Below are 144179 nucleotides of genomic sequence, written 5' to 3' on the forward strand. Positions count from 1 at the left end.
CCCTCGACGCCGCTGCCCACCGGGTTAGCCAGTCGACTACCTGACACTACGGCTGAGGATCTACTGACTTACATTGGGCTTAACTCGGAAGACGAATGGTACAGTTCTGCTGAGCAGACACGTAGGTCGAATATTTGCACAGAAGACAGGCTGCAGCTGTCAAACGGTCCTAGGATCACTGAGCAGAACAACTGAGAACTTAAAGCGTGTGCTACAGCTTTTTGTATACGATACCAGGGTGGATACTGGATGTAATTTCACCATGATCTGTTAAGATATCGCATCCTCCGAGTCCAGCGTAAGCGTCTTGACAATGAAATGTTGCTGCAGATGTAAGGATGCTGTTCGCACGACTATAAAGCTCTCGTCAAGCGTGTTATTATAGTGCTAGAGAAGAGTGTCCAGAAGAAGAACGTATTGACAGTCAGGGTACTTATTCGGGGACAGATGTAGCTGTGTTAAGAGCTCATAGGTCCGGTGGGGCTGCTTTATACCAGGTTCAGAGATGTGGTGGCCAAACTGTATACCTGGACCAGTAAGAAGAGACAGCTGCTGTTGAGTTTGGCTGTGGAGTAAGCTTATATTTTATACAACTTACCATTCTTCCAACGATCCATAACTTCAAATTCAACGATGTTTGTCAATCCACTGATATTGTTCCTAACTGCATCAATCAATATAAAAGTTAACCAGTTCGACCACTGCTCAAAAAATAATTCATATAGCACAGAAAATGTGGCTAAAATATGAAAACAAATCTCTTTACAAAAAAATAAAGCCTTCAATACAGAACCACACAAAACCTACCTAAAACATGCATATAAAATTAAAAATATTACTGTTTTCGTTTATCTGGTTAACAACATTGAAAGTTGTAGAAAACTTCCATGAAAGAAATGAAAGGTAAAAGAAAAATGTAAAATAGCCTACTATACAACAAGCACAGTAACTAAACATGAACAACCAAAGCAACACACCAGTTTTACTCCAGACCGACAAATCTCACAGACATGCAATTAAACAGCAAAGAGAATGAGCTGTTACAAAAAGAACTGCAGTATAATGCAAATACAAAAATAGATAAGACTACACAGAACACCTCAAAACAAAATCAAAAAGCTCTTTAACCCGAAAAGACAAAAGGGAAAACAGCAACTTACACTTCCACAAAATTGTAACAAATATGGCAAAGTAGAATATTAAAAACAATATGAAGACATAACCCACTACACTCATAACACTCGAAAAGAAACTCCAAAACAAAGACACAATTACTTAAAAACCAGACAACCGAAATACTTTAGTTCTTGCAGACAATATGACGTACCCTGGCCTAATACAAGAATTTACTTAACAAAAGAGTATTAAGAAATTGAAATCAGACCCAACAAACAGATTCGAGACCAAGGTAAAACACTATTTACACTAGATGGCAGAGAAAGAACGAAACTAATACAGAATAATCCCACTGAATTACCCCTGACAAAACGCCTTGTAAACTTCGGGAAAGCTCACCCTTACACATTTGCAACACTCATGTTAAAACTGCTGTCTGAAAACTAAACAACAGAAGAGGACAGGACTTCATACAACATCACATAGTTAATATAACTCATAAAAGGTATAAAAATCCCAGAGACAGCTTCCTCACTCTCCTTTGATATAGAACATATGCAACACAAGAAATAAACATCATAGACCAAATTCTAAAAGCCAACTTCCAGATAAACACATCAGCTCAGATCATAAGAAGTAACAAACATAATTTCAGTTTAATAACGAATACTATTTGGAAGGAGAGGCGCAACCAATGGGCTGCCCAGTGTCAGGACCGTTAGAAAATATTTTTTATAAACTATGTAGAATAACTTACATTTAATAATATTATTGCAAATAACTGCAACACATTGTACTGGGTCAGATACATGGATAATACGCCATGCCTAATAACTTCACCATCACCAAAAACTAACTACTTACATGCAGACTTAAACACATGGCCCAAAAAGATTGTATCCCAAAAGAAAAGAAAAAAAAAACAGAAACAAATCAAAAAACAAAACAAGCAACAGGACTGACACAACCATACACCAAACTCCAAATTATCCAGTGTCATAGAAACAAATAAGTTTGAGATATGTACTCCATAGACTCAGTACAGCACCATTCAGCACAGAATATTGCCAAAAGGAACTAGACACCATTACACAAAACTTCTAAAAAATGGGTACAATAATCTAGTCTTAAAATTAAACAAAATTAAAAAAGAAATTAAATCTGTAAGCATGGAACATGTGGGCCCACAAACACCAGCATAACATGACTCCACACAGACAGGCACAAACAGTCAGAACAGCATAAAACACTCATGATACTAACAAAGAAGAAATAAGATGGTACATAGTGACATGCTATTACAATTCACAAATAAAATAATGCAAAATTTCAAAGGATAAGATGTGAACATTGCTTTCTACACAGAATTAAGTCCGGAAGTACATCCCAAAACTAAAAAGAGAAAGTAACACACCAGAAAGCAGAAATACATTAATTACAATGTAATACATGAAATAAGAGATATATGGGCACACTAGTAGAACATTGAACTTTCGATGCAAAGAACATATCAGAGCCTGGAAATTGGGACAAGCCTCTCAATATTTGCAGAGCACTTGATGGAAATGAATCACAGGTTACCTACAGGAGATAAAGAAATGAAAATAATTAGTAAAAGTCATATCATAACTCTAAAAGAAAACTAACATATACACAAAACACAGATTAAAAGTGTAACGCCCCAAGGGCAGAAAACCCCAATTAACAAACTTTGTGGAAACTTAAAGTAGGGAAGTGAGTCATCTGGACAGTGACGGCAGCTATTGACGATGAAATCTACACTGGTAATATTTTGATTAACACCTATATCATTCAAATACTGAGAATACCATACAAAAAGGGGAGATAAAAGGTAAGGATTACCATAGGTTCTTTATCAAACATCTACAGAATAAATTCAAAATCATATGAACGAAGGTTAAATCCAAGAAAGTAATTCAGTCAAAGATAACATTTACCATGGAAGAGAGTTGCAGCCCCATCGAAAAGGAAATTCAATGCGACTACAATGCAACTTGGATATAGAAATGTTCAGTTAGTTAGTTTCTCTTGAGTCGCTCTAGAGTACTGTTGCGATAATTGTCTGAACGCAAACGCTATTAGATTGTTTCAGTTTTGGAAGTTTGATAATTCGTGAGGTAGAGATTGAAGTATTGCTCAGTAATTCGACTGATGAAAGTTAATCTTTACCGTTCTCAACGCGACAGTATAGTAAGACGAGTGTTAGACTTCGATTGAGTGGTATTGGTTTATCGGACTTAGTCTTCGTACTGATGAACAGTTACAAATCTTGATAGCAATGGATCAACGACAGAGAAACAATTCGTAGTCTTGAGTAGGACACAATAAAACGAAGACACGAAGAGAGACAAGTTCGCCAATTAGTCAAAAGTTGTCCTCAGCGTCACGATTTCTGAACTGAACAGAAGTTAATCTTGAATGAGACATCTGTGTGCGTGTGCTGTAGGGACAAACAATTAATTACAGAAAGAACAAAACCTGAGTCAAAAGGTAAATCTTACGTGTCGCCTAACTCTTCAAACATTTTAAGTGACTAAGTGAGTACATGAATAATGGACAGTGAAGAGTGATTAGTTTAAACCAGTATTACGGCGTATTATAAAAAAAAACATTTACTCCAACATAAGTTATCTCTGGAGTTACGTCGGACCGTTGTTAATAACTGGACGTAGCAACGGCATAGCAACGGAATAGTGGATAGCAAATTCCATCCTCGCTATGTATGATGTGAAAAACGACCGTAATGATGAAATCAAGAAACAATATTTTATTTCATCACGGAACTAACCGGGCAAAAAATAAAAATAAACGGTTGCAGTTTACGAGTTCACGCAAACTGAGAAGACTGCTGTGGACAGATAACAGAGTATTTCTAAACCACGCGAGGAGCTGTGTTCTTACGAGAGTTACAGGTGCTGTTCCACGTCACTCCGACGGGGACGACCATCGTTACGAGTCGCGTCTCTTCCCGGCGAGTGAAGAAGGAGGGACGGGACGTCACAAAAGGGAATTGCTGTTAAATGACCAGGTGAACACGAAAAACAGCTCACTGTATACACTAATTCATAGCATAGTAAATAAACAAAACTAAAGACAATCATTCCTCCTTACCAACCCTCTTCCCAGTACGTAGTCAGCCACCCACCTCTTACCACACATCTACCATCAAACTGAACAATATGCTGGCCATAACCATATCTGCTATCGTAATTAACCCCTGTTCTGTTTTTTATATTATTATTGTGCACGTTGCACGTGCTTAATGACACACTAGGGATCAAGAATGGCACGTAAAGTTGTGTCTACTATTAAAGTGACGTAAATTACAGTGAATCTATAGTATGTGCAAAGAGTTCAGTGAAAGCGAAAAATCTCTACCAAAATATATTAATGACATGCAAAAGAACGGAAAAATATGTAACTCTGAACATGTTACCATAGGAGTGAAAGCAGCACAGTCATCAAGAAATGAGACAGATTTAATTGTAAGTGACCTTGCACTTTACTTTAAGATTTATGTGTGAACTGTTTTAAGTCTAAAAGCAATGATTATAAACAAACATAATATGGCATTCCCTGATACACAATGATATTGCCTTGTTAATAAAGGGGAAACTCATCTGAATGATTTAATACACTCATTCATCTAGGCAAAAGGTGTTTTAATTGACACAAATCAGTAACTCTGACCTAGATTTTAGGAAATTTCCCCTGTCCGCAAGGTGATTACAAGAGCTGTCCCCAACAATTTACTCCAAAAACAGGATCAGTGAAAAAGATGTAATAATTTAATTATCTTTTATCTCATGAAATATATATGGGGTATGAATAATTTACACTCGTTGAAAAAAAGGATCTAAGGTTTCGATTACCACTATTAGTGATCTGTTATTTGCCTAAACGGCCGCTAAAGTGCTCGTGCCAACAGGCAGCTAGTTTGCCTCAGTTGTGAGTAAAATGGTTACCATCGAGTATAAGGTTTCTGTGCTTTTAACTTCGGAGAAAGTGAGTCGAAAATTTAAGTGCAGAAAGCATTTGTCTGCAATCCGGTATTAAATCACCAACTAAGAAAAGCATTGGTAGTTGGTTGAAGGAGTTTCAACAGGATATCTCTGCAGGGGCTGAGATACACATCAGACGAGTATGTTTGCAAACTTTAAAACCTGACGGAATAAAGTAACAACATCAGGAACAAGTTGTGAGACATAAACGGAAGTTGGTAGCCGTGTTTCTACGTCAGAAAGATGATACCTGTTCAGGTTTCTCTCCGGTCGCATAATAGTGGTACTTGTAGCGCCACTATGAGGATGCAAATCAGGTTATCTTTAAATAAAGCTTAATTTAATAAACAGAGTGGATGTAACCGCTAGATGAACAGTGAACCATATTGACCCTATATCAACCCATGATCTGGTCGGTAGGCTTACTAACAAACAGCTCAACCAGAAATTATTCTCGAAGTGGCCAAGTTTAACCAATAATGTCGAGTAAGTAAGTTCAAAGTTTGATGAAACCAAGCGCTTATGAACTATAAAATAACCAAGCCTAGTAAAGCACTGCAGTATTCGAACCAGCCTTTGGGATGAGGGCAGCTTCATACAGAAAATAATATATGAGGTAATAGCATCAGAATGAAGGCGAGTCCAGTACTTCAGATATAAACATTCACAGTTCTGGCAATAAGAGGCGAGTAGGCATTGTGTGTGTAATCGGTTTTTTCTTCTCTGAAATCCTCAAATTATTGAGATCTGTTGTGCTTTAACACAAAAAATGCGAACTTGAGTATTTGATAAATTCGGACGATTGTAATATCTAGAATATCACACACAAAAAAAACCACTTACATTTATTTTCTTGAGTGCTGCAAGACACATTTGGTAACTAATATGCCTAAATATAAACATCTGAGGTCATCAATCCCCTAGAACTTAGAGCTACTTAAATCTAACAAACCTAAGGACATCACAAACATCCATGCCCGAAGCAGAATTCGAACCTGCGACCGTAGTGTTAAGTAGACCCTTGTGATGTTCGTCTCTTATTCTGTAAATACTTCGTGTATTGGACATCTACGAGGGATGATGGAGAGAACAGAGGAAGCTGGAGATCTCAACTGGACTCAATCTGAAATGATTTTCGGAACAATTTTTGTGGTTGGTTTTTGAGTAAAGCTATCTAGATCGCGTAATATATTTCTTTATTTAGGACGAAATTTCGACAACTATCATCTCTAAGATCAAAGGAACATAAGAATGAGAGGTCTTAGTTATACATTACCAGATGTACAAAAGATAAAAAACTAATATGTTAAACATAAGGAAAAAGAGTACATCAGCAGTATCTGAAATTTTTAAAGCAACGTTCACAACGTTCAATGCCAGTTTCAATAAATTCTATGCATAAGTCGGGCCTCAACTATCAACTTGGCTCGAAAGATTACAGAAATACAAGTACTAGCCGAGAGTTGGTACCTGGGCAGATAGAGCGTCTTCATTTCCCAGGTCACACACATATAAAACGAATCTCTAAAATTGCAGTACCTTAATTTACAACATAAAATATGATTAAAGTAGATACAGCTGCTTACTCAGTTGGAACCAATAACTACATCGGGAGTTCACATAAATATAACACACGAATTCGTTACATATGCTTCAAAATTAGATAATATACTGAGTGCAAATTGCCACAATGATCGCAGACCGATTTAGGAAATTTATTTCCTTTATTAACACATTTTTATTGCGTCCATGTTACTAAGTGATGTGCACAGACATTATAATTCTTTATAAACACTGAAAAGTAATTCAGACCTCCACGGCGAATTTCATTGATAAAGTGTTACCAGGTCACCAACCAAGTCGTCGTGTCGTGACGGCCCAGCGTTTCGAAGAGCTTCCTGCTCGTCATCTTCAGGCGACAACATGAGGTCACGACTCGATTGATAACCCAAGAAGATTTTATCAGTCACTACAGTTTTTCTTACGAGTCCGGCCATATGTATTTCTCTTCGTAGCTATAGAATCTCTCCTTTAGATAAAAGCTAGACGAAGCACATGATTTGTGATTTACCATCACACTATTATTAGGCCTCTGAAACTTGTCTAACAATTTCATATCTGTAAGAACTCACAAATATAGAACGGCAGATGCTGTAGCGGCTAAGTAGTACTCGTTAAAGCACATGACTGGCGTATAGCTGCTAATGCTTACAGAATGTGTCCGGCTTTGTTTGATTCAAAATGAAACGTTTCAGTCGAACGGAACTGAACCAGGAACGTCCTCTTATTTCCTCATGGTGTCGCAACTGCACCTGAGACAGGTTAGGGTTCGCTCTTCCACCCAGCGAACGTAATACTTGAAAAACAATACGATTTATTATGTACATTTTACGAGCACGAAAGAATTGTTTCGCGTAATGCTACAAAGGAGTACATTTCTTGTAGCAGACATCTGCGTCATACCGATCTTTTGTTTTCTGTGTCGTACTTCTACCTGTGCATAAACGATTCTGCTAAACAACAAAGGGTAACAACCAGTATTATAGACAGTTTACTGATTCTAGCGAACAATGTTTCTCGAACATAAATTACAAAACAGAAGTTCAAAATGACTCATTAACTAGCTTACGAGGCAGACCCAGCTCCGTAGGAGTAGGCTGTGTTTACAATCGGCTTGCAATTACGAATAGTTTTAATGGTCTTTGATTAACAATTCATTCCTCACTCTCCTCGTTTGTTTCGTGAGATGAGAAATATAATTTCTATCGGATAGGAGTATTCCCTTTGAAATACGATTTCTACAGAAGGCTGGCCACGAGGAACTAGCCATCAGAATGGATTACTTATTTGTCGGTGGTGTTTAAGTCCAGTAATGGAATATTAGCGATCCTGAGTAATTGACGTAGAACCGATGCTGTGAGGTGTGCGCGTAGCAGTGACGTAAAGGCAGTCTCTTCGCTGTCCTGTGCGAGATTAATTACGGGATTTTGTTACGCTGATCAGGAATTCTCTGTGATCTCCACTGAGGTTAGTCCAGTCGTCCGTAAACAGTATTACAAATAACTGCGTCGGTACCTGTATTGATCTCAGTTGCTCGTTATAAGTACCACAGACGTGGCAGGGAAGATCGTAGGAACTTGAGAGAGCGCGTCCGTTCCAGTCATTTGTGACACTACCGGTGAGATTTAAGATAAGAAGGGGTTTCCTAAAGCTCGGTAGGTTCCGTTGTGAGCTAGTTTTTCACCTGTATTGTCTTTGTCCACTAATGGGCTGCGATCTGGAAGAGACGGAGCCGCTGACGTGGCAATACACGGCGCACTCAGTACTCAAGTACGACCTGCGCATCCTTCACCTCCTTTGCTTGTGGCCACTCCCAGGCTCGCTGTTATTCCGAACTTTGACAGCGTTCTTTACCGCGCTGTGCTTGGGGCACATTGCAGAAGCCGGGGTCAACCTGTGCACCCTAAGTGGCGACATGGAGGCCTACACATTAGCGCTGTCCGCCGTTTCGGTAGTCATAGTAGGCGTTCTTAAAGTGACATTCTTCCTGCGCCACGAGCGCAAGTACTGTCGCCTGGTACGTTGGCTGGACGCGTTAGTGGCAGCCGAGAGGGAAGCCGTTCACGGGCGGCCGTTGCTTGAGGCTATATTCCCGGCAGTCCAGAAACGGGCCGTTCGCATCGCGAGGGGCTTGCTCTTGTACAATTGTTTCCTGCTCGCTATATGGTTGACAGTACCCCTCGCCGCTCCACCGGAAGCTAGGAGACTGCCTCTGCAGCAACTCCCTTTTACGGACGAGAACGCTTACCCCCTGTATGAACTCTCATATGCGCTACAGGCACTATCCATAATCTTCATCGGCTTAATAAACGTGCATATGGATAGCTTCTTCACAGTGGCTATGATCTACACTGCCGCTCTACTCAGAAGTTTGGCCTTGCGTCTTGCCGATCTGCAGGCGCATGACACTCTCTCAAGAGCAAAAGGCAACGGGCGGGGGCAGAAGACTGCGACAGCGGACGAGCTGTACGGCGAATTATGCTTTTGTATCAGGACACACCAGGAAATCACAAGGTAAGCAGAGCTGGAGAACAAGCACTAAAAATAAAAAAAAGATAAAAAAATAAAAAAATTACGAGGAAACGCTTCTAACGAAAAAACCACTCAGCATGAAAAGGTCAGGTTTTGGGGGAAGGAGGCTGTTTTCTATCTGGAGTTTATGGATCAGTCTTTTTTTAATCCTCCTAAATGGTAGGTCGTCGAAGCAGACAAGATTGATTTCAAGCGGGAGTAGCTCTCCTATCGTAAATATTACAGTTCGTGGTAGAACATTTTCCATTTCATTAGGGACGATACAGCAATCAGTGATAAACGTTTCGAAGAGACAAACAGTCTTGGCTGTAAAACAGTCTTTATTGTTTTATATTTTGCCAGTAACGCGTTTCATATTGTTTAAGGCGTCTTCAGATTGGCTGGCACAGCAGGTGTTAAACACATAGGCTGCCGTCTATGCAAATGTGTCAGCCGGCAAACACCATTGTCAATATTTTAAGAACATTGCGTGGTTGTCTGATACGAAATAGTGCTGGTCTAAACTACATAAAAGACCTCAGTAGGTACTTGCCCTTGACTAGTTTTAAGAGACTTGGCGCAGTGCCCCTGCATAAAGCGCTGTGGAAGAGACATTTAAAGATGGATCAGGCACACAGGAATGCATCAGAAAATGAAAACATGACACTGTGCGAAATCTTAAAACTCAACATGGGCAGCTACCTCTTGTGGTCTTTTACGCATTTTAAACGTGACTTCCCGTATACTATCCGGCCGGTGTGGACGAGCGGTTCTAGGCGCTTCAGTCTGGAACCACGCGACTGCTATGGTCGCAGGTTCCAATCCTACCTCGGGCATGGATGTGTGTGATGTCTTTAGGTTAGTTAGGTTTAGGTAGTTCTAAGTTGTAGGGGACTGATGACCTCAGATGTTAAGTCCCATAGTGCTCAGACCAATTTCATTTCATTTTCCCGTATACTCAACACTATTTTACACCAGGGCACAACGCAGTGTTCCTAAAGTATTGACAACGGCGTTTGCCTGCTAAAACATTTGCAAGGACTGCAACCTACGTGTTAACACCTGTTGTGCAAACCAATATGAAGAGCCCGTGAACATGGCGGAACACGTTATTGGCAAAATATAAAACAATAAAGCTTGTTTTGCAGCCAGGACTGTTTATCTCTTTAAAACAATTCATAATAATTGGCGAAAATCCATCTAACAGAAATTATATCTGGCATTGTCCAAGGAAGAATTATAGGCCTTATGCTGCTCCGAATCTATATTTAGGGATTTAGCAGACAATCTGAGCAGCCCTCTTAGATTGTTTATAAATGATGCTGTCGTTTTCCGTCTGCTAAACCCATCAGAAGATCATAAGTAATTGCAAAATTATTTAGATAAGATTTCGGTGCCGTGCGAAGAGTGCAGTCTATATTACTTAGCGACTATCTCGGAGCCTAGTGCTAATACCAGTTGCAGGTTACCATCTAACAGCTTCCAGAGGCAACAAACATTTCACTTTCAATATTTCGCGTAATTATTGACCGCATTGGCAGGGACTTTTCTGTGAGCCATACTTACTTACATCGTAGGGAAAATTTGGGAACCGTCTTTCCAGGCAACAAGAGAATAATACAATCAGCTGAAAGTCCACTACTTGCTAGTCTCTTTAACTACGAGGGTAAGTCAATTATTATCCCCAATTTAGTTATATTTTTGTTTATTTTGGTAGTACTGTTGTTTTAAGTTGATGACGCAAGCTTAGTTTATTTTTTGTAGTAACTTTGCAATTATCAAGCTGCTAGGGTAGTTTCCTTATCGCTGCTGTGTTGTTAATCATGGCTGCTCCGCTGTCTATTTGCACCAAAGAAGATCAACGTTCAGTGATCCGTTTTTTGTTGTCGGAAGGGGTATCAGGGGGCCGAAATTCATCGAAGACTTTCGGTACAGTACGGGAACAGTGTTTTGCAACAACGGAGTGTCTACGAATGGATTGAAAAATTTCGAAATGGTCGCACAACTGTTACGAACGATGAAGGAGCCAGACGACCATTTCCTGCCACAAATGAAGAAGCCATTGAGCGTTCACGTGAAATGATTCTCTTAGACAGACGATTAACTATTGACGAAGTGGCACATCGTCTCCAAATTAGTCACGGTTCTGTCTACGAAATCATCCACTCCACACTTAAGTTTCATAAAGTTTGTACAAAATGGGTCCCAAAACAACTCACACAGTTACATAAACAAACGCCCTTCGGCATCTGCAAAAAACCTTTGGATCGTTATGGTAACGAAGGGGACAACTTCTTAGAGAGGATCATTACTGGTGACGAAACATGGATCTACCATTACGAGCCGGAGAGAAATGGCACACTATGGAATGGATACATCCAAATCTGCCGTGCAAGAAAAAGTTCAAAACCCAACCGTTCGCAGGAAAACTGATGGTTACGGAGTTTTGGGAAGCACAAGGTCCAGTACTGGGGCACAACAATAAATAGTTTACGTTACAGTTAGATGCTTACTGCCAGACTAAAGCCTGCAGTTCGAAACGAACACCGACGATTGCTGTCAAAAGATGTGTTGTTGTATGACAATGTCCGTCCGCGTACTGCTGCCCACACTGCTGAAACGATCCAGAAACTCAAATTTGAAGTACTGCATCATCCTCCATATAGTTCCGACCTTGTCCATTCTGACTATCAGTTGTTTGGTCCACTCAAACAGGCATTAAAGGGCCATCGATTGGCCTCGGACGAAGCAGAGAAAGAAGCGGTGCATTCCTGGCTAGCAGCTCAACCGAGAACCTTCTTTTATGTGGGCATCAGGAAGCTTGTACAACGATGCACCAATTGCGTTGAAACGCAAGGAGACTATGTTCTTGTAAGTTTCCTATTTTATTACAATAAAATTTTATAACTACTTTGCGGATAATAATGGACTTACCCTTGTATTTACCACCAAACCCTATTGAAAGCCTTCACACTATTTTTGCTCAATCCGCACATGTCAATGGCATTTAGATGCTCAGATTAATTGAACTTTTCGTGTAGGTAATCAACACTCCCATTGCATTATATTTCTTGCAAATCATGTCAAGAAGAATTGAGTTTGGGTAGATGGCTGAGGGGCAATCAGTTTGATCTGTGCTCCAGAGGAATACAGTCGAGTCACATAACCACGGTAATCACTTAATACTGAAACTAGTTTCCATATGAAATGCCAGTAGTAGACGAAAGGAAGCAACCCCGCGCTCATGGATTGTTTCAATAACGAGGAAGGATATTACGCTTGGCGCTGCATACTTCACGTCGAAGCATTCGCCGAGAGAATAGGTCGACTTAGACATTTGGCACTGTCTTGAAGACAATACTTTTTTAGGATAGATTTGAATTTAAATTCCTGCCGCAGACATTGATTAACGTATCGGTTACTCCCTGAATAGCGCCCTATTCCTTTCAGTATCCTAGTCCATCTGTAGTAGGGTTACATGTCTAAAGAAGATGGCTAGACGGGATATAATTTTAAATTCAACCACTTGCACTCGCTAAAATACTATAATGCACAGATATCCGTGGCAGTAGGGTTACATGTCTAAAGAAGACGGCTAGACGGGATATAATTTGTAAATTCAACCACTTGCACTCGCTAAAATGCTATAATGCACAGATATCCGTGGTTTCGTGAGTTACCACTTGTTCAAATGCTCATTACCAATTAACGTGTGCCTTCCGTCGGAAGTGATAAATTTAAATTAGGTGAGCAAAAGCTACGTTTTTTCAGTTTGAGGAAACCAAACGCAGAACTCATTTGGTGACAATGTCTCCGGCAGGCTGCTTGAGCTCCTGCGCGCGACGACCTGATTAGCTAACTTCAGTTCTAAATAACTCGGACACGCCACAACGTATCGAATATTGCTATTTTGTCTAAAACTGACATGGTGAGACCTTGGCTGTGTACAATTAATGTAGGTTAATTCTTACAGAGAAGAAAACAGCAACCAGCCACTATCAATGCTGCTATTTATTTAGGTAAATAGCGCCGTTACCGGTTTCGAACTGGCAAGTTCATCATCTGACGGCTGTTCACATGATTTTCAAGATACGCTTTGCATTATCGTCCGTTTTCGATTTTTATTATTCCACTGTGGCGAAGTATTTTTGGTGTGTTGTTGCCGTCGAAAATTCCGCGCGATTTTGTTGCGAAGTTGCAGGATTGTATTGTTCGCATATTCCTAAATATATCCAGCACTTACGTAACTTGTACATCACCATATTGTGCAAAGCACCACACACACACGAAAAAGAATTTGCACATGTAAATTTATCAGAGAGATTACATATTTACAAACTCAGTTGAGAATGGGTCGAGCAAGAGATCTCTGTTACTTACAACGTGCACTAGTTTCTGGATGATACCTGAGAAACCAACAATCAGGAATCTCTTACACCCTGTTACAGTTGCCCAAATCGACAGTTGGCGATGTGATTGTGTCACGTGGAAAGAGGAACGAAGCGCCATAAATAAATAAAGATGCGCAGATCTCATGTGCTGACGGACTAGGGAGCGTCGAGTATTGGGGAGTGTGGGTGCAAAAATTGCATGAAATCAGCGTTAGGAATCACTCGAGAGTTCCAGCGTCAAAGTAGTAAAATGACTGTGTTCAGCAAGTTAAAAATAATGGTGTACAATGGTCGTTAACTTCTCAGAAGCCACACGTTTCTGTAGTCAACGCTAAGTGACGCTTGACGTGGTGTAAAAAGCGACGCAACTGCACAGTCGATGAATGGAAACGAGTTGCATCGAATCACGCTGTATTCTGTAGCAATCCGATGGAATGGTCTGAGGTTTGGAGAATGAATCGAAAATGTTATCTGCCGCCATGTGTAGCGCAGTCGCTCAAGCACGAAGGAGGTGGTCTTACGTACGGTGTAGGGGTGTTTTTCTTGGTTGGGCTGTAGTCCCCTTATTATGCTTAAGAAACTGCTGAATTCGGAACGATGTGACACATTTTACAGCGTTATGTACTGCGAACAGTAGGGGAAGAGTTCGAACGAAGAAAGATTAGAATCCAATAGACAGAGCGGTGGAAGAGTTCGGAGATGATTATTGTTTGAATCATGATGACAATGCATCCTGCCATAAAGCATTTCGGTGCGTTATTCCATAAACATTAACGTCAAGGATGCTATGTGTTTGACTTTGTCCGCTAAGTGTGTGAATAAGGCACGCGGGTCGCCAAGAGTTGCCCATGCCTTTTCTCCAGACTCCAGCGTTCAACATCACTAACTTCACTGAGGAAGAATGGACTCCGACGATATTCAAGCACCTCATTGAAAGTGTGCTCAGCAGAGGTCAAGGCATTATAAAGCCAAGGATGGACAAATCTCGTATTAATGTCCACTAACAGGTGTCCGGATGGTATTGATCAGATAGTGCATGTTTTGTGCATATTTTCCACATTTATTTCCTAACTAGTTGGCTACGCTGTATTTAATCATGTGATGAGCTGATTCTAGAACTCTAACTTAACAAAGATGACATCTATAATCATATTAACAAGAGAGATGTGTTTTGCATACAGTTCAGCACAGCGTTTTTGTGCTGCTCTTCGATTCCATTAAGTAAAGCCATGTATGAGGTGCATATCGTACAACTACTCCCTAGTAAACCTGTCCAGCAGTGCTTTGCGCGACTCTTAACGTACAACTAACTCTGTAGGAAAAACAAAACTGAGACAGAACCGAGCAGTACAGACCGCAAGCTTGAGGGCGAAGAGTAAAACATGCATGTACTGTGACGGGGATCGAATGAGTTTCTTTCCAAACAAGACACACAGAGTCTTCAGCCGACATTTTCACTGGTAGGTAGATATTTGCAGTGAAAGAGAGAGATAAAAACAGACGGCGATAAGGTTTAAAACGAAATGAAACTTCTCTGTTATGAACCACATGAGACCACCGGTACCTTCTACCACAATGCTCAGAAGCATCCCTGCACAATCTCCTAAATTTTGTTACTAGAGTTCCGTTTGGCCTTATACACAGTCAGTCTAAACAACTTGAGATGAATAAATAAGACGGTTCCTTCCCCGCTTTATCCAAGTGAGAAGTAATGATATCGTCGTTCACTGACTGCGAAACACTGCAAGAGGAGGTATTATAGCCCTCTCACATGATTTACAATGATCTGAGTTGCATGATTTGTCTGTGATTTCAATCTGCGGAGTCGAAAAACGTGACGATTAAGTGATCAGAAAAACAGTAAACTTACGAAGTATTCCGACGCAATATGTGCAGAGAACAATTGCACAGCCACTCGCCAAAATATCCTTTAACAGATTTAGATATCCTGTATTAATGTCATGAACAAACGTTTTAATGTATATGAAAATCCTGTAACTTTAATATTGAACGCATTTACTGTCAAACATCAAAGTTGTCTTTGGAAATAGCAAAATCTGACGATATGAATTGAAACTCGACTTGCCTTTGTTCTAATTTTTACAACTGCCTTGTGCTCTTAAAACACTTACACCAAAAATACGCAGTGAGTACGGAATTTAATTTGAAGCAATTCAGTATCATCTTTTAACACTGGTGGAACTGGGCCTGTCGCCATAAACAGTCCGACTGACAGTTAAATGTGTAAACGTTGCATACGACTGTGGCTGTTTAGCTGAAGCCGTAGCTGGTAAACAAGCCAAAATATGCTTCAAACGGTTAATCACTATGGGACACAACTTCTGAGGTCACCAGTCCCATAGAACTTAGAACTACTTAAACCTAACTAACCTAAGGACATCACACACATCCATGCGCGGGGCAGGATTCGAACCTGCGACCGTAGCGGTGGTGCGGTTCTAGACTGTAGCGCCGAGAACCGCTCGGCGAACCTGGCTGGCGCCATAATATGGTTTAATCGCTCAAAAAAGCTAATTTTCCATTGAATCCTTTGCTAAAAATGTTTCACTTACAGTGTCGTTATCTATTTCTAATGTTTTTCTTTCTTCAGTGTTGTAAGAGCTGTGTACTAATAATAAAATGTCGTCCTCCATCTAAGTGTAGAGTTTTGATAATATTGTGCTACAGACTTAAAAGGCATGAGAGGTAGATTTAATGTATCAGTTTTTCCATGAAGATACTAAAGATCACATGCTCTGACTATGGTACTAGCGTGGTCACTATAATTGCAATGCAACAGTTGTTGTCGTGGTCTTCAGTCCTGAGACTGGTTTGATGCAGCTCTCCATGCTACTCTATCCTGTGCAAGCTTCTTCATCTCCCAGTACCTACTGCAACCTACATCTTTCTGAATCTGCTTAGTGTACTCATTTCTTGGTCTCCCTCTACGATTTTTACCCTCCTCGCTGCCCTCCAATACTAAATTGATGATCCCTTGATGCCCCAGAACACGTCCTACCAATCGATCCCTTCTTCTAGTCAAGTTGTGCCACAAACTCTTCTTCTCCCCAATTCTGTTCAACACCTCCTCATTAGTTATGCGATCTACTCAACTAATCTTCAACATTCTTCTGTAGCACCACATTTCGAAAGCTTCTATTCTCTTCTTGTCCGATTTATCGTCCACGTTTCACTTCCAGTGCAACAATTACGACGGTGAAAAATACAGCGTCGTTGTCTTCTAGATCGAGGAAAGAAAAGCAGTTGATGACGAAAACCATAACAACATAATCTTCTTGCTTCATTTAAGTTCAACTGTCTATGATAAGGGAACGCTGTACGGAACTCTACGGCATTTTTCACAGTTCTTGAGGAAGTAACCGATTACAGCATTCTTGCAGTGGCCGGAAGAAGAACAAAGAGACCACAAAGAACATATACTATGAGATCAAAAGTACCCAGACACCATCAAAAACATACGTTTTTCATGTTAGGTGCATTGTGCTGCCACCTACTACCAGGTACTCCATATCACCGACATCAGTAGTCATTAGACAGAGTGAGAGAACAGAAAGTTCGCTCCGCGGAATTCACTGACTTCGAACGTGGTCAGGTGATTGGATATCACTTGTGCCATACTTCTGTACACGAGATTTCCACACTCCTAAACATCTCTAGGTCCATTGTTTCCGATGTGACAGTGAAGTGGAAACGTGAAGTGACACGTGCAGCACGAAAGCGTACAGGCCCATCTCGTCTGTTCACTGAGGGAGACCGCCTACAGTTGAAGAAGTTCGTAATGTGTAATACGCACATATCTATCCAGACTATCACACAGGAATTCCAAACTGAATCAGGATCCACTGCAAGTACTATGACCGGCGGGAGGTGACAAAAATTTGGATTTCATGATCGAGCGGCTGCCAAACGATGCACTGCTTGGTGCAAGGAGCGTAAACATTGGACGACTGAACTGTGGAAAAAGATTGTGTGGAGTGACGAATCACAGTACACAATGTGACGTCATCTGCGAGCATGCATAGTGCCAACAGTAAAATTCGGAGGCGGTGGTGTTATGGTGTGGTCGTGTTTTTCATGGAGGGAGCTTGCACCCCTTGCTGTTTTGCATGGCACTATCATAGCACAGGCCTACATTGATGTTTTAAGCACCATATTGCTTCCCTCTGTTAAAGAGCAATTCGGGGATGGCGATTGCATCTTTCAACACTACCGAACAGCTGTTCATAATGCACGGCCTATGACGGAGTGGTTACACGACAATAACATCCCTGTAATGGACTGGCCTGCACTGAGTCCTGACCTTTGAGATGTTTTGGAACGCCGACTTCGTGCCAGTCCTCACCGACGGAAATCGATACCTCTCCTCAGTGCAGCACGCCGCGAAGAATGGGCTACCATTGCCCAATAAACCTTCCAGCACCTGATTGAACATATACCTGCGAGAGTGAAAGCTGTCATCAAGGCTAAGGATGGGCCAATACCGTATTGAATTACAACATTACCGATGGAGGGCGCCACGAACTTGTAAGTCACTTTCAGCCAGGTGTCCGTATACTTTTGATCACATAGTGTAAATCAGAATACTTGCAACAGGACTGATCGTTTCCGAATAACATGTGACATCGGTTTCGAAGATAATATTTCAGGAACAGAGGATCATTAGCAAAAGAAAACCGAGAAAACTTTTTTTTAATAGTATTAGGCTTGGTGACTTCCGACACTTCTGCGATAAGACTACGGAGGATTGCTCAATACTGCGTACTTGGTTTTTACTCATCTCGTCTCACACGTTATCTCTGAAGTGTAGATAAGCACAATGCAACCAACCTGCGGTAGTACTCTGGAAACGGTTGCATCTTGTCTCTCTGATGGATGAAACGTGAGATGGGGGAAGGAGGAACTCAAAAACCTGAGAAAAAGTATGTAATGTTCGAAAAATGCAAATGAATACAAAGAAACTAACGAGGGTTGCATATACAGTAGTGTGCGTAACAAGGGCGTGCGCAGCGAGGAGCAGGGCAAGACAGCTATACCTTCCGAACCTTCAGAAAAATGATCTTCGAAATCGAACGGAAATACTCGCCTACCACGCAGGCAGAAGTATAAATTCAGTTCCAGTTTGGCAACAACCTGTAATGGTTTACGCAGAGCTATTTGGCAAGAAATGTCGAAACTATTCCACCGTTTGCCGGTATTCCGATTACACCTGAAAACATCATATAGCACTGGATTCTATAAGCTTGGAGTAACATTGTTCCTTCAGTTACCGTTGTTTCGTAGGAGTCCGTACGTCAGTGGGGAAAAAGGGAACCCTTATATCTTCACTTTGTTGTCCCTTCCGCCTTCCTCTCTGTCCGAATATTAACACCGTTGTTTCTCCGTAAAGGGTAGACATAGCAGGTTGAAATTTATGTAACGTACTAAGCTTTACGGTCTTTTGACAAAACGAAAAACGTAACCTTCTAAGTCAATACAGTCAAAAGATACGTTAATTTATGTCTCCATATTTCGAAACTCGCAAACTTACTCATCAAGACGTATAGGGTACATCCCGTCGACCTAGAATGATAAAACTTGGCAAGAAGGAAGGTTTCACAGTACAAGAAAATAAAAATATCCAAAAATTGTTAATTTGTAATTACATTACGCAAAAAATATTCTTTTGCCATTTGTTGTCCGTCTTTCTGTTAAGTGTCCATTTTGTCATGAACGGGTAGAGATATCAAGGTGAAAGTAATGCCAGGTACTAAGGTCTATGGTCCCTTGGCTATGTAAATAATTTTAGCTTGGAAGTCAATGCAGACAAATGATACAGTCATATATGTTACATATTTTGATACTCGCAGACTCACTAATCAAAACCTACAGAAGTACTGTCTATATATGTAAATTTGTTAGGAAATCTCAGAGCGCAAGACCATCTCGCACTTGTCTGTTTTTTTCTAGTTTTACATGCCGCAGTCAAAAACTATTAAAAAAGGTAAGTACGAAATGTATACGCATGCGTCTGTACGTTAACTCGTGAGATCAAAATCGTGTTTACAAAACTCAAACGATGCACCTGCAATTAGTGTAAAGTAGAAATACACTGTTGGCCATTAAAATTGCTACACCACGAAGATGACGTGCTACAGGCGCGAAATTTAACCGACAGGAAGAAGATGCTGCGATATGCAAATGATTAGTTTTTCAGAGCATTCACACAAGGTTGGAGCCGGTGGCGACATCTACAACGTGCTGACATGAGGAAAGTTTCCAACCGATTTCTCATACACAAACAGCAGTTGACCGGCGTTGCCTGGTGAAACGTTGTTGAGATGCCTCGTATAAGGGGGAGAAATGCGTACCTTCACGTTTCCGGCTTTGATAATGGTCGGCTTTGTAGCCTATCGCGATTGCGGTTTATCGTATCGCGACATTGCTGCTCGCGTTGATCGAGATCCGACAGCAGAATATGGAATCGGTGGGTTCAGGAGGGTAATACGGTACGCCGTGCTGGATCCCAACGGCCTCGTATCACTAGCAGTCGAGATGACAGGCATCTTATCCGCATGGCTGTAACGGATCGTGCAGCCACGTCTCGATAGCTGAGTCAACAGATAGGGACGTTTACAAGACAAAAACCATCTGCACGAACAGTCCGACGACGTCTGCAGAATCATGGACTATCAGCTCGGAGGCCATGGCTGCGGTTACCCTTGACGCTCCATCACAGACAGGAGCGCCTGCGATGGTGTACGACGAACCTGGGTGCACGAATGGCAAAACGTCATTTTTTTCGAATGAATCCGGTCTCTGTTTACAGCATCATGATGGTCGCTTCCGTGTTGGCGACATCGCGATGAACGCACATTGGAAGTGTGTATTCGTCATCGCTGTACTGACGTATCTTCCGGCGTGATGGTATGGGGTGCCATTGGTTACACGACCCGGTCACCTCTTTTTCGCATTGACGGCACTTTGAACAGTGGACGTAACATTTCAGATGTGTTACGACCCGTGGCTCTACCCTTCATTCGATCCCTCCGAAACCCTATATTTCAGCAGGATAATGCACTACCGCATGTTGCAGTTCCTGTACGGGCCTTTCAGGATACAGAAAATGTTCTACTGCTGCCGTGGGCAGCACATTCTCCAGATCTCTCACCAACTGAAATCGTCTGGTCAGTGATGGCCGAGCAACTGGCTCGTCACAATACCCCAGTCACTACTCTTTATGAACTATGGTATTGTGTACCTGTACACGTCATCCAAGCTCTGTTTGACTCAATGCCCAGGCGTACTGATTTCTTAGGATCTATGCACCCAAATTGCGTGAAAATGTAATCACATGTCAGTTCTAGTATAATATATTTGTCCGGTGAATACCCGTTTATCATATGCATATCTTCTTGGTGTAGCAATTTTAATTGCCAGTAGTGCATGTTTGGTGATTGATATACACAGTTCTGATTTTTACTTTGTAAGAAATTGTATTTAATTTTCTCCACCCATACCTTTCCACGAAACTAATATACAATACTTACCTTCTTCGGTTACCCCTCCACTCTTCCACCATATCACTCATGTCAGCTCCCTTTTGTCTTTCTTCTCGATTAAGAGTTGCCCCCTGTAAGCTCCCATCCAGTATATCCTGGTTATTCATAAGATTCGGAATTCATTTCTGAAGATTAGCGCAACAATATTGTAAAACATACACTACCAGAAAAAATAAGTGCACCGTTTTAGAGGTTTCCATTTTCTGAAGATTTATTGTTGCAACACTGCATATGAAGTACACGAAATGATTACAATTACAGATCAATAGCACAAGTGTCTCTGAGGAATCAAGTATCGACCCACTTTCAAACACCAGTATTAGTATGTACCCTCCAAGGGCGGCAGTGCACATGCTGACTCTGGAATCTAGTCGATCGGACAGTTGGCGAATAATGTCCTGGGATACGTCACGCCACGCCTGCTCAACTGTTCACGTAGTACTGTGAGAGTTGATGATTGATTGGCGCAGGAGTCACTTCTTGTCCCAACATACCCCACACGTGCTCGATTGGAGACAAGTCCGGAAATTGTGCTGGCCAGGAAAATTGCTGCACGTCTCGCAAAACACATTTAGTTTCACTTTCAGTGCGTAGGCGGGAAGTATCCTTATGGAACCAAATGTCACCTTCCTATTGCAAGAGCGAGTGAAATAACATTCTGCACATACAGAGCACTCGTTAATGTCTCCTACAGAAACACCAAAGGTGAACGGGGGTTGTAGTTTATCGCACCCCAAGCCTCGGATGGGGCAGTGTGTGTTGGAAGGGGCACTCTGCAAGACAGCACTCACCGGGTCTACGTCGTACGCGCAAGCAACCATCACTTGCGTGCAGGCAGAATCTGCTTTCATCGCTGAAGACCACGGCGCGTCATTCCATTTTCAAGTGATTCTCAGGCGGCGTGAGTCGAGCCGTGGACGTCGATGCAATGGCGAAGTCGAAGACGGGCTATACGTGTGCGTGCCCGTAGTCCTACTGCTAATGACCAGTTCACAACAATCTGTGTTTCACGTCTGAGCTCACAAGCTGTTTTATGTGTGCTGTGGTAGCTGTACGGTCTGCAACTGCTGGCGTTACAATACGATCCTGGGGGGCGTCTGTGCTGCGTGGACCTCCAGAACGACGTCTACGGGTTTGAGAATGTTCACATGACCGCTGCTAAGCATCGTTGCCCAACTGTAGCGCACTTGTGTGGCCGTTTTCCGAAGGGACCATCCCGCCACTTGGAGGGCCACAATTTTCACCCCTTCCTAACTCACTCAGTTAGCTGTAGCAAGCGAGTGCGTCTCCATGGCATAGTTTCCTGCTTACTTCACGCGTTTGTGCAGCACTGAAACTTCTGTCTGTGAGCATTCCCTAGTGAAGGGTAGACACACGCGGGGCCCTGCTAGCTACGCCACTACGCTATCTGCTGGCGGACGACGCTGAAACCACTATCAGTACATCTACTATCACCCAGGTGGCGTATGCCATCATCGGATCAAAATCAACATTGTCTTTCCAGGTGTACCAACTAATGTATTTAGTGGCATGGTATCAACAAAAACAACTTTTACATGATGTGCTAGGAAACAATATTATAACGACGTAAAAGATTAATCAATGACGAAAATATGTGACTGTTACTTTGCTCCAGAATCTGTCTGAAAAACGAACTAAAGAATCGCCAATGTTGATCTCAAATAAAAAAGTTGGGGTGACCCGAGTTCATAATATAATAATCTGCAACACCTACTTTATAAGGTACAAAGACTGAAACGTAATTTTCTTATCCTTGTTCATTTAATAAGAGGGCTTAACCTTTTTCAGATTTGTTCAGCACCTGGAAAGCGTCATGAACCCCATTGCAATGATGCAGTTGGCTCTTGGTGTGTTCGACGCCTGTATGTTGATTTTCCCAGCGGCATACGTAAGTACAGTGGTGTTCATAATATACGTTTTGCAGCTGTAAGAGCAATCATAGGCACGAACTTGCACAGGAGAATGATAATGCTTTCAGCAATGGTATTCAGGCCTGAACATTAAACCTTATCATGAGAAGTTCTAGAATTACCCACCTCTTAACTGACCGACGATCAGTCTCAGAAAAAAGAAACGACAAAATGTGAACTCCTACGAAATCATTTTGTAAGGCCTCACAGGCGCTAGAGATCCAAAATGTTCTGTACATGCTACCTTCAATGTTTACTGTTTCGAATATACAAAGTAGAATCTTGTCAAGTTTTGGTTTTCCAGTTATACAGTATTTCAATGTGACTTTTCATTTGCCATGTATTAAGGAAGTGTGTCATCAAAGCAAAGTTATGTGGGATGGGAAAGACCCACCATGGTTCGACAGTCTTGTCAGAAAGCTACCTCGAATGGAAAGATTGCCTGACTACAGTTTCAACTGTAGCAATAGCCTCATAGACAAACAGAAACTGAACGAAGCCAAATTACCGTATTGAGAGCCAAGCGCGAGGCGTTCAATGAATTCGAAAGTTGAGTCCTATCTACCGACAGGACAGAAAATGGTAAGAAATTTTGGTTTCATGTTAACTAAGTAAACAGATTAACGTCGTCTGCCCAGATGCTCTGAAACTATACCGCCATTGAAACGGTGGATGGCATAGACAAGGCCGAAATACCAAATATATTTGTTTCAAAATTGTTTTATGAGGAAGATAGTACGGCACAAAACTCAAAATGACAGAGATAGCGAAATAAGTGACCGCTGGACATTTCAGTCAAGTGAAATCGCTCGCCAGAGGAAAGGCGACTGGACCTCACGGTATTCTTGTGCGATTTTACACAAAATTTGCGAAAGAGCTTGCTCCTCTTCTAGCAGCAGTCTACCGTAGGTCTCTGGAGGAGCAAAGGTTTCCCAGTGCCTGGAAAGATATGCTGATGATTCCCGTTTCCAAGAAGGATTGTCGAAGAAAGGCACAAGACTAAAATTCCATGTTGTTGCCGTCAGTCTGTTGTTAGAATTTCGAAGCATGTTTTATTCCGCGTGTTATGACGTTTCTGGAGACCGAAAAGTCTTCTTTGTGGGAATAAACAGAACTATCGTGTGAAGTCCAGCTCGCTCTGTTAAGACCCAGAAAGCAGTAAATGCCGGCGTCCAGGTTGATGCTGTGTTTTTCGATTTCGAGATACAATTCGGTACTGTAGTCTAATAAATAAAATACGACCAATACGCGATATGAGACCGGGTTTGTGATTGAACTGAAGAGTTCCTGGCAGACAGAACACAGCTTGTCATTATTAATGGAGAAAAATCTTCAGATATAAAACAAACTTCGGTCGTGCTCAAGGGAAGTGCTATGGGACCATTACTTTTCACAAGACGAAGAGTGAACAAAATGTAATGGGACTTTTTTCTAGGTATCTTTACTTGTTCAGCTTCTCCCCCTCAAAGCAATTCCCCTCGGGTATAACACACTTGTGCCAGCACTTTTTCTAGTCTTCGAAGCACTTCTGGAACTCACTTTTTGTTATGGCGATTCTGTTTTTATCTCGATTCTGTTTTTATCTCATTAATCAGCAAAACGACGTCCTTTCATGGTTCTCTTCGGCCTGGGGAATAGAGAGACGTTGCAGGGAGCCATGTCTGGTGAATATCGTGGCTGAGGCAACATAACGGTTTTGTTTTTGCCAAAAAATCACGAGCAAGCGCTGAGGTGTGAGCGGGAGTATTATCGTGCAGCAGTTTCCACGAGTGGTTTTGCCACTATTCTGGTCGTTTTCTTCTGATTGCTTCACGCAAACACCCATGTAGTATTCCTTATTGACTTACGACCGTAAAGCAGAAACGTATGATGCACTGTACCATTGTTGAAATGGCTCTAAGCACTATGGGACTCAACATCTATACTATTGTAATCGAAGGAAACAGTGAGAAGAACCTTAACATGTGATCGATCTTGAACTTTTTTCGGTGTTGGCTCTTGAGTCAGCTTTCGTTGGGGTGCCTGGGCCTCGGTTTCGACCTCATACCCATATACTCATGTTTCGCTAGCTGTTCTTCACAAGTTCTGGATCTTTGTCGACTTCATTCAGCAATTCCTGAGCGATATCTGCGCAACGTGGTTTTTGTCGAAATTCAAAAATTTTTGAATAAACTTTCTTGCAACACGTTTCGTGCCCAAAAGGCCCGCAAAAAATGTTTAGCATGAGCCAGAGGATACGCCGCGTAACCAGCAACCTCTCTGATGGTGATTCGGCGATTTTCAGGACCATTTTCTTTACTTCTTCCACTTTGTCGTCAGTAATTGATGTCCTAGGGCACCCACGGTGTTCGTTGCCTTCAGCGTCTTCTCGATCCTCTTTGAACGTTGATACCACCGTAAACTCCTGTCTTCAGATTATCCAAAAGCCACAGTCAACATTTCGAATGCGGTGCTGCACTTCATTCCATTTTTTCAAGCAAAACTTAAAGCAAATTCTTTTCTTCGTCTGTTTCGTAAGTAAAAATTCGGCGAGCTCTCGAAAACTCGTATAACCTTCTCGATTGTCAACAATAAACTAAATATTCAAAACAGCTGAAAATGCAAACATTCATCAGAAAAATATGTGCGAACAAGATGAAAAAATGTTCTGAAACTTGGACGTATAAAGCCCACGAAATTAAAAAATTCCCTTTAGTTTTTGATCACACTTCGTATATATAAACGGTGTATTGGATAATGTCCGAAGTTATAAGAGATTTTTTGCGGAAAATGCCGTTGAAAACAAAATTTTAACGAAATGCAGGAAGATTTGCAGAGGATCGACGAATGGTACAGGGATTGGTAGTTGACCTTCGTCCTAAACAAACATAACGTATTGCGTATAGAGAGGCAAAAATATCGATTACTGTATGATTATACTATAGCAGAACAATGACTAGAAGAAATCATATCCACTACGTTTTTGGGACTTTACGTAAAGTGTTATTTAAAGTCGAACGACCCCATAAAACTAGTCACAGGTAAGGCTGATATCAGACTGAGATTCATTGGTAGAATACCTCGCTCGAACTGTACTTGAATTTTGCTCGTCAGTCTGGAATCCGTACCAAATAGGATTGATGCAACAAACGGAGAAGATCATAAGAACAACAGCGAGTATCGTCGGATGCTCATTTATTAACAGTAGAAGAGTCATGGAATGTTAACCCAACTCCAGTGGCACAGGCTACAAGAGGGGCATTGTGAGTCAATGTATGTTTTCTATTAAAATTCCGAGAGCGTACGTTCCTAGAAGAGTCAGTCGATACATTATTTTTTCCACGCATATCTCGCTAAAAGTCCGTGAATATAAAATAGAGATTCGTCTGACACCGAAGCTTAGCAATAATCGTTCTTCACAAACAGACAATTCGTGACATGAACAAAACAAGAGCGAAGTGTCACTGATGCACAAAGTACTCTCCGCCACACACTATAAGGTAGCTTGCGGGGCATCGCTAACGAGGGAATCAATGCTGTAAATAAGAATAATCTTCATAAAGATTGCAAGTCTCTTAGCTTTTCTACGGAAAAATGTCGTTTATTCAGGATCACATTTTTCAATAAATTGTCTGCAGCCATAAAAATTCTACCTACTAACAAATATCGAGTTTAAGAGGAGCCTAATTTATTTGTCGGTGGTCAACTTCGACTCAGTTCCCAATTTCTTAGTAGAACCGGTTACATTATGTGTTATTAATAATGTCAAATAACACGTTACGCAAAACCTGACTCCTTCATGTCTTCAGTGCAGTAATGCCAAGAGTTTCACGTGTTTCACCTCTATAACTTTACAAGTACTTTTGCGTCTACATACATACTCTGCAAACCACTGTATGGTGCGCGACGAAGGGTACCTAATACCGCTGCTAGTCTCCCAGTCACTTATTTTCTTCTTCTACTCGCATAAGGAGGGAGCAGAAAAGACCGTCTGCATGCCTCCCTGCAAGTCCTAATTTCCCTTGGTATCGTGGTACGTATGCGAAATGTAGCTTGACGGCAGTAGAATTGTTTTGCTTTCAGCTTCAAATGTCGCTCCTCTAAATTCTCGCAGTAGTGTTCCGCGAAAAGAAGGTCGTCTTCACACCAAGGAATCACGAAGCATGTTCGTAATGCTTGGGTGTTGGGCCAATCTATCACTAACAAATCTAGTAGCCCATCTCTTCGCACGAAAAGTTTTAAAAATTTCATGCTCAGCCGATGGTTGGCCTCGAACTACTTCACTCCCAACCACTAAAATAAAGATTCAATCTATGTTTCACCTTTGTTGTATCTGGATTTATGTGAAGTGACATTTCTTACAGCTATTTTTTTCTTCCACATAGAATTCTTTGTTTATTCGACAAATCGTTTGCAACATTATTCTCTAGTATCTCAGTCATTTTACACGTTCTGCCCATTTCAAATTTTTTCCGATTTCTTAGTCTACTTTTCGGCGTTGATTTTTCGATCATCAGACATTGACCTTCGGACATGTGAGCTGAAACATCACAACCGCCTGGTTAATAGCGCGTTGGTCCACCTTTGGAATGCAATGTTGCAGAGATTCTGTATGGTACTGGTTCGAAAAGCTCTTGGTAGGATTCGGGAGGTATGTGGCACCAAACGTCTATGCACAAGGCACTATATTCCGAAAAGTACGTGCTGGTGGTTTGTGAGTGCCGTAGTGACACAGCTGTGTTTCGTCGGGCTCAAGTCAGGTGTATCCGGTGGCCAACACATCAACGTTGAGTTCACCATATCGTTCCTCAAACCACTGTGGCACGATTCTGGTCTTTTGATACACTCATTTACACTGTTGGAAGACGTCATAGTCTTCGGGGAAGACATGTCGCGAAGGAATGCAAATCGTCCGCAATAATGTCCACACTGTCGAGTGCGGTCATGGCGCCTGCGATTACTAGCCCAGGTGAATGTCCCCCACAGCGTCATAGCAGAAGGCCGCATTGCCCAGGGCATTAGTCATAATGTTTTGGGTCATCGGTGTTGTTCTCAAAAAGATGCTTCCGCCATTTGACAGTATATAATTTGTTTCTTTCACTATCTGTATTTCGGACTTAGGCCATTTTCAAGGGTAGCGACGTCAACAATCATCCCACAAGTCATTATCGAAAAATAAATATCAGGTTACGTAAACCAATTGTCTCGTAATTAATTGTCTCGTAAGTATCTACGATACATAAAAAGAGTGGAGACTTGGATTTCTGGCAAATGTAGTAAAGCTGTAATGCAAATTAGACGTCCGAAACAAAGGTGTAAGCTTCATTATTGTATATAAACATCAACTTGATATTTAGATGTGTCTTCTTTTGATAGTTTGTGTGTATTTTGTATTGAACCGGGACCCTAGAAACGACGGCTTCGTCCCGACGTAGCACTCAGTGGTTCACAACCCCACAACAGGCCACCGCCGTCACACACTGAATCCAGGGATATTGTGTGGTTCGGCCTCTTACCACGCTTGCTTGCGGTATTTGAAGTTCACGTGATGCTTGGCGAGTTGAATTAGACAGACTCCGGTGAAGCGATTGTCGAACACGATCAACAGTTGCACCACTCACACGACTGCCACTTCGAGGACGTTCTTCAACGCTGCCTGTTTCGTTAAACTTTGGGTACCATCGCTTTATTGATTTAACGTTAGGAGGGCTGCGTCCATAAGAAGCCCGAAATTTGCACTGAACATTGTGAAACCAAATCACACATTGCGCTTTCTCCTGCTTCGACGCCATCTCGCGAGCAACTAACGTGACCTAACAGACTGCGTCAGTGTTGTGTAACAGTAGCGCCATCTATTGTTCACAACAAATTAACACTAACCTATGTAACGGCATCGAATGTAACTTATTATGTCAAACGGTTATTCGGTTATAAATTTTTATGATCAGGGCAAGACTTTGTGCTTACCCCGTGTGAACGGTCGTGACCGTCTCGTCTCGTATGAGATCTGTAAAAATTCCGTTTATATGTGCGGCGTTATGGAACATATTGGTAGCGCATGTTATCTCATGCCTACCGATAAACGATTACAGTCAAATGGTAGAAAAATCTTTTCGAAAATTTTACATGATAGTAGCGCCTGAGGAGTTTCTCAGAGATACCAACCCTCCGAACAGGAGTGAAGATCCAAACGAGGTCACCAGACAACAGGGCGGTGGCTCGTGTCATACCTTAGGCGATCGTTTTCTTGAGCCTGCAGCGTGCGGAGTCGAGAGAACTGCCGAGCTTCCTCAGCTCAGGTTAACAACTGACCGATGTAGACGTCGTCCACGTCATCAGGATGTAACGGAAACACAGCGTTCATCGTTGTAGTCGCCTCACGCCTATGCACCAGGGAAAATGGCGTAAACCCGTGGTGTCTTGTTTGGCGGTGTTGTAGGCCAACGTTTCGAAAGCTAGCACCTCATCCCAGTTGCTCTGCTCAACACTGACGAATATTGATAGCATGTCTGCCAAGGTCTTATCAAGGTGTTCAGTAAGCCCGTTAGTTTGCGGATGGTAGGTAGTCGTCATCTGATGAGTAATATTGCACCGACAGTTTATCTCTGTCACAAGATTCGATTGAAAAACTTTCCCTTGATCCGTAATTAACGACCTTGGGGCACCGTGTTTTAATTCAATGTCTTCCACAATGAATCTGGCTACCTCGGATGCTTCCGCTGTTTTCACGGCTTTTGTAATCTCATAGCGTGTCAGATAATCAGTGAAAACAATAATCGATCTATTGTCACTAGTAGACGTTGGAAATCGTACGAGGAGGTCAATCCTAACATGCTGGAAAGGCGTTTCGGCTGGTGATATTGGTATGAGTCGGCCGGGTGGTTTCTGAGGAACTGCCTTTCTCTTCTGGCACTCTCGACAGTGCGACACATAGTGACGGACACACCTAAATAAACCTGGCCAGAAAAATCTCTTGAGGATTCTATCTTAATAAATCCTAAACGTCCGGCCCTGGGTGTGTCATGGAATTTCTGTAGAACATCTAGGTGCATATGTTTAGGAATCACTGGTAGTCACTTCTTTCCAAACGGATCAATGTTTTTCTTTCAAAGTATTCCATTAACTACCTTTAATTGTCCTTCCACATACGCTGATCGATTTAAGGCAAGCATAATTTGAGATATCTTGGAGTCCTTATTCTGCTCAGCAGAGAGATGCTGGAGTGCAGCGAGACAGTCATCATCTTTATCAAAGTCTTGATGGTCTTGCATAGTATTTCTTGAGAGTCAGTCGACATCATGATGTCTTCTACCACTTTTGTTCACTACGGTAATGTCATACTCTTGAATACGTAGTGCCAACCTGGCGAGTCGTCCTGTTAGATCCTTAAGATCTGTCAACCAACAAAGTGAATGATGGTCTGTAATATCTGTGAATGACCTTTCACAGACATACTGTCGAAATATGCACATGGCCCAGATCACAGCAAGACATTCTCTTTCTGTAGTTAAGTAGTTTCTCTCGGCTTTTGTAAGTCTCGTAGAAGCATAGGCTGGTTAGGTTAGGTTAGGTTAGAACTTTCTCTTTTCCATCCGAAATTTGCACCAGAACAGCACTGATCCCATACCCGCTTGCATCTGTGTGTAGTTCTGTATGTGCTCTCTTATCATACAGAGCAAGTACAGGGTCAGTCGTCAGAGCTTTTCGCAGTGCATCGAAAGAATCTTGTTGAGCACCGCCCCAGATAAATTTAGCATCAGCTTTTAACAACTTTGGAGTGGCCTGGCTTTGATACAAAAGTCTTTGCTAAAACGACGGTAATAAGAACATAATCCGAGGAAGCTGCTCACATCTCTAATACTTTTAGGAATAGGAAATTCCGTTATAGACCTGACCTTTTCTGGTTCTGGTCGCACACCTTCGTTTGACACAAGATGTCCAAGTACTTTGATTGCTTTTCCTCCAAAGAGACACTTTCTTGGATTAAGTTTCAGCCCGCCTTCTTGTAGACACTTAAGAACGGCCCGCAGTCTTTTTATGTTTATCAAATGTATCTGAGACCACTATGATGTCATCTAAATAACAAAGATACATCAAACACTTCAGATGCTATAGAAGATAATCCAAATCCCTTCAAAAGTCGCTGTTGCATTACACAAACCAAACGGCATTACCTTAATCTCATACAGGCCCTCAGGGGTGACGAAAGCAGTTTTCTCACGATCAACCTCATCTACTACGATTTGCCAGTATCCCGAGTACATGTCCATGGTTGAGAAGAACTTAGCCCCCTTCAGACAATCTAGTGTATAGTCAATTCGTGGAAGAGGGTAAAGGTCCTTTTTAGTTGTCTTATTAAGCTTCCTGTAATCAACACAAAGGTGCCAACTTTCTGACGAGGACCACTGGTGAAGACCATGGGCTCTGCAAAGGCTGACTGATGTCATTCTTCATCATTTTCTCTACCTCGTCGCGAAGTATTCGACTTTCCGTTGCTGACACACGGTATGCTCTCTGGCTTACTGGTTGATGGTCTCCAGTGTTAACCCGCTGCTTCACTGTCGATTTGTCTAATTTGCTCTTTACCTCTGGAATGAAGCATTCAGAGAACTCTTGAAGAATGGCAAGTAGCTTCCTCTGTTGTTTCTTAGTGAGATCTGGTGACAGTCGAGCTAGAAGATCTTATCTTGTAGTGGTAGCACTAATTTCGCCCACAGACTCGGCATGGGAGGTTTCTATGACGCTCAGTTGTTCTACCATTTACACCTCAGCGTTTCCTACGCACATGCGTCTTGGAAGGATCTGCGGTTCTCGGCGACAGTTAACTATCCACAATTCACCGAATCCGTTCTTAAACAAGGCGACAGAAGCTGGGATGACTAAATTATTCTTCAGTGGTATACTTCTCTTACATTCCACTGCAAGATCCATGGCTTGATGCATGGCATGACACATGACAGCTACCTTTCTAGCGCTGACTGCAGGAATGATCACTTCATCCAGCACACATAGTCTCCACACACTGGGCTGCGCATCTTCCTGTCCACAGTATCTCATCTAGTCTAACATAATCTTCGAGCCACCACAATCTATAACTGCCTGAGAAGCTTTCAAAAAGTCCCATCCGAGAATGACGTCATGATGAATTCTAAGGGCTGTGTATGACCCATTTAAATGGTACATCTTCATGTAGGTTTTACGTATAGATGTTTTGCTGTCGACGAATACGGTTTTCTGCAACTCGCGACGGTACTCCGAAATGACTGAATATGATGCTCCAGAGTCCACAAGAGCTTGGGCTCGTCGGCCATCCATGAGGATACCGAAGCAGTTTCCTATCATTTTTGTAGTGATCGTCGGCGGAGGATTTTTCTCTTCGGCGGCCTCACCTCGAAGGAAGGTCGCACTCTTTAGTATTCCGGGTTGCGGCTGCTAGGTGATAGGCTGGAGCTTCTAAACGGCGATGGAGACCTCGATCGGCGTGTTGGGGAGCGTCTTCTCCAGCGGCTAGCTTGCGGCGATAGTGACCTACGTCGTCCTCCACCCACACCTTCTTGTTCATCTTCGTTGCCCGGAGTTGACGTCGGCAAAGATAGGTCTGCTGTCTTCTGGCGCGGGCGTCATCAAATATCCGCTGCCTTTCTCGACAATAGCGCACCACATATCCCGGTCGTCCACAGTGGAAACATACTGGTTGGTTATCCTGGGTCCCCCAGACGTCAGCTTCCCTTGGTGCCCAAACAGGTTCCTTATGCGGCATTGTCGGAACGTAACTCCGCCTGGGCCTCGACTTTTTCACCGTTATAAAGGAAAATGAAGGACGAGAGATTGGGTTCAATGTCTGTTCCACTTCCTCCCTTTTGCCCCCTTGAAGCGTCTCGGTGTTTTTCTCGACTTGCTATCCAAGTGCCTTCTGAACTTCATCTCTCACTATCTGACGAAGAACACTTGTGAAATGAGATGCTTCCTCCATCACTGACATCGATACGACGTTTGGAAGCCGTTCAAACTTCTTGCGCGTAGTTCTTTTTTGACGCATTGTCTCGATATACTGGCACCATTTTATGAAGTCGTCTGCTCCTTCAGGAGGAGGGCTTCATACATGTCCTTAGCAACAGCCTTCATGGGATGTGCAACCTTATCTTCCTCCATTCTAGGACCGCTATTTTACACAGCTCCAAGACGTCTTGAGTGTAGAATGCTGTAGTTTCTCCTGGACGCTGTGCCCTGCACTTTAATTATCTTCAGCCTTGCTCTTCTGTCGTTGTGTGTCGCCGAAATACTTGCGCAGTTCCACCTGGAATACTTCCCAGCTTGTGAACTTCTCCTCGTTGTTCTCATACCATTGCTTGGCAGTGCCCTCCATGTGGAAAAATACGTAAGCCAAACCCGCGGTGTCATCCTATTTGTTAATTTGGCTATACACTCATATACCTTCAGCCACTTGTTTGGGTCTTAGCCATCGTCACTAGAGAACCCGAAAGGATGTCTCATGTGGTGGCACACAGTTGCTGTTATCGTAACGTCCTCTTCTTCTACTGTCTCCGATAGATTGCGATCTGTTGAAGATGGATCGAACTCGGATTTCTCACCACGTATAAGGCGGCTCTGTCGTGGAATGATGGGAGCCACTGTGTCGTCGATAATGTGCGCTATCGCAAGTTCCAATACCCGGCGCCTCCACCAGTATAATGTTACATAGAAGAAGGTGTAATTAGATGAATGACGAACACTAACTTCACTTACGAAAGTTTTTTCAGATCTTGCCTCTGGCCAAAACACATGCAGTATATATACAGCTACAGAAAATTCCAGTACAATGATTCTTGACTTTTGTGGATACTTCTAGAGTGTACGCGAACCGAATATAGAAATTAAAATTGAACAGTCCAGGTGAGTTTTGAATTCACGACCCTCTATGCAACAGTTTAGTATCATAACCACTCCAACACGGCGCTACTCAGCTTCTTCTGTGACAACATCATCGTAAATTCTTTCTATCTCTTCATCATGTGCGGTGCTAGTAGATATATAAACTTATACTACTGTGGTGAGTAATGGGTTAGTGTCTCTCTTGGCTACTATAATGCGTTGGGTATGCTGTTCATAGTAGCGTACCCGCATTCTTGTTTTCTTATTCATTGTTAGACCTACTCCTGTATCACCTGTAGTTGATTTGTGTTGATAATCCTGCATTGACCTAACCAGAAACCCAGTTGTTTTTACTACTGCATTTCACTAATTCTCGGTACACACAACTTGATTTCCCTTTTAAAATTCTCCAACCTACTCGATTAAGGGATCCAACACTCCACGCTTCATTTCATAACGCGCCAGTTTTGCTTCCCCTGGTGACATCCTCATGCGTAGTTTCCACTGAGAGATCCAAATACGAGAATACTTTATCCCTGAAATAGTTTACCCTCGAGGATGCCACCATTAAGCCTCGGGAAATATATCGGCTGTAGTTTCCCCTTGCTTTCAGTAGTTCGCAGTACCTTCAGGAAGGCATATTTTTGGGCCTCTCCACAGATACCTCTCCGTCGTAGTTACACCTAATATGTGGCTTTCGGTATAGAAGAGGCACGCAAGCTGCTCTACCCCAGCAAGGTACATGGTTTGGGACGTCATCAGTGTATGATTCTTATAAATCTCCTTTGCACGAAGACGAATAAATCAAAGGATCAAACGTTTTGTAAGTCTTTCGTAGTCGCACAGTGTTCAGCAGCCCTTCACTGGAAATAAGTATTCCTATGTCATTAGGGCAGGGGAGGTACAGGCCTTTTTCTCATTACTGTCTTTCTATGAGTGTATTTCTCCAGATTCCTAGAGACAGAACCCAGATTTACTTTTGTGCACTATCTGATCGACAGTACTCTGATACCTATTAGGGCATATTACTACGGTGTGTGTCAATATTCGTCTTTTCGAACTCTTGATGGCGACACTCTGAATGAGGTGTATGAAAGCCTGTGGAGGAATGGCAGTCCACTCTTCCTGAAGAGCTGAAAGCTGAGAAGGTAGTGATGTTGTACCCTGTGGTGCGGAGGGAAGTCGACGTCATTCTAAGTCATCCCAGAGGTGTTTCATTGTATTCACGTGGGGATTTTGAGCAGACTAGCCCATTTCAGGAATCTTATTGTTCACAGTTCATTGCCTCACAGATGCTCCTTTATGACAGGGTGCATTGTCACACTGATACAGCCAAGCATCGTCTTCTAATTGTTTTTGTGCTGCACGCAGTACAGAATGCTGCAATTGTTTCATATGCTTCCGCGTTAAGCATTTTTTCTTAAGCGCAACAAAGAACCACACCATAACCACGAAAAACTCTCCTGTACTGTAACATCGAGTCCATCGTACATCACTGTCAGTGTCACACATAATGCGAGGCAACGATTTCCAGACATTCAGAAAACGCAGACCGTTCCATTGGATTGTCACAGGGTATAGGGTGCTTCGTCACTGCAAATCCCTCGTTTCGAGTCATCCACTGTCCAGTGGAGTTGCTTTTTATCCCACCTCTAACGTAGCTTAGCACTGAATACAGAAATATGTGGTTTATGAGGAGCTGCTTCACCATTGTACCCTGTTCTCTTTAACTTCCTACGCTTAGTCATTGCGCTGTCTGGACTAGTCGCACTCCTTCTGCTGATTTCATGCGATTTTTTTACAACCACTATCCGCATTCCTCGACCTTTCCTGCCTATCATTAAATGATGTCTGTCTAGTCTTGGTATAGCTGCCGTTGTTCCTTCGTGTTTTCACTTCACAGTCACATCACAAGCAGATGACTTGGGCCGGGTTAGAATGATCGAATTGTTCCTAATGAACTTGTTGCTCAGATGACATCCAGCGACTTGTCAGCGTTCGAAGTTATTGAGCTCTCCTGACCGACATATTCTGCTGTTACTGGCTCTATTGAAACGAAATGAAATGATCGTATCCTATACCGACGCTTCTGTTTCTCGTTACATCTAGTGGTCAGTTAGGCAATATACAGGGTGTTACAAAAAGGTACGGCCACACTTTCAGGAAATATTCCTCACACACAAATAAAGAAAAGATGTTATGTGAACATGTGTCCGGAAACGCTTAATTTCCATGTTAGAGCTCATTTTAGTTTCGTCAGTATGTACTGTACTTCCTCGAATCACCGCCAGTTGGCCTAATTGAAGGAAGGTAATGTTGACTTCGGTGCTTGTGTTGACATGCGACTCATTGCTTTACTGTACTAACATCAAGCACATCAGTACGTAGCATCAACAGGTTAGTGTTCATCACGAACTTGCTTTTGCAGTCAGTGCAATGTTTACAAATGCGGAGTTGGCAGATGGCCATTTGATGTATGGGTTAGCACGGGGCAATAGCCGTGGCGCGGTGCGTTTGTATGGAGACAGATTTCCAGAACGAAGGTGTCCCGACGGGAAGACGTTCGAAGCAATTGGGCGTCTTAGGGAACACGGAATATTCCAGCCTATGACTCGCGACTGGGGTAGACCTAGAACGACGAGAACACCTGCAATGGACAAGGTATTTCTTCGTGCAGTTGACGATAACCCTAATGTCAGTGTCAGAGAAGTTGCTGCTGTACAAGGCAACGTTGACCACGTCACTGTATGGAGAGTGCTACGGGAGAACCAGTTGTTTCCGTACCATGTACAGCGTGTGCAGGCACTATCAGCAGTTGATTGGCCTCTACGGGTACACTTCTGCGAATGGTTCATCCAACAATGTGTCAATCCTCATTTCAGTGCAAATGTTCTCTTTACGGATGAGGCTTCATTCCTACGTGATCAAATTGTAAATTTTCACAATCAACATGTGTGGTCTGATGAGAATCCGCATGCAATTGTGCAATCACGTCATCAACACAGATTTTCTATGAACATTTGGGCAGGCATTGTTGGTGATGCCTGGATTGGGCCCCATGTTCTTCCATCTACGCTCAATGGAGCACGTTATCATGATTTCATACGGGATACTCTACCTGTGCTGCTAGAACATGTGCCTTTACAAGTACGACACAACATGTGGTTCATGCACGATGGAGCTCCTGCACATTTCAGTCAAAGTGTTCGTACGCTTCTCAACAACAAATTCGGTGACCGATGGATTGGTAGAGGCGGACCAATTCCATGGCCTGCACGCCCTCCTGACCTCAACCCTCTTGACTTTCATTTATGGGGACATTTGAAAGCTCTTGTCTACGCAACCCCGGTACCAAATGAAGAGACTCTTTGTGCTGGTATTGTGGACAGCTGTGATACAATGCGCCATTCTCCAGGGCTGCATCAGCGCAACAGGGATTCCATGCGACGGAGGGTGGATCCATGTATCCTCTCTAACGGAGGACATTTTGAACATTTCCTGTAACAAAGTGTTTGATGTCTCGCTGGTACGTTCTGTTGCTGTGTGTTTCCATTCCATGATTAATGTGATTTGAAGAGAAGTAATAAAATGAGCTCTAACATGGAAAGTAGGCGTTTCCGGACACATGTCCACATAACATATTTTCTTTCTTTGTGTGTGAGAAATGTTTCCTGAAAGTTTGGCCGTACCTTTTTCTAACACCCTGTATAGGAGTCTGGCTACTTCTGGTCACATACCGTATCTGTACTGGGCTGAAAATATATGCGCAACAGTGCAAATTTAGAAGGTGCGGGCTAGTTAGTTGTACGTTAACAGTGATACCCATCAAAATTTAAAGATGCAAAAAATCTGTGGTGTGGTTGCCGTAGCTACGGGAGAAGCTCATCGTCGCTGTGCTGTTACTCCATTGCACTCACAAACTCACAAGGGACGTCTCTCGCCTTGAACAAAAATTTGTATTTAAACATTTGTATACAGACCCATCTGACATTTATAATCACGTCTGCGATGGAGTGTAATTGTGTTGCTCTTGTACACAACTGCAGTTGCGGTTTTTTTAGAAGGAGGAGTGGGAAGGTGATTAACAAACCAGGCAATCAACTACCTCAGCAAGTAGTTGACGCTTTTTAATATACGTGTGTCAGTATTGTCACACGTATAGAGAAAAAATGAAGGTAACCATTACTGTTTGGAATTTTTTAAATATTGTAGAATCCAAGTTAAGAAGTTGTTATCAAACGGAGGACAATGTAGAACAGTATTATGACACTTTGGCAATATTTTTGGTGGATCTGATTGTTCAGAAACATGGATATTCATTTGCCTGCTCAACTGAAGTTACATAGGATGAGGTTGTGGACATTAACGGGATTAATAGTGTTTGTGTTTGTTGCAATGTGTTTGTGGTGATTGTAGCGTTAGAAGCAGTAGCGGAAACAGTACTCCTAAAAGAGAAGCCAACAGTTCTGGTGACTATGTACCTTCACCACAAAACAAACCAGTTAGTACTCAAAAAAAACTTTCGGAGGAACTTCTTGAACGTATTTATTATGATTACCATACACCTTCACGAAAAGTTGCGACCTACAGCTCATTATTGCAGTGACATCCATCTATAAAAAGCACATCGAACATCAAAGTAATATTTGATTATGTGGAGAAGAAATGACGTAATGAACAGGTATTTCAAGGAAACAAGACAATGAAAGAACTGGAGATAAAACATCACACACTATCCCAAAGTGACATAGCACGGTAAGAAGGAAAATCTGTCCATTACTGGCACCCCCGAAATTTTGGACTATGCAAAAAGCAAGAGAAATTGGGCACACAAAGTTTAAATGATCTGCGGCTTTCTTAGCACGTCTTACCAAAGAAACAGAATGTGCCGTTGGCACTTCACTGATTTGCATGACATCCAGAGATGTATAGAAAGACCAAGACATTTGTCAGTCTGGGGTCCGTTTTGTGAAGAATTAAACCAGAAAACGGCAACTTTCAACACATAGTCACTGATCAAAGTGCATTTAATTGTGAACTAACTTCTGGTGTGACACTATCTACATAGAGCAAAAATCAACAGTTGTCTTGGTCCAGACAGCAAACAATACAACTCACAGTATTACAGTAGATGCTGGACTTTCAATGAGTGGACACCCAACAGAAACTGTATGTTTGTCTTCGGGAAAAAATTTTCACCCGAGAGTTAAACAGGCTATTTGAAGACCATCTTCCAGCAAACATATATTTGGGAAAATGTCAAAAGGCTGTTAAGAATCGTTTTTCATGAATGTTGTTAATGAAAATGCAGCAAATAATCAGAAGTGCATACATTTTATGAATCCTGGAGTGCATACAAGGCCACAACAATAGTAAATGATTCATTTGCGGGTATAGGTACTGACTACATGATGACTCCACTAAAAGCAACAAAATTCGTACAGTCTTTGGGTGTATATTTCTTCCGGCATATGTATGAAGACTAACAAACTCTATAAGGACTATCTGCAGTGACTGACACTAAATTAGAAAGAAGGGTTTTCATAATGAAAGTGCATTCTGTTACCCATAACCAGCTGTCTGCTCCAGTATGTCAGCCTATGCTTCAATATTCCTGTCAAGCGTCTGGGTACAGTACTCCCACACATGTTGCTGTATTCAAGAATGTGAGCCCAGTGGCACACAGTCTTCCAGGACTGAGGACTAACAGATATTGCTTTCACCAAATGTGCCTACTGTGATTCTGCATATTGTTTCACGCATTTTGTTAAGGAATCTCATACACATTATTTAAGTCCGATAGTGGGCAAACTAGGAATAAACATTCGAAAACTTTCAGTATCCCAGTCACAGTGATACGTAAGGCTTCTAAATGCAATTTGAATGTCGAATTCCTATTCAAGCCAAGAGACTTCCGTTGGCAGTGAAAGCACACACTAGTGCATATCGGCCATCTCTTCATCAATAGATCGATCCACACCGCTGAGTGTCACTGTTAACTGACACTGCAGGAAAAAAAGAGACCCTAGACAGAATCGAAGAGTACTGAATGCAAGGTGTGCTTTACTGTTGTCAAAAAGTACCATGATTGAATGGAGCAAGTTTTTTTTTACAAACAGTACCATCGGTATATTTTCATCGCAGTACAGATATAAAGATAAATGACGTAAGTAATCAAACTAGATGGAATTACTCTCTCATGAGTCCCCAGAGGTCACGGGTCACTTACATCAGAATACTCAGCAAACCCTGAGCAACCTCCGAAATATTGCCATTGGAATTGGAGCTCACCCTGTATATAAGTACTCTAACCGTGATTACGGCTCTGGTTTTATCTACACATTCCAGTTGTCCATTGTGGAAACAGTTCCAGTTTACTTAGAGAGAATGTTTGCAACTACAAACCGTTTCTGTGGACAGGCTGTGAGCAATCATGCGCTCGCCAGAGTGAGATAATTTGCGCTCTATTAATACCGCTCTGTTAAGCAGGCGCTTGCCACACGGAGTTATTAGTAGCCTCCGTAGCAACTTCTGGGCATCGCGCCATGCTAGCTTCTATTGACGGTGAACTGTTACTACAACAGTATGTTTTAAAAGAGACCCCGCGTTGTTAAATTGCCATCTCATTCAGAAAGAAAAATTGCTCTAATAGAATTCCACCCCTGACCAGTGGAACTGTCAGTCAACTACGAACCCACAGTCAGGTTTTCCGGAAACAGCTGTTGGTTGAATATTTTGCACGTTACAACATGAAGTGAAATAGGCATATGACATATTTCTGATGAATTGGTCGCAATGATTTTTTGTGCGACAATAACAGATACACAGTCATACCCCCAAGTGCTATGTTACAACTATTCACTAAACACTTTGAGGTAGTTTATTTTTTAAAAAAAGTGTTGCCCTCAATAGCATTTTAACAAAGCTTGACCAACATGTTTTGACTGCAGCCCAAATATGTCCGTTTCACGTATTATACCATACACCTGAAAATGTCTTCGCAACTGCAACTCTTCAGCAGCGGAAAAGACAAAAATGAGGAGATAGTCTAATGTAAGTTACGACAGCCAGTGGAGCAGAATAATTGTCACGAAATATTTATTTCGGCTGTGAAACCTGTTGCTGTTAAAGCATAACATGATGCTGTGATCCAAGTAACAGTCCAGTCAAACCTCTTGAAGGATTATTTCAAATGTAATCATAGGTCATACACTACCAAATGGCGAGATATCTGGTGCAAAATATCCAGGTATATGTGTTTTCTTGTATATTCGGAAAGTATGGAGCGATCGGTCGCGGAATGGAAACCAGGGTGAAAATCCGATGAAGTTTTGTACAGGTGTGTTGGGCAGTGTCACTAGCATACCCGTCGATCGCGTTACGTCGTTCTTTTTAGTTCTGAGCACGCAGGGGACACATAAAGGTACCTAGAACAATAGCGTCTCCCGCCAAGTACGAGAGCCTTGTGAGAAATTTCACCTGAAGCTATGCAGCCAACATTACATAGCTGCAGTGCGTTTTCTTCTTCAAGACAACTCTTAGCCGCATTCCGCAGGGGCAATGAAGATGCTCCTGCATCGTTTCCAATTGGAAATGTTTGATTACGCGCAATACAGCCCGTAATTGTCTCCTTCTGAGTTTAATCTCTGCTCACATGAACCGCTGGTTATCAAGACAACATTTTGGCACAGACAACGAGCTGTAGGCCAGTGTAGAGAATTGGCGGAAAGCACTGGGGGCTGTCTTCTATAACAAGATATTGGAAAGTTGGTACAACGCTACGACAAACGTCAAAGTCGGGTCGGCGACTATGGAGATAAGTTGCTGGAAGTTGTAGCTAACTGCTGCAAATGAAAGCGTTTTGATTTCCACTGTGGATTCCATTTCGCGACCTATCGTTCATTACTTTCCAAATAGCCCTCGTATTATGAAGAAGCATCCTGTTGGTGGGAATTATTGGAGTGTACCGTTAGGAGTTTAGTTTGTACAAATTCTTTGAGGCACAAGTTACTGGCTTGAGTATCCGCAGTTCGTAATAGTCGCGACCATCATTCATATTTTTTTTCGCGACATAACGCCACTCTCATGATCTGTTCAATGAAACAAAAGCATTCATCAAGTCGAAGTTTGCACATATGGAGCTCCACTTATTATCGGCTTATTGGGATTGGCGTTGCTCCTGCCATACTCTGATCAAAAACCTGTGCGCCCTGACCTATACAAGAGAAGAGGTTTGGAGAGGGGAGGCCAGGTGGTGGTGGCCGTGGGGGGGAGGGGGGGGGGGCAGGGAGTGGAAGCGGGAGATTACAATGATTGAGTACGCGTATGTAATGTTATCTTTCATTTGTGACGAGCAGTTCGCCTTTACTATATTATTATATAAGTCTCGCTTGTATTTGGCTATCAAGACAAGACACTTCAAATTACAAATTATCAACGACTGGCAGACTTCATGGATGTTAAGCAAGCTAGAAGTTGAAACAACAGCTCTCCATGAAGTGGAAGTCTTGGCAACTACCTCATCCAAAATAAGAAAATTACAACTTCTTTCCAGCATAAAACATTACAGAGTCTTGATGAGAGCTCCAGTACAACACTTGGCAAGTGTTGTCACCTATAAGGAAAAATAAAATATTTATGGGATCTCTCGTTTAGCATATTCTTCTATAAGGACTAAACCACGTCAATCAATCAAATCGGTGTTAAAGGACCCTTTAGATCACGAGCCGACCTCACAATGCTCCTCCATAGATGGCGATATTGTGCACTTTGGATCCAGTTGTCACGGACTCCTACCTGGCAAGGGTCCTTCTATAGCACATCCTCCCATCGCTTTCTGGCTCTTCCGACTGCACGGGTTCCATCTGGTTTTACCATGAGTACGGCTTTCGCCCGACAGGTGTCTGGTCTCCTAGCAATGTGGCCTGCCAAGCTTAGTCTCCGCGCTTTCAGTTTTTGAACGATGTTGGGTTGCCTCATCAGCTCATACAATTCTTGGTTTTTTCTACGTCTCCATGAGCTCCCTTCCTGGACAGGTCCAAAGACCCTTCTTATAATTTTTCTTTCGAGGACCAGCAAGTTTTCTTCATCCTTCTTTGTTGTGCTGAGGGGTTCTGTCCCATACAACAATACTGGCACTATTGTATGCTCTAACTTTGCTCTTAATTGACAGATTCTTGGATGACATTATCTGCTTTAGACTGACATAAGTTTTGGACCCGTTCACAATACGTTGGTTTATTTCCTGTTTTAAAATATTTTACCTGTTGCACCACGTACCAAGGTATTTAAAATTTTCCGCTTTAGCAAATTTCCATATCCCTACCTGTAATGGGATGTCGTTGGGTATTCTCATGGTACCTTCATTACCTCGGTCTTTTCCGCATTAATCTGTAACCCGATCTTACTTGAATTTTGCACTAGGTCCCCTACAGTTTCTGCCATCTCTTCCTCTGATTCTTCTGGAGCCTGCCTGATACTTTCCTACAATATTTTTTTGCAAATGGCTGAAGTTTTTCAAGTATTATTAAAAATGGAACTTTATAAGGTACATTTAGGAAAGAAATGCCTCTGTAGTTGTTACAATTCCTATTACTGTTCTTTTTATGCAGGGGGATAATGACGGCTGATTTACACTCTTCTGGGATTTCCTCTTTTTCACAAATTTCTTTTATGAGATTGCATAGCTCTTCCTGAAGTGTTTCTCCTCTTGCCTTCAACATCTCTACCGTTATCCCATCCTCTCCTGGTGCCTTATTTTTCTTTAGTTTCCTCATTGCTCTTTCTACATCCTGCTGAGCCACTTGAACATTTGCGGCTTCTCCTTCACCCTCTGTATTATTCTCATGTGGAGAGACACTCTCTGTATCTTCAGCATTTAATAGTTCTTCAAAATGTTCTCTCCGCCTATTCAGAAATTTTTTCTTGTTTGTTAGCATATTTCCATCCTTACCATTAATAACTAAATATTCGTTTCTGTGACCATTCCCCACATGTTTCAACATCTGAAACATTATCCTGCGCTCTGATATTGCATTTCCCTTTTCGATTTCATCAAGCATATTGTTCATGGACTTCCTTTTTCTGTTCTCAGAATCCTGCTTCTTTCTCTTCTTACAGTCTTGAGTGTTTCCTGTTGCACCTCACATTGTCTGTCCAGCATGTGCACCGCCATTGCTCTCTTCCTGGTCTTCACAGCTTGTTCACATGTCTCATTGAAGCATCTCTTCTTCGTTGTTAGCTTTTTCTCTCCTAGAATTTCTTCAGCTGCTTCAGTTACAGAGGTCCTTACTTCTTCCCACTGCTTGTTAACACTTATTTCATCAGCGTTGTCTGATACCAATACTTCAAACTTGTTACGCACTTTAATGTTATGCTGCTGGCACATCTCTGGATCCTTAAGCTTCTCAATATCAAACTGTCTCTTGGTCACGTTGTTCTTTTTCATTTTGTAGCACAGCTGTAACCATAATTTGACTATGAGTAGAAAGTGGTCTGTGTCCGCATCTGCTCTTCTGTACGATCTCACATCTATCACACACTTCTTCTGCCTCACATCTATCTGAGTGACGGTGCTACCATCTGGAGAAATCCAGGTGCCTTGGTGGATCTGTTTGTGGGGGAAAGTTATTGAGCTCACCTCAAGATTCTGACTTAACGTAAAACTGATTAACAGCAGGCCATTTTCATTTGTTCTTGTATGTAAACTCTCTTTTCGAATTATTGGTCTATACATCTCTTCTAGTCCCACTTTGGCATTTAAGTCTCGCAGAATATCTTAAGTTTTATGTTGCTAATGCTCTCCACAGTTTTTTCCAGTTCTTCATAGAATTCACTCTTCTCCTCTTCATCACTTACGTTTGTTGGTGCATATGCATGAACAAGAGTCAGATCGTCATACCTATAGTTATACACGATATCCTGTTGTAGACTGCTCTGAAGGCCTTTATTTGCCATATTACTCGTTCGCTCACCACAAATCCCGTTCCATATTCATGCTGACCATTTTCTTCACAACCTCCATAAAAGATTACTGATTTCTTCTCACGTAATATCCCTCCCCCTAGCCTGACTTTACGTGGGGTCACTCTATTACTCTAATGTAATTTTCAGGTTATGGTGTGCGTCTGCATGAGTTTCAATGTAAATTATTAGTGTTTATTGTTTTTATGAATTGTATTACTTTTTTAAAAAACTTTAAAGAATATCTAAACCGTTTCGCTTATGGTATTTCATGTTTGATGTCTTTTCTTAAGGCTGAAACCTCAAGTTTAATCGTTAATGTGTTTTTTAAGTTGAGCCTTGTATCTCGTTGCTGTTGAGGAGAAAAAATTATATTTGATTAGTAAATTGTTTTAAAGCGTACTTGATAACAAATGATATTCAATAATTTTCATCACCCCTTCCTGTAGGACCTGTAGGTTGGTGTCCTTCTAAAAGATAAGCGATTGTTTCGTGTATCTGTGTGTATATGTAAATCACTAACTTTTTCTACAGATATGAAATCGAATTAATGATTCAGAGAGCGGCTGTTTCAAATCTTATTTGACTCAAACAATGAGGAAAGAAATAATCCAATTAAACGAAGTAGGAGAGAGTTTTTGTCTTGGCGGAAATTGTTACTGGAGTTGCATGAAGTCGATTTTAGGCGACTACTATTTCTCACACGTGTGCAGTGGTGTTATTTGTATTCAAAACGCGCATTTTTGCGAACGATACAAGTATTACCTTCAGACGTATAGCAACAGATAAGAGTGTACATAACGTTTTCAAAATATTTGTTGACTAGTTGGAGTTTGGAAGACGCATCATTGACGATATGTATGTGATCAGCTGGTCGAATCGTGCAATTTCCCGTGAGGTTTTGAGATGTGAGTGTATTGGGAAGTGAAGGAGATTACAGGCGTCGTCAAATTTATGCCTGATTGAGAACCGTATTTAGAATCTATAGAAGCCTAGGCAGAATCTATGGTGATGGCCATGTCAGTTGTAAACATGTGATAACTAAATTCTACAAAGAGAGAATTTTATAGCAACTGTCTAATTAAAAGCCAATTATACAGCATTTACTTTACGATTGTCTGATATGCTGAGATTAAAAAAAAAAGAATAGAAATCATGACGATAGTCAAACAATTTGTTAACACCGTTGTGAAAAACCATAGTGAAGAAAGTTGAGGTTCATGTCCATAGAAAAATCAGTTTTGCAACATGCTGTTGTAACTATTAGCAATTGGAAATAGTATGATTATTGCGACAAAAATATTTTTATACATTCATATTAAAGAATAGCATTTTCTTATTCGACTTCCGACTTTCTCTCTAAGAAGTCACTGTGGTCGGTGGCCTTTTCTGTTGTCCCGAGTCAATAAGCTTTCTTTCGGAGGCTATGGACCGTAAGACACCTACATCTATATGTGTTCTCCGCAAGACACCTTGCGGCGTGCGGTGGAGGATTCGTTTTTTACCACTACGAGTATCATTTCCCCCCTTTCCTGTTCCACTATGGTATGTTCCGTGGGATGGGCAATTGCTGGTGACCCTCCACGTTAACTTCGTGGCCTCTTCGCGAGATATATGTAAGAGGAAGCAGCTGTATGATTCTTCTAGAAAGTACACTCTCGGGTCTTCAACTGAAAACCACACCGTGATGCATTACGCCTCTCTTTCAGCGTCTGTCAATTGATTTGGCTGAGGATCTCCGTGGCGATTCCCCGCTAACTAAATGAACCTGTAAGGAAATGTGTTGTTCTTCTTTGGATAAACGTTTAAAATTTTTACTTTGAAATGAAATTCAGTTAAAAGTTAACAAACACTGAGTATTTAACGAAGTTACAACTATTAGTTAAATGCATGCACAATTCACTATGAATTACAACAACATTTGAACCAATGTAATTACAATAGTCGCTTCATTACAGACTGGAACGTCATTTGCGTCGAGTTACGATCTGCTGCCGTGACAGTCCACACAGTATCGTATGCGCCCACGAGATGCCATGATCAAATCACCTATTATCATCTCTGAGGCGATATCTTCACTTCGTTCAACATAGAGACATAACTGTTAAAGCCACTGATATAATTGCATCAGTGGTAAATCCAGTCTGAATAGGTGACGTTTTGTCTATGCACTCCGTCTTCAGGCCTAAAGAGGTCCATCGGCACCATCCGACCGCCGTGTCATCTTCAGTTGAGGATGCGGATAGGAGGGGCGTGTGGTCAGCACACCGCTCTCCCGCTCGTTATGATGGTTTTCTTTGACCGGAGGCGCTACTATTCGGTCGAGTAGCTCCTCAATTGGCATCCCGAGGCTGAGTGCACCCCGAAAAATGGCAACAGCGCATGGCGGCTGGATGGTCACCCATTCAAGTGCCGGCCACTCCCGACAGCTTCTACCTTCGGTGATGTCACGGGAACCGGTGTATCCACTGCGGCAAGCCCGTTGCCGACGTTTTGTCTAGAATTATCTAAATTCTTACAAAGTTACACTTTCACTCGGTGCCAGTGCTCTTGCTGAAAATCGCCTCCACTCTTACCTCCTTCCTGTGCTTTCTCTTAAGTGCATACTTCTTAGATCAGATTTTCCAGTCCAACAAGTTCCTCCATCTGAAACTTCTTCAATCCAACAATTCTGAACTGCAGTAAAGCACTCATACTTTTGTATCCCGCCTGGAAGGCGGCGCGTGGGTCTGCACCAATAAACTGAAGAGTAGGCCGAATGTAGGAAGTGAGGAGCAGGAAAAGGTGAAAAATCTCTCGGTACAACTTTTTTCGTAAAAGTACATTTAATAGAGAATATTAGCCAATGACATATACGTAACTTTTGGTAACGATGAGCATGTAGGTGCGAAGCCTTAGACCCATCGTAAGTAGTACATAGTCTCAATAGCAAGCTGAGGTTGACGCGATGTTTCGAGGCTGTCTGCTCTTGATGGTAGAATCTGGAGCGGAGCTCGTAGAGCTCACCTGCTCTGGCTAGAGTGCGCTGTCATCGGTGTCCGTCTTAGTGCCAACCTAACAGAGCAGACCTACATTGTGGCATCGTAGCTATCGATACAACATCCCCCCCCCCCCTCCTGAAACGACGCACCGTCGTTGAGTATGGCTTCCGACGGCGGGTGGATGGACCTAGGGGCGGCGCAGATGAGCGGACGGACAGCGGAACTGCTGGGTCGCGCTGTCCACCCACGACCCCGAATTGCTCGCGAAGGGGCGAGGAAAACGCCCCGTGGAAAACCTGCCCAGGCCGTGCACCGCCTCTGGGTAAGCTCGGATGAGGAGGCGGAGCAACGACATCCGTGGGCGACGGCGGCGGCGTGACCGCAGCCTCAGCGTCCATCGGTTCTGGCACCGCAGAGGAACACGGCGGCGGCGGCGGCCGAAAGTGGGGCTGTGGCGGCGGCGAGAGGCGGCCATCCGGTGCAGGTGACTGGACCCGCAGCAGCGACGACAGCAGGCGCCCGCGGAGGCGCGAGCGGCGAAGGCGCCTTCGGTGGAGTCTTGGGCCGAGGCGGCGGAAGCCGCTAAGCCTCCAGTTCTGCTGGAAAACAACCAGCGGCAGAAAACCGAGGACGGCACAAACGGATCTGATTCCGGTGGCGCTTGACCGTACCGGAGGGACCAGAAATGACAAATAAGGCGCAGCCAAGCTGGCGAAGAATGCGCACCTGCTCCCAGCGCTGCCTGCCAGAGAAAACGCGATAGAACACCAAGTCATGCGGCGCCGAGCCAGAACGAGGCGAAGTAGCGGGAGCGCGCGGCGGCGGGTGAAAAAGCTGCAGGAGCGACCAATGGACGTGGCTATGAAGCAGTTCCGCTGGGGAACGGGTGCCGTGCGGCTTAGAGCGATATGAAGCAAGGAAAGTCCAGAGCGTGCACTTGCGAAAGTGTGTGGTGTGCAACTTGCTCATCTGCGACTTAAACGTATGCACAAAGCGTTAAGCCTCGCCATTCGACTGGGGGTGGAACAGGGCTGAGGTCAGATGGCGAATGCCAGTAGCAGCACAGAATGCTTAAAACTCGGAGGACACGAATTGGGGGCGAGTGTCGGAGACAATAACTTCAGGAAGGCCCTCAATGCAAAAAATAGACGTCGAAGCTCGAACAGTACTGGCAGATGTAGCAGAAGACATAGGTACAACAAAAGGAAAGTTGCTGTACGCATAAATAACTATCAACCAGCGGACGTCCCAGAATGGGCCCGCAAAATCAATATGAACGCACTGCCAAGGCGCAGTAGAAATTGGCCACGCAAAGAAGCGCTGGCGGGGAGCAGATTGATGCTCCGCGCAAGAGCCACAGTTAGCAAGCAAATTCTCAATATGTTTATCAATGCTGGCCCAAGTGCAGTGATGATGCACTGATTGCTTCGTCCGCACTATACCCCAATGACCATTGTGCAGCAATTTCGGACTGCAACGAACGAGGTACAATCACACGAGACTGATCATTGATAGTTCGTAACAAGACAACACTGTGGTGTACAGACAAGTTGTGACGTTGCGCAAAGTAACGCTGTACAAGGGTATCTCGAATCTGCGTAGCAGGTGGAGGGCATTGATTACGAATATACTGCAAAAGAATCTGCGAAGAAGCGTCGGCGGCTGTCACGGAAACAATGCGACAAAAATCCACCGGAAAACCAGCAGCTAAGTCCTTATCTTGCGAATTAATAAACATGCAGGACAGTTCGGGAGAATCAAACACTGCGTCAGGACCGATAGGCAGACGAGACAAAGCATCAGCATTGCCATGCTGGGCCGTAGGTCGAAACAAGATTTCGTAATTGTAGTTAAACAAAAACTAAGACCAACGTTGCAACTTTTGTGCAGTACGGGCAGGAACTGGCTTAAACCGGTGGAACAACGACGTCAAAGGCTTATGGTCGGTGACTAAATAGAACTTTCGACCATAAAAAAAAGATAAAAACTTGAAACTTTGTTACTCCATAGACAACAGCTAAAGCTTCTTTCTCGATTTGAGAATAGTTTTGGTGGGCAGAATGGAGAAAATTAGAAGCAAATGGGATCGGGCGATCGACAGAATTAATGCGGTGCGAGAAAACCGCTCCGATGCCGTGAGAAGATGCATCGACAGCCAAAACAACTGGTTCGGAGGGATCGAAATGAATCAAACAGGCACCACTCAACAAAGCTGATTTGAGCTTGTGAAAAGCCGCGTCACATTCCGAAGACTAAACAAAAGGAACGTTCTTACACCGAATATGATGCAAAGGCGCTGCAATCTTCGCTGCATTTGGTGTGAACTGAATGTAATAAGTGATTTTGCCCAACACAGACTTAAGTTCTTTCAAGTTCCTAGGCGCTGGCACTTAACATGCGCAGTAAAGTCTGTGGCACACCCAAGGCCATCAGAAAAGAGTTCAGCAAAATCATCGCATAGTGTGGCTACGCTGTCTGCATGGTCACTAGCGTTGATGCAAAGTACATTGTCCTGAACTGCGAGGCCAAAAAGTTAAAATGCATCCATGCCAAAAAAGTTCGTAGCATTACTAGAGTGGAGCACATGGAAAGGCACTGTACGGGTCGTTGCACCATACGTGGCTTGCAAACTGCATACGCCGAGCACTGAGGTTTCCTGTCCAGTAAATGCAATCAGCGTGGAATGTGAGCTACGAAACGGGGATCAACTAAGCAAAGTCATACGTCGATCTGTTCAGTAAAGAAACAGACTCACCAGCGTCCAGCTGCACGCGAACAGACCGTACACAAACGTTTAAAGTAACAAAAAGTTTCCTCGCATCGCACTGAATGCGAGAGGAAGTGTGTGGCAAAACTTGACCCACAAGACACACGTGACACAGAAGGCATTGAATATATGGCATTAACGTCCATAGGCTGATGTAAATCGTGATCATGGCGATTGCCGTTGCGGTGACACCCACGCGAGTCACGCGAACAGGAGACATGTTGTGACTTAGAAAATGGTTCAAATGGCTCTGAGCACTATGGGACTCAACTGCTGTGGTCATAAGTCCCCTAGAACTTAGAACTACTTAAACCTAACTAACCTAAGGACATCACACACATCCATGCCCGAGGCAGGATTCGAACCTGCGACCGTAGCAGTCGCACGGTTCCGGACTGCGCGCCTAGAACCGCGAGACCACCGCGGCCGGCGTTGTGACTTAGAATTTCTCTTACTGCACACGGCTTGTACGTGTCCCCTCTTCATTGCAAAAATAACGCTGTGATTGACGGGATGGGCAACTGTCCCGTGGGTGGGCGCGAAAGCAGTTCAGACATGATTTCAGTTTCTTTGTGGGTGCCTGGTTTGAAACGTGTTTACTTGGGCGCGTGCGACGCGGTGTGGCTCGTCGTGCTGGGAGCGGCCGGAAGGGAACGTCTTGTGACGCGCTAACAGTACACACACACGGGATCACGTCCAACGCGGAAGTAGCCATGTCTAAGGTATCTTGTCTGTGTAGCAAGTCCACTACTTCCTGCAGAGACGGGTTTTTAAACGGAGGATTTGTGTGCGGATGTGGTGATAAAAAAATGGCTCTGAGCACTATGAGACTTAACAGCTGACGTCATCAGTCCTCTAGAACTTAGAACTACTTAAACATAACTAACCTAAGGACATCACACACATCCATGCCCGAGACAGGATTCGAACCTGCGACCGTAGCGGTCGCGCGGTTCCAGACTGAAGCGCCTAGAACCGCTCGGCGACTCCGGCCGGCTGTGGTGATCCGCCACATTCTACCCAATAGCGTCTCTACTCATTATATCCGCATGTGAGAGTCCACATGAGCAATTAAAGTCACAGTCAGAAGTTAGTCCCTGAAGGTCCGGTAACCAAGATTTATTGGACTGAGAAGGGCCACGCCGAAGGCGAAAGAATTTGTAGCGTGCAGCTAACACATTTACACTGTCACGGAAGTGAGAGTTCAAAGCATCAATCACTTCGTCGTAAGTTTTAGTTTCTGGGTGGGTGGTGGAAACAATTTCACGAGCACACGGTACAGCCGGCCGAGGTGGCCGAGCGATTCTAGGCGCTACAGTCTAGAACCGCGCGACCGCTACGGTCGCTGGTTCGAATGCTGCCTCGGCATGGATGTGTGTGATGTCCTTAGGCTAGTTAGGTTTAAGTAGTTCTAAGTTCTAGGGGACTGATGACCTCAGAAGTTAAGTCCAATACTGCTCAGAGCCATTTGAACCATTTTGAATACGGTACAACACAACACCCGCGTTGGAAATGAAAAAGGCAAGCCGCTCTGCATCTGGTATGTTGTATGCTGCGAAGTGTGCCTCGAGCTGGGCGATACGTTCTGGCCAGCGTTCAACGACAGGATTGAAGGCAGGAAATGGCGGCGCCGTCGACGACGGCGTCGGTACAGGTGGTGGCGCCGGAGGAGCCAAAGTAGCTGCAGTTTGTAGTGTCACTAGTCCATTTAAGACATCAAGCAGCTGCGTCATCTGCTGAACCTGAAAACGTATAAGATCGGAAAGCGAAGCCTCTTTCTGTGGCGAAGCCATGGTTTACACAAATGAAAGTCTTATAGCGAAAGGTGGGAGCACTTTGATAGTCACTCAGCTACACGGGGATATCACAAAAAAGCTGAAGCAGTACCTAGCAAAAAGGGAAATGGTAGGAGAAAAAAAAGTCTCGTCGTCAGCTTTTGTATCCCGCCTGGAAGGCAGCGCGTGGGTCTGCTCCTGTTGGGTTGCCGCATAGTACTTAGCTTTTTTGTTAAGTTTAATAAACACAATAAATACACGTAACAGAGACCTTATTCATGGACAACATAGTCTCCTTCATTATTTACTACAGTCTGCCAACGCTGGGATAACTTCGTGATTCCACGACTGTAAAAAATCAAATAGTTTTGAGGTGAATTCGTCGATCCATGTTCGAAGTGCATTTTCATCGGGAAAGGAAGTTCGTTGAAGGTTGTTCGATTGAGAGCGGAAATGGTGAAAATCTTAGGAAGAAAAATCAGGTGGCTAATATGGGTGCGGAATGACTTCCCAACCCATCTCCCGTACAGTCTTTTTTTCTTTCAGTCTAGCAGAACGCGGGCGGACGTTATCGAGGACTAGCACCATTTCACGCAGTCTTCCTGGTCGTAGTTCTTGGATTACGCCTGCAAGACTTCTTGGCAATAAATGTGGGTTGTGATAGTTACACCTTGGGGAAGCAATTCGTAGTACCCCACACCGTTGCTCTTCCACCAGATACACGACATTAACTTTTGTGGATGCACGTAGGTCTCTGTACGGGAAATTTATCTTTATTTGGGTCTAGCCATTCCTTTCTTTTCCTTATTATAGCGTAAAGACACCATACAGCATAGATGCTATTTGGCGACGAGCAAGCAGAGCTGTACACATAGCCATCTGCTGATTTTTATGATTTTGGCTTAGAGCTTGTGGTACCCATGCAATCGATTTTTTAACCTCCCCACTGCATGAAAATGTTGCACGTTGACGGAATTATAACAATTCATCACATCTGTCAATTCTCCAGTACACTCATCATTGTGGATTAATGCATTCAAACGATCTTGATCAAACCACGAAGGTTTCCTAAATGTTGAGAGTCACTAATGTCAAAATGATCTTTCTACAAACGAGAAAACCATTTTCTTGCTACGTTGTGTCCAATGGCGCAAATGTTTCTGGCTGCCTCCGCTGCTGTCATCCATGTATTGATCTCAAACAGAAGAATACATCGCAAATGTTCCGAGTTCTCCACTTGGAACTCCATATTCTAGCACCCGCAATTCCACTCACTATCTCCAAATGACAAAATGATAATATGTAAACTCAAATAGTAACAGTGAACAAATAAAAATGATATGATCTAATTTTGTCCATTATAAATGGTTTTTCGGACGCCTGCGACTGTGAAAACAATGGGTTCGTTTATAAATAACTTTTCTGCTACCAGTCACGATTTTCTTTTATTAATATTGTACACGACGTTTTTAGGGAAATGATTCCCATTTTCAAGTATTTTTCTCTTTGTACTATGCCATTTTTACGTAATGTTTTCGATTTGTGCGGTTCCGATTAGTTTTGTGGACTTTACTGCAATATATTAAAAACCCACAATTTTTAGTTAGTTATCGATTTTATATGTAGTTAATATCGAAACTTGGAAGAACTTGTACTTACAGTTTATGGTTCAAATGGCTCTGAGCACTATGGGACTTAACATCTGAGGTCATCGGTCCTCTAGAACTTAGAATGACTTAAATCTAACTAACCTAAGGACATCACACACATCCGTGCCCGAGGCAGCATTCGAACCTGTGACCGTAGCGGTCACGCGGTTCCAGACTGAAGCGCCTGGAGCCGCTCTGTCACAGCTGCCAGCTAGTCCATTTATGCAGAGCCTCTCACATATTAAACATCACACAAAACGTTCACTGCACACTAATGATCGAGAATAACTTACATAAATAAACAGTAACAAAGATATTTTTAGAGGTACTGGACAGAGGTAATGTTGCAGGTCTTCCACAGAGTGTGAAATGCTTTTATACAGAGAGTAATTATCTTTACAATATGGATTATAATTTGTTTATATCTATCTTACAATGTTGCTTCTTTCCGTTTGTTACTGTTTTTATTTAAGTATATTGTCAAAACGTCTGATTCACTTCCTAGTTCTTCGTTTGATATTTTTTTGCATTTTCTGTAATGTGACCATATTTCCTGTTCTTCTAACAAATCCATTTTATGCCCTTCATTTAGTCGATGGAGTGCTTTCACATTTTTCTACTTTTCCAAATGGGTGTCCTCTATTATGTACATGTGTGGCTATTGTTGATGTTGGTGTCTGTTGTGTGTGTAGGCTATAATGTCTCCAGTGTACCTGGTGTTAAAAATTCAGTGAGGTTGTCCTATGAAGAACAAGGAGCATTCCTGACACGTCACTTTGCTATTCTAAAGTTGAGTATGCGTTATAATTACACTTTATATTATGTATTAGTTTTTGTTGTAGTTTATTTGATGTAGAAAGCCCAACTTATACTTCGAGATTTTTCAAAATATGTGCAATCTTTTGTCATTTATTGCCAACGTATGGGATGCTAGATAAACATTTGTTTTTGTCTGTTTTCTTCTGTGGTACACTTTGCGTTAGGGTCTTTCTTTATTTTATATAGGACTGTGACTGCCATGGAAGCAGGACGATCATTGGCAACTGCAATCTTTTTCACTATATTAATTTCTTGCTGCGTGTTTTCATGGTTCAAAGGTATTTTAGTTGCCCCACGTATCAGTGACCTGTATGCTCGACTGCTTATGAATGTCCAAGTGACAAGAGGTTGCTCGGATTTTGGTGTCGGACACTGAAATTTGAATGCGCAAGTGTTGTTGTTTCTTGTAATAGTAAAGTCCAAGTAATTGATACTTTTGTCTTGTTTATATTCCAACGTAAACGTTATTTTCTCTTATAGATTACTGAAGCAATTTAGAATGTCTGTTATGTCTTTGGCATCCCCTCTCACTAACAGAAGTGTGTCATCCACATATCCCCTATAAAATTTAATTTTCTTTAGGCAGGTTTCTTGGCCACTAAATAACTTTGTTCCAAATGATTTATGTATATGTCAGCTATGGTATCTGACATACATGAGGCCATTGCTAGGCCATCTGGTTGCTTATAAATGTTGCCATTAAAGGTAAAGTAGTTGTAACTTAGAGTAATCTGGAGTAGTTCCACAAATTCAGTAATCTCTGTGTATGCAAGTTTCTTATGTTTCATAAGGTTCTTTTGTATTGCTCTTACAGCTTCTTCTATGGATATGTTTCAGTAAAGATTGATAATGTCAAGTGATAATAATCAAGTATATTGTGAAAGCGAATACATTGTTTCATATGTACAATTTTTCACCAGTATTTCATTCAGTTTCTGTGACATTTGAATGTTGGGCTATTTATAGAGCTTACCACAGGGCGGATCAGATTACCTTCTTTGTGTATCTTTGGCTGTGCTCTTAAGCGAGTTGCCTTTGGATTCACGCATGTAATGACGCAATAAAAGTCGATAAATAAACCCAAAGCATGCGGAATGTGAACTTGCAAAACACAAGCGGTACGAATTTATACAGCTCCCTAACACAACATTTGTGAGTGAACGTATTTCAGAGAAGGACAAGAGGTTTACAAGTCACTTCTCAAACTGAATCAAAGCGAGCATCAATGCCCAATGCGTTGCAAAAATCAAGTTGTGTCTGGGACAAGTAGTATAATAGTACTCTCAGTTTTGTTGCTCATTTAAGGTGATTTTGTGATCACTGCATTGAAACCACATAACATTTTGTCGCATAAAGTTTCAGTTCACTTCCTCATATCTTTCTAGTAATTTAACTCGTAATACGAACAAGCGTCATTTTCTGTGACCCGACCAAGTTCGTACAGAGGATCTGAGCTGAGTTAGAGGGTGGGACTGGAGGGGCGGAAGGCACATATTAGTTTCATGTAAGGGATAAGGATGGAGAAAACCAAGCACAATTTGGTACCAAATCAAGTTATAAACTGTAGAAAGACTGTGTTTATTAATCACCAAACATATTAACTTTATGATTGGTATCTACTACCTAAATTCTACCTAACCGAGAGAAAACCGTTTGAGATATGTTCTGGCGCATATGAATATTTGCTATATTCAACTTTTTGGAGAGTTTATTATTTCCTGGTGAGAGGAGGAAAAGCATAGCTAACTGGAGGTACAACACTATTAGAAATGCAGAGCCACCTCGCATTTTCACTTGCAAGTAGAGTTCCTGAAAACGGGAAACAGTTCTGACTGAGATTTTACGCCAAATGACTCTGGGAATACATGCTACTAGTCATTCTGAATGACAGATTCTGCCATATTACAAATTAACAGGTCCATGTGGCGAGGCAGAATGGGAATTCGATTTCTAAATATCATAATTTTATTTTAAGACGCAGAGGAATTAGAGGCATTGGCTGCTAGCAGACACTGATTTAAATCAATGGGGAAAGCTGAAAATTTGTGCCGCACCGGGGCTAGAATACATATCTCCTGCTTACTAGGCAGAGGCTCTGGCCATCAAGCCATTAGACACACTGGTCATCGCAACTGCACGGATTAGCACGACCCCGGTCAGACTCAATTTTCAACTTAATGACACACTGCTGATGTATTTCCCCTTACCCATTATCCTCAGTATTCGCAGATTCCGTAAGAGTTCGAACCTGGGGTGCATCTGCACTGAGAAGTTCATTGGCCGTCGTAGCCTTGATTATATTTATGTGGTGTCTGTTCTCTCAGACATATCCGGAAGAACAGACACCACGTATATTTAAAAAATATTTTTTCTAATACGGCAGCGGGGGGTTCGGTGTTCGGGATTGACTGCTGCCAGAGAGGCGCTCTCTGAATGTGCCTTTGGCTGGTAATTATTACATTGGTAAGCGATTTATTAATGAGTTAGCAGGTCTCAAAGCCAACCTTTGAGAAGTAGTGCGAGATTCTAACCACCAGAGGAAATGCGAGACTAGAGTGTGTTAAGAATATTCTCCATTCGTGGGTACCTTTGCTCCGGGCAATATTACCGCGCTAGTTTACAATAAATAGTAGTTATCAGAAGGTAGTACGTCACTATCGCTCCTTCATCCACGAGACATGAAACAAAGAAACACACAGTCTTACACTCGCTCCTACAGCATGGAGATGGTTCGTTTCCAGACATGTGTTCCTCTTCTAAATTCATAGGAGTATGTAAGTGTAGTTTAGAAACACGCTTTACGAAAATAAATTTTGTTAATAGCCGGTAAACCGTTTCGTTACACAAGACAGTAAGGCACACGTGTGTTCCATACGACGTGAATGATTGAAAAGCTTTCGTGAAACTTGTACTGCTGCACGGTAAGCAGAACTGTTGTGTTTACCCCATTACAGTATTATAAACAGTAAACTTCCTTTAGCATAGGACCCTCAGTATCTCCTGAAGCAGTCTGACATACTCGGTACAGCTAAGCTTTACCGGGTAACAAATGAGTGCCTACTGCTCAACAAAACAGTAGCAAAATATTATGTAAGAACTGCAGCAAGAAGTTCGTCATCGACAATGATATGTCACTCAAGAAGGGTATTTCCTAAGAAGTCTCAGTTGTACGACTGAAACGTTGAGAAGCGGGAGTTTTGAAGAACGAAGTGAGTTAAAAGAAGATTTTATATTCCATAAAATGTACTTATATTTTATAGAGTTCACTCTGTATTGAACTTACAAAACACTAGTGTACAAGTTTAAACGTGTCTTGCATTCTCTTACGTCTACTGTAGCCCTCGTCGCTCATGTAAATACTCTTTCGAGAAGCAAGTAAATACATTACTCGCATTCAAAATTTTTGTTTTAATTGTACTACACGTATAGCGCTATTCGTGTACCAACTCTTCTCATCTAATTTTCCCTATAAAACGATACATTGGTGAACTGTCCGTTAGTGAGTGATGGGTTTGTGCTTGTGTTCACAGAGTCCAGAAAGAGGCGCGTTGTTGAAGTGTCTGGTTTCCGGTCCTACCGTCGCAATGCAAATCCTACTGTACTGCCTGGGTGCACACAGCGTCCGGGAGCAGGTAGGACACTTTTTTTTATCGCTTTAAATGTCTTACACGTTACCTAGTCTTATTTTCATTTATTGTTTTCTTTGTATCAACGTGACACACGGTCCTAACAGCACCATGTTGTCGATATTCCGGTTTTAACACTACCACCTGTGAAAATTATCGCACGGCGACGAGACGCTATTTTGAGCATGAAAGGTGAGTCTGGTATCTCTAGATGATTACACTGACTACGTCACCATTCTCGTGATTGCGCAATCGCGACTGCCGAACAGTAAACATCGATATTACGTAAAGCAAAGGTGTCACAGCATTCCACTCTTTGTACCAGTGGATCACATCATTATATAATAACAGCCTCACGAGTAACGGAGGGCCTTATCCTTTATTTCTTTTGATATTGCCCTGCTCCACAGAACATCTAAGATGCTGCTCTTGCCTGCTGGATCCTGCGTTCCACATCTGTTTCCAAGCTTCCCGAGGAATGCGTAATGGAACAGAAGCCTTATAGCTGTAAGAGTTCCTTGCGGCAGTACTGTGCCTCTTCCATCTCTTCCCACTACTGGGTATTCTGTTATGCTCATATTAATTCTAAACGAGCCTAGTTCAAATGCTTCCATTAACTTCTCTATCATCAACTTGACATTCTCTCCACTTTGTGTTATCGATTCTTGATCATCGGCAAATAACAATTAGTAGATAGTATCATGCCGGAAGAAGTTCCCATACCACCACTCGACCGATTCCACCAAAGAAATACAGAAGATTCCTCAGACAGCAGTGGAAAGTATACTAACATATGGTGAAGGAAGATAGACGCTGGGTGAGAGGCAGAGAAGTAGACCACAGGCAGTAGAAAGGTATGGAATAAATGGAGCAGCCAGGATGTCCCGAACGGAGAGGAGAAGAGATGAGGAAATTAAGGGGCTAATGGATAAGGAACAACCTGTGGTGTAAAGAACAGAGAGTAGAGCTACAATGGTATAGCCATGTACGGAGAATGAAGCAAGGGAGATGGCCAAAAGCAATTCTGCACTGCTCGCCCCGGGAAGCCGCGAATAACATGGAGAGCGGGAATTATTGGAAAGATGAGAAAGAGAGCTATGGAAGAGGAAAGCTGCCATGAATGTGAAAACTGGCGAATGGGAATGTAGGTCAAATGCTGAAGAGCAGAGAAGCCCTTAAAAGCAAATGTAAATAATCTTTTATTCCATAAATTGCCACTTAGTGTGTACAGACTGTCTAGGAATTGATTGTAAATTATTACAGCTTGCATTAAAAAGAGAAATACGCTCTTTTGAAATTTAGATCGCTAGATAGAAAAAATTTCCCGACATGCTCCGTAGTGCCTTGCCAAACAATAAAATGTCACGACACATTGGCTGAGAAAGCCTGATCCACGTTGTGTTTAGCGGTGGATACTGGAAATCTAACACTTCGCTACTCACTGGGACACAATGAGCAACTGTCTTATCTGGGTGTGTTTAACGTTAAAGCAGCCGTGAAAGTTCTGCTCAAAGTTATCACAAAAAAAGGCTCTAGGCACAATGGGACTTAACATCTGAGGTGATCAGTCCTCTAGACTTAGAACCACTTAAATCTAACTAACCTAAGGACCCCTCCCCCCCCCCCCCACCCCGTTGGTGGGGAGGCTTGCGAGCCTCAACGATACAGATAGCTGTACCGTAGGTGCAACCACAACGGAGGGATATCTGTTGAGAGGCCACACAAACGTGTGGTTCCTGAATAGGGGCAGCAGCCTTTTCAGTAGTTGCAGGGGCAACAGTCTGGATGATTGATTTGGCCTTGTAACACTAACCAAAACGGCCTTGCTGTGCTGGTACTGCGAACGGCTGAAAGCAAGGGGAAACTACAGCCGTAATCTTTCCCGAGGGCATGCAGCTTTACTGAATGATTAAATGATGATGGCGTACTCTTGGGTAAAATATTCCGGAGGTAAAATAGTCCCCCATTCGGATCTCCGGGCGGGGACTACTCAAGAGGACGTGGAATGTCAGATCCCTTAATCGGGCAGGTAGGTTAGAAAATTTAAAAAGGGAAATGAATAGGTTAAAGTTAGATATAATGGGAATTAGTGAAGTTCGGTGGCAGGAGTAACAACACTTTTGGTCAGGTGAATACAGGGTTATAAATACAAAAGCAAATAGGGGTAATGCAGGAGTAGGTTTAATAATGAATAAAATATAGGAGTACGGGCAAGCTACTACAAACAGCATAATGAACGCATTACTGTGGCCAAAATAGACACGAAGCCCACACCTACTACAGTATTACAAGTTTATATGCCAACTAGGTCTGCAGGTGACGAAGAAATGATGAAATGTATGATGAGATAAAAGAAATTATTCAAGTAGTGAAGGGTGACGAAAATTTAATAGTCATGGGTGACAGGAATTAAAGAGTAGGAAAAGGGAGAGAAGGAAACATAGTAGGTGAATATGGATTGGAGCTAAGAAATGAAAGAGGAACCGCCTGGTAGAATTTTGCATAACTTATTTATAGCTAACACTTGTTTTAAGAAGCTTGAAAGAAGGTTGTATACATGGAAGAACAATTGAGATACTAAAAGGTATCAGATAGATTATATAATGATAAGACAGAGATTTAGGAACCAGGTTTTAAGTTGTAAGACATTTCCAGGGGCAGATGTGGACTCTGACCTCAACCTATTGGTTATGAACTGTAGATTAAAACTGAAGAAGTTGCAAAAAGCTGGGAATTTAAGGAGATGGGACCTGGATAAACTGACTAAACCAGAGGTTGTACAGAGTTTCAGAGAGAGCATAAGGGAACCATTAACAGGAATGGGGGAAAGGAATGAAGGATGAAATAGTGAAGGCAGCAAAGGATCAAATAGGTAAAAAGTCGGGGGCTGATAGAAACCTTTGGGTAACAGAAGAAATATTGAATTGATGAAGGGAGAAAATATAAAAATGCAGTAAATGAAGCAGCCAAAAAGGAATACAAACGTCTCAAAAATGATATCGAGAGGCAGTGCAAAATGGCTAAGCAGGGATGGCTAGAGGCCAAATGTAAGGATGTAGAAGCTTATCTCTCTAGGGGTAAGATAGATACTGCCTACAGGAAAAGTAAAGAGGCCTTCGGAGAAAAGAGAACCAGTTGCATGAATATCAAGAGCTTTGATGGAAACCCAGTTCTAAGCACAGAAGGGAAATCAGAAAGGTGGAAGGACTATATAGGGGGTCAATACAAGGGCGATGTACTTGAGGACAATATTATGGAAATGGAAGAGGATGTAGATGAAGATGAAATGAGAGATATGACACTGCGTGAAGAATTTGACAGAGCACTGAAAGATCTGAGTCGAAACAAGGCGCCCGGAGTAGACAACATTCCATTAGATCAACTGACAGCCTTGGGAAAGCCAGTCCTGACAAAACTCTACCATCTGGTGAGCAAGATGTATGAGACAGGCGAAATATCCTCAGACTTCAAGAAGAATATAATAATTCCAATCCCAAAGAAAGCAGGAGTTGACACATGTGAAAATTACCGAACTATCAGTTTAATAAGTCACAGCTGCAAAATACTAACGCGAATTCTTTACAGACGAATGGAAAAACTGATAGAAGCCGACCTCGGGTAAGATCAGTTTGGATTCCGTAGAAATGTTGGAACACGTGAGGCAATACTGACCCTACGACTTATCTTAGAAGAAAGATTAAGGAAAGGCAAACCTACGTTTCTACCATTTGTAGACTTAGAGAAAGCTTTTGACAATTTTGATTGGAATACTCTCTTTCAAACTCTGAAGGTGGCAGGGGTAAAATACAGGGAGCGAAAGGCTATTTACAATTTGTACAGAAACCAGATGGCAGTTATAACAGTTGAGGGACATGAAAGGGAAGCAGTGGTTGGGAAGGGAGTGAGACAGGTTTGTAGCCTGTCCTCGATGTTATTCTATCTGTATATTGAGCAAGCAATACAGGAAACAAAAGAAAAGTTCGGAGTAGGTATTTAAATCCATGGTGAAGAAATAAAAACTTTAAGGTTTGCCGATGACATTGTAATTCTGTCAGTGACAGCAAAGGACTTGGAAGAGCAGTTGAACGAAATGGACGTTGTCTTAAAAGGAGAATATAAGATGAACATCAACAAAAGCAAAACGAGGATAATGGAATGAAGTCAAATTAAATCGGGCGATGCTGAGGGAATTAGATTAGGAAATGAGACACTTAAAGTAGTAAAGGAGTTTTGCTATTTGGGGAGCAAAATAACTGATGATGGTCGAAGTAGAGAGGATATAACATGTAGACTGGCAACGTCAAGGATTACGTTTATGAAGAAGGAAAATTTGTTAACATCGAGTATAGATTTAAATGTCAGGAAGTCGTTTCTGAAAGTATTTGTATGGAGTGTAGCCATGTATGGAAGTGAAACGTGGACGATAAATAGTTTAGACAAGAAGAGAATAGAATCTTTCGAAAAGTGGTGCTACAGAAGAATGCTGGAGATTAAATGGGTAGATCACATAACTAATGAGGAGGTATTGAATAGAGATGGGGAGAAGAGGAGCTTGTGGCACAACTTGACTAGAAGAATGTATCGGTTGGTAGAACATGTTCTGAGGTATCAAGGGATCACCAATTTAGTATTGGAGGGCAGCGTGGAGGGTAAAAATCGTAGAGGGAGACCAAGAGATGAATACACTAAGCAGATTCAGAAGGATGTAGGCTGCTGTAGGTACTGAGAGATGAAGAAGCTTGCACAGGATAGAGTAGCATAGAGAGCTGCATCAAACCAGTCTCAGGACTGGAGACCACAACAACAACAACAACAACAACAACAACAACAACAACCTAAGGACATCACACGCATCCATGCCCGAGGCAGGTTTCGAACTTGCGACCGTAGCGGCAGCCAGCGCGGTTCCGGGCTAAAGCGCCTAGAACCACTCGCTCACGGCGGCCGGCCAAAGTTATCACATTTGGTAGAAAAACACACTATGGATGAACTCAAAGTTAGTGAAAGTAGCGTATAACAGGGTAGCATAAGCCGCACCAACTGACCTATTAACTGATTGTCACGAAATTCAGATGAAGGGGTGTCAGACTTTGGTAGTATTCTGGTTGTCTGTTTCTCTTAGTCTCTTCAGTATTTTGAAAAGCTTCGAGAGGCGTAAGATATACAAGAGAAAAACTTTCTACTTGTCTTCATTTTCTGTTTGTGGTGTTGGGTCTAAGTCTTGCGTCTAGCGTTACATTCTTGCGGCTGAAATTTTGATTTAACGTTGTGGGCTCCTGTGACTAAATAACTAAAGAAGATCTGCCTGTATATTTTTTGAATTTTATTCTTTGTCGCATTATTAAATATCAGACTGTCTTTGGAATTTCCACTTTAAAAAAAAAAACAATAATTACTCTGTTGTTGACAAACTTAGAAAAACGTCTACTTCCATCAGAGGCATGCGCACTACTCCCACATTCTGCGGTACTCACATTATTACAATGAGTTTACAAAACAAAAGAGCTTACCAACATTCTTGACCAAAAAAGAATCATCACCAAGATATATTATTATTTTATAAATGAATAAAGAAATAAATTTAATAATTGTCATCAGATTGTGTAATTAATAATAGAACTTTTAAGTATACCAGAAATTTCGTAATTTCAAGTACTTTTAAAAGAAGAGTAATTTTAACTGTTAGTACATGTCTACTGTAACACATTAATTTATTTTTATACCTTTTAGCCAGATATATAATACATCGTATACAAAATCATATGAAAAGCCGAGAATGTTCACCTATACAAAAATCGACAGTATACATCGTATCGGTTGTTTCTATATAAAAAGGTATTGTTAGAGGAGCGTGTCCCATTATAAAGTGAAGGTATATAATCATCAATTTTGGGTGAATTTGGTTGGAAATGTTAAGCAAACAATTTTAGTCTATAATGTTTCGCCAAATTTGTAATAATTTTCAGTATTATGTACAATGGTATGGGATCCTTACGAGATAGGATTGACGGAGGACATTGGAAAAAATTATAGAAGGGCAGCTCGTTTTACACCACTGCGAAATGGATATTATAAGCGAGTTTGGGTGATAATAATTAAAACAGTGGCAAGATCCTCTCGCGAAATTTCGGTGTTAAACTTTCTTAAACTCACTCTCTCACCCCCCCACCCACCCCCACCCCCCACCCCGATTATGAAAATACGAGTGTTTTGTTGTCGCCCATCTACATAGAGAGAAATGATGATCGTAATAAAATAAGAGAAATCAGAACTCACACGGAAAGATTTAAGTCTTCGTTTTTCCAGCGCGGTGTTCGAGAGTGGAATGGAAGAAAAATAGTGTGAAAATGGTTCGATGAACCCTCTGACAAGCAGTGTGAATTGAAGACTAGTCATGTAGATATGGTTACTGAACAGAATATTTGAATAAAACGCATGTGACAATTTTTAATACATAAAATGTTTTTTAATAAAATAGTATTAAATCGAAAGTAGCTTCAAACGTTGCAAAACCCAATTTAGGTCACTGATCTGCAGGTTGTCTCAAAATAATGTATACATTTTTGGCTGAATCTCTCTTTAATTAAAAAGAGATGAGAATAATTTTTTGTCTACAAGGAACAAAACCTCTTTCTCGAAAAAGTTTGTGGAGCGATGCTCTCGTGAGATAGAAATGAACAAAAGCAGTGTTCATGGTATTTTGTGGACTCCCGTGGTGTAGGCCTTACATTACTAGACTTCTCTATGCTCTAAGAGAGGATGATCCCGATAGACGAATTGAATTTTATGACATGGCTGAGGCCACCACTTGCCTTACGACAGCTTCAACTCTGTTGTGATCACTTTTAATGAGGAGTCTGAATGTCTGTGGAATAATAGCAGCCGATTTTTCTTCAAGAGGCGAAACAAGAAAAGTTAGTCATGTTGGACCTTCGGACCTGGAGAGAAGTCGACATTCTAACTCATCCCAAAGGTGTTCCACTGAATTCAGTTTGAGAATCGTTACAGGATACTCCAATTCAGAAATGTTATTGTCCACAGACCATTGATCCGTGGATGCAGCTTTATGACAGGGTGCATTGTCATGCTGATATAAACGGCCATAGTTTCCGAGCTGTTTCTTTACCGTATGCAGTGCACAAAGCTCTAAAATGTGTTCATATAATCTCGCATGTGGTGTTTTCTTAACTAAGGGCACCACACCCTGACACTAAAACGACCACCATGCTGTAACACCAATTCCTCTGTACTCCTCAGTTGGCATAGCATAATGGCAGATAACGTTCTCCAGGCATTCAGCCCAACCAAACCCTTCCACTGGATTGCCATCACTCCAAATCGCTTATTTCCAGCCATCCACTGTCCGTGGCGTCGCTCTTTACACCACCTTCAGTGTCGCTTAGCTTTGACTACAGAAATGTGCGCCTTATGAGGGGCTGCTCGACCACTGGATCACAGTGGTTTTAAGTCCCTAAGCCAAGTCACTGTACTAGCTCGACTGCTGATAACACTTCGGAGTTCATAAGTGGTACCTTCCGCTGATTTCATGTGACTTTTCAGAACCATCCTTTGCAATGATCGACAGTCCCTCTCCATCAGTACATGAGGTTTGTCTGGTCTTGGGTTAGCTGTGGTTCTTCCTCCGCCTTTCCACTTCACAAAGACATCACCAACAGTCGAGTTGGGCAGGTTTAGAATTATTTCTGCATGTACATGACCACTCTGCAATTCACACTGAAGTGTCTGGCACAGGGTTCAAATGGCTCTGAGCACTATGGGACTCAACATCCTAGGTCATAAGTCCCCTAGAACTTAGAACTACTTAAACCTAACTAACCTAAGGACATCACACACACCCGTCTGGCACAGGGTTCTTTGGGATTGGGTGTTTGTGTTGTCTTCATCATTTCGTCATCATCATCATCATCATAATTCAGGACAGTGGCTGGATTGTACTGTGTAAATAAATTGGACTGTGTAAAAATTGAGACTTGGTACGGGCGCTGATGACCGCGAAGTTGAGCGTCCCACAAACCAAACGTCATCATCGTTACAGGGTTCTTTGAACCACTTTCACACTATTTTTCTACCGCACCAGTCTCGAACAACGAGTGAGAAACATAAACACTTTATAATCCCGTACGAGATCTGATTTCTCTTGTTTTATTGTGATGATTCTCTCTCCCTATGTAGGTTGCTGACATTAAAATATTTTCACATTGAGAGGAGAAAGTTTGTGATTGAAATTTTGTGAAAAGAACTCGTAGCAGCGAAAAATGCCTTTGTTTTAATGATTGCCGTCCCAACTCACTCATCATATCCGTGGCACTCGCACCTCTATTTCGCTGTAATACGAAAGAAGCTCATATTCTTTGAACTTTTACGACGTCCCCCGTCAATTCTATCTGACGAGCATCCCATACAACACAGCAGTACTCCAGCAAAGAACGAACAAATATAGTGTAGCCAGTCTCTTTAGTAGACCGATGGCATCTTGTAAACGTTTTGCCAATAACACGTAGTCTCCAGTTTGCCTTCCACACATTATCTATGCGATCGCCGCCAGTTAAGTTGTTCATAATAGAAATTACTAGGTATCTAGTTAAGTGACAGTATTTAAATTTGTGTGATTTATCGTGTAAACGAAATTTAATGAATTTCTTTCTGTACTCATGTGAATGATCTCACAGCTTTCTTATAGAGAGACAATTGCCACTTTTCGCGCCATACAGATATCTTGCTTAAAATGATTTTACAGTTGGTTTCGATTATTTGATGACTTTGTGTTGGATGGTGAGGAGGTGTGTGTTCAAAGCTATTTTGTGGACGAGGGTTAGTCCTAAATACTTTAGTTGGTTGTAAATGGAAAGGTGGAGGTCTGGATGACGGAAACACCGAGTGGTAGGTACAAAGATGATGGCTTTTCTGCAGATTTGCATGAAGTTTTCACGTAGTACATTACTCGACCAAGAGAGTGAAGTGACGCTGGAGGAAGGCATGGGTGAGCTGGAAGGTGTGGTTAGTGGCTAGGTAAGCGGTGTCGTCAGCATTTTGCAGGAGTTGGGTGGGGGGAAGATTAGGGAATGTCTGCAGTGTACATGATGTAAAGGAGGGTGTACAGGACAGAGGCACAAGGCACACCTACAGTGGTGTGAAATACTCATATGTGGGAGCACATGTGGCTGATTGTGACATAAGTATACTGATGCTCTAGGAAGGATGCCACAAGGTAATGATGCTGTAGGAAGGATGCCACAAGGTAGACGTAGTTAACTGGGAGAGTCCTCGAGATCCCTTGTCGCTTTCACTTATAAAATGGGGTTTTTGCACGCTTGTGCTGAAGAACTGGATTTCTTTGATAACATTTTCCGGATACCATTGGTGGGTCATCAACATTGCATAGGTAGAGATAACACACCGAGAAAGTAAGAGGGAAGGTTTACCAGAATACTATTATCAAGCTACTAGCGTTGCTTCTCTGTAGTCTTTTGCATTTTTCGCGCATCATTGTTTGAGAATTTACTTCCCTGATGGCGAGTAGCCGTGAAGATGGAAGACTATGAGTATATACATCATCTCTATTGAAATTATTTTTGTTCTTAGGGATATCAACTGCTTCTCACGCTTTCCGTCTATAAATGTTTCATTCTGAGGCTCACGCTTGTACGTTGTTGAAACATATACTGGTTGCTGTTCTCCTGACGTTACCCTACTGCAGATTTCACACGTCGTTTTAAACACATGTAGCTGTTGTGCTTTTCGAACCTTTCATTTCCTGCTTGCATGTCTGGATGAACAGAAATTGTTGACGATGCACAGCCGTCCGAACTTACGTAAAAAATTGCTAAATGGGAACAACTTGGCTTATGCTGTGTTTGGTGTAGACTTCCTATGTATTGGTGATATATGAAAATTTTTGACGGAGTGGGACCTGGACCTGGCTTTTCTGCTTATCACGAGCAGTTGCCTTAACTATTTTTGTTGATGTTGATCTCATTTTGTTCGTTAATGTTCGTTGTATTTGTTCGAGCGAACGTCCCATGACGCTTATACAAGTTTTATCATCGATCCATTAACACAGTAAATAAGGTGACAGAATAAATGGTCAAATTCGCACCTTACATGAGACCTTTACAAATGGCAATGGAAAGGTGAAGATGACACTTAACGTAAATGGGCAGTTATGAGAACATTTTCCTATCAATATGTAGTGCAAAAAGGGATGACAGTCAGTCGACGGTAATAAATACACCATTTCTATACAGCACATGTCTTTGAACGGTAGGTAGAACAGGGAATACGAGTCGAGTCACTTTTAGTTTTGAAAAGCCAGCCCCACAATGGTGTAGCGAAGCCGCACTGTGGAAGTTATGCTGGAATCTACTTAAAGGGGTGGCAGGAAGGAGGACAGCGACCCTGGGCCAGGTGATTTGGTGAGAAATATTGCGACATTAAACTAGTCATTTCACCTCACACAGTTGTTCTCAATTCTAGAATAAGCAAAATCAAAACCCCACCCTTACCAGTTTTTTTCTTACAGAGGGCAGCTAACCCTCTGACCGTATGCACTGTGCCAGCAACTACCAGGCTCTAAGTGGATGCCTCCCGGACCCACTCAAACTCCCACATGTCACACTGTCTATGTCCCTATTCCATAGTCTCCTAAATTCATCTCTAAATGCTCGCAGTTGTACTCTGTATTCCAGCCCCGGGTGAGAATGAGACTATGATGAATCGAGGCCTATGGTGTTAGTGATGAATGTAGGAGATTATAGGTTGGGGAAGTATGTGGAAGTTTGGGTCGGTCAATTAGGAGTAAACGGTAGCTTATTGGTTCGAGCGACCGCTCACGATAAGCGGGAAACCCACATTTGAGTCCCACTCTTCCAAAAATTGTTGTATGTCACCAATATGCAGTACATATACACAGAACTTGACCAGAAGAAGGGATCGGTTGGTAGGACATGTTCTGAGGAATCAAGGGACCACCAATTTAGTATTGGAGGGCAGTGGGGAGGGTAAAAATCGTAGAGGGAGACCAAGAGATGAATACACTAAGCAGATTCAGAAGGATGTAGGTTGCAGTAGGTACTGGGAGATGAAGAAGCTTGCACAGGATAGAGTAGCATGGAGAGCTGCATCAAACCAGTCTCAGGACTGAAGACCACAAGAACAACAATACACAGAACACAGATGAAGACACTTTAATCTCATTTAGCGAATTTATTTCGGTGTACTCTCTTTTATTGTTTTCCTTGTTTCGTCTGAATGCAGTTTGCCGCAGCCAAGCGTCAACTTCACAGATTACCGGAATCTGGAGCTGAACTGGCGCGACCATGTTGCGTCGAAAGTCTTTTATTTTGCATTGAATGAAAATATGGTCTTCATACTGTTCCTAAACCGAGCGAAGTGGCGCAGTGGTTAGCACACTGGACTCGCACTCGGGAGGACGACGGTTCAATCCCGTCTCCGGCCATCCTCTTTTAGGTTTTCCGTGATTTCCCTAAATCGTTTCAGGCAAATGCCGGGATGGTTCCTTTGAAAGGGCACGGCCGATTTCCTTCCCAATCCTTCCCTAACCCGAGCTTGCGCTCCGTCTCTAATGACCTCATTGTCGACGGGACGTTAAACACTAACAACCTCCGAAAATTTGTGCTTATGCTGTCAGTGAATCCAGAAAAAGTCGCAACATCGATTTCTGAAGAATAAATCTGAAGATGAACATGATGTGGCCTAACAAACATACAAGATCCTATTTTCAATGACAAGGGCCACAAAATCTTGGAGACTTGTACATACAGGGTGTTTCAGAAATGACCGGTATATTTGAAACGGCAATAAAAACTAAACGAGCAGCGATAGAAATACACCGTTTGTTGCAATATGCTTGGGACAACAGTACATTTTCAGGCGGGCAAACTTTCGAAATTACAGTAGTTACAATTTTTAACAACATATGGCGCTGAAAGTGTTGTGAAAGATATAGAAGACAACGCAGTCTGTGGGTGCGCCATTCTGTACGTAGTCTTTCCGCTGTAAGCGTGTGCTGTTCACAACGTGCAAGTGTGCTGTGGACAACATGGTTTATTCCTTAGAACAGAGAATTTTTCTGGTGTTGGAATTCTACCGCCTAGAACACAGTGTTGTTGCAACAAGACGAAGTTTTCAACGGAGGTTTAATGTAACCAAAGGACCGAAAAGCGATACAATAAAGGATCTGTTTGAAAAATTTCAACCGACTGGGAACGTGACGGATGAACGTGCTGGAAAGGTAGGGCGATTGCGTATGGCAACCACAGAGGGCAATGCGCAGCTAGTGCAGCAGGTGATCCAACAGCCGCCTCGGGTTTCCGTTCGCCGTGTTGCAGATGCGGTCCAAATGACGCCAACGTCCACGTATCGTCTCATGCGCCAGAGTTTACACCTCTATCCATACAAAATTCAAACGCGGCAACCCCTCAGCGCCGCTACCATTGCTGCACGAGAGACATTGGCTAACGATATAGTGCACAGGATTGATGACGGCGATATGCATGTGGGCAGCATTTGGTTTACTGACGAAGCTTATTTTTACCTGGACGGCTTCGTCAATAAACAGAACTGGCGCATATGGGGAACCGAAAAGCCCCATGTTGCAGTCCCATCGTCCCTGCATCCACAAAAAGTACTGGTCTGGGCCGCCGTTTCTTCCAAAGGAATCATTGGCCCACTTTTCAGATCCGAAACGATTACTGCATCACGCTACCTGGACATTCTTCGTGAATTTGTGGCTGTACAAACTGCCTTAGACGACACTGCGAACACCTCGTGGTTTATACAAGATGGTGCCCGGCCACATCGCACGGCCGACGTCTTTAATTTCCTGAATGAATATTTCGATGACCGTGTGATTGCTTTGGGCTATCCGAAACATACAGGAGGCGGCGTGGATTGGCCTCCCTATTCGCCAGACATGAACCCCTGTGACCTCTTTCTGTGGGGACACTTGAAAGACCAGGTGTACCGCCAGAATCCAGAAACAATTGAACAGCTGAAGCAGTACATCTCATCTGCATGTGAAGCCATTCCGCCAGACACGTTGTCAAAGGTTTCGGGTAATTTCATTCAGAGACTACGCCATATTATTGCTACGCATGGTGGATATATGGAAAATATCGTACTATAGAGTTTCCCACAGCGCAGCGCCATCTGTTGTTGACAATTGTAACTACTGTAATTTCGAAAGTTTGTCTGCCTGAAAATGTACTACTGTTGTCCCAAGCATATTGCAACAAACGGTGTATTTCTATCGCTGCTCGTTTAGTTTGTATTCCCGTTTCAAATATACCGGTCATTTTTGAAACACCCTGTATGTTATGTTCATTTTCTGTTTATGGTGCAGGATACAAATACGCACATTAACGGTGCTTCTTGTGGTTACCTGAATGTTTCAGGGAGAGTCTGTGTCCCTAGCGGCGTACAATTGTGGGTGGCCAGATGCCAGCGCCCGCTTCACGAGGGCAGTGCAGCTGATCATCAACCGCGCACAGCAGCCATTGGCGCTCACCGCTGGTGGGGTCTACCCCATCCAGAGGGCCACCTTCCTGTCGGTAAGTTTTATAGCACGCTACCACACCCTGCCGTCACCATTCTATTTACCCTTTCCGACTTTACCGTACACTATACTTTTTCATACACTGCCGGAACAAAGTTCAGAGGTTTCCAGTTCGCTCAAGAATTATTATTGCAACAGTGCTTACGAAGAGCATGAAATGGTTATATTTACAAATCAGTAGCACAAGCGGTTCTGATGTACCAGCTGTCGACTCATGCCGAAACACCCCTCTTAGTACGAGACGTAGTCTCCACAGACGGCAATGTAGGTGCTGACTCTGGCATCCAATCGATCGTACAGATAGTGAATGCTTCCCTGGGATACGTTATGCCACACCTGTTCGACCTGTTCATATACTTCTGTAAGAGTTGTTGGTTGCCAAGTCACATGACTCACTTGTCTTCCCATCGTATCTCACATGCGCTCGTTTGGAAACAAGTCCTGAGATCGTGCTGGCTACGTCTTGCAGAGCATGCTGAGTTTCATGGGCAGTGTGTGGGCGAGCATTATGCTGTAAGAACACATCACCTTTGTGTTGCAATAACGGCAAAAGAACGGGTCTAACAACATTCCGCGTGCCGAGCACTTGTTAGCGTCCCCTCCAGAAACGCCAAACGTGAACGAGAGTTTTCGTCCATCGCACCCCAGACCATAAGGCCTGGGGTGGGCCATTGTGTCTTGGTCGAATGCACTCTACGAGACAGTGCTCACCAGGTCTACGTCGTACGTGCAAACGACCATCACTTGCGTGCAGCAGAATCTGCTCCCATCGCTGTAGACCACAGCGCAATATTCCATCTTCCAAGTGATGCTCTGAGCCGTTCACGTCGATGCTGTGTGGTAGTGGAAAGCAGGCTAGAGGTGTGCGTGCCCGTAATCCCATTGCTAATACCTGGTTCGCTACAGTTTGCGTTGACATATTTGAGCTCAAAAGTTCTCTTATCTGCGCTGAGTACCTGTACAGCCTGTACTGTCTGCCACTGCAGCCCTTACAGTACGATGATACTGACGGGCCTCTGCTTTATGGACTTTAAGAACTTTGTTTATAGCTGTGAGAATGTTTAGGTGACCACTGATACCAGCATCGTTGCGCAAGTGACTCAGAATGTCCAACTTGTGTATCAGTTCTCCGAAAGGACCATCCCGCCACTCGGAAGGCCACAATTTGAGCCCTTTCAAACTCGCTCAATTGGCCTGCTGGAAACACGAGTACGTCTCCGTGGCACGACTGCCTGCTTGCTTCACACCTTTGCACCACGGTGGGCCTTCTGGCTGCGAGCATTTCTTATTAAAGGGCAGACACGGACGGCGCTCCGGTATCTATGACACTATGCTACGTGTTGGCGGACGACTTTGAAAACATTATCAGTTTATCTTCTATCCCCCAGGTGGCATATGCTGTCACTGGATCAAAATCATCTTAATCTTTCCAGATGTGCCAATTTTATTGCTGCTGTGTATTTTCGACTGAAACAAACAGGAACAAATACATGGCACCTCCTTAAAAGAACACACAGGTCTCTTTGAAGCACTGTAGCATGTGTCCGTCCGCCACTGACGTAAGTCATGATAGTGAAGCAGTGTATACAGGGCATAAGAAAAGGCACGGCCAAACGTCCAGCAAATATTCTTCTCACATAGAGGAATAAAATGTGTTACATGGACCTGGATCCGAAAACGTTTTATTTCCATATTTGACTTATTTTTCTACTTCACTTCATAATCACATTACAACGCCTGTAGGCATTATCAACAGATGGTTCAAATGGTTCAAATGGTTCAAATGGCTCAAATGGGTCTGAGCACTATGGGACTTAACTGCTGCGGTCATCAGTCCCCTAGAACTCAGAACTACTTAAACCTAACTAACCTAAGGACATCACACACATCCATGCGCGAGGCAGGATTCGAACCTGCGACCGTAGCAGTCGCGCGGTTCCAAACTGGAGCGCCTAGAACCGCTCGGCCACTCCGGCTGGCATCAACAGATGATCTTGCTTCACGGTTCAATAATCCAAGATCTTATGTAACTTTTTTAGATTGCAGAAACTTACGATACCTCTTTATTTTCAACCATAATATTTTCGGGCATGTAGTATCTTATTCATGTTCATAGACATTTATACAATGTTTTACAGTTTGGCGAAGTTGTTCTGTGCATAAAGTTAGTTCAGTTTATGTATTGCGAGGGAATCCAAATTCAGTTTTACTATGGCATTGGCCACTTACTTAGGTTGCATTTATCGCGAATCTGACGCCCAGCGCGAAGTCCCAAGCAACTGTAAAAAAGCGCAGGTGGCTCCTGTATGTAAGAAGGGTAAAGGGACGGACCCGCACAATTGCAGAGCAATGTCCTTAACATCAGTATGCTGAGAATACTTGAACGTACTCTCAGTTTGAATATAATAAATTTCTTTGTGAGGGAATAGCGTCTGTTCACAAATCAGCACGGATTTAGAAAGCATCACTTGCCTGAAAGTCAGCTCGCCTTTTTCTCACATGATATACTGCGATCTATGGATGAAGAGCAACAGCCGGATTCCAAATTTCTAGACTTCTGGAAAGCATTTGATACGGTGCCCCACTGCAGACTGTTAATGAAGATGCGAGCATACGGTGTAGGTTCCAAGATATGTGAGTGGCTGGTGGACTTCTTAAGTAATAGAATCAAGTATGTAGTCCTCGACGGCGAGAGTTCATCAGAGACAAGGATGTTGCCAGGGCTGCCCCAGAAACGTGCGATAGGGCCGTTGTTATTTTCTGTATACGTAAGTTATCTAGCGGATAAGGGTGCATAACAATCTGTAGCTGCTTGCTGATGATGCTGCGGTGTACAGGAAGTTGTTGAAGTTGAGTGGCTGTAGGAGGATGCAAGATGACTTAGACGAAATTTCTAGTTGGTGTGATCAATAGCAACTGGCTCTGAATGTTGGAATACAGAATTAGTACTTTACTGCGTGACACAAGCCACATTGTTTAAATATCTGGGCACAACGTTGTAAAGTGACATGAAATGGAACGAGCATATGAGGATTGTTATTGAGAAGGCGAATGGTGGACTTCAGTTTGTTGGAAGAGTTTTCATCTGTAAAGAAGACCGCATGTAGGACGCTGCTGCGACATGTTCTTGAGTACTGATCGAGTGTTTGGGATCCGCGCCAAGTCTGATTAAAGGAAGACGTCAAAGCAATTCAGAGGTGGGCTGCTAGATTTGTTACCGGTAGGTTCGAACAACCTGCAAGTATTACAAAATGCTTCGACAAGTCAAATGGGAATCCCTGAAGGGAAGGCGACGTTCTTTTCGTGGAAAACTATTGTGAAAATTTAGAGAACCGGCATTTGAAGTTTACGGCTGAACGGTCCTACTACAACCAACATGTACTTCGCGTAAGGATCGTGAATATAAGATACGAGAAATTTGGGCTCATATGGAGGCATACAGACAGACGTATTTCTCTCGCTTTATCTGCGCGTGGAACAGAAAAGGAACTGACTAGTAGTAGTACAGGGTACCCTCTGTCACATACCATGCTGCGCCTTGTGGAGTACATGTGTTGGTGTAGACGTAGATACTGATATTACCTTCCAGGTTACAGACTCTTCAACAACCCTCCTCCATGCTGCTTGATACCAGGCTCTCCACTGCGACATATTGGAAGAACAGCAAGAAGTTCGACATTAAAGAAGGGTGCCGCAGGGGATGGAATACTGCAACAATAAAACATCAACGTGTTCAACTTTCATCTACCAATCAACCCAAGATTTGACCTGAAGAGAAGAGAGTGGACAAGAATGAACAGAATAAGAACCAGTCACGCCAGGTGCATTGCTGTGATGCACAAGTGGGGATTCTAAAACTCTCCAGCCTGCGATTGTGGCGCCCAAGAATAAAGCGGCCAGTATATTGTGAGAGACTGCTCCCTGAGTAAGTAGGGCCTATCCAGGACATTTATTAATGCTCCTTCCGCCGGTCGCTGTGGCCGAGCGGTTCTAGACGCTTCAGTCTGGAACCGCGCGACCGCTACGGTCGCAGATCCGAATCCTGCCTCGGGCATGGATGTGTGTGATGTCCTTAGGTTAGTTAGGTTTAATTAGTTCAAAGTTCTACGCGACTGATGACATCAGAAGTTAAGTCGCATAGTGCTCAGAGCCATTTGAACCAGTTTTGAACCAATGCTCCTTCCTCTGCTATCAACTGGCTTCATTGACTTGATATTGAACTCTGATTAAATGTGTCTGTTTTAATTAACAGTGCCAAATTTGTAGTTTAAATGGTCCTGTTTAAGTATTAATGAATTGTTAATTTTCAGAATTTAAACGTATTAGCTTTGGGCCTATGTAGTCAGATGTATAATTGAAAACTATATGTATGTCTAAATATTTGCAGTTGTCGCCATACGATGAATAAATAACATAAAAAATCGATATTAAATACGTCACCCGGTTATACTATGAAAATTAATCTTTTTATAAGAAGGCCACAACAAAATATAAAATACTACTTTGTTATCAATTTTATTTCATAAAATTAAAAGACTTGCCATTTAAGAAAAACGTAACTTAATTTCTGGTTAATTTACCAATTTACTAATTGTATGGCATAATTCAACATCCGTATATTTGAACACCAGCTAATTTGTCTTGTCGGTTTCATCTCCATAATAACTTTAAAATAATTTCATTTCATGTGTGAAACACCATTAACTAACATGGATTTATACTTACTCTGAAAAGCGGAAATGTGCGTAACTTTTATTTTGAATGAGAAAAAGTTCTGGAAGCTTCGAGAACATTATCTGTTTGATATATGCTGTAAATTGACATCAAAGCACCACCATTTGCTTACTACTCTTTCGACCACGCGCATGTACTGTGCACTCAAGGATCTTTGATTTGGGAGTGGTATAACAGAGAAAACTGTGACTTTATTTCATATCAAAAATGTCAGTGTCGTGTTTAGTGGATGTGAAAGTATGGAGATAAAAAGTGTATATGTCAATATTAAAGCGTTACACTTCAGTCTCATCGGAGAAACAACGCTGGATAATTATTCTTTTTCATTAAGGCTATCCACGAAACAAGAACTTTTGACGCTGACGCCAATTACAAGATAAGTAAAAGATTTATTTTCGTTACAAAGCTACCCTCTTAACTGCTAACTAGAAATTTAGCTGTAGCAGTGCCTCGCGGTAAAATAAAATGTGTGGGGGCGAGACTTTTTAATGATTGTGATTTGGATTTGATTTTGAATTTAATTGAAATTATTTTTTAGATTTTACTTATACTTTAAGTTTATGCTTTTAATAACTGGCTGGTTAATAAAGATTAAGGTGAGCAAACTTTTTGTTCACGGTAAAGTTACTTTCACATGTGCCAGTCTAGAAACACATTGCATTTAAACTGAAAACTGAAATAATATTTTTGTATTTTCCTCGGCTAATATTTTTAACAAGCATGAGTTCTTTGTTATAATTTGCAACTGCCCACACACGCGAGAGAATTATTCTTACCGCCGTTAACAAATAATTGAAGTCCGAGTCGTGGCTCTGGATCTCAGCGAGTAACTGAAAATAAAAATCTTAACAACTGTGTTGTCTTCCACTGCGTCAGGCGGCTGTGGAAAACATATTTGTTATGTTTTCAGCGGGCGATCTCTTCGCTACCTTTAAATTCGTGAATTAATAATGCCACATAATGGCGTATGTTGCAGCAGTGGCGGCTGCAACTATTGAGCTGAAACTTACTCAGAGTAATGATTTTAAAAGGAAACGAACTTGACACAGAGCGAAGTGTACCCAGTGGCGGAGTGTGGTAACTTATTATGCAGCTCCTCAAAAGCCGAAACATACTTAACCACTTGGTATGGCGATTGGGGATATAGGTTCGTATGAACCGGTTCAGTTCCTTAAACGTGCGTTCAACCAGACTACTTTCTGGATGAAAGCGAGCTACAAGAATGTGTTTAACACCCAGTTTTTGCAGAAAAGTTTTCCATTTCATACCGGTAAAGTATGTTGCATTGTCTTATACAGCGATATGTGGTTTACCAATTTTAATAAAGTAGTCGGTTCGTAACTTTTTAATGAGGCGTGTAACAGTTGAAGTTTTCACTGGGTATAACTTTAAGAATTTGGAAAAACCATCATACACTGCAAAGATATATTTCACACCTCCTCTCCCAATGGGTAGCGTTCATTGGATATCCATTGAAACTAGTCGTAACGGTTTCTTGGGTACAATAGGATGAAGTTTGCTTACAGCGGACAGATTGATATGTTTCGCCTTCTGACAAACTACACATGTCCTCATTAGGTTCTGAATTACTCTTTTCATATTATTGAAGTGACAGTGTCTTGCCAGAAGGGCTCTACATTTTTCAATTCCTACGAGTCCCCACCAGAGGTGCACGTGTCGTATCAAACCAGTAATCCATATTTTAGGTACACAGATGCACCACACATCCTTGTTAACATCCTTTCTGCAACATAATATATTATTCCATATAGAATAATTGCTTCCTACTTCATTTTCTTCAGAAGTCTGGAGTTCTTGTTTGATTCTTCCTGACACAGGATCTTCATTCTGTAAACTAGGTAGTGGCCTGCATACCCGCAGGAATTTTTTTCCATAAGTATGATCTTTCATGATCAAGATTCTATACTCTGATGCCTGTTACAGTATTGCTGTCAATTCTGGCAGACCTTGTGGCAAACGTGATAGAACACTGGGGATTACATTGTTACTACCATTAATATACATTATTTGGAATTGGTATTCCTGGAGTGCAAGTACCCACCTAGTCAGTCTATCATGCATCAGCTTACACGTCAACAAGAAACGCAGGGCCTGATGATCGCAAAAGATTTTCACATCCTTCCCACACACATCGTATCAGAACTTTTTTCTGGCCCACACAACAGTCAGTGCTTTGAGTTTAGTAATAGTGTATGAACGTTCACAGCTCGATAACACTCGACTTGCGAAACCAATTATTTTTATTTCCTTTCTTCCTCCCTTCTCCTCAATTTGGGACAAACAAGCTCCTACTCCGACAGCGGAAGAGTCTGTGACAAGACAAAACTCCTTCGACAGATCAGGATGCGATAATAAGTTATCATTCAAAAGAGCTTGTCGTATTTGTTCGAACGCCCGCTGACACTGGTCATTTCATATGCACGGTACTCAGCAAGTTTGAAAGTGCATTGTTATTCAATGGCTGGTAGGGTATAAACCGTCGAAAAAACGAAACTAGTCCTAAAAATGCCTTCAGTTTGTGGTTATTCCTGATGTGCGGAGCGGCGGCGATCATTAAATAACACATCAACATGCATTAATACAACTTTATTATGCGAGAATATTTACAACGTCTTATACAGTCGGCAGCACACAACAGAATGGGAAGCAATATGGCGGCGCACAATAACTCCACATGGGTAAGAGAGCCTGCTATGGCGGAGATATCTCACTCGTAGAGTCGATAGTCGCCACAAGTTGTTTCTTAGTTCTTGGATGAGAAAAGTTCTCAATCGCTTTCATTTTCTTTTTATCAGGTACAACACCTGTGGGTGATATCATGTGTCCAAGATATTTAATTCTCTCTGTGCCAAACTTGGACTTTGCCAGGATTGCAGTTATGCCCACTTCGGAAAATCGTTTGAGTACGCGTGTTAGCATATCAATGTGGCTTTCCCAATCTGGAGTACCTATCAACAGATTGTCTACATATAATGTTGCACGGCCCAACAGTGTTTCAAGCGCTGTAATGAAAACACCTGCGCAGACATTTAACCCGAATGGCAAAACTTTAAACTGGTAGTTTCTCCCACAAAATACAATTGCAGTATATTTTCTTGAGGACTCAGTAAGTGGGTTTTGCCAGTAGGACGATCGCAAATCAACAGAGGTCAAATATTTGACCCCGAAAATTTTCTGAATTTGTTCATCCAGGTTCTCTGGCCGTATTCTCGCAGGTACGATTACTTTATTGATGTCTCGTGCATCTAGCACGAGACGTATACTACCATCTGCATTTGCTACTGCAACAAGCGGGCTGCTATATGGAGCCGGCCGCGGTGGTCTCGCGGTTCTAGGCGCGCAGTCCGGAACCGTGCGACTGCTACGGTCGCAGGTTCGAATCCTGCCTCGGGCATGGATGTGTGTTGTCCTTAGGTTAGTTAGGTTTAAGTAGTTCTAAGTTCTAGGGGACTGATGACCACAGCAGTTGAGTCCCATAGTGCTCAGAGCCATTTGAACCATTTTTGCTATATGGAGATAAGGATGGTTCAATTATCCCCCGTTGCATCATTCTTCGTATCTCTTTCGTTACTGCCTCCTTTTTGGACCGTGGGACGCTGTAGTTAGCATGACAAAATGTATAATGAGGCACTACCTCAAAGTTATAAGTGTAGCCTTTTATAGCACCTGCTTTCTCTGAGAACACATTCTCATAACTTACGAGCAGCTGAGTTACTTCATTCTGTTGTGCCACTGACAAATATTCTGATTCCATGACCTTTATGTTTATTAGATTTCTTTTTTCTTCACTGTCTTCGGTAATAGATTCATTATAATATTCTTTTCTTCCGCGTAAGTCTGAGAACAAGTTCATAACATGTAGGCCTTCAAATCTAACCTGAAAGCTACGGCAATATTTTCCGTGCATTTCAAGTGTTCTTAACATCGGCAATGTCACACGTTCACCGTTGTTCATAATGCTCAATTCACCGTACAATAGATCGATATTTGCGTCCTTCTGGCGTAAAAATTCTATTCCCAGAGTGCAAGCGACCATCAATCCTTTAACAACAAGGAACGAGCTTCTTATTGCTTCATTTCCTATAACAAATTCAACTTGCACATGGTGCTTTGTGATTTGGGACTGTGCACCTGTCACTCGACATTTTTTTTACAGGCAATACAGGAATGTGATTGTTTTGTCTTATGTACTTGTAAAGTTCTAAACTCAGGACGTTAGTTGCCGCACCTGTGTCTACCATCATTTGAATCGGTGCAGCGTATATTTCGGCTTGTAATGCCGCTTGCACAACATCTTTACCTGCTTGTTTATATTTTTGAGGTACGTTTACTAATTCCTCCTCTATTTTCATCCCGGCATTATATCTCAGCATACAGAGATTGTTATTGTCATTATAGAATGTACTCTCACAGCCAACAACGGAGATCGGATTGCGGCTGTCTATAGTTTGGCGGTTGACAGACATTGGGTTGACGGTTATCTGTCACCTCCATTAACCTCACAGTATGACTTTTGGTTGTTGCTACTACGGTTGGGTTGGCTATCCTACCTCCCCGATGGTGGACTTTGATATGTCGCGTTGTTCTGATTATGTGACGGTCGGTTATAGCCTGCAGCCATGTTTTGTTGTGGACTTGCATTAGAATTCCATTGTGGCGCTGCATTTTGTTGCCACTGTGCTGATGGTGCGTTATATCCGTGCCACTGATTCTGGTTATTCCGCCATTGCGGATTACCGATACCATTGTAAACATTACTCATGCGCCCGTCGTGATGCGTTTTTATGTTTTGATTAGTATAACCGTTATATTGTTGGGCCCACGATTCGGTTGTCTATATTCTTGTCTGTTCCCAGTACCGTTTGGTATTGGGTTATTATTACTGCAGTTGTAATCAGCTTCCCGCTGATTCTACATATTTTCACTTCTCATATCCTCGATTAACAGATCCACGCCGGCGGCTGTGACCGAGCGGTTCTAGACGCTTCAGTCTGGAACCGCGCGACCGCTTCGGTCGCAGATTCGAATCCTGCCTCGGGCATCGATGTTTGTGATGTCCTTAAGTTAGTTAGGTTTAGGTAGTTCTAAGTTCTAGGGGACTGATGACCTCAGATGTTAAGTCCCATAGTGCTCAGAGCCATTTGAACCATTTTTCAACAGATCCACGGAGTCAACTATGTCCATTGTTCAATGTCGTACTCGGGTACGTTGCTAAAATATTTCCTAACGTCATTTGGTAATTTCATCTTTGTCACTCGGATCACATCACGATAAGACTTGAGTTCGTCCCAGTACCTAGTCTTATTTATGTATTTTTCAAAGTACTTGCGCAAAGTTTCTGATTTCGGGTTGTACATTTCAGGGCTGTATAGTTATTTATGCAGTCTTTCTTGTACACTGTCTGGCGATATTTTCTGCAAAAATGCACACTAGAATTGATGCATAGTGTGACATTTTTCAGATACAGCTGATACGTCACCTTGTATAAAAGAGACTAAGAACTGTATGCGTTGCCTTTCTGTCCAACCCCTGGAAAAAAAAAAAACATTATGAAAGCTCCTGATAAAAACAACTGGGCGAACATTACGCTTCTCACTGTTAGAAGGCTGAAATGTTCGATGTTTGATCACATTATCCTCCTTCCGGTACAGTGGATTGCTACTGCCCGTTTTGTTTCTAAATTCGTGTTGTGACCTGCATGGTACTGCATATTGTTCATGTGTGTTATTGACAGCTGGTTGTGTCTACGCGTAAGAGTTTTGCAGGCTGTTTATGTTGTAACGATTTGTACGCGGAGTCTGATTAACTGCCAGTCCCCCACTGTTTACCTGTTTCTCTAGCTCAGATAGCCTTCGTGTGACATCTAGTTGCCAAATTGGTAACTCTGCCGAAAAAAGTGACTCTGAGCACTATGGGACTTAACATCTGAGGTCATCAGTCCCCTAGACTTAGAACTACTTAAACCTAACTAACCTAAGCACATCACACACATCCATGCCCGAGGCAGGATTAGAACCTGCGACCGTAGCGGTCGCGCGGTTCTAGACTGAAGCGCCTAGAACCGCTCGGCCACACCGGCCGGCAACTCTGCCAACACACGTGACTTTATCTGAGGTACTTAGACTTGTATTGCGGCAGCGCTGGCGCCAGTGTTTACTTTCATAGATGTTAATCAGGGAAGTACTGGGCCTCGTAGTGTCTGAAGAATAAAATAAAGTTGGTGATTAAAACCAGTAAATTTAATGCATTGAAATCCATTGAAAATTGTTGAACTGTTAAAGGTGGGTGGCACCAATTACCGAAAGCAAAAAGCGTGTGCTGCCGGTCAAACTTACCAAAAGCCGACACGCCCAAGTGTATTTGCCTCCAACATAGCAGCTGACAACCTAAGCTACGAGTGTGTTGTCGAAGCGTGTGCTGTGGCTGTCATCCGGGTATTAAGACGGTGACGGAGATTGAACTAACGAGTTCAACGCGGAAAACAGAAAGCGAGACGCTAGTGTTCTGCTGATGACTTACGGTCACCACACAAACTGTTAGATTCGCCTCTCTGTATTACATAAAATTGAACATGAGTAATCCTAAATATAATAACGTTCAAAGATGAACTAATTATTTCTGAATCACTAAAATTTATTTCTGAATCATTAAAACGATGTAGACATTAAATGGAGCAGATGACCTCCAAGTGGACCAGCAGTGGGAATAAACATGAATGTTAACGTAAACCAGCTGCAATAAGGTAACCAACTGATTAGATGTTGAGACGCCAAACTTCAAAAATTTAAATAGTAAAAACTGGTCAGTGAAATGCTGTGCCTTAACTCCGTTTGGTTCCTCAGAATTTTGTCTTATGGACTTTAATAGAAACATTTCCTCAGGCACGTTTGAAACAGCGCCCTTTTTCTCTTTATGTAGTATCTAGAAGTTATTGTGGAGATCTGAAATAGAATGTTCGTTATTACGTAAGTGATATGTTAACGCTGATTACGAACTGCACACGTTGAGATGTTCTTTAAGGCGAATTTCTAAATCCCTACCTGTCTGCCCAAAGTACTTTTGAGAGCAGTCATTACAGGAAATTGAATAAACCCCAGTGTTCTTATCTGGGTTACTGACCGACTGTATCTTGTGTTTGTAATTGGAACCTATATTCTGAACAACAAAAATCGCTGGATTCATGTATTTTTTTAAATTACCTATTTTTTCTGAAAAGAGTCTGTAGTAGGGAATGCGGTGGTGGTTCTTGCTGTCCTGCCTAACAGGACATAAAGTGGTAGAAAACGTGGAGCGGTTTTTGGCAGAACTTGTCTTGTTCAGTACTTCCTTATTAATAATGTGAACAAAATTTATATCGTAACCATTAGCTAATGCAGTACTTGTGTAACCTGGTATTTCCGGTCGGAAGCCTGGGGGTTAGGGGGACTTGCTGGAGGCGGTAAAGCAGTGGCAGCCTTTTTAGATATCATGGGCTGGTTATAAGAACGATGGAGCACCGCGTCAGTGGTTAACGGTTTCCGGTCAATATCAAAAACAACAGTACTGTCACTTAATATGATTAAAAGGTCAAGGTAAGAGAGTGTGCCTTTCACACCGTATTCGATTGTAAATTGAATACCAGACTGATGCGAACTCAGGTGGTCCACAAGGGAACCGCAAAACTCATTGGGGCTTTTAAACAGAAAGAGAAACTCATCAACGTAACGAAACCAACGAAGGATTTTCGGACCCATGCGAGGCGATACAGTGAGTAGCACAATTCAAATCAATTCAATTTACTGCTACTAATTTAAAACCTGTTACCTGGAAACTGTAAACACGTCGTACATAATCGTTAATCATGGTGACATGCGATGTTTTATATTACGTACATAGTAGTAAATCATTTTAACGGTAGCCATTGGTAATATTAATGTAGAAATAAAACAGAACATTAGAAAAATAAGAATCAGTAAAGAAAAGCTTATTGCACAGTCAGGAGGATGACGGTACAAATGCGAGTCCGGCCGTCATGACTTACAATTCAGGGAAATGTTTCTGAAGGGCAGCCGCATTATGGCATTGACATGAAACAGTGATGCGATATGAAAAGTTGTGCCGCACCGGATGTCGAACACGGATGCTCCGCTTCTCTACAACTGTTACGTTAACCATCTCAGCCATCGGGACCCATATTCCCAGCTCGCCATACTCGTACACCAATATGGCGTCTCTGTCCATACACCCATGTACCCCTAGCTCGCAGCGCAACCTGTATTCCATACGCCGCAACCCACCGTACGGTGCGTGGCGGAGAGTGCCCTGTACCACTGCTGCTCATTTCCTTTCCTGTTCCACTCGCAAATAGAACGACGGAAAAACGACTATCTATATGCCTCCGTATGAGCCCTAAGTTCTCGTATCTTATCTACATGGTCCTTAAGCGCAATGTACTGTATGTAGGTGTCAGTAGAATCGTTAGGCAGTCAACTTCAGACGCCGGTTCTCGAAATTTGCTCAATAGTATTTCTAGAAGAGAACGTCGTCTTCCCTCTAGGGATTTCCACTTGAGTTCCTGAAGCATCTTCGAAATACTTACACGTTGTTAAAACCTACCGGTAACAAATATCGCAGCCCGCCTGTGAATTGCTTCGACGTCTTCTTCAATCCGACGTGGTACGGATCCCAAACACTCGAACATTACACAAGAACAGACCGCACCAGCGTCATATATGCGGTCTGCTCTACGGTCAACCACTTTTTACTAAAATTCTCCCAAGAAACCGAAGCTGACTGCTCGCCTTCTCTACCACAATCTTCACACGCTCTTTCCATTTCATATCTCTTTTACGCCCAGATATTTGAACGGCTTGACTGTGTTAAGCAGGGCATAAGTAATATTGTATCCGAACATTACAGGTTTCTTCTACCTACTTACCCGCTTTACCTTACATTTTTCCACATCTAGAGCTAGCTGCCATTTATCACATCAACTAGAAATTTTGTCCACGTAAGTCGTCTTGTGCTTTCCTACGCCATTCAAGTTCGACACCTTACCGAACACCACGGAATCTTCAACAAACAACCCCAGATTGTTGCCCACCCTGTCCGCCAAATAATTTATGTATACAGAGAACAACAGCGATCCTATCAAATTTCCCTGGGGCGCTCCTGACGATACCCTTTGTCTGTCGAGCCACTCACATAGCTACGAAATTATTCCATATGCTCGTAACTTCGTCAACAGCCTGCAATGGGGCACCGTGTCAAATGCTTTCCGAAAATTTAAAAATATGAAATCTTGCTGTCGTCTTCATCCATAGTTCGCAGTATATCATGCGAGAAAATGGCAAGCTGAGTTTCGCATGACTCATGGACATAAGCTCCTCAGTCTGAAGAAAGTTTAATATATACGAACTGAGAATATGTTCAAGGGTTCTGTAGCAAACCTAAGCTAGGGATATTGGTCTGAATTTTGTGGGTCCATTCTTTTACCCTTCTTATACACTGGAGTCACCCGCGCTTTTTTCAAGTCACTTGGGACTTCGTACTGAGCGAGAGATTCACGACAATTACAGGCTAGGTAATGAGCCACTGATTACTCTTTGTAAAACTGCACTGAGATTACATCCGGAAATGGTGATTTATTTGCTTTCAAATCTTTCAGTTGTTTCTCTACACCACGGATGCTTATTACTATGCCTTCCACACAGCAGTCTGTCCGATGGTCAAATGGTGATATGTTTGAACGAATCCCCTGTGTGAACGATTTCTTGAATGTGAAATTTAAAACTTCGGATTTCGTTTTGTTATTTTCAATCACCACACCAAACAGGTCAAGAAACGAAAGAATGGGAACCTTAGACCTGATTAGCGATTTTACATAGTACCAAAATTTTCTCGGGTTCTCTGGTACATCTTTTGCCAAGGTGTGACGGTGGCAGTTGTGTGCTTCGCTCATGGATCTTTTCACAAAAGCACGAGTCTGTACTAACCTTCGCTTGTCGTCATTATTGCGTTCTCTTTTGAACAGTGTGTGCAACAGCCTCCGCTTCCTCAGCACCTTCCGAATTTCGTTATTAAACCATGGCGGATATTTTCCATTCTTGATCCATTTACTAGGCACAAAACTCTCCAGACCCCGATTTACAATCTGCTTAAATTTTGCTCATAATTCCTCTACATCGATCTTAGTGGAACTAAGTGATATCAGTTACTACAATGGTTCCTTTGAAACGGCACGACCGGGATTTCATTCCCCATCATTGAAACAATCCGAGCTTGTGCTCCGTCTCTAATGACCTCGTTGTCGATGGGACGTTAAACCCTAATTCCTTACTTTTCGGATCCATGTTCGTGATATGAACTTTTTGCGCTGTTTTGATGTCAAGAACTACTCTCTAAAGTTTCTGACACAAGATTTTATACACCCCGTATTGTAGAGGTGGAATATTATAATATGTGATATGTCGCTGAGAACACTTGCATGCTCACTTCCTGACATGAAACACACTTTTCTGTGGCACGTAACGACAAATATGCCAATCTGTTGCAGCTGCTGAACGCAGGGTACTCCTACTACGCAGTGCTGCAGAACTTCAACGGTCGCTGATTCGTAGCAACGGTATGGCCGTGCATTACGGAAGACGGATCACTGCCTTGGGAGCTTACATCGCTTCTTGCTGCTGTGCTTCTCTTCTGAGCATTCTTCCGTTGACAGATACTGGTCTTGTATTTTGGAGGAGTGTGGTTAAAGTATACGTCCTGTCAACCATATTTAAATGTTTATTTTTTCGTTTAATAGATTTAAGAAAGAGCCAGGATGTTTCACTTAAGAAAGAAATGACATATTTCCTTCGTTCGGAATCCTTACTCAACCCCAAATCTTTTCGTTGTCAACGGCAGTTTCAAATCTAATGTCACTTCCTACGTGCAGACAAATGGCTAGCATCTGGTTAATGCCAGTTAGCTGCAGTATTCACGGCGCGTAGCTTGTATCAGATCACGAAAAACATCTGTGGGTATATCTGTTCCTTAGCTCAATTCAGTCTCTCTGTATAAGTTAAAGTAACTGACTGTAATAAGGAATCGACCTCTAAAATTAATGTTTAATTTTTGCTGATGTAACAATGCAACTCAAATAAATGCTTTCATATCACGATTACATCAGTTCTTGTGTTTCGTCTATGTGGGATATCGTGAACATCGTTAAAAAAAATTAACGTCATCTCACACTTACTAAAACAGTCGCCATCGTTTCGATGCCGTTGCTGGGACAATTTTCAGGAACTGTGGAAATTAATCCCGAAAGTAAGACATTACTTGAAAAAAAAAAAAAAGTTCAACAGTGGCACGAACACATTCCCGGCTCTAGCCAACATTGATTGATTGATGCAGTACCAGTTCATCGCTGCATTTAAAGATAGGCACATACACTCCATTGTTCCATCGACTGCACAATAGATTCGGAACCGATGAGCCTCGAGATTTCAAACTGACTACACTGTTTAGTTGTGGGGATGCACATCATAGACATCCGCAATGCAGGGGGATTAGGGAGCAGTCCTGAATGGGACAAGAGACATCGGGCACTAAAACTTTTAATTCACTGAAGAATTCTCATAGATTTCTACAAATGGTTGTCTATACACAGTCACAGATTTCGTGGTCTTCATAGTCACTGTATACGACGGATCGTCATAAAGTTTTAACTATCACCTCAAAATTATAAAGTTAGATTATTATTGTTTTTATTTGCTTCTACGTACATGTCTGGAAACTTATTGCACGCAGAAATTCCAGCGTCACAGTAACGCCGCTCTCTAACATAGCATGAGGTGACAAAATTCATGAAATACCTCCTAATATTGTGCGGGACCTCATTTGCCCGGCGTTAGTGATGAAACTCGATGTTGCATGGACTCAACAAGTCGCTGGAAGTCCCCTGAAGGCTTACTGAGTTATGCTGCATCTCTAATTGCGAAATTGTTGTCAGTGCAGGATTCTATACACGAACTGACGTCTCGATTATGTCCCATAAATGTTCGGTGGGTGGCCAGATCATTCGCTCGAAATATCCAGAATGTTCTTCGAACCAATCAGGAACAACTGTGGCCCACTGACATGGCGCATTGTCATACATAAAAATTCCATTGTTGTTTGGCTGCGCCAGACGCTGTGACCGAGCGGTTCTAGGCGCTTCAGTCCCAAACCGTGCTGCTGCTAGCCTCGCAGGTTCGAATCCTGCTTCGGGCATCGCTGTGTGTGATGTCCTTAGGCTAGTTAGGTTTAAGTAGTTCTAAGTCTAGGGGACTGATGACCTCAGATGTTAAGTCCAATAGTGCTTAGAGCCATTTGAACCATTTGTTTGGCTTCAAATCGTGTCCACGTAGACGAGTTAAACCATTTACAGTCAACGACTGGTTCAGTTGGACCAGGGGATCCAGTCCTTTCTATGTAAACAGAGCCCGCCCCGTTATGGAGCCAGCACTGTCTTGCTCAATGCCTTGTTGACAACCTGGGTCCATGGCTTCGTGGGGTCTGCGCCACACTCATACTCTACCATCACTTTTACCAACTGACATCGGGACTTACAGTATCTGTCAGGGTTACGGTTTTCCAGTCGTCTAGGATCCAACTGATGTGTTCACGAGCTCAGGAGAGGCGCTGCAGGCGATGTTATGCTGTCTGCAAAGGCTCTCGCGTCTGTCGTCTGCTGACACAGACCATTAACGCCAAATTTCGCCACATTACCTGACGGATACATTCGTCGTGTGTCCCACATCAATTTCTGCCATTTTTTCACGCAGTGTTGCTTGTCTGTTAACACTGACAACTCTACGCAAACACCTCTGCTCTCGGCCTTAAGTGAAGGCCTTCGGACACTACGTTGTCCATGATGAGAAGTAATGCCTGGAACGTATTATTTTCGAGCCACTCTTGACGCTGTGGATCCCGGAGTATTGAATTGCCTAGCGATTTCCGAAATGGATGTACCGTTCGTCTAGCTCCGACTACTATTCCGCTTTCAAAGTGTATTATCTTCCGTCGTGCGACCATAATCATGTTGCAAATCTTGTCGCATGGGTCACCTGAGTACAAATGACAGCTTCACCAAAGCACCGCCGTTTTACATCTTTTGTGCGCGATACTACACCGTCATCTGTGTAGGGCAGCTCGTTTTGTATTATCACGTTATAGGGGAGAGAGTGTGGCAGATATGATACACGAGTTGGGATGGAAGTCATTACAGCATAGACGTTTTTCGTCGCGGTGAGACCTTTTTACGAAATTTCAGTCACCAACTTTCTCTTCCGAATGCTAAAATATTTTGTTGAGCCCAACCTACATAGGTAGGAATGATCATCAAAATAAAATAAGAGAAATCAGAGCTCGAAAAGAAAGGTTTAGGTGTTCGTTTTTCCCGCTCGCTGTTCGGGAGTGGAATAGTAGAGAGATAGTATGATTGTGGTTCGATGAACCCTCTGCCAAGCACTTAAATGTGAATTGCAGAGTAGTCATGTAGATGTAGATGTAGATGCATATCGTTATCCACCTCAGTGTAGAGTCATGGCATTCTTCTGTAACAGTTGTTACTGTCTGACAGTTGAAAAGACACTAGCGCCCGTGGCAGCGAGAAAGCTAGCCAAGAGATTAATGTTCGTTTTTCATTGTATTACTTCTACTTAATTAAAGAAGTACTTATTACATTTTTACGTTCTAAAATCACTAAACTATCAATATAAATGAATGATCGTGAAATAAATGTAAAAAGAATGGCTCTAAGCAATATGCGACTTAACATCTGATGTCATCAGTCCCCTAGACTTAAAACTACTTAAAGCTAACTAACCTAAGGACATCACACATACCCATGCCTGAGGCAGGATTCGAACCTGAGACCGTAGCAGCCGCGTGGTTCCGCACTGAAGTGCCTAGAACCGCTCGGCCACAGAGGTCGGCTGTAAAAAGAACCACACGTCTCTGATTCAATGACACAAGTTACGACATGTTCGTGAAGAAATGTTTTCGAATATGTGTATAATTGCAATTTACTACACAGTTATTCATGCAAGAGAAGCAAATATTTCTGCTGCTGTCTGTTCTTATTATGATAGGCAGTTATCTTGAGACTAAAAACTCTGTATAGGTGTAATAATACATATTTTCTAACACTTCACTCAAATCTCTAATATCCAAATATGTTTGTAAATAGAATTACAATATTTTTTCTTTAAATGACGATTATACTGAAGATTCTTCCCTGTTATGGCCCAGAGGTAGAAAGAATTTTAGAATTGGTTTCTTTTGTGTTGGAAAATAATTTTATTGCTTAATGACGTTTTATTATCACGTCTGTGTGGCTTTCTCTTCAGCTACAGTTGTAGTGGCTTATTTTGTGTCTTAAATAACGTAGGGTTTTTGTTCCATACAAGTTTCCTACGTTTCGCATTCAGTGATTTCGTTTGAAGTGTAACGAAGAAAACTTCACTTTTTGGCTAGATATATGACGTCTTTTTGCAGAAGGTACGGTCTTCTGCTGTATACTAGCCGTCTTTTTTCGTGAAGGAAACCGACATTCATCACAAAATATCTCAACGTTAAAAGAGAATTCTAAATAAACTGTCCCGTAATGTAATGTTTCGTATCTCCCAGGGTCCTTAGGAAACTAATTATAGAGAAATGTGGCGTAATTTTTAGTTACTGCCCATTTTGTTGCACTACATACTCTCCGTTTTGTAAAAACTATTTTACAAATTGATACAAACCCTACTATTCTTATTCATCAGATATCGTGTTCAACAATGTAGCTTTACTGTCCAGTTGGAGCGCTGATGTCACATTAGCTACCTTGTGCTTCATACAGCGCGAACAGCCAGTTCCGTGCAGGGACCACGGGAAATCAGTATTTCAGTAAGAAAGTAAATGAATCGTGTGCTATGAAGAGCTTGATGCATTTAAACGCTCAGTTAAGAATTATTAAACTCGTCTAGATTAGTTACTTGCTCTCCGCCTGATTGCTGGAACACTTAAGACCTACAGTGTCACGTCCTGTGGCGTACGTGTTGCAGTGTCTTGCTCGTTGGCCTCCGTTAGACTGTCGTAACGCAGCACAGCTCTAGGGATTGCTTAACAAAGTGGTGCAGCCCACTGATGAAATGGAATATCTCGTAGTAATTTGTTTTCTGCATTTGAAGGGAAATAATGCTGCAAAAATCCATACTGAGTTTGTGAAATTGTGCAGCAAGAAAGCACGATTACATGATCCAGCGACTAGGTACTGCCTCACAATTGAAGAGCTTGGAAGAATTGAAAAATAGTTATGGATCAGTTTTCCACCTCTTCTATGACAATTTGAACACAATATAGGCCGGCGGCCAGTGGATTTCGCGACTGCACACATTCATTTAAAAAGCTCAAAGATCTGAGTCAGCACCGGAATTCTGGCAGCTGTGTCTTTAGCTGTCTAACTACCTTTGATGGGTATTGAGTCTATCACTATGACCCCAAGACAAATGAGTGAAGCAAGCAGTGAAAACTTGGAGATTCACCACTGTGGAAAAATGGGAAGACCCGATCATCACTGGATGCTGCCATGCTGATTGATTTTTGGGACTGTCATGTTGTGATGTTAGCAGATAATGCTTGCAAGGGGCAAATCATCACACGAACGTACTACTGAAATCCCCTGACGAGCTTGTGTGTGCCTTTTGCGGGAAGTTGTCCAAAGGGTGTTTTTGCCTTATGAGAACAGCGTAACTCATTCTGCACAGGACAGTCACACATAGTGTTTCTTAAGGCTGCCAGTTTTTGCCTAAATCAACAGACGAGTACACTACCGACATGACATCCAGCGACTTCTTTCTCTTTCCTCAGGTACAGAAACCATTCCATGACAGGCATTTCCCAACTGACGATGAGTTATTGTCGAGGCGAAACGTTTCCTGAACAGCAAAGTGCAGACTTTTACAACCAAGGTCACTGACAAGTAATTTATAGCTGGGAAAAATGCGCAGAATTAATTTTTTTGTTTTTAAAGATGTTTTTTCCTCACTGTCTTCAATGAAAACGGTTGCGAACGTTAGCAGAATAATACCAAAATAGCGTTCATAAACTTTACTCTGTCTCTTTCTATTTAACTAAGTTATGGAGCTACGAAAAAAGACCTGTGCTTCACCCCAAAGTGTAGTAGCAGTCGCCAGTGCGCTGGACACCCGTCTCCTCCCCCACCCGCACAACGGAAATTTCGCCTGAAGACCTCCTTCCGTCCCATACCTCCTCCACAACTTGCACAACTTAAGAACAGCCTAGACCTGAGCTGAGCAGCTGCGGTTGCATTGAGGTTCACGTGGCATAGCGATTGTAGTTGTCGCTGTAAGAAGCGAACATTAGGCTTGCTTTTCTATGCTTCAAGTATGGGTCCAATTGCATCGTTCGACAATATAACAAGAAACTTCATACCCTAGAAATGCAAAACAAAACAGCATGGAGATTTGACATCATCTTAACCACTCAACATACAGAGGTAGTAATGTAAAATTCTGCAACACAGGGACAAGGCTGCTCCGCTGAGGCTACAAGGACTGGCGTGGTTCTAAAGTAAATTACTAGAAGTTGGTTCTACCGTCTAGTTTCATGTGTTTTTAGAAAATTTACTACATTTATCTAGAGAAATGTTGGACCTACATTATACTTTAATTCAAATGCCCAGAGCATTTATCTTCCAACATACACTCCTGGAAATGGAAAAAAGAACACATTGACACCGATGTGTCAGACCCACCATACTTGCTCCGGACACTGCGAGAGGGCTGTACAAGCAATGATCACACGCACGGCACAGCGGACACACCAGGAACCGCGGTGTTGGCCGTCGAATGGCGCTAGCTGCGCAGCATTTGTGCACCGCCGCCGTCAGTGGCAGCCAGTTTGCCGTCGCATACGGAGCTCCATCGCAGTCTTTAACACTGGTAGCATGCCGCGACAGCGTGGACGTGAACCGTATGTGCAGTTGACGGACTTTGAGCGAGGGCATATAGTGCGCATGCGGGAAGCCGGGTGGACGTACCGCCGAATTGCTCAACACGTGGGGCGTGAGGTCTCCACAGTACATCGATGTTGACGCCAGTGGTCGGCGGAAGGTGCACGTGCCCGTCGGCCTGGGACCGGACCGCAGCGACGCACGGATGCACGCCAAGACTGTAGGATCCTACGCAGTGCCGTAGGGGACCACACCGCCACTTCCCAGCAAATTAGGGACACTGTTGCTCCAGGGGTATCGGCGAGGACCATTCGCAACCGTCTCCATGAAGCTGGGCTACGGTTCCGCACACCGTTAGGCCATCTTCCGCTCACGCTCCAACATCGTGCAGCCCGCCTCCAGTGGTGTCGCGACAGGCGTGAATGGAGGGACGAATGGAGACGTGTCGTCTTCAGCGATGAGAGGCGCTTCTGCCTTGGTGCCAATGATGGTCGTATGCGTGTTTGGCGCCGTGCAGGTGAGCGCCACAATCAGGACTGCATATGACCGAGGAACACAGGGCCAACACCAGGCATCATGGTGTGGGGAGCGATCTCCTACACTGGCCGTACACCTCTGGTGATCGTCGAGGGGACACTGAATAGTGCACGGTACATCCAAACCGTCATCGAACCCATCATTCTACCATTCCTAGACCGGCAAGGGAACTTGCTGTTCCAACAGGACAATGCACGTCCGCATGTATCCCGTGCCACCCAACGTGCTCTAGAAGGTGTAAGTCAACTACCCTGGCCAGCAAGATCTCCGGATCTGTCCCCCATTGAGCATGTTTGGGACTGGATGAAGCCTCGTCTCACGCGGTCTGCAGGTCCAGCACGAACGCTGGTCCAACTGAGGCGCCAGGTGAAAATGGCATGGCAAGCCGTTCCACAGGACTACATCCAGCATCTCTACGATCGTCTCCGTGGGAGAATAGCACCCTGCATTGCTGCGAAAGGTGGATATACAGTGTACTAGTGCCGACATTGTGCATGCTCTGTTGCCTGTGTCTATGTGCCTGTGGATCTGTCAGTGAGATCATGTGATGTATCTGACCCCAGGAATGTGTCAATAAAGTTTCCCCTTCCTGGGATAATGAATTAACGGTGTTCTTATTTCAATTTCCAGGAGTGTATATTCCTTTTTAAATTTCAATGAAACCATTCGAACTTAAAAAGTAGAGCAAATACTTCCGCAAACTTTGGGGAAAGGTGGGACGGATTTCTCAATTAAAAAAAAATAAGAAAAATTGCTATAAGGATGCAAATAAATAAAACTTCGCTTTGTTATCCGCCCCTGGGAGCTGAGTGGTCAGCGTGACGGAAGTCATACCTAACGGCCCGGGACGGATTCCCGGCTGGGTCGGAGATTTCCTCCACTCAGGGACTGGGTGTTGTGTTGACCTGATCATCATCATTTCATCCCCATCGACGCGCAAGTCGCCCAAGCGGCGTCAACTCGAAAGACTTGCACCGGGCGAACGGTCTACCCGACGGGAGGCCCTAGCCATACGGCATTTTATTTATTACTGAAAGAACATTCTACAAAATTCTCAGGATACAAACTGATAACAAATGTCCAAAAGTCCTATTATTTTAGTATATGGACACACTAGTCGCAAGACAGACTATCATAATCTGAGTGCTGCCGAATGCTTTCGCAGGCTTCAGTGTCACGTTGACGAAACGCCTTCTCGTTATAAATGTCGTTAGCACAAACCAGTTGCTTTAGATGATCCCACAGACAAAAATCCAAACGGCCGAAGTCGAGGGAACTTGCATGCTCTGTAACTGGTCCTCGCTGCATATCCCCTCGTCACGGCAGCTGCCATTAAGGGCATCTGGAACAATGTTATTGAAATACACTTATGAGTCAAAATCATAACTAATCCTCGACAACATAAATGTAATCTTACTCCTATCAACAATTACAAGCACAGGGCTACTTAAAGCCTACTCAGAACTGATAATCCATTCCTGTTGTCTGTTATGCAACAGCCACAGCCTTTCTTTAAAGGATCACTTCTACCCCTCAACAAATACTAAACGAACAAACTGAGCACCTCACCTTCACCGTCTCTCTCTGAAAACTTGCAGTAATAAGCGGCATTGCCCTAATCATCCAGTTCCTTACAATGTCCCAAATTATGAACACGAAACAAAAAAAATGGTTGTTAGATTTATTATATATATTTAGGACCTAATTTATGATGCTTATGTAAAGAAAACACCCACTTGCGCTCTTATCCTGTATTTATGACCCACTATCATAGCATCCTGTCCCTCCCCTTCTTCTCCTTCCTCTCTATTTTCCTCTTTTATGTTGCGTGCTTCCTATCTGTCGATCTCCTCCTGCCCCCCCCCTCCCCCAGCTGTCCCCATCTGTCATTACCTCTGTCCTTTCTCCCTCTCTTCACCAACTCTCTCTGCCTATCTTGTCCTCCCTACTCTCTCTGTCCATCACCTCTTCACACTTCTCTGCCTGCCCATCTCCACTCCTTTCTCTCACTATTTCTCAGTATCCATTCTACCCCCTGATGTAACATCTGTAATGCCTGCCAATATTACCCATACAACAAACCACCTTCCCTGTCTATGTGACCATAAGTCCACCCTGCTCTCTTAGTCCATCTTATCCTACCACTCTCTTGTGGTTCATCCCTTCCCCCCCCCCCCCCTCCCTCTATCCATTTCCTCCTCCACTCTCCCTATTCAAATAATCCTTCTCTCTCTCTCTCTCTATCTCTCTCTATCCACCCTCTTCTCCCCGTCACACTGATTGTCTCCCCCTTTCCCTCTCCCTAACCATCTCTTTCTTCTTCCTTTTCTTTTATAATCCTCTATTTCTTCTGCCCCTATTGTTAGGGATGATCAACGCTGCAGGTCAATACCACTCCAACACAACACACTCATGTTGAAGGCTAACCTGCCTATCGGGGACTGGAAAACTATTTATCATCCCTGACTTCAAAGCAAGTCGGTATGGCAGGTCAATACAGCTGCCGCACATCATGCGTGTTGTGCAGGGCAGCCTGAATTGCAGGTGTTGAAAAAACACATTTCTGTCCTTACCTCTGCTTCTATTGGAGCTAGAAGATTATAAACTCCACAGTTCTGGTTCTTGAAGTTTGCTGCTTTTGTTCCAAATTTGCTTGAAATCGATCTGAAGGATCAGGAGGTGACCCTGAATGCTCAGTCGTTGACAGACTCAGATGCTCTGTGTACTGGTGCAGCTAATCAGCTGTATGCATGATGTTGTTCCATGTTCTCAGTATGTTCCTGCACAAGTGACATTTTTGGCACTTGGCATGTGGTCACACTGGACCTATTGTCATTTTTTTTCATCTTGGCATATTGCAGCTATGTATATTGTGTGTGTAACGGTAGAAGAGTTGTGAAGAGCATTCAGGTCTGGCATCAGGACATGTCAGTGCTGTTAAGGCTTGTTGTACAGTGTATACATAGTCCTTGCTGGAAATATCATGAATGTAGCTTTTGTACATAAGTATAACAGGGATAGAAACATGTAGGTTTTCAAATTGGATGAATAACAATTAAATACAGTGGCATTATTTTTTTGGTGGGTCATCAGTCTTCTGACTGGTTTGATGTGGCCTGCCACGAATTCCTCTCCTGTACCAACTTCTTCATCTGAGAGTGGCACTTACAACCTACTTTCTCAATTATTTGCTGGATGTGCAAGGTGTGTTTGAAAAGTCCGTGCAAAAATAGAAACTACTCACATGTTTGGAGTAAATCTTTTTTATTTTTTTAGACTCATACACTTCGTCCAGTTCTGTTCTAATTTGTTGATCGCCTCCGAATAATAGGAATTGTCCAAGTCTGCAAAATAGCTATTAGTTGCTGCAATCACCACCTCGTTAGAAGAAAATCTTTGTATCGCCAGCCATTCCTTCAAATTGGGGACCAAACAGTAGTCTGAGGGAGCCAAGTCTGGAGAACAGGAGCGATGTGAAACGAGTTGAAATCCTGTTTCCATTAATTTTGAGATCGCAATTGCTGAGGTGTGTGCTGGTGCATTGTCATGATGGAAAAGGACTTTTTGCTGTCCAATCGCCGGCGTTTTTCTTCCAGCTCGGTTTTCAAATGGTCCAATAACGATGAATAATATTCACCTGTAATAGTTTTAGCCTTTTCCAGATAGTCGATGCGGATTATCCCTTGCGAATCCCAAAAGACAGTTGCCATAACCTTTCCAGCTGAAGGAAAGGTCTTCGCCTTTTTTGGTGCAGATTCTCCTTTGGTAACCCATTGTTTAGATTGTTCTTTGGTCTCAGGATATAGTAATGTATCCATGTTTCATCCACAGTGACGAAACGGTGCTTATAAAGTCCTGCAGATCCTTCCTGAACAGCTGCAGACCATCCTGGCAACACTTCACACGATTCCGTTTTTGGTCAAGTGTGAGCAATCATGGAACCCATTTTGCAGATAGCTTTCTCATGTCCAAATGTTTATGCAAAATATGATGTACCCATTCATTCGAGATGCACACAGCACTAGCAATCTCACGCACCTTAACTCTTCTGCCACCCATCACCATATCATGGATTTTATCAATAATTTTTGGAGTCATAACCTCGACAGGTCGTCTCCTGAACGCTCAGCACTACTTGTACCCATATGGCCACTCTGAAAATTTTGAAACCACTTATAAGCTGTTCTAATCGAAGGTGCAGAGTCACCGTAATGTTTATCAAGCTTCTCTTTAGTCTCATGAGGCGTTTTGCCTTTCATAAAGTAATGTTTAATCACCACACAAAATCCTATTTCGTCCATTTTTTGACAATCACTCGACTTCGTTAATTCACATGATGCCCAAAACAAAGATATAGACCAATATGGCTGAAACTTAGTGTGCGTTCTTTCTAAAGATGCTACTGACTAAACATGACCTCGATATGCACTGGTGGTGGCATCTCTTGGACTTTGCATGGACTTTTCAAACACCCTCGTATTCCGGTCTCTGTCTTCCTCTACAGGTTTTGCTCTCTACAGCTCCCTCTAGTACCATGGAAGTCATTCCCTCCTGTCCCTTCTCCTTGTCAGTGCTTTCTACATATTCTTTTCCTCTCTGATTCTGTGTGGAACCTCCTCATTCCTTACCTCATCAGTCCAACTAATTTTCAACATTGGCCTGTAGTACCACATCTCAAATGCTTTGATTCTCTTCTGTTCCGGTTTTCCCAAAGTCCATATTTCATTAAAATATGATGTTGTGCTCCAGATATACATTCTCAGAAATTTCTTCCTCCAATTAAGGCCTATGTTTGATACTAATAGACTTCTCTTGCCCAGAAATGCCCTTTTTGCCAGAGCTACTCTGCTTTTAATATCCTTCTTGCTGCATCCGTCATTGGTTATTTTGCTGCCTAGATAGCAGAATTCCTTAACATCATCTAATTCATGACCACCAATCTTGATATTAAGTTTCTCACTGTTTTCATTTCTACTATTCTCATTACTTTTGTCTTTCTTCTGTTTACTCTTAATCCATATTCTGTATTCATTAGATTGCTCATTACAATCAGCATATCATGTAATTCTTCTTCACTTTCACTCAGGATATCAGTGTTATCAGCCAATTGTATCACTGATATCCTTTCACCTTGAATTTTAGTTCCACTTGTGTAGCTTCCTTTTATTTCCTTCATTGCCTCGTCAGTGTACAGACTGAACAGTAGTGGTGAAACACTACATTCCTCTCTTACACTCTTTTTAATCTGAGTGCTTAAATCTTGGTTGTCCATTTGTATTATTTATTCCCTCTTTACTCTCTTACATATTCTATATTACTTGTCTCTTCCTACAGCTTATCCCCACTTTTCTCAGAATTTACATCATCTTACACCACTTTACATTGTCGAATATTCTATATTACTCGTCTCTTCCTACAGCTTATCCCCACTTTTCTCAGAATTTACATCATCTTACACCACTTTACATTGTCGAATACTTTTTCCAGGTTGAAAAATCCTATGATTGTCTCTTGACTTTTCTTTAGTCTTGCTTCAATTGCCAATCGCAATGTCAGAATTGCCTCTCTGGTGCCTTTACCTTTTCTAAAGCTAGACTGATCGTCATCTAGCACTTCTTTTTCATTCTTCTGTATACGCTATTTTTCTTGTCAACAACTTGGATGCACGAGCTTTTAAGCTGATTGTGCGATAATTCTCGCACTTGTCAGCTCTTGCAGTTTTCGAAATTGTGTGAATGATATTTTTCCGAAAGTCAGATGGTATGCCGCCAGACTCATACAATCTACAAACTAATGTGAATAGTCGTTTTGTTGCCACTTTCTGACAGGGTTTTGATTATCTCTCATCATGCCCTGAAGTGAGAAATGTCCTGCCCACTATGCTTCCCACCCCTCCCACAGTGGTATTCCACCATCCATCGAACCTACACAATATACCACTATACTCATCCATCCTTTCACAACCCTGCTCTCAATCCCTTACCTCATGGCTCATACCCCTTTAATAGACCTAGCTGCAAGACCTGTCCCATACATCCTACAACCACCACCTACTCCAGTCCGGTCACTAATATCACCTATCCCATCAAATGCAGAGATACCTGTGAACCAGTCATGTGGTCTACAAGCTAAGCTGCAACCACTGTGCTGACACCCAAGAAGCTGTCTGTCTGCGTGAATGACCACTGACAAACCTTGGCCAAGAAACAAGTGGACCACCCTGTTGCAGAACATGCTGCCAAACATGACATCCTTCATTTCAATGACTGCTTCACAGCCTGTGCCATACAGATCCTCCCCAGTAATACCAGCTTTTCTGAATTGCTCAGGTTGGAACTTTCCCTGCAATACATCCTACATTCTCATAACCCTCCTGGCCTTAACCTTCGTTAGTCACTCTCCTCACCCTTCCAGCCCCTTTCTTGTTCCCATTCCAGCACTAGACAGCTATCATTCCACCACCACATCCAGTCATTTTATTTCTCTCCTTTTCTGCTACTTTTCCACCCCCTCTCAGCCTCTCAACTGCCCACCGTCTGACCTGCAGCACTTTACTGTCTGCCACCCCCACTATACCATCCCTCCCCCTCCCTGCACCAGCTTCCTCCTTACCCCCACCCAGTCACAACTCTCTTCAAGAACTGATGCTGCTGCTCACAGTGTGGTTTCATTTGCCTAAGGCTGTAGTGTGTGTGAGCTGCATGCGTGTGCATGCGAGCGCGCGCACGCGCGCGCGTGTGTGTGTGTGTAGTGCTGACAAAGACTTTAGTGGCCAAAAGCTTTAATTGTGAAAGTCTTTTTGTTGTGCCTATCTGCAGTTCCACATCTCTGTTATATGGTGAGTAGCAACTTTTCTTCTCATAATTGTTACATTACATCCTGGATTTTCCATTGTTTGATTTGTCTTTCAAATGCAAATTGTGCAACTACTCTGGATGTAGAAGTCTTCATTTATGCTGAAATTTCCTGTTTGTCTTCTTACACTATTACTAGGCTAGGGGGAATTTTTATGATACTGTGTACTCATATTTTGTAGTTTGTATTCTCTAACTCATCACTGCTGACTTCAGGTGGAATGCCAGAAGATGTGAGCTATCGTGTCTGAAACTCTGTTCTCTTCCTGATAAAAGAGATTTTCATGTTCAAGCCATTCAATAATAGCAGATCAAATATTTAGATCACTTGTACTGACTTCAGGTGATATTCTTTGCGTCTGACAGTTCTAAGTAATCAATAAAAGTAATTTCTGTAACTATTGTGTTTATAAAGCTGGAGTTGTGCTATTCTTAAAGTATTTTTTTTACTGAGAAATACACATACCTCCAAAAGAGTATAGGATAACTGTGCAGAACTGATAACTGTTATCAGGAACTTGCTACTTTAAGCTCCATTGGAATCAATGATACATAAACTATTGGAAAGATGGATTTTTATGAGATTTAAACACCCCCTGTCATGCAGGACACATGTAGTATTACAAAATTCATGCAATAAGATAGTTACTTTGACTGGGAATGAATAATAACTTTTCAGAAGAATCTCAGTTACATTCCCGATAAATATGAACTAATTTTAAGACAATTTATTGAGAAAATGAGAGACTGTTAGGTCTAAGATACCCCTATTATGATGCCATTTTCAGTAAGTACATTGAAAAATTGTATGTGATGAGATTTAAGTGCATCATTATCCTTGGAACAAATGTGGATATTGTCAAGATGAGCATAGCAGAAGGGCAGCTTAAATAGAACACTGTGACTTTGAGGCCATATACCATGAAAAGATACTTGAATAGGCTGAAAATAGTAATGATTTCTGTCTTTTGCACATATTCTATATACTCAATGTTATTTGGTAATTTACACAGTGATAAAAAGTCCATATTTAGTAGTTGTAGTAATAGTTAGAAGGGTAAACTGGCTGGGCTGATAGCAGGAAATTTAAAGGGGGGAGGAACTACATCTCATGGTGGAAACTCTTTTTTAGTGTAAGATCAGTGTCCAGTGGGAAACTCAGCCAGGCAAGTACTAAAGATATTAAAAAAGTTCAAGATACTCACAAAAGTAAAGTGAAAAATAATGTTAGTATATTTCATCAAAATATTGGGGGATTGAAGAATAAAAGTACTAAAGATGTTAAAAAGGTTCAAGATACTCACAAAAGTAAAGTGAAAAATACTGTTAGTATATTTCATCAAAATATTGGGGGATTGAAGAATAAAATTGATGAGCTTCTGCTTTGTTTAGAAGATATAGAAACCAAGAATGTAATAGATATACTATGCCTGTCTGAGCATCACATTGTCACTGATATGCAAAAGGTTAGCATCAATGGGTACAAACTAGCTGCACATGTAAGTAGAGGTAATATGATGAGAGGAGGAGTTGCCATATATGTCAAAAGCTTCCACAGTGCAAAAAATTTAGAAACTAAAAAATTTTGTGTAGAGCAACATATGGAAGCATGTGCCACTGAACTTAAACTAAATGATGGCACTTTCATAATTGTAACAGTGTATAGGTCCCCCTCAGGGAATTTCCAGCTATTTCTAGAAAACTTGGATGCTTTGTTGTGCTATCTGTCAGACAGGGGGAAGCAAATTATCATTTGTGGGGATTTCAATGTTGATTCCCTGAAAGAGTGTAATAGGAAGAATGACCTTTTAGTATTACTCAGTTCTTTCAATTTGAGCTCCGTCATTGATTTTCCTACTCGGATAACAAAGAACAGCAGTACATTGATAGATAACTTTTTTATAGACCAAGATAAGTTTAAGGACATAAATGCTTATCCTGTTGAGAATGGTCTTTCAGATCATAGTGCACAGCTTTTTACAGTACATGACATAGCTCCATGCAGTATAATAAATCAGACTTTCAAAGCAGTGCGTTCAATTAACAATATAAATATTGCAAACTTTAGGGAAAGCCTACAGCAGCTAGACTGGGATGAAGTGTATAAGGAACCCGATGCAAACTTGAAATATAACTTATTTCACAATACATTTTTAAGGGTATTTGAAAATTGTTTTCCCAAGAAAATAGTTAAACATAATTCCAAGAAAAAATATAAAAACCTTGGCTAACTAAAGGAATAAGAATATCTTGCAACCGTAAAAGAGAACTGTATCTAACAGCAAGAGGGAGTACTGACCCCAAAATTGTTCAATATTATAAAAACTATTGTGCGGTACTAAGAAAAGTTATTAAAAAGTCCAGAAGCATGTGTATCATGTCTGAGATCAGTAACTCTGATAATAAAATTAAAGCAATTTGGAATGTTATTGAAAGGGAAACAGGGCAACCAAGAGCACAGGAAGACTTTAGTGCAATAAAACTGAATGACAAGTGCACTAACAAACAATCAGAAATTGAAAATATTTTGAATAATCATTTTTTAAATGTTGTGGAGAAAATAGGATCTAGATCTTCACTAGAAGAGGCAAGGCTATTAATAGAAGAGGCCATACCTGCACAGTTTGAAACAACTGTAATTCCACCAACCTCTCCCTCTGAAATCAGTAAAATAATAAACTCACTGAAAAGTAAAAGCTCTTACGGAATTGATGGCATTTACAGCAAAGTACTTAAAGCTTGTTCCCCACAGATAAGTAGGATTCTCAGCCATGTATGTAATAGCTCTTTGGAGCAGGGTGTTTTCCCTGATAGACTGAAATATGCCATTGTAAAACCATTGCCTAAAAAGGGGGATACGTCGGATGTCAACAACTACCGCCCAATCTCTCTTCTGACAGCTCTATCAAAAATTTTTGAGAAAGTAATGTATTCAAGAGTAGCCTCCCATATTTGTAAAAATAAAGTACTGACAAAATGTCAGTTTGGTTTTCAGAAAGGCTTTTCAACAGAAAATGCTATATATGCTTTCACTGATCAAATATTAAATGCTCTGAACAACCGGACATCACCCATTGGTATTTTTTGTGATCTCTCAAAGGCCTTTGATTGTGTAAATCATGGAATTCTTTTAGATAAGCTAAATCATTATGGTTTGAGTGGGGCAGTGCACAAATGGTTTAATTCATACTTAACTGGAAGAATGCAGAAAGTTGAAATAAGTGGTTCGTGTAATGTTAAAACAACAGCTGATTCCTCAAACTGGGGTGCTATCAAGCACGGGGTCCCACAGGGTTCGGTCTTAGGTCCTTTACTGTTCTTTATATACATTAATGACTTACCATTCCACATTGATGAAGATGCAAAGTTAGTTCTTTTTGCTGATGATACAAGTATAGTAATAACATCCAAAAACCAAGAACTAAGTGATGTAATTGTAAATGATGTTTTTCACAAAATTATTAAGTGGTTCTCAGCAAACGGACTCACTTTAAATTTTGATAAAACACAGTATATACAGTTCCGTACAGTAAATGGCACAACTCCAGTAATAAATATAGAATTTGAACAGAAGTCTGTAGCTAAGGTAGAATTTTCAAAATTTTTAGGTGTGTCCATTGATGAGAGGTTAAACTGGAAGCAACACATTGATGGTCTGCTGAAACGTCTGAGTTCAGCTACGTATGCTATTAGGGTTATTGCAAATTTTGGTGACAAGAATCTCAGTAAATTAGCTTACTATGCCTACTTTCATTCACTGCTTTCGTATGGCATCATATTCTGGGGTAATTCATCGTTGAGTAGAAAAGTATTCATTGCACAAAAACGTGTAATCAGAATAATTGCTGGAGCCCACCCACGGTCATCCTGCAGACATCTATTTAAGGATCTAGGGATCCTCACAGTAACCTCACAGTATATATATTCCCTTATGAAATTTGTTGATAATAATCCAACCCAATTCAAAAGTAATAGCAGTGTGCATACCTATAACACCAGGAGAAATAATGATCTTCACTATGCAGGGTTAAATCTGACTTTGGCACAGAAAGGGGTAAATTATGCTGCCACAAAAGTCTTTGGGCCCCTACCAAACAGCATCAAAAGCCTGACAGATAGCCAACTAACATTCAAAAATAAATTAAAAGAATTTCTAGATGACAACTCCTTCTACTCACTGGCTGAATTTTTAGATATAAACTAAGTAAAAAAAAAAACTTAATCATTAGTGTCATGCAATATGTTGTGTAATGTAATTTCTTGTACATACATCTTTTATCAACCTGACACGTTCCACATCATTACGAAGTGTCGTGTTCATGATCTATGGAACAAGTATTAATCTAATCTAATATAATCTAGTAGTAGCAAAGCAATACATACAAATGTTCAGTATGAAGCAATATTTACAAATTAATTTTCAATGTGTATACAAAATGACTCATGCGACAGCTTTGTGATTTATCATGCAAATGATTCTTGGAACATGAAAATAACTAACTATCATAGCTGCAATTATTTTACCAGATCAATTACTTACCTCACACAACTTGGATGTATAGTTGATTTTCATTTGTGTCTACTACATCTTTGCAACCATATTGTTCTCTGATTTATTTCTGTAGAAAATGTGGATAACCTGATTCCTTTTGCCAAGTTCTTATTACAATTTTCTGCAGCAAAGTACCCATTTTTGAAATTTTCAGTACCAGAAATTTACTCTTTCTGCTGAAAATTATAAACAAACACTATGTGCTACTGTCCTGTCAAAACCCAAAATGGCTGCCATTGCAATGTACCATAGGAGCATGACCTGATCTTATTGGTTTGCTTCACATGTTACATTTATTGGTGACTTCTGTCAATAGAATTTCATAACAGTTTATGACAATTAGACATCTACAAGAATGTCATACCTTTCTTCCAATTCATATATGGAAATGGAAAGGAAAATTAAACTTACATTAACTTTCAATTAGAAGCACATATTAATCTCTATGCCCTTTGTAAAATCTTTACAATCATCACCAATAACTGAGGGAAATGAAGATATTCCCAATACATTTCTTGATAACATGGTACATACTTCACCACCAATTTGGTTAGAAAATAAAAATTAACGTAGTATTAAAAAGGAATGAAATTTTGGATGATCTAGGACATTTACGATTACATTGGTAAATGCAATTAGAAAGAAGTGTTATCAAAAAATTGTAAGTGGTATCTGATTTAAGTGACTAAAATGAGGAAGGGCCACTGCCTGCAGTTGGAATTAGGTTGAAACTGCTAATGTCACGTGGTGTCCATTGCTCACTGTGTGATGTGATCCTGGTCTAAACCACAGAATTTATGAAACCATAAAGAATGTGATCACAACTGCAATGTGTACCTTTCCTAGCAATACACTGCAAGAATCTTAACATGTTTGTTCCTTAACTGTGTAGTTTTTCTAACAATAAATAACTTAAACACATTTAAGATCATTCAGAAATTTGTATTTTTGGACTTTATTTCATATTTTTGTGGGAATATGGATTTTTGTAAGGCACTGTTTAAAACATGTGACATCAGTTTTACTTTCAGGAGGGATTTGTACAGACATTTGCGAGCAAGTTAGAAAAAATATGATGTTATACAGAGTTAACAGTTTCAGAAAAAGAGAGAGAGAGAGAGAGAGAGAGAGAGAGAGAGAGAGAGAGAGAGAGAGAGAAAGTGTGTGTGTGTGTGGGGGGGGGGATGAGTGTGAGTAAGTGTAAAGGTGGGGGGTGGCAGAACATTGGGGATTTTGTGCTGTAAATGATAAATTCCCTGTACTTTTTCCCCAATTAATAAATTGCGTGTTTCAATTTCTGTATTTTTCTCTGCATTGTTGGTCAGTGAGTTTACCTGCTAGGAAATGTTTTTTTTTAAATTTAATAAATTTTCTTTTTATTATGGTGTACAAATTTCATTTCCTCTTTTAGGAGCCATATTTAGTTAGATGATCTGTTTAATGATTTTTAAGCTTACATGCATAGAAAGTGATATTTTTATATATCTTACCAGGAAAGAGCTAAGAGGTCAATTGGAAAGCGAGCATGGAATAAATATGCAGACAAAAAGATTTAATTTTATTCACAGGAACATAATTTTAATATTACCAGTATTTCCAGTGTTATTTTGGAAAATAATATATGGATTCATTGTTTTAAACTTGTAACTGTGCTTAGTTTTTGTTTTAAGAAATTCGTCTATGGAAAACATAAGATTCAAGGTGATCACCAAGTTTTCTTCACAAAGAGAACTAGTGAAAACGCAACTGACAGTGAGAAGTCCTGTTTATATTAAATTTGCCACTGTTTGGGAACTCTCATGAGAAGTAGTTTGGCCAAAAGATTGAGAGCTCCACCAACCAAAATTTACCAAACTTGTCCTGCATCTCTGACAGTAACAAAGATATCATCAGGAAAAATCAGTATCAAGTTCCACATTATGCATACAAGTACACAGGATCTCTCCATGAGGTCTCTCCATCTTACTCAAGTTGGTAGGGAAATGGTTGCTTGGGAAAATATCAACAGAGATATCAGAGGCCAAAATTTTTGAAGAACATGAGAGAGAGAGAGAGAGAGAGAGAGAGAGAGAGAGAGAGAGAGAGAGAGAGAGAGAGAGGAGTAGGAGGAGGATGGAGAATAGTTTATAAGAGTGGTGTAATGTAACGGATTACTGAAGAGTACAATACCACCCTTATAGTCGCACAGTCAGTGCTCCGATTTAATTTCTACGATTTTTTTTATTTAATATTATTGTATGTAGTACTTAATTTTGACCAAATCTTTTTTATTATATTATTCTATAATGTGAACTTTATTTGTTTATTTCTGGAGAATATGTTGGCACCAGTGTGAGACAAAGACATTCGTGTGTGAAGGGTAGAGAGTCGGACATTGTTAAGGTGACTGTTGGAGTGAGTTAGTTGGACTGTTGTGGGGAGAGCATGGTTTTGGGAGGTGGACTGTTGATGGGAGTACAGAAGGAAGTCTGTCGTCTTATATAGAGAGTATCATAAATAGTATCTGATATGAAGATGGAAATTATTGTGAAAAAGTTAAATTAATAAAAATGAAGAATCAATAGTAAAACAAAAAGCGAGTACCAGTTTTCATTAGCACACAAAGACCCAGACCTAATATTAACAATGTTAGATGGATGGAACGCACCATGGCGAGAATCAAGACAATGAGACCAAATTCAGCATCTAAAGGTAAGGTATTTTAATTAGTTTTAGTATTCTGTGATGTATCATTCTTTTGTCTAAATATTAAGCTCAACATCATCTGTTGTAAATACAGACCACCCAAGCTGGGGGGTGTTGTCAATTGATCATCATAAACTCAGGGTTTGAAATAGCATTTAAATGAATTGAAAGTTTGTCGCTTGATATTTGATTTTCACCCCGGACGAAAGAGGGTACATTACAGTGGGTCTGTTGGATATGAAAGATATTTTTGTAATGTCAGAGAAGAATACAGGCTTGATGATTGTATGGTACATGAAAACAATGTGATCAATGTGCATCTTTGCATTCAGCAGCAAAAGCTTCTCAGAAAAAATTCTTCCATAATTTTTTTGAAGCCTTTAGGGAAGAGAATGAAATTTAACTAATAATTATTTTATGCTAGTGATCATGACATCATTTCAATTAGAAATGGCAAAGAGTTTTGTGAAAAATAAAGTACTGATAGAAATATATTGTGCTAACAGATAAAATTTTTATTTGACAACATAATGACAGTGGATGAGTTGGGAGTGGGGTGCCCTGTAACATTTTGCCTAAGCATTTGCATTAATTAATTTTGATGGAAGCTTTTATATGAGTAGTTAAGAAACATGTTGGTATCATCATAACACAAGAGAAAAACTGAGAATCATTTTCAAACTTTCTTGCACTCTGTTTGTTGAAGTATGATGAGCCGTAATTGTATTTTTGTTTGTTTACAGGAGTTCATGTTAGATGAGTGTCCAGGTAATTATTCTGCTTGAAATGCTGTAATTCGCCAGTGTAATCATTGGTTACTATGTACTTGGCATAATGATCAGTCAGGGTGATAGAGCATAGCCCTTTCAGACCTTAATTTTTTTCTGAAGGAATGAAAATTTTTTTAATGCTCTAATGCTCTTAGATGGTTTTTAATGAGTCTACAGACAAGAGTTATACAAGTATATGCACCTATTTTCGAAACATACTTTGTACACAATTATGTTGAGCAAAAACCTTTGTTTACTTTGTGTGGCTCACCTCGGTTCACAAACAAATCTTACTTTTATTCATGTGACCTTGCAGTGTTGTTTCAAACACTAAGCAGCCATTTGCAATACGACTGTTTACACTCCAAGCTGGTGCATAAGCTTTGGAATAATATACAGCCTGTCCAGACATCCAGCATAAGAAGCACAAATAGTATGGAATGGGACCCCTCTGCCACTACAGGTCTAATGTGCTGTTGAGTTACATAATTCCACACAGAATCTGTTGCAACTTGTAAGTCCCACCAGTATATAAAGGTTTAATAAATAAAGTTAAAAATACAACAGTTAAGAGTAACACATATAAAAGTTCTGAAAATTTTGCACTTCAAGACAAAAAAGAGAAATTTTCTCTGATGTTAGATTTTCTAAGATGGCATCTATAGGACCAACTGACTTACGAGTTTTGCAGCTATTTCAGAAATGAATATTCAGGGTGGTCATAAATGGGGGCTTAATTCTACAAAGCAGGGCTAGATGTTCCATAAAATTCTTCAGCACTGTTATTTCTGGGCAAGAGGGACTTACTCTTAAAAAGGGCCATAAGGTTAACAATGTGAGCATTGGCATCCAAGTGCACTGCAAAATTATTTGGAGTCATAATGCGAGTCTGATTATGAAGAAGGAAAGCATTATGGGCGCTGTTTGGTTTACAGTAATCATTGCCAGTGAGTTATCAAATGGTACAAACAAGTTCTACTTTTAATACAGTGTGCAGTTAGTTAATTTCATCCAGACAATACTGGAGTTCAGTAACTTTACTTCTTGATGAGTGCACCTTTATATGTAACAGAATTACCTCATTTTTGCACAAGCAACTAAAGAATTTAGACATTAGGCTGTGCTACAGGTCAATCTGTTACCACAAACTTTTTTGGTGTTCATGTTTGTTGGTTTCACAAACTCTCAAAGAAATTAACAGCTTTTAACCTTATGTTGATGTCAGGCTACACTACAGATCAGTCTTTCACCACAACCCAATAGACTGATTTCAGCCAAATCTCAGTTGTATGAAACTCATATTAGCTACTCATCAGTTTTGGTAGGCTAATTTTAATTTCCTTATTTTTTTAATTTTTAGTGCTTCTCCTGAACTAAGTACTTATGCTCTTTTTTTGACCAATACCAATCAATATATATCACACTCAGTCAGCCTTACATTTTTTCTCACCTGGTTCTGAATGTTGAGAAACATGATTTAACTTACTAAAGCAGGCTAAATTATTATTTACCACATAAAGTGTGTTAAATCCACTTATGCTCTGACCATGTCATGTATGGCCAACTTTTATAAATTGCAACTATTCACAGATCAATGACTACAACTAATACAATAATATCTTTAAGTGTTACATTCTTAAATTGCAGATTGGTTCAAAATATTTATTAGTTTTTGTTACTTTATTGTTTACAAATTATAATTCTATTAAATCATAGCGTTGAGTTATTTTTAGTTATTTAACACATGTATTTGTTAACTTGTCCAATGATGTCTTTATATCTGATACTGCTAGAGCAACACATTGTTGAACCCATGAATAGAAGCAACAAAGTCATTGGAAGTCTTTAGTACTCATGAAGATTTGGTTGAAACTTTTACCAGGCTTCACAATGTTTTTAATTTGGCTGTTTTCTGGTGTTGACAAGATCTTCATTTTTGTAGCTGTTTCTCTTCCAAAACTATCAGAAAGGTTCAGATATGTGATGAATTTTCCTTCAGTGTTACCTGAGTCTCTCTTCTGACTGTACCTTTTCCTTTTGCATATGGAGCCCTGTTTATTTTCTTCATTTAGCAGCAGGTGCCATCCACTCAGCTTTGGGATGAGTGGTGCAAGAGTTTTTCTGTCATTCTTATTTAGACCAAAAGGAAAGTTTATCTATTCTATGTGTTTGGCTTCAGACCTGAATGAAGAAATTCCATTTTCTGCAGGATTATAACACCTAAACACTGCTCTGCTTCTTATTATAAGTCTATTTGTTTTGGATCTGCCTCCATCACACTTGTGCTTCTTATGGTTTTCTCTTCTCCCGTCGAAGAGGGGGGGGGGGGGGGAATTACATATTTTGGCACTCTATGCACACAATGTCACTTTTTACATTTTTGACAATGTTTACTTATAGTGATGCCTGTGTTTCACTGAGTCGTGTTATCTAATACCACATTACTGCACACTGATGCCAATCTAGAGGAGGGTGTAAAATACCACATTGGTATGTGCGGATGGATATGTGTGTGTGTGCGCGAGTGTATACCTCTCCTTTGTTCCCCTTAATGCAAGTCTTTCCACTCCCGGGATTGGAATGACTCCTTACCCTTTCCCTTAAAACCCACATCCTCTCGTCTTTCCCTCTCCTTCCCTCTTTCCTGAAGAAGGAACCGTTGGTTGCAAAAGCTTGAATTTTGTGTGTATGTTTGTGTTTGTTTGTGTGTCTATCGACCTGCCAGCGCCTTTGTTTGGCAAGTCACATCATCTTTGTTTTTAGATATATTTTTCACCTCTTGTTTGCATTGATGGCACTTTGAACAGCGGATGTTACATTTCAGATGTGTTATGACCCGTGGCTCTACCCTTCATTCAATCTCTGTGAAACCCTACATTTGAGCAGGATAATGCATGACCACATATTGCAGGTCCTGTACGGGCCTTTCTGGATGCCGAAAATGTTTGACTGCTGCTCTGTCCAGCATATTCTCCAGATCTCTCACCAATGTGTGGTCAATGGTGGCCAAGCAACTGGCTCGTCACAATACATCAGTCACTACTCTTGATGAACTGTGGTATCATGTTGAACCTGCATCAGCAGCTGTACCTGTACAAGCCATCCAAACTCTGTTTGACTCAATGCCCAGGCATATCAAGGCCATTATTACAGCAAGAGGTGGTTGTTCTGGGTACTGATTTCTCAAGATCTATGCACCCAAATTGCATGAAAATGTAATCACATTTCAGTTCTAGTATAATATATTTGTCCAATGAATACCAGTTTATCATCTGTATTTCTTCTTGGTGTAGCAATTTTAATGGCCAGTAGTGTACAATGTAAAGCTATTGACTTAAAGTACAGGAGACTTGTCAAAACACAAAAACTGGTTTACAAATTTTCCTATAATGCCAGTAATGTAACTTACAGTGCTGAATAATTACTTAAATAAGCAATTAAGTCGAAACAAGGCCCTGGCAGTAGACAACATTCCATTAGAACTACTGACAGCCTTGGGAGAGCCAGTCCTGACAAAACGCTACCATCTAGTAAGCAAGGTGTATGAGGCAGGCGAAATACTCTCAGACTTCAAGAAGAATATAATAATTCCAATCCCAAAGAAAGTAGATGTTCACAGATGAGAAAAATTACCAAACAATCAGTTTAATAAGCCACGGCTGTAAAATACTAACACAAATTCTTTACAGATGAAACTGGTAGGAGCTGACCTTGGGGAAGATCAGTTTGGATTTCATAGAAATGTTGGAACATGTAAGGCAATACAGACCCTATGACTTATCTTAGAAAATAGATTAAGGAAAGGAAAACCTACATTTCTAGCAGATGTAGACCTAATGAAAGCTTTTGACAATGTTGACTGGAATACTCTCTTTCATATCCTAAAGGTGGCAGGGGTAAAATACAGGAGCAAAAAAAAGGCTATTTACAATTTGTACAGAAACCAGGTGGCAGTTATAAGAGTCAAGGGGCATGAAAGGGAAGCAGTGGTTGGGAAGGGAGTGAGACAGGTTTGTAGCCTCTCCCCGATGTTATTCAATAAGTATATTGAGCAAGCAGTAAAGGAAACAAAAGAAAAATTTGGAGTACATATTAAAATCCAGGGAGAAGAAATAAAAACTTTGAGGTTCCCCTATGATATTGTAATTCTGTCTGAGACAGCAAAGGACTTGGAAGAGCAGTTGAATGGATTACGCAGTGTCTTGAAAGGAGAATATGAGATGAACATCAACAAAAGCAAAATGAGGATAATGGAATGTAGTCAAGTTAAGTCAGGTGTTGCTGAGGGAATTAGATTAGGAAATGACACACTTAAAGTAGTAAAGGAGTTTTGCTATTTGGGGAGCAAAATAACTGATGATGGTTGAAGTAGAGAGGATATAAAATATAAACTGGCAATGGCAAGGAAAGAATTTCTGAAGAAGAGAAATTTATTAACATCAAGTGTAGATTTAAGTGTCAGGAAGTCGTTTCTGAAAGTATTTGTATGGAGTATAGCCATGTATGGAAGTGAACCATGGGTGATAATTGGTCTGGACAACTAGAGAATAGAAGTTTCCGTAATTTGGTGCTACAGAAGAATGCTGAAGATTAGATAGGTGACTAATGAGGAGATATTGAATAGAATTGGGGAGAACAGGAGTTTGTGGCACAACTTGACTAGAAGAAGGGATCGGTTGGTAGGACATGTTCTGAGGCATCAATGGATCACCAATTTGGTATTGGAGGGCAGCTTGGAGGGTAAAAATCATACAGGGAGACCAAGGGATGAATATGAAACCAGTCTCAGGACTGAAGAACACAACAGCAACAACAACAATAACAACAACAACAGCAACAAGCAATTAATAATTTTTGATCAAAAGTAACGAACTTTTAAGATTAACAGTCCTAAGTATTTATCCCTCCTGCTCAAAGTTTCAGGTTGTCATTTATGAATTCTTCTACTGAATAGTAACCTTTCTGCACTAGTTTCACATATAAGGATTTTTCAGTATTTCTAAATTTATGCTGATCATTTCTCTTCCTTTCACTTTGTTATAAATTTTCATATCCATATAATGTGGAGTTTGAAGATAAAGTTTCAAACGATGGGTGGGCAGTGTAAAATTATTTTGATTTCTGGTGTTGTATCCCATGCCCAGGTTCCCGGGTTCGATTCCTAGCGGGGTCAGGGATTTTCTCTGCCTCGTGAAGGCTGGGTGTTGTGCTCTGCCCTTAGGTTAGTTAGGTTTAAGTAGTTATAAGTTCTAGGTGATTGATGATCATAGATGTTAAGTCCCATAGTGCTCAGAGCCATTTGAACCATTCTGATGTTGTAATCATGCTGAAAATGATTTGCTACAAATAAATCAGGATTACCGTGTACAAAGATAATCAGCTCAAATATGCATAGTGAGGGAACATTTAGTATACTTAGATATTTAAGGAGTGGGTGACACGATGTTCTTCACCCTACATTGTACATATTTCTAATGATGGTTTTCTGTTGTTTTAGTATTCGACATATATGGTTTGATTTACCTCAAAATACAATTCCCTGCCTTATTACTGACTCAAAGTAGCTATGATTTACTACTTTTCTTATGCCCACAGTGCTAGCATACTACAATATTCTCATTGCAAACGTTAGGCTATTTAATTTTTTTGCAAGGTACTGTATACATGCTCCTCATGATAAATTTTTATCTAGTCACATTCCTAGGAATTTCTGCAAATCCTGGTTTCTGTGACTGACATGAATATCATTTAATTTTGCTGGTTTTGTTTTAACTGAGTCTTTTCCATTTTTAATTTTAACCCGTTTAAATAAATTATATAATACAGTTTGTGGAACTTGATCTATACTGCTACTTTCAATGGTTAAAGATGTGTCATCTGCAAATAAAACTGAGTGACACTCAATAATAAGTGGCAGATCATTTATGTAAAACAAAAATAGAATGGGATCTAAGACCGAACCTTGGGGTACTCCATGTGAAATGGTTTTCCATTTTGAAGTATAAGTTCCTCTCTCTCTGATGTTATAACCACTCTTTGTCTTTGGTTGGTTAGATAGGATTTAAAGAATTCTAATACCATGCCCCTAATTCCATACTTCTCCAGTTTACAAAGTAGTAAGGAGTGATTCACACTATCAGACACCTTTGATAGGTCACAGATGATTCCTGCAGCATGCAGTGAGTTGTCTAAAGATGAGCTAATGTTATCAACAAAATTATTTATATCAGATATTATGGTTTTGCATTTTTGAAATCCATACTGATTTTCTGAGATGATTTTAAATTTTTCTATGAAATTTTGAGTTTGTATGATGACTACCTTCTCAAATATTATTGATAGTGATGGAAGAGGAGGGATTGGATGATAGTTTCCCATATGTTCATTTGTGCCTTTTTTGAATAGTGGCATAACTATTGCATACCTCAGTGTGTCTTGAAAATGATCTTCTTGAAGGAACTGGTTAACTATTGTAGTTAGTGGCTGTGCAATTATTTTAGACTGTTTTTAACAATTTTATTGTTATCCCATCCAATCCTGCTGATGTTTCACTTTTGTCTGAGTACTCTGCTACAATTCCATTAGATTTGTTTGCATTTATAAAGAATTAATTAAACAGGTCAGAAATTTGAGCAGGCTTTACAATAGTTTTATCCTTTATATTGATTTCAGAAATGTCATGGCCTCTACTTGTGGCACCTGTTTCAACTTTGATCACTGACCATAATGCCTTTGATTCTTTTCCACTATCCAATAGAATCCTATTATTTGCCTGTTCTTGGGCTACCTTTACAACTTTTTTAAAAATATTTTTGTAATCTTTTATGCAGGTAAAAAAAATCTGGACTTTTGTTATGTTTTAGTTCTCTATGTAGCCATCTTTTTCTTGCACTCAAGATTTTTAACCCTTTAGTAATCCACTTTAATTTATTTCCTACTTTTTTTTTATTTACAGTAAGGGAGAAAGTTAATTAAAAACTTGCAGGAATTTTTCCAAGAAAGTAGTAAAATTTTCAGAGCATGAAATACCATACTCACTCCACCTTATTTAATCCATGGTAGAATAAGTTCATATTTTCTTTGATGAACTGGCATTTGGTGTAGGTTTTTTCGAGCAAGGTTGTATTGTTTTTGGTAACATAGTGCAATGATCAGAAAGCCCTAAAGCCAAACAAAATTTATTTGCCTCATTATAAGTGTAATTTGTTAAAATATTATCAATACATGTTGCAGACATTTCATTTACTTAAGTAAAATCAGTGAAATTTGTGCTGAAACCTGATATTTAAATCATATCAATGAATTTTGTTAAGTTATTGGCTTCACTGGCTAAATCTATGTTGAAATCAGCAGTTATTATGAATCTTTCCTTGGTTTCTTTTTGAAGTTTTTGCAATAGACACTGGAATTTTGACAAAAAATGTTTCATTATTTCTGTGTCTGGATTTCTGTGCATAGATAAAATTACAATATTTTGACCTAACTCTGTGCAGCAGTTTTCAGTCATAAGCATTATCAAAGCATAAGTATCATAAATATCCTTCAGAAGCATTATATGGGTATATCCCCAAAGACTGTGTAACACAAAAAAGTAAGCTCGATGATCCAATCCTCAACAGTTGTAGTAACAATCCTTAGTATTAAGCATCATAAGCAAATATTTGTCTAATATCATGTAAAAGGAATGTGGTACTGATGTGTAAAACTGTAGAAGCAAATACCACATTTGCTGGGGACCTTCCATTTGCCAAACACATGTGCACAAAGAGAGTAGATCTCCTTGAGGGTGCATGTTTTTGGTGAATGTAGGGTATCAACTGAACAGTATTTCTAAAACCAAACACTTTTTCTGGAGTTGGGTAGGGCATTTGGATGTGGTATCTCAGAGATTTCAAAAGGTCCAATAAATATATCAAAAAAATTTCTGAATCTTTTTGTTTATTGATTTAGATTTCTCATAGCTTTTGGTTAATTCTAGATCAACAACTTTGTACCAAGTTACTTTCAAACCTTTATCATGCCTTAATTTTTTATTATTATAATATGCTTCCGTAATTTTTCTCACAATATCCTCTCAATCTCATCAGCAGAAAGTTCAGAGCATATAGGGAACTTAACTGTTTCATACAAAAGGTTCGCAGTCTTCTTATTGTAATGAACTTCATATGGTGTGTTGTAAATGGTTGGGGATATCCTCAAACTTCTGTATGTAAGAATATGAGTCAGTGTGGTCCTACAAAGAGTCCAATCTCTCATATGTTCCTCGCTGTTGGATTGTAAGAAGGTGAACAGATTGAAACACATGTGTGTTTGATGTTCTTGTCTGTAACAAACCGCTTCCTAACACTGGATGTAAATTGCCTGCTATTGTAAGATAGGATTGCTTTTGGTTTACCCACATTGGTGAAGTAAGCATTGACAAAGTATTCAATTATGTTGTGGCTGGTGGCTTTCTTCAATGGATACAGTTTAACTAATTTAGTGAAGAAATCAACAAATACAACACTCTTGCACAAGGAAGTTGACCATAGAAATTGACTCCATTGAGCTCAGACTTACCTTTAGGAATAATGATGTGTAGGAATCATTTTTTACTTTTATATGTCACTTTTACCCTCTGGCCCTGTCCCAGGATGCAACATAATATTTCATTCTTCCAGAGATATTACTAAAATAAATGTTCTACTGCAACTTCTGCACACACTTCATACTGCCAAAATGTCTGGAATTTTCATATAAAAAGTTAATAAGTAAATCAATGTGTTGCTTAGATCAGCATAATTTCCACTAGTCAAAATAAGGTTTGTGTCTTTCAGACAGAATCCCCACGTGTATCTGCAACTTTCTCATACTGCTTTATTTCATGTAAGCTCTTTACTAACTTAAGGTCTTCATACTTACTATGATGTCTCATCAGTTGTTCAGATATCTTAACTATTTCTTTTTCGCCTTTTACATTTTTGATAAACATGCTTCTGAAGTTCTTATCGTCTAGAATTCCAACACATTCCTGCTCATTCCCTAGTGGCAATATAGACAGAGCATCTGCAACACAATTCTTCTCATCCTTAATGTGTAAAATAGTATAATCAAACTGTTGCAAGGATAAGGCCTGCTTTATACTATTATGATAAAGTTTACATTCTTGCAAATAGCATTAAGTTTTTTAAGATCAGTAAAACCAATGACCTTATGTACAGTTAATAATTTATAAACTTTTTGAAGCCCTACACAATAGTGAGTAGTTCTTTTTCTTTTACAGTATAGATTCTCTCATGTTTTAACAAACTATGGCTTGTAAAGCTGATTTCACAATGCTCCACCTGTCCATCTACCTCCTTAAGCTGGAATAGATGATCTTCTAAACAATAGTCAGTACCATCAGTCATATCGCAAAATGGTAAAATAACACCAGGTCTATGTAGAAATTGGCTTTTACAACACTGTTTCTTAATCTCATCAAAAACTAACTGAAAATCAGTTGACCATTCCTCTATTGCGTTTTTCTTTAAAACATGATGTAAACTAGGTGCATTTGAAGCTTGAGTCCTAATGTATTTGCAATAGACATTGCATAGACCAAAAAATTACCTTAATTACTTCTTTTAGAACATTTAGCAATATCTTTAGTTCTGTCTGGATCAGGTAATACTCATTCGCAAATAATGTGTTCTTAAATGTTCAAAGTTCTTACGTCAAACTTATACTTGGCCAACTTAAGTGTCATACCTCCCTTCCTGAACTTATTAGTTACCTCTTTGATTGTGTTGACATGCTCATCCCAGGTGTTGCTTGTTGGGAGTATCTCATCAACATAAATTACTGATTTTGAACACTTTTCACTACTGGACACAAGATCTAAGGCTCTAATAAACTCGGCTACAGATACATCCAGACCAAAAGGTACTACATAACACTGATAGCGTCTACCAGTGAATAAGAAAGAATATTCTGATTCTAATGTTATTTGGTGGGAACCTGAGGTCAAATCCAGGCATGAAAAATAACTGCCACCAGAAAATTTGTTGAGTAATTCTTCTATTAACTCAGGGTGATCAGTTTCTCTTTCCAAAAGTTTATTTAGATGACAGGAATGAAGCACAAGCCTAAACTGACCATCCTTTTTAATTAAAACAACCAAAGTGTTGTTCTATTGCTTAGTACTCCTTTCAATAATCCTCCACTTTTACATCTTCTGCGACTCTCTCTCCACAACCTGTCTTTTAGAAATAGCAACTGAATATGGTTTTATAAAGAAAGTCAGGAGCTCTTTAAACCTTAACTTGCATGCACAGTTCTTAACTCTACCTGGTTTCTCACTAGACATATCTCTATAGGATCTCAACACTTCTTACAGATTTCACTTCTTTTACCTTGTCAGTATTAAGCTGATCAAAATCCCTATCAGTTGTATCATTACATGACAAATCATCATTATCTATATAGCCTTTTTCTGCCTCAATGTCAAAACCATATATTTCATTAGCAACTTAATAGGAAAAACAATCACAGAGGTAACTATTCAGGAAATGGTGGTCTACCTCAGTTAAGATCTACAGTTCTGAGGCGAGAAAACACAACAAGTACATCTCCCCCAATTTACACTTACTACATATTAATAATGTGGCACAGGTTTCTGAAATTGAAAATAAGGAATATCAGATTTCTCATTCATGTTTTGATCAGAAGTTTTGGAACACTATCTTTAATTATAGTGCTGTAGGTACTAATCACAAACCAGAATGTGAAAGTAACGATAATTTTGATGTAGTATGTACTAATGATTTATTCCCTTGATCAGAAAAGCCTGCCCCACGACCTGAGTGGTCAGTGAGACAGATTGCCGGCCTACAGGCCTGGGTTCGATTTCCAGCTGGGTCGGGGATTTTCTCTGCTCAGGGTCTGGGTGTTGTGCTGTCTTCATCATCATTTCATCACCATCCAGCATGCAGGTCACACAATGTCACGTTGAATGTAATAAGACCTGCACCAGGGTGGCCAGATCTGCCCCGCAAGGGGCCTCCCGACCAATGACGCCAAACGCTCATTTCCATTTTGATCAGAAAACAGTGCTATTGATATACATAAAACAGGTGATGACTGTATTGAATCTGAATTAGGTGGTATTTTTGATGTAGATGTGAGTGAGAGTTGTGAAGTAACTGAGGTTGATAAGTCTTAGACTGGTTGCTTATTGCAGATGAATGTAGGTGCAGTATATGACATTAATGGAGATGAGAGTTGTGTTGTTAATGATGTTATTGAGGAAGTAATTCTGGAAGAATATGATGATGATGATGATGGTGGTGATGATGACAATCAGATTTTTGTGGAGTTTAAGAATAATGAAATATCAGAGTTATTCGTGAATACAGAGGAGGCAAAGGAAGTATGTGATGATGTAAATGACAGTCATGGAATACCAGTCCAGTCAAAGCAGCTTTTCATTAATTTCATGCAGAGTAATGATCCAAACAGTAAAGGTGAGTTATCTGTATGCATAGAGAATGAAGGTGTAACCTTTTTGAAATTTGTTTGAGACCTGATTGATGATAACACAGATAATGTGCATTCTGGAATAAGTTGGCTGTGGTTAGTCAAAATTTGTATCAAAATTGGTGGAATGAAGTTAAAGAAGAACTAAGTAGGAAATATAATTTTGACAGTAATATATTTTGTGCTCCTTCAGTAATAAGTGGTGTTAGTTGTGCTATTGAATCCATTCAGTGTGTTCAATCTTTACCTGACAACATGTGTAACCAAATTAATGCTATGATGCCTGTAAAGTTGACAAATCCCATCAAAAACAGTGTAGATGTAGCATTTGGTGAAATTGAAAATGATCTTTTGCATGAAGTGCCTAATAGTAGAAATGATGGTTCAGATTTTGATTGTCCTTACATTAAGATTAAGATTGATCATTGGGAAGGGAGCTGTATGATTGATACAAGTAGCCCAATGTGGGGCATATTTGAACAATTTAGAGACAAGATCAAGTATAGTAAGAATTTTGTGGAAATGCCAGTTGTAGGTACACAGATAAGAGGAGCTACAGGTAATCAAAGCAAATTGGTAAAATTTCATATACTTTTAACGTATAGTATTTGAGGCAAAACCTTTGAATATCGATACTTAGTCATCCCCAGTCCAGAGGAAAATATAATCCTTGGTATGGATTGGATACTGAAAATTGAGACTTGTTTTGGATGGAATGCTAAAGAATTGTTTATTTTGGAACCTAAAAGTAGTACTTATCTTCCTCAGTCCTGAGGACATTTTTATTTAATTTTTTTATATTTTCTTCCATATTTTGGTTATTAGCAATGTTAGAAACACAAGAAAAATATTTAAAAAAATCATTCATTGCTCATAGTCCTACAAAGGGATGTCCCCCACAGGTCTCAAGGGGTAACTAAATTCTGCAAATCATATTTTTTTAAGAATATTATTATTAGTTTTATCAATGCATTATTTATTTAAAGTACTACAATAACACATTTTATTGTTACACAATTGTACCTTGGTATATCTACTGAACAAAATAAAAGTGGATTAGAAAACAAAATCAGAATACAGTACATCTATCATAATCATTTATTTCTGATGACAAATGTAATTCATTTAACCTTCGCAGCTCATGATAAAGCTTGAAGTATTTGTGTGTATCTTGCAGGCAGAGGAAAACTTTCCAGGAGGAACAACTAATGTGTGGCTTATTAGCTGAACACACCTGGAAATTGAGAGCAATTTTTGGTAACCACTTGAGGAAATTCTGGTGGATTTAGAACATTTTTGGTTTGAAGGGCATCAGGAGGGTGATAAACTCTACATTTTGAACGCTCTGTTACTGGAATGTTGAAGTCAGGATCGGCATCAGATATCACTCCCAGTTCACGTGTATGCCATAGATATTCCTCATACTTTACTCTGAACTGGAGGCAGTCTAGAATGCCTTTCTTCAGTGTACCCAAGACAGCTTGATGACGTGTGTATTCTAGCTGTGAATCACAAATAGTGAAATCAGTGAAGTGCATAATCACTCTTACAGTCCACTTCCTAGTTTGGCACTTATTCTGTAATAGCTGATCAACCTGTTGAGAAAGTCAACACCTTCAATATTTGAATGTAGGTGCTTAAAATTCCATGACCGTCCTCTTGAATGTACCCTTTTTTCTTTCCTGCACCAGTGGTGATATTGATCAACTGGTTGTACTCCTTCTCTATTGGACATGAAGATAACAGGGCGATTGTCGAACCTCTTTACTACACAAACCTGGCCATCACTTCTAACTGACTGATCAATGGATCTCCTACTATTATTCTTCATATCCTTGTCCAATGATAGTTTGGAATTCTTGAGTTCTGTACTGTTCCATTAACTTGACACTCAGCTTCACTGTGCAATTTGTTTAAAAGCGACTCTGATGTGAAATAACAGTCCATGCATATGGTCACTCCAGGAGGAGGAATGGGTGTAAGTTTTGTACCAGCTTTTCCACCTGCATCCAAATTTTCATAATGAGTGTCAATCACTATAGAATCACCTTTCCCTTGACAAAATAAGAAATCTAAAGGAAGGCCATCAGTTGCAGCCAGTACCAAATTCTGTAGTTTTGATTTTATGACATGTAATGCTGGACTGTGACCCCAAAATGGAATCATCTGTTCATCAACGGAAACATTAGTGGGCCTGGCGTTCAATCTGCAACCATTCCATACAATTTCAAGAATAGGCTTATTTTACTAAATTTATTATTTTCTTTTACTCTGAGGGGTACTTCATCTTCAACAACAAGTGTCAGATGTTTTCTAATTGTAAAATATCTGCCATGGCCATTTTTTTAGCAAAACTTTCCACCCTAGTCTTTTTGTCTCAATGCGTCCTAATCCTAGGATAGCACAAGTATGACATCATCACTGTTGCAGAGATAAACCTTTTCATTTCATCTACAGTAGGCCTACATTTCAGCTCTCTCCCAGTATTTTTTAAGATACCTTCTGTTTATATATTCAGTAAGGATGCTAAAAATACTTTCTGCCAGATATTTGCTCACATAGTCATGGGGTGGCAAGTTCACAATGTCACTAGTACCTCATGTTCAGGTGCAGGTGGTAAGGGGAAAAAATCCAAAGTCTTCTTCCAGAATGTCCTGTCAGTGATAGATTGGCTAGAGCACATTCTTTCAGATATGCTACTGTTCTTGTCTTCATCTTCATCTTCATCTTCATTAGCCATATCTAATTCCTGACCATTACTAACACGGTAATCTGGACCTGTACAGATATAATCATCATCATCAACATCAGAGAGGTCCAATTCACTAACATCTCTATCAGATAATTTATTTACAAAATCTTTAAATGCCTTTGAATCTGAAAAAAATTTGAAATTAGATCTAAAAGATTACAGTTTTCTGAAACATAATTAATATTAATCTAATATTCACCACAGGTGTTTACTTTTGTAAAGAGAGAGAGAGAGAGAGAGAGAGAGAGAGAGAGAGAGATTAAATCATGTATTTTGTTGACAAATCATGTTATATATTACATTAAGTCCTGATGTCCCCTATAGGGAACACTCGAATTTCAATACATTCTTCAAAGACAATTGAAAATGTTTAAAATTATAATTTTAAATAATTATTCTATGACTGTTCATTGCATTATCCCATATACATTATACTGATTAAAATAGAATAAAGTAGCAATAAAATTGTGGTGTCACCGCCAGACACCACACTTGCTAGGTGGTAGCCTTTAAATCGGCCGCGGTCCGGTAGTATACGTCGGACCCGCGTGTCACCACTATCAGTGATTGCAGACCGAGCGCCGCCACAGGGAAGGTCTAGAAAGACTTCCTAGCACTCGCCCCAGCTATACAGCCGACTTTGCTAGCGATGGTTCACTGACAAATTACGCTCTCATTTGCTGAGACGATAGTTAGCATAGCCTTCAGCTACGTTATTTGCTACGACCTAGCAAGGCGCCAGTATCCGTACTATTGATATTGTGAATCATGTACCATAAAGAGCGACGTTCTCCATGAATGGATTAAAGTTAAGTATTCCACCAGCTACGTCCGTTTTTCTCAGTTTTAATTCCCTTGTCATGTTCCAGACCTCACGCCAGCCTGCGTGAGCTGAGACGCGTGCATTTCGGCCTCCTTTAGAATAACACGGCTGGATCTCCTGCCAACCACAACATTGGCGACGAGGCAAAACCGCGTTCGTATCGATATTGCCCTGATTTACTTGTGTAATGGGTTCGCCACAATCTCCAGACGTACTGTCCGAGTTTTATCGCTTTACAGAATCAGCAGACGCAGGCCTTACTTAATGCCCTTGGACAGCTCGTCCAGGGTCAACGTGCGATGCAAAATGATGCGGCAGCAGCCGCTTCACCGCTAACGCAGCCACAACACGATTTTGCACCTGGTTTTCGACATTTTGATGCTGCACTGGAAAGCTGGACGGAGTGGTCACGCCAATTTGGATTCCATCTCGCCGCCTACAGAATTCAAGGTAACGAGCGGCAGCCTTTTCTGCTTTCATCCGTCGAGATGACCACGTCCCGTGTGAGAGTCAAATTATTTCCCCGACGCGACGTAGCAACTCTGTCCTACGAAGAAATTTTGTCTGCATTAGATGCATATTTCAAAGAATCAGTCAATGTACACTCCTGGAAATTGAAATAAGAATACCGTGAATTCATTGTCCCAAGAAGGGGAAACTTTATTGACACATTCCTGGGGTCAGATACATCACATGATCACACTGACAGAACCACAGGCACATAGACACAGGCAACAGAGCATGCACAATGTCGGCACTAGTACAGTGTATATCCACCTTTCGCAGCAATGCAGGCTGCTATTCTCCCATGGAGACGATCGTAGAGATGCTGGATGTAGTCCTGTGGAACGGCTTGCCATGCCATTTCCACCTGGCGCCTTAGTTGGACCAGCGTTCGTTCTGGACGTGCAGACCGCGTGAGACGACGCTTCATCCAGTCCCAAACATGCTCAATGGGGGACAGATCTGGAGATCTTGCTGGCCAGGGTAGTTGACTTACACCTTCTAGAGCACGTTGGGTGGCACTGGATACATGCGGACGTGCATTGTCCTGTTGGAACAGCAAGTTCCCTTGCCGGTCTAGGAATGGTAGAACGATGGGTTCGATGACGGTTTGGATGTACCGTGCACTATTCAGTGTCCCCTCGACGATCACCAGAGGTGTACGGCCAGTGTAGGAGATCGCTCCCCACACCATGATGCCGGGTGTTGGCCCTGTGTGCCTCGGTCGTATGCAGTCCTGATTGTGGCGCTCACCTGCACGGCGCCAAACACGCATACGACCATCATTGGCACCAAGGCAGAAGCGACTCTCATCGCTGAAGACGACACGTCTCCATTCGTCCCTCCATTCACGCCTGTCGCGACACCACTGGAGGCGGGCTGCACGATGTTGGGGCGTGAGCGGAAGACGGCCTAACGGTGTGCGGGACCGTAGCTCAGCTTCATGGAGACGGTTGCGAATGGTCCTCGCCGATGCCCCAGGAGCAACAGTGTCCCTAATTTGCTGGGAAGTGGCGGTGCGGTCCCCTACGGCACTGCGTAGGATCCTACGGTCTTGGCGTGCGTCCGTGCGTCGCTGCGGTCCAGTCCCAGGTCGACGGGCACGTGCACCTTCCGCCGACCACTGGCGACAACATCGATGTACTGTGGAGACCTCACGCCCCACGTGTTGAGCAATTCGGCGGTACGTCCACCCGGCCTCCCGCATGCCCACTATACGCCCTCGCTCAAAGTCCGTCAACTGCACATACGGTTCACGTCCACGCTGTCGCGGCATGCTACCAGTGTTAAAGACTGCGATGGAGTTCCGTATGCCACGGCAAACTGGCTGACACTGACGGCGGCGGTGCACAAATGCTGCGCAGCTAGCGCCATTCGACTGCCAACACCGCGGTTCCTGGTGTGTCCGCTGTGCCGTGCGTGTGATCATTGCTTGTACAACCCTCTCGCAGTGTCCGGAGGAAGTATGGTGGGTCTGACACACCGGTGTCAATGTGTTCTTTTTTCCATTTTCGGGAGTGTAGTTGCCAAACGGTATACCTTCTTTCGTACAAAACGTACGGCAGGTCAGACTAATCAGAAGTGGGTTGCAACCTTGCAAGGCCTTACTAGGGATTGTGCTTTTGCGTGTCAGTGTTGACTCCCTTATTCAGATACTATGGTACGTGATGCAATTGCACAGAACGTTTCTGATGTTCGTATAAGGGAACAGATTTTGAAACTTGTCAATCCCTCCCTTCAACAAGTGATGGACATATTGGATCGGCAGGACACACTTGACTTTGTTCAGGAATCATTTGAAACTTCGCCAGCAGTGTGTCAGGTTAACCGGCCCGCCGGGCGAGCTGCGCGGAACAGTAAACAGTCCTCGCGCCCGGCCGCGCCGCTGCCGCCAGGCTCTCAGCCACGTGTACCGCGCCGCCAAGTAAATGCAGTGATCAAATCATGCCTGCGGTGTGCTACTAAACATTCGCGTGAGAATTTCCGTCACGCCAAGCTATTTGCTTTTATTGTAATAAGAAAGGAGATGTTCAGAGTGTTTGCCAGAAAAAGCTCAGATCGGAAGCTCAAAACCGTTCCAGGCCCTTTGCTTCGCGCCGGAATCGGAATCGAACCAAGGATACTCAGGCTCGCGAAACTTCGCCCATGGAAATTCATGTAGTTCATTCCACGCCGCGCAGTGCCACTCTCTCTAACAGTGACTGTGTTCGTCCCAAAAATAGTGTGCGTCGACATCGCCGGAACTCCCGTCAAGTCGCAAGTGATTATGTACCAGTGTCAGTTCACGTTGCACGAGACAGTCGCACTTGTCGTCAGCAGGAGAATAAACTTTTTGTGGACTTGGACATTAACGGCAAAGTGATACCATTCCAGCTCGATACCGGAGCTGCAGTTTCACTGATCAATCAAGACACTTACAAACTGCTGGGCACACCTCCGTTGCGTGCCGCAAATGTTGAGTTAACAAGCTATTCAGGGCAACGTATCCCTGTGTTAGGACAGTGCAGCCTTCTTGCCACATACAAAGGACAAACAAAACTTGTGTCATTTTACGTCCTTCGTTCTTCTTCTGCAGTGAACTTGTTTGGTTTCGATTTATTTCAGTTGCTTAACTTGTCTATAGTAAATCAGGTCCTATCAGTGAACCAGATGGTGCCTTCAGACAGAGTTTCTCGTCTCTGTGAAGAATGTGCAGACATTTTTGCACCGGGCCTCGGTTGCGCTAAGAACTATAAAGCACATTTGGAACTGAAAGTAAACGCGCAACCGAAATTTTTCAGAGTGCGCAATGTTCCCCACGCATTGCATGATGAGGTCGCAAAAACATTACACGATTTGGAATCACAAGGTGTAATTGAACGTGTGCAGGCTTCTCTCTGGGCATCACCCTTAGTAATTTTGCCAAACCCTTTGGGAAAATTGAGACTTTGTGTGGACTTTAAGGCAACAGTGAATCCACAACTAGTGATTGCAGCTTTGCCATTACCACACCCGGAAGATCTTTTTGACAAACTGGCCAGGGTAAATATTTTTCGAAGTTGGACCTAGCAGATGCGTACTTGCAAATACCGGTGGACGAAGAATCCCAGCGCGTTTTGGTGGTTAACACGCATCTTGGGTTGTATCGACTCAAACGACTGCCATTCGGGTGTGCATCCGCCCCTGCATTGTTTCAGCAATATCTACAAACTGTTTGTGCGTCGGTCCCTACTGTAGCTAACTATCTGGACGATATTGTGATCTCTGGAAAGACAGAAGAAGAACATTTGGCCAATCTCAGAACATTATTTCAGGTCTTTCGACAAAATGGTCTTCGCTTGCGGAAGGACAAATGTGTGTTTTTTTCTCGGCACTTGCCATACTTGGGACATGTACTCAATGCCCAAGGCATACATCCCAGTCCCACGCACCTTCGTGCCATACAAGACTTGCCTTCGACGCAGAACTTGAAGCAGCTACAGAGTGTGCTGGGAAAAATCAACTATTATAATAAATATGTGCAGCATGCCTCTTCCATTTCAGCTCCGCTTCATCGCTTACACCGTAAGGGTGTTCCGTTCGTCTGGACGACGGAATGCGAACGCGCCTTTCGCCAGTTGAAATCGGTGTTGCTTTCCAATACTTGCCTTACGCTATTCGATCCCCAGAAGCCCCTCTTGATGATGGTGGATGCATTGGATTTCGGGATCGGTGCTGTGCTTGCATACAAAGATGGAACCCACGATCGCCCTATTGCTTTTGAGTACAAATTGCTCTCGTCTGCGCAAAGAAATTATACACAGATCGAGAAAGAAGCATTGGCTCTCGTATTTGGTGTTACAAAGTTTCATTACTTCTTGTATGGTCGTCACTTTACCATAATCATAGACCACAAACCTTTGACATCGCTTTTTCATCCGAACAAGCCCGTACCTCCACGTACAGCGCAGAAATTCATTCGCTGGTCTATATTCCTCTCGCATATCTTGTATCGGTACACTGCTAAGCACGGAAACGCCGATGCGTTGTCCCGTTTGCCTGTTGCTGAGGATAGGGCATTCAATTCCTCCGAACTTGCTTGTATGTTCATTGATTCGGGAACCTAAGACGTGTCGAATCGTTTCCGATTGATTTTCGTCGTGTAGCTACAGCCACAGCTGCCGACCCTGTCCTTGCTCCCGTTCTGCGTTATGTTGTTCCGACAATGGCCCACAATTCATGTCTGCAGGATTTCAGTCATTCTGCAAGGCCAATGGTATTCAACATCTGACGTCCGCGCCGTTTTCGCCACAGTCAAACGATGCCGCTGAACGATTGGTCAGGACTTTCAAGTCACAGTTCTTGAAGTTGAAAGAGTCTTATTCTCGGGAGGAAGCGTTATTGGTCTTTTTGTCCTCGTATCGCTCTCAGCCCCGAGATGGTCGCTCGCCGGCTGAGTTGCTCCACGGTCGCCCTCATCGAACCTTGATGTCTTGGCTACATCCACCGCATCATGTTCCTGTGCAGCAGCAGACACCTGCTTTTGCCTCAGGCGACGTTGTCTACTATCGCCACTATTGAGGTTCATGGTGTTGGTTCGAAGGGCACATTCTTCGCTGCCTCGGACGCGCTATGTATCTGGTTTTGGGGGCCTCTGGTGAGGTGCGTCGGCATCTCAATCAGCTGCGCCTCTGTCGTCGCACGGGATCTGCCGCTCGCCGTTTGCTTTCCGCGACGGTGCCGTCCGGTCAGCGCCCCAGGGAACCATCTACTGGTTCGCCTCGGACCCAGGTGTTACCAACGCTGCCTTCCATTTTGCCCCATGGCGACGAGCCGCCGCCACCGCCGCCGCCGCCGCCTGTTCTCCCGCCTGCGACGCCCGCAGTGAACGCGTCGCTGTAACCGTCGGGCGCCTCTGGGTCACGCGCCGCCGATCGCTTCCCGTGACCAGTTGTCCTCTGACATGGAATTCTAGCCCGCTCCGGACCATACGTCGTCTTCGCCCGTCGGGTGCCCCGGCCCGATGGAGGTCGACCCTTCGGCCCCTCCTGTCTCTCTAAGGGCGCATACACCGCATGTTGGTGTGCACCCTGGAGGAGGTTTTCAGGCGTTTCCTGGCTCCCCGCGGTCCGAATGGCAGGGTGCGGGTGGCACAGCCTCGCCTGTTGTTAGGCTCCCCACCTCGTCGCATACGTCAACATGCGGTCCTCCCCACGGCGGGCAGAAGCCTTATTGCACAACCGTACGCCGATTTGTGGGGGAGGAATGTGGTGTCACCACCAGACACCACACTTGCTAGGTGGTAGCCTTTAAATCGGCCGCGGTCCAGTAGTATACGTCGGACCCGCGTGTCGCCACTATCAGTGATTGCAGACTGAGCGCCGCCACATGGCAGGTCTAGAAAGACTTCCTAGCACTCACCGCAGTTGTACAGCTCACTTTGCTAGTGATGGTTCACTGACAAATTACGCTCTCATTTGCCGAGACGATAGTTAGCATAGCCTTCAGCTACATTATTTGCTACGACCTAGCAAGGCGCTAGTATCCGTACTATTGATATTGTGAATCATGCACCATAAAGAGCAACGTTCTCCATGAGTGGATTAAAGTTAAGTATTCCACCAGCTACGTCCGTTTTTCTCAATTCTAATTCCCTTGTCATGTTCCAGACCTCACGCCAGCCTGTGTGAGCTGAGACGCGTGCATTTCGGCCTCCTTTGGAAAAACACGGCTGGCTCTCCTGCCAACCACAACAAAAATACTTACAAAGAGCCTCTCCTCTGAAAACACACTTTCTTCTGTCAGCCATTTTCTATGCTGCCTGGCAATAATGTGCTTCAACACAGTGATGATGAACTGCTGTTGCATGAGGTGCTGCCACCTCTGAACTTCCTTCACAAACACTTTTCAGCGTGGTCAACATGATACAAGCACAAGAAAAGGTTGCAAAAAATGCTGTATGTTTTGTCCCCTATAGGGGACACCAAGACTGTGGAGGTTATGTGAATACTAATTTCTGTATTTTAAACTGTGGGAAAAGTTGTAACTATTTGCAAAACATTGTGAACCAAGGTGAATAACAGATGTCTGATGATGATATAAATTTTGATGAGACTTAGAATCAGAATTTCGAAAGTGTTGTAGATATTAAAGTAAGGGACATTACTCATAATGATATATAAAAGTAACAAATTAGGAATTTGTTATTGGAGTTTAGAAATGTGTTTAGTGAAAATCCAGGGACAGTGAAAGGCTATCAGTGCATACTTTACCTTAAAGATCATCAACCTTTCTTTGCAAAATGTGACACCACATGTGAAGGTTGCTGAGTGTGGACGGGTTACTCCTGTAACCGAAATTGCAGATCTGAAGATGGTTCTGGAGGAATTGAAACCAGTCATGTGAATAAACATTTCTGCAATCAAGATGGATTTTAAATAACAACCATTCTTTCTCAAGCTAATAAATGAAAAGCACCAATTTGATTTTTTTCTGCAATATTATTTTTATTGTTAACCAGTTTTCAGCTTACAAGGCAATCTTCAGACATTTACTGAGTATCTTCACCAAAGAAGTTACAATGTTTGCAAACAACATTGGAATAGAAGTAACATGTCTACACTGAAGTAGAAACATACTGTAAGTAACATTTTTGACAGTGTGGTAGTAATGCAATGAAAAAGTAAAAGTACATAAATAACAATGGAGTGGACAGGAAAACCTTTAACACAAAATAGGAATAACATGCCTACATAACAGTTTCTATTAATAAACAAAACTAATAAAATAAAACTAGTACTAGACAAGTCTACATCAGGAGGTATGAAACATGGAAAGTGATACACAAACCAATTAAAAGAAGAAACAGTTATCAACTACAGAATACATAAGGAACCTAAGCAATATCAAAAAGATAAACAGAAATAAATAAACACAGGAAAACGGAGGCGTTGGAGGGAAACTACAGTAAATGCAATATTTGAGAGCGTGGTGGTACTGCATTTTAACATTAACATTATATCAAAACAGTGGCTGTGTAACAGTTTGCATTAAATAAATGAACAAAGTGAAATATGAACAATATTTGATGAGACAACTACAAGGGGTGTTAAACGTGGACAATAATGCAAGTACCAGTTAAAAGAAAGCCTTAACTATTGAAACTACAGTCTATAGGGAAAACAAAGACAACTTCAACAAAACAAAAGAACTTAATTAATATAGGAAAATGGGACTATGTAGGAAGAAACAGTGTGGGAAGTAATGACCAACAGACATGATTATATGAAGTTTAGGGGAGGGGAAGTGTTGAGCTGTGTCTGGTCATTTAGGATTAGATCTGGACTCTGAGCAAGCTGTTTATTAATTTCCATGGCTTCCAGCAGGCTGAGTTTATGGCCTTTGTTTGCTAGGTGAAGTACATGGGACACTGGCTGGTAGTTGTGACCCTCACTCAGTACATCCTCAGCAAATGCAGTCTGAATTCTGCAACCTCCAGCTGTGTTTATGTTCAGTCAGCCTAGTTGAAGTGTCTCTGCCTGACTGACCAATGTAAAATATGTCACAATCTGAACAGGTGATTTTGTATACCCCACTGTTGGCTAATAACTGGATCTTATTTTTGCTATTAAAAACACACTGGGCTGTTGTGTTACTGACACAGAAGGAAAGTCTATACTCACAGGATTTCAGTTCTTTGTCTACAATCTGTGATACCTCACCTAGAAATGGGGAAGCAGGTGGGGCTTAGAGGAGGGGTATAATTTTCCGTTTTTGTTTCCTGTGCAAGAGTGGTCAATAAGAACCTGATTGTAGCTATTGGCCGTGGCAATAAATTTTATTGTATCTAACTCTGCTTTAAAATAATCTCTGGACATGGGGATAGATATGAGACAGTGTACCATTGAGTGGAAAGCTGCATGTTTGTGAGCTATGTGGTGTTGTGGGCAAGAAGGTATTACTGTGTCAGTAGTTCTTGTTTTTCTGTAAATTTTGAAACAATGTGTGTGTGTACTGATGTCAATAGTGAGATCTAAGAAGTTTATGGATTTGTTGCCAGCTTCCATAGTGAAAAAATGTGTTGAGTTGTCTTGTAGTACCAGTTCATATACACAGGCCATCATCTACATATCTAAACCAGTATTTGATATTTGCACTCAAAGGTTCTGTTTTTAGAAAATTTTGTTCAAAATGGACCATAAATATTTCAGGCAACAGTGGACTAAGAGGGGAATCCATAGCTAAGCCATCTACTTGTTTATCAAGAGTCCCTTGTAACTGGAAATAGTTCTGGTGCAGGCTTGTCTGCGTGGCCAGTCTCAAGTAATTCAATTACACAGGATTCACATTAGACTTGCGCATCAGCTCTGTCAGAATATCAATGCATTGTACCACTGGTATGTTAGAAAACACTGGTATGTGAGTCAAGGTGATATACTCAGTGATAAAACAAAGCAGTAGGATTTTACCAGAAATTCTGACCCTTAGACAATATGTCTGATAGTGTTTTTTAAATACAACAATATGCCATCTAAGGCACTGTATAACATTAAAACACTTGATAATGGCATTTTAAGCCAAAATCTTGATTGTGTAAATGTAACACTGCAAATAAAAAAAACAGTCTAATGGCGGTACTGACTTTAAAGAAATACATGAGTAGTTTGGACTTGACCTCTGTATTTCACCAAATCCCACTTGAAATTAATTCTAGGAAGTATACAATATTTTTGTATGGAGGTAAGTGTTTTCAGTACTGTGTGGTGCCATTTGGGCTAAATGTATGTGTAGCTAAATTCATAAGAACTTTCGATTCTGTCTTGGGAAGAGAAGTGAGTTCAAAATTAATTGTGAATATTGATGAATTCTGGTCACTGAAAAAACTTGGGAACTACATTTGAATCTGTTAATTGATGTGTTTTCAAAATTAGAATCAGGAGGTATGACTTTGAAAATAGGTAAATGTAAATCTGGTGTTGAAGAAGTTATGGTTTTAGGATATGTTACATCTGAAAAAGGAATTGCAACAGATGAAGAGAAATTTGATATTATTGCTAATTTTCCTCCTCCTTGCAGCAAAGAAACAGCTTAAATCATTTTTTGGATTAACTGGAGTTTATAGAAAATTTTGTAGCAACTAAGCTTTGAATGCTCTGTCATTGTGTGAACTTTTGAAGAAGAATACCATTTGGGATTGGAATCAGGAGTGTCAGGATGCTTTCAATGAGATCAAAAGTCAGATATAGCTAAGACCAGATATGTCTCTTCCTTTTTGCAGTATGATGGACAGTGGTGATGGTGGATTGGGTGCTCATTTATTTCTGGAGGCTGAAGTTGACAGTGTTATTGAATATAAATCTCTTGCATTTGCTAGTTGAGAAAGAACCTTTGGCTGCACATTGGACATTGAACAAATTTAAAAATTACTTACTACATCATAAAGTCATGATCTACACTGATTACAAAGCATTATGTTATCTTCAGGTGTGTAAGCTGAACCATAACAAAGTTACTCGGTGGGCCTTGTTTTTTGAGCAGTTCAATTATGCAATCAATTATGCAATCAGATACATGAAGTGCACAGACAATATAGTTGTTGAAGTTCTGTCAAGGCTACCTTTAGGAAGTGATTCATCTAACAACTCTGGAGACCGAGAAAAAGAGTTCAAAATTTTATACTTGACAGGTGAGAAAGAGGAAAAAAAGAGATCTTGAAAATATGCAAAGATATCTGTAGGTATCAAAATCACTATCAAAATTGTAAATTGGTTATGATCATGTTGGGTAAGAAAGGAAGAGAAAAGACAGAAAATTATTATAAGACACAGAGGGGTATTTTATACAGGAGACATAAGACTGACTCAGAGGACTGGAAACTATGATGGCCAGAACAGTGTATTGATACTTTTATTTCTTATACAGATGAGAGTTTTGGTCATTGTGGATCAACCAAATGCACACAAAAGATTCAGAAAAAGACATCTATTTTTATAACATAGGAAGGGGAGTCATGAAGAAGATTGCCAGCTGTGACAGATGTCAAAGAGTGAAGGTAAGTAACCAAACAAGTAGAGCCCAAATGCAAAACATACTATCTAATAGTAAACTTGATCTCATGTCTGTGGATGTTTATGGACCCTTACCTAGGTCTAAGAATGAATTTTGTTATGTTTTTGTGGTGGTTGATGTGTTTTCAAGGTTCCTACAATTGTTTCCTGTTAAGGAAGCTACCAGTAAGCAAATCATCTCTAAGTTTGAAAACACATATTTTCAGTAGGTGGGTATTCCTAAAACAATTTTATCTGATAATGGTTCTCAGTTTACATTACAAGCTTGGAAAGATTCTGTTGATCATGCAAAAATAAGGCATATTATAAGCTCAGTGTAACATCCTTCGAGTAACCCTGTAGAAAGATATACTAAGAAAGAGATTGGAAGACAGTTTAGAACATATTGTAGTAAGAATCATACCAGTTGTATAGATTATGTCAGTGATTTTGAGGATATTATGAACAGCTTACAACATTCTTCAACAGGCTTTTCACCAGTTGAAATCATGTTTAATCACAGACCAACTAACCTTATTACTGAAAATGTTGAGTTTCCACCATACAAAACTCTGTCACCACAAGAGATGGAAGAGGGTGTTAGGGAAATGACGAAAAAACAGGGGGTTAGGAGAAAGCAGAGACACAATGGTAAAGATAGATTTTCTAAGTCTGAGGTGGGAGATCTTGTATTGGTGAAAGCCAAAGAGAAATCTAGTGTTGACACCTGAGATAAAGAAAGTTTTCAATATTTATACTGGACCATTTGAAATTCTTGAAAATCCACATCCTAATGCATACAGGCTTGTCTACCCTAAATCTAAGAAGTTGTCTGGATTATGCATTATCACTGAATTGAAAGCATATAGAAATGATCCATAGGTATATAATTTTTGTTTGTTTGTTTTTTTCCATTGCCATGAATTAAGTATGTAAGATTATGTACTTACTAGAGTTCTATCTTATCCACTGACTGAGTTTAAATCTATTTGTATATGCATAAGACTAGATAACTGTGTTTTGTTTGTCTGGAATTTAGTATATAAAATTATGTGATTTCCAAAGTTCTGTCTTATCTATTGACTGAGTTAAAATCTATGATACACTATGTAATTAACTTCTGTAATAGATTTGTGGTTTAGAAGTTGATAGATATATGCCTTGAGACTAAGTGAGTAGATCCTTTTACAGTTTTAAAATGGACAACATGCATAACTTGTACTGAAAAAAATTAGGAATAGTATATGAGCATATCTGTGTGTAATACCCTTTTAGTCCATTTTTTATTGCATTTAAATCTGTTTATTAATGTTTCATATGTGAACACTTTTTAATCACACCTTACATAATCCCATATAACTGACCTTGAAAAATGACTAAGGAGGGTATATCTCATGTGATGTGAAGAAGGTACTGAACAGCATATTTTGTACACAAAATGACGCTTCAGTATTTGATGTGAATGCTAGACAGTAATTTACCTATCCCTTGGAGCATGAGATGAGAACTCTTGGAAGGAAGCTGAAAGATGTGAGTGGGTCCACCTCCCACACCGCTGTATGGCTGTACCCTGCTGGACCAGTCAACCTTCAAGAGATTGTGGGTGCTGGGTAACACACTCGATCACCTGTCAATTGTATCTGTGTTGTGACTGACATTTGTGAATATGTTTTTTTCAAGTAGGGGGATTGACTTTCCAATATATTATTTAACTTTAAATCAGTATGTATTTTTTTATCAATGGTAAATGAATCTCCCAGGTCTTTATGTACCTAGGTTAGTTGTATGGACAATTAACAAATAGTGTGGAAGACATTTACTAGTATAGACAATGTAATAAGATGTATACGTGTCAGCTTTCTTACACAGTTTTTGGTTCTCAAGCTACTGGGTTGTGTCATCATTCAAAGCTAATTCATGACTCTGTTTACCTGTATTTATCCTGAGTATTGTAATATTGTATCTGATTGGAACTTGAGTTGTGGGCAGATTCATGCTTAACTCTATTTTCGATACCCCAGGCAAGAGCGACTGTGTGTGCTCTAGGACAGCATACAACCAATGACTGAGCCTAGATGCTTCTTACAATTACTCTTTGCATATAATTGAACTTATTTATATAATAATGAACTTTATTAATTTTGTTGTGACAAAAATTTTTTTGCTGGTTTGTACCCGGTGTGGTTTGGGTTCTTGGATCGATCCCCATATATTAAAACTAGGCCCTAAAATTTTTTCATTATTTTGTTCCTTCATGAGTCAACATATCCTTAAATACCCTGGTTTATGTGGCTGATTGATTTTGTACTATATTCTTACTCATGATTGAATATTTTCTTCTAGTCTGTACCTGTCGTCGTGAGTGTTTCGTCTGCTCACTCATTGTATACTTAGGCCCTGAAGTCTTTTCTCTTCTCTTTTCAAGATTTTGAAGGTTTTATTGTGGATTAAACTCAAAATCTGTAATTCTAGTCACTTACCTTGTCTCTGTAATTATTTCTATAGTTTAGTGATGTAATATTGTAGTTCTGACCTTGTATTATTTGTCTTTTGACAGTGTGTTCCACAGATCTGAATGCCATATCCTGATATATGTATATATTATGACTTGTGTGGTAGATACTTTTCTTATGTTTTCTGTAAAATTTTTTGCATCAGATACTTCTGCACATCTATATTCTATCTTTTGGCCTCATGTTGTACAATGTTCGCCAAACCTTATAGCCTGTTACAAAATAATGTAAACTCACTGTTTCCAAATTTTGTGAGGGGCATATTGTAATGAGACACACCTCCTCTAACATTACCTTTTTTTAATAAAAATAGTTGATGTCAAGTAACTTGTATAGGTGAACATTATCTCAGCTATTTAACTGAATGGACTTCATATGATTTTGTATATGATGTTTTATGTTTCAGGCTAAAATATGTAATAATAAATTAATTTGTTAGTGCTCTGTGTGTACAGTTAAAGTTCCTCTTTTTTTAGAAATATCTGAAATTATGAAATATCAGGCATATTTAAAATTCATATTATTACTTGCACAATCTAATACCAATTATTAAATTTAATTCTGTATTCATTTATAAAATAATGATATAACGTAGTAGTAATTCTTCTTTTACCAAGAAAGTTTGTAAACTCTTTTACATTATAAACTCTTTGGAACATTGTGAGTACTGCAGAATATGAGGGAGTAGTGGGCATGCCTCTGATGGAAACAGACATACTTTTATGATTGATACTAACAATCCCTGTAGATTAAAACTAAAGAAACTGCAAAAAGGTGGGAATTTAAGGAGATGGGACCTGGATAAACTAAAAGAACCAGAGGTTGTACAGAGTTTCAGGGAGAGCATAAGGGAGCAATTGACAGGAATGGGAGAAAGAAATACGGTGGAAGAAAAATGGGTAGCTTTGAGGAATGAAGTAGTGATGGCAGCAGAGGATCAAGTAGGTAAAAAGATGAGGGCTATTAGAAATCCTTGGGTAACAGAAGAAATATTGAATTTAATTGATGAAAGGAGAAAATATAAAAATGAAGTAAATGAAGCAGGCAAAAAGGAATAGAGACGTCTCAATAATGAGATCGACAGGAAGTGCAAAATGGCTAAGCAGGGATGGCTAGAGGACAAATGTAATGATGTAGAGGCTTATCTCACTAGGGGTAAGGTAGATACTGCCTACAGGAAAATTAAAGAGGCCTTCGGAGATAAGAGAACCACTTGTATGAACATCAAGAGCTCAGATGGAAACCCAGTTCTAAGCAAAGAAGGGAAAGCAGTAAGGTGGAAGGAGTATATAGAGGGTCTATACAAGGGTGACGTACTTGAGGACAATATTATGGAAATGGAAAAGGATGTAGATGAAGATGAAATGGGAGATACGATATTGCGTGAAGAGTTTGACAGAGCACTGAAAGATCTGAGTCGAAACAAGGCCCCCGGAATAGACAACATTCCATTGGAACTACTAACGGCCTTGGGAGAGCCAGTCCTGACAAAACTCTACCATCTGGTGAGCAAGATGTATGAGACAGGCGAAATACCCTCAGACTTCAAGAAGAATATAATAATTCCTATCCCAAAGAAAGCAGGTGCTGACACATGTGAAAATTAGCGAACTATCAGTTTAATAAGTCACAGCTGCAAAATACTAAAGCGAATTCTTTACAGACAAATGGAAAACTAGTAGAAGCCGACCTTGGGGAAGATCAGTTTGGATTCCGTAGAAATGTTGGAACACGTGAGGCAATACTGTCCCTATGACTTACCTTAGAAGCTAGAATAAGGAAGGGCAAACCTACGTTTCTAGCATTTGTAGACTTAAAGAAAGCTTTTGACAATGTTGACTGGAATACTCTCTTTCAAACTCTGAAGGTGGCAGGGGTAAAATACAGGAGCAAAAGACTATTTACAATTTGTACAGAAACCAGGTGGCAGTTATAAGAGTCAAGGGGTTGGGAAGGTAGTGAGACAGGGTTGTAGTCTCTCCCCGATGTTATTCAATCTGTATATTGAGCAAGCAGTGAAGGAAACAAAAGAAAAATTCCGAGTAGGTATTAAAATCCATGGAGAAGAAATAAAAATGTTGAGGTTCGCTGATGACATTGTAATTTTGTCAGAGACAGCAAAGGACTTGGAAGAGCAGTTGAAAAGAATGGATAGTGTCTTGAAAGGAGGATATAAGATGAACATCAACAAAAGCAAAACGAGGATAATGGAATGTAGTCGAATTAAGTCGGGTGCTGCTGAGGGAATTAGATTAGGAAATGAGACACTTGAAGTAGTAAAGGAGTTTTGCTATTTGGGGAACAAGATATCTGATGATGGTCGAAGTAGAGAGGATATAAAATGTAGTAAAATGTAGACTGGCAATGGTGAGGAAAGCGTTTCTGAAGAAGAGAAATTTGTTAACATCAAGTATAGATTTAAGTGTCAGGAAGTCATTTCTGAAAGTATTTGTATGGAGTGTAGCCATGTATGGAAGTGAACCATGGGTGATAATTGGTCTGGACAACAAGAGAATAGAAATTTCCATAATGTGGTGCTACAGAAGAATGCTGAAGATTTGGTGGGTAACTAATGAGGAGATATTGAATAGAATTGTGGAGAAGAGAAGTTTGTGGCACAACTTGACCAGAAGAAGGGATCGGATGGTGGGACATGTTCTGAGGCATCAAGGGATCACCAATTTAGTATTAGAGGGCAGCGTGGAGGGTAAAAATCGTAGAAAGAGACCAAGAGATGACTACACTAAGCAGATTCAGAAGGATGTAGGTTGCAGTAGGTATTGGGAGATGAAGAAGCTTGCGCAAGATAGGGTAGCATGGAGAGGTGCATCAAACCAGTCTCAGTACTGAAGACCACAACAAGAGCAACAACTAGTAGTAGTAGTAGTAGTAGTAGTTTTATTCATCCGTAGATCTCTTTTTACAAGGATATAGGACATGTCAAAGTATTTACAAGCTTAGATCAATTTACAATAAGCTAATTCGTATACACATATATTTACAGACTTCTAGTTAGAGACAATCATTAGATTTTACTCCTGGTATACAATAATTTATTTACAAATAACTCATTAAATAATGTAATGCCACACTATTCACTCATATTTCACTATCAGTCACTGCACACACTATACACACATTGTTTCATAACACTTCACTCACTACATACACACACACACACACACACACACACACACACACACACACACACACACACACACAGGTGATCCTTGGGCCATTTTCTGTACTGCAAGTTCCCATTTGCTATCCTGAAAAACTGAGTCGGCATCCCTTCATAATGAGTGAGATGTTGAGCTCAGAAAGAGGAAGAGGTGTTAGTATTGTGCTATGCATAGCTTGAGGGGAGAGTGTCTCTAGAAAGGAAAAAAGAAGAAAAATAATAAAGTGAAGGTGTTATGTGGAATATTGGATGTTTTATAATCATCATTATTATTATTATTTGTTTGTATAACATTTTTTTATCAAACCCCTACTCTGCTTTATCTAAGTAATCCTTCAATGTATAAAATGTATTGCATAACAGGTACTTTTTAGCTGCCTTCTTAAATAAGTGTATTTTTGAAATTTCTTTAATCTCTTTTGGTAATTTATTGTACAGTTTTATTCCTTGGTAGAAAATGCTGTTTTGAGTTTTATGTTTATTTTTTCTTGGTAAATGTAAGTTGAGTCTATCTCTTGTTGCATGGTCATGGACAGAGCTGTTTGTGCAGTAATTGCCAATGTTACTTTTGATGTGTACAACTGACTGGTAAATGTGTTCACATGGAGCAGTTAAAATTCCCAGTGTTTTGAACAGATCTTTACAATGAGCTCGACTACTATTTCTGGTTATTATTCTTATGGCTCTTTTCTGGAGTTTGAAAATTGTGTTCATATTTTGTGGATTTGTTCCCCAAAAAAGAATGCCATAGCTAAGAATTGAGTGTACATATGAATAATATGTAACTAAAAGACACTGCATGTTACACACAGATGATAGAATTCTAAGGGCATAACCTGCTGATGACATTCTGTTTGCAAGTACCTTTGTGTGTTCGCACCACTTCAGCTGAGAGTCAATATTCATTCCTAGAAATTTTGCATTTGTTACACAGTCTATAGAGGTGCCATCTACATTTAATTTAACATTGTCATTTTTCCTCTTCAAACTGAAGTTCATGGCATTAGTTTTCTTTATGTTTAATGTCAATTTGTTGCTTATTGACCAATCGTAAACTTCCTTGAGAGTTTCATTTGCTTTCTCGGTAAGGAGTTCTCTTGTTCTCTCAGTGACTATAATATTGCTGTCATCAGTGAAGAGAATTTTCTCACCATGAGTAACACTACTGGGAAAGTCATTGATGTATATTAGGAATAGTATTGGTCCTAATATGCTACCTTGTGGAACCCCTATATTAATATGTTTTGGTTCTGATAAGTATTTTACTAAATGTTTAGATCTATTTGAAGTATGTGTTATCTCTACTCTTTGTACCCTATCTGTTAGGTATGATTGAAACCAGTCATTAGCTACCCCTCTTATTCCTAATGCTTCTAATTTATTTAATAGAATCTTGTGGTCGACTGTATCAAAAGCCTTAGAAAGATCCAAAAATATGCCTGTGACACACTCATCTTTATCAAGAGCATTAAGTACAACTTTTGTGAATTCTACTATGGCTGACTCCGTATTTTTGCCACTTCGAAAACCAAACTGTGATTTGCTTAAAAGATTGTATTTATTCAGATAATTCATTAATCTGTCTTTCATAATTGCTTCTATTATTTTTGAGAATGCTGACAGCAGGGAAATGGGCCGGTAATTTTCTATGTCTTCTGCATTACCTTTCTTAAGCAAAGGTACAACTCTTGCCTGTTTTAGCTGCTCTGGAAATGTCCCTGATGTGAAGGATTCATTTATTATATTTGTTAATGGGCCTTGTATAATCCCTATGCATTGTTTCAGTACACACATTGGTACATCATCTAAGCCTTCTGACTTTTTATTTTTTAGCTTTTGAACAGTATTATTGACTTCATTCTCTGTGGTTGGAAGTAACATCATTGTATCTAGTGCAACAATTTTTGCAGGTGTTATATTTGTTTTGGGGAATTTTTGCTGTAACTTCTCTGCAATACTTGAAAAATGCTCGTTTACATAGTTTGCTAAGTGTTGTGGATCATTTATTACCTTATCCTCCTCCCTTAGCAGTATGTTATTCTGCGTTTGTTTGCCTCACCCCGTTTCCTTTTTTATAACATCCCAGACTGCTTTGCTTTTATTCTCTGCATTATATATTATTTTGTCATTAAATAACTTTTTTGCAGCAATCAGCACCTTCCTATAAATCTTTTTGTATCTATGATAGAAATTTAAGAATTCTGGATCATTGTGAATCTTTTTCATGGAACTGAGGTGTTTAAGTGTTTGGGAGGACTTCTTAATACCTGCTGTTATCCATCTGTTTTTGTGAGATGTTGATACAGTCATGCATACTTTTGGAAATGCTGTTTCAAAGTTCTATTTAAACAATGTGGAGAATTTGGAGAATTTCATATTCACATTGGTTTCCTAATACACTTCATCCCAGCTTTGTTTTTCTAGTTCTTTTGAAAAATCTTTTATTTTGATTTCTGATAGATGTCGTTTATAGGCTTGTAGTTTAGGGAATGATTCGATGCCTGATTTTACTGTTGTTATTTGACAGAGATGGTCTGATAGTCCGAGATCTTTTACAGCTACATCACATTTTTCTCTGTCTATATTTGTGGCCACATGGTCAATTACTGATGCAGTCATTGTAGTAACCCTTGTTGCACTATTGACCAATAGGGACATGCCAAAACTTTGAAGGATATTTATGAAGGTGCTGCTGGATTCATTTATGATATTAGTGTTGATGTTTATGTCCCCACACAGAATTATGTTAACCTTTGTACTTGACACTTTATCTAGAACTTCTGTTAATTTATTGAAAAAAGTGTCCACACTACCACTGGGAGATCTATACACACACACAAAATGATTAATTTCTTGGTGATATCGAGCCCTGATAATTCAATAGCTGATATTTCAATGTGTTTGTCTTCACTTACTGTACTGAGGTCATGTCTAGATTTGAACTGTGTTCCTTTTCTGATATAAATGCATGATCCTCCACCCCTTGAAGTAGTTCTGAAGTAAGAGTTTGCCCTTTCATACAATGATAATACTACATGTTGGATTTCTGTGTCTCTACACCAGTGCTCAGTAATACAAACTACTGTGCAGTTCAAAGATTGGAGCTCAACTTCTAATGCTTGTATTTTATTTTTTATTGATTGCATGTTTTGATGGAGGATTGTTAAGTCTGTGAAATGCCCCATGTTACTCTTTCCGATGGTTTGTTTTTCTTTGTGACATCTGGTATGTGTGATTTTTGAAGTGTTATAATCTGTCTTGTGAGTGATTGTTTCAGTATTTTTTGAACTGCTAGAGATACTCTTTAGGCAGGGGAACCTGTTGTCTGGATTTATCCTAAAAAAGACCTACTTTTCCTACCTATGACAACAGGTATTTGACCATGTGTGGCCCGAGATCCACCCCCTATACTTTCATGAATCAGCTGTACCAATCTTCCCTTCCCAGTCCTGTTTAGGTGTAGGCCATGCCTAGTGAAACCCCATCTGTTGATAGTCCCGACGGGCACCAGAGAAACATGAGCAAAGTTGGTCGTCCTCAGAGCCATCCCCAGCCCCACATTGATTCGCCTCACAGCTCCATCAAGGCGTGGCTGATCATGACGCCGGAACAGCTCAACAAAGTGTACATTGGTGCCATGAGTCAGGGAAGCTATCTTGTCCAGGTCACCACCTATTTC

The 144179-nt window shown here is 41.2% G+C and overlaps 1 protein-coding gene across 1 annotated transcript; it reads left to right on the forward strand.

The window, feature by feature from the left end:
- The first annotated feature begins 8403 nt into the window (after nucleotides 1–8403).
- LOC126365790 (odorant receptor Or2-like) lies at nucleotides 8404–87491 on the forward strand. Its single transcript, XM_050008366.1, has 5 exons — nucleotides 8404–9212; nucleotides 22969–23068; nucleotides 58425–58526; nucleotides 71954–72109; nucleotides 87404–87491. The coding sequence occupies exons 1-5, from the start codon at nucleotides 8404–8406 to the stop codon at nucleotides 87458–87460; spliced, it is 1224 nt and encodes a 407-aa protein (XP_049864323.1). The 3' UTR covers nucleotides 87461–87491.
- The last annotated feature ends 56688 nt before the right edge of the window (nucleotides 87492–144179 follow it).

Source organism: Schistocerca gregaria, chromosome 4 (genome assembly GCF_023897955.1).
Source record: "Schistocerca gregaria isolate iqSchGreg1 chromosome 4, iqSchGreg1.2, whole genome shotgun sequence".
Lineage (NCBI taxonomy): Eukaryota > Metazoa > Arthropoda > Insecta > Orthoptera > Acrididae > Schistocerca > Schistocerca gregaria.

Bases quoted from the DNA above. Each gene is read 5' to 3' on its own strand.
- LOC126365790 (XM_050008366.1), top strand. From the start codon at position 8,404: ATGGGCTGCGATCTGGAAGAGACGGAGCCGCTGACGTGGCAATACACG. The intron at 23,069-58,424 runs GTAAGTACAGTG...TTGTGTTCACAG, and splicing joins TGATTTTCCCAGCGGCATAC to AGTCCAGAAAGAGGCGCGTT. The intron at 58,527-71,953 runs GTAGGACACTTT...TGAATGTTTCAG, and splicing joins CACACAGCGTCCGGGAGCAG to GGAGAGTCTGTGTCCCTAGC.